This window comes from Macaca mulatta, chromosome 14 (assembly GCF_049350105.2).
Source record: "Macaca mulatta isolate MMU2019108-1 chromosome 14, T2T-MMU8v2.0, whole genome shotgun sequence".
In the NCBI taxonomy this organism is placed as follows: Eukaryota; Metazoa; Chordata; class Mammalia; order Primates; family Cercopithecidae; genus Macaca; species Macaca mulatta.
Window position 1 is genome coordinate 94,500,730 of NC_133419.1, and position 120,173 is coordinate 94,620,902.

General features: G+C 39.9%; 3 protein-coding genes and 11 non-coding genes across 41 annotated transcripts; 4 read left to right on the top strand and 10 right to left on the bottom strand.

The window, feature by feature from the left end:
* The first annotated feature begins 450 nt into the window (after window positions 1-450).
* On the top strand, window positions 451-71,218 carry CEP295 (centrosomal protein 295). Of its 10 annotated transcripts, XM_015115472.3 has the most exons (30): window positions 451-539; window positions 5,315-5,448; window positions 6,231-6,431; window positions 7,528-7,652; window positions 8,388-8,481; window positions 14,369-14,464; window positions 18,624-18,764; window positions 22,501-22,684; window positions 22,905-23,072; window positions 27,082-27,303; window positions 31,255-31,347; window positions 31,504-31,607; window positions 34,878-35,012; window positions 35,705-35,802; window positions 36,063-39,576; window positions 41,890-42,067; window positions 42,200-42,343; window positions 45,896-46,048; window positions 62,211-62,311; window positions 62,859-62,955; window positions 63,958-64,203; window positions 65,109-65,248; window positions 66,534-66,711; window positions 67,810-68,471; window positions 69,519-69,659; window positions 70,283-70,379; window positions 70,464-70,631; window positions 70,719-70,818; window positions 70,907-71,006; window positions 71,091-71,218. In XM_015115472.3, exons 2-30 carry the CDS (start codon window positions 5,326-5,328, stop codon window positions 71,127-71,129), a joined length of 7,842 nt encoding a protein of 2,613 aa, XP_014970958.3. In that variant the 5' UTR covers window positions 451-539; window positions 5,315-5,325; the 3' UTR covers window positions 71,130-71,218. The 10 variants fall into 10 exon arrangements, with proteins under 10 accessions (XP_014970958.3, XP_014970957.3, XP_028689744.2 ...); XM_015115471.3 differs by having other exon boundaries at window positions 70,907-71,218; XM_028833911.2 differs by lacking the exon at window positions 63,958-64,203.
* Window positions 62,443-62,522, top strand: LOC114672540 (small nucleolar RNA U2-19). The gene has a single exon (XR_003722947.1). It is a non-coding gene; the product is annotated as a small nucleolar RNA U2-19 (small nucleolar RNA).
* Window positions 62,702-62,771, top strand: LOC114672539 (small nucleolar RNA U2-30). Its single transcript, XR_003722945.1, has one exon. It is a non-coding gene; the product is annotated as a small nucleolar RNA U2-30 (small nucleolar RNA).
* On the bottom strand, window positions 70,815-82,399 carry TAF1D (TATA-box binding protein associated factor, RNA polymerase I subunit D). Of its 11 annotated transcripts, none has more exons than XR_013403175.1 (14): window positions 82,169-82,399; window positions 80,114-80,207; window positions 78,954-79,344; window positions 77,933-78,108; window positions 77,581-77,638; window positions 77,175-77,189; window positions 75,555-75,590; window positions 74,311-74,358; window positions 74,052-74,086; window positions 73,190-73,237; window positions 72,605-72,651; window positions 72,024-72,090; window positions 71,536-71,571; window positions 70,815-71,307 (listed from the first exon to the last, which is right to left on the bottom strand). XR_013403175.1 is itself a non-coding variant. In NM_001257644.1 (7 exon segments), coding segments are annotated over 6 exon segments (834 nt in total). In that variant the 5' UTR covers window positions 80,182-80,207; window positions 82,169-82,317; the 3' UTR covers window positions 76,825-77,047.
* Window positions 71,373-71,505, bottom strand: LOC114672529 (small nucleolar RNA SNORA25). The gene has a single exon (XR_003722935.1). It is a non-coding gene; the product is annotated as a small nucleolar RNA SNORA25 (small nucleolar RNA).
* On the bottom strand, window positions 71,853-71,973 carry LOC114672535 (small nucleolar RNA SNORA32). Its single transcript, XR_003722941.2, has one exon. It is a non-coding gene; the product is annotated as a small nucleolar RNA SNORA32 (small nucleolar RNA).
* Window positions 72,354-72,426, bottom strand: LOC114672526 (small nucleolar RNA Z40). The gene has a single exon (XR_003722932.1). It is a non-coding gene; the product is annotated as a small nucleolar RNA Z40 (small nucleolar RNA).
* Window positions 72,942-73,077, bottom strand: LOC114672530 (small nucleolar RNA SNORA1). The gene has a single exon (XR_003722936.2). It is a non-coding gene; the product is annotated as a small nucleolar RNA SNORA1 (small nucleolar RNA).
* LOC114672527 (small nucleolar RNA SNORA8) lies at window positions 73,307-73,445 on the bottom strand. Its single transcript, XR_003722933.1, has one exon. It is a non-coding gene; the product is annotated as a small nucleolar RNA SNORA8 (small nucleolar RNA).
* Window positions 74,191-74,262, bottom strand: LOC114672548 (small nucleolar RNA SNORD5). The gene has a single exon (XR_003722954.1). It is a non-coding gene; the product is annotated as a small nucleolar RNA SNORD5 (small nucleolar RNA).
* On the bottom strand, window positions 74,411-74,542 carry LOC114672537 (small nucleolar RNA SNORA18). Its single transcript, XR_003722943.1, has one exon. It is a non-coding gene; the product is annotated as a small nucleolar RNA SNORA18 (small nucleolar RNA).
* MIR1304 (microRNA mir-1304) lies at window positions 74,600-74,711 on the bottom strand. Its single transcript, NR_128303.2, is given in 1 exon segment — window positions 74,600-74,711. It is a non-coding gene; the product is annotated as a microRNA mir-1304 (primary transcript).
* On the bottom strand, window positions 75,998-76,124 carry LOC114672541 (small nucleolar RNA SNORA40). The gene has a single exon (XR_003722948.1). It is a non-coding gene; the product is annotated as a small nucleolar RNA SNORA40 (small nucleolar RNA).
* A 15-nt stretch (window positions 82,400-82,414) lies between the features above and the next one.
* C14H11orf54 (chromosome 14 C11orf54 homolog) lies at window positions 82,415-108,274 on the top strand. 9 transcript variants are annotated; one of them, XR_013404261.1, is made up of 11 exons: window positions 82,429-82,580; window positions 88,187-88,350; window positions 91,277-91,375; window positions 93,379-93,452; window positions 93,633-93,734; window positions 95,220-95,396; window positions 97,310-97,459; window positions 99,715-99,831; window positions 101,781-101,881; window positions 105,712-105,827; window positions 108,043-108,274. XR_013404261.1 is itself a non-coding variant. In XM_077964208.1 (10 exons), exons 2-10 carry the CDS (start codon window positions 88,296-88,298, stop codon window positions 108,095-108,097), a joined length of 930 nt encoding a protein of 309 aa, XP_077820334.1. In that variant the 5' UTR covers window positions 82,429-82,580; window positions 88,187-88,295; the 3' UTR covers window positions 108,098-108,274. The 9 variants fall into 9 exon arrangements, 8 of the variants coding, with proteins under 8 accessions (XP_014970964.2, XP_077820334.1, XP_077820336.1 ...); XM_077964208.1 differs by lacking the exon at window positions 105,712-105,827; XM_077964210.1 differs by lacking the exon at window positions 108,043-108,274 and having other exon boundaries at window positions 105,712-105,997.
* Window positions 108,275-120,173: the final 11,899 nt, after the last annotated feature.

The following is a 120,173-nucleotide window of genomic DNA, read 5'->3' on the forward strand; positions in this document are numbered from 1 at the left end:
CCGTCTTAGCCAGGATGGTCTCGATCTCCTGACCTTGTGATCCGCCCGCCTCAGCCTCCCAAAGTGCTGAGACTACAGGCGTGAGCCACCACGCCCGGCCTTCACCATGTTTTTAAAAGGACTTGGTCTTGAACTCTTGGGCTCAAGTGATCCCCCCCGCCTCGGCCTCCCAAAGTGCTGGGATTACAGGCGCGAGTCACCGAGAGCGGCCCAGGGGAGAAAACGTCAAAGCCCAACACGTGTGACAAATAATGGGCCCCTACGCAGGCTGGGACTGACGCGTGCCTGTGCGCGTGCGCGGGGCGCAGGGTTTTAACACCGCGCGGCCTTCCAGGCTGCCCCCGAGGAAGGCGGGACCGGGCCTATTCCCGCGGTTTAGTCCCGCCATTGGCGGGCGGTTTGAATGACGGAAGTGACGGCGGCTCGGCGATGGCTCTCCCGCAGGCGCAGAAACGGCTGCTGGGCAGCTGATGGGCAGGAGCTTACCAGGCCGGCTGGCTCTGAGCTGCGGTTACTGTGTCCAGGCTCCGGGTTCTCAGGTGAGTGATGGACGCGCCGGCTTCCCAGTCGCCCCGTAGGAGCGCGGCTCCCCGAGGCCCAGGAGCTGGGATTGTGCTCCGAAGGAAGGGGATCCCAGGAAGGCGCCTTGTTGCGAACGCAGGTACGGCCGGCGTTTCTTAGGCTCCGCAGGCCGTGGGCCCTGCCCGCGGTCGGGCTGGCGGCTGTAAGGAGTGTCCTGTCCAGACCCGGCAGCTCAGTGCGAGAGGCTTTGCGCGCTCTCCTAGGGTCTGGTCGCGCGAGCTTCCCCGCAGCCTCTCCTGTCCCGGCGCTTCCGTGCCGGGGGAGGGGCGCTTCCCCCAGATCACCCGCGGCCATGGCCTGCCACCTGGTAGTTGTTAAGAGCCTTCCCTGGAATCGTTTCATGCAGAGAGCGCGCTCTCTTTTGGTGTTTGCCACATTAATCTCTCAGTTATTCAATCGTGTCCCAAACTCAGCTTTTAAAACAATGGTGAACTTTTGAGTCCTTAATACTTAGAGTGTATTTGAAGACTTCACGCTAAATCACGTCGGAACAAACCTGTTGGGGCAGATATTATTATTCCCTTTATACAGTTTAAGAAAACGAGAACAAAGCGACTTAAATGACTTGGCTAGTATCTTCCTGCTAATGAGTGTCAGTGTTGGGTCTTGAACCCAGATCTTCCAAGTTTAGTGTTAATTTTGTGATTACTATGTACCAGGAGCCATTTAATCCTCAGGACGACATCTTGCGAGATAAATAGTATCATCTTCAATGTTGGATAGTAATAAAATGTAGAATTTAAAAATCCGTGTTACTAAGAATAAATAATTAATAAACAAGTAAATGGGGCAGCAGGGAAAACTTCCTTACAGCAGGACTCCGATTGATAATTGTAGAAGGAATAATGGAAATAATACTATTTGGTAAACACAACAGTAGTTGTTTCAGACAAGTCATCAGTGGACACTAAAGTCATTGGGCAAAAGTATGATGAAAAGCGTGTTTCTGTAGCCTCCACTCTGTCTTCATGAGATACTTATAAAGGAAAAGTAATAACTACAGAGGAGAAACTTGGTGGACATTATCTTAACCAAGTGACCAAAATTCAGCATCATTTACCTCTTGATAGCAGTGCACTGAGAAAGGTGCGTAATCAATTCTGTGGTGTTCTTGCCAAAAAATACATAACCTCAGTTTAATCATAGAATATTAGACAAATCTAAATGGAGGGACATTCAACAAAGTACTTGGCCAGTATTTTCAAAAATGACAAGGTCTTGAAGACAAACTGAGAAACTGTCCCAGATCAAGGGAGACATAATAACGTTGGCATTATGAGAATGTAACTCACATATCTTAATCCCCTGCATTCTGAAATCTCCATTTGCACTGAGGCCATGCTTCCCATGGGCTGCTCCTAGCCACTGACAGTGGCAGGCCTGTTCCTGAGGATCTCCCACAGGTCTTGCTGAACCTTTCTTATAGTGCATGGCTAAGAGGGGTCTACCCATTGTTACTTCCCTCCGTTCAGTGTCAGACTTACATTGAAGTCTGAAAATATTTGCAGGTTGACTCCCATCTTAGCATCTGCTTTTTAGATGACCCACAGTTATACAGCAACAAATGCAATGTGTTATCCTTGGATTGGCTCCTGGTCCAGAAAACAGACATTAGTGTGATAATTGACAGAAATTGAATACTGTAAAAAATATTGTGCCAGTGTTAATATTCAGATTTTGAAAGGGCAAATGGGAATTCTAAGCCTGAAATTTCCAAATAAAAAGTTTTAAAAATTTAAAAATTATACACAAGAGGAAACAGTTATTCTATCGCATTTTAGGAGCTTAAAAATAATAAAATGTATGTATGTTTTTCGATAATCCTCTGAGATGAAGTAATGAATATTCAAAATCTGAAATATTAGGGTTTTTTCCTCATATATTAAAGTAGAAGAATAAAACACACAAATCTGGGTATACCATTTGAGGAATTTTTACATACGTATACACCTGTGTAAACCATCATACAGATCAAAATATAGAATATTTTCAGTACCCCAGCAAGCTTCTTTGTGCCATCTCCGAGTCAGTAACCTCCAGTAAGGCAACTTTATTTTTACCTCTCATGGATTAGTTCTGCTTGTTTTTGAACTTTATATAAATCAATTTTATTGTACTCTTTTGCGTCTGGCTTTTTAAAAATTCAGTGATATTATGTCTATGAGATTCATTAGGAATTAGTCTTAATTATTTAAATATGAGTGAATTCTTAGACCTTCAGACAAAATAATAAAGATACATTGTGAGGATTAATCTTGTTCCTTTTTCTTCTTTGTTAAATTCTTTTCTGTTTTTTAAAGTCTCACTCTCAACCACAGCTTAAATAAAATTTTCGCCACTCCACGTTTTTGTGTGTTGGAAAGTTAGGAGCCATTTGGAATAAGGAAACCAGATTCTTCCCTTGGCTCTTCCACTAGATGTTGTGACTCAGGGAAAGTCCTTTAACCCAAGAGACCTTGTTGCTTCATGTATAGCATGAAAAATATAATCAGTACTTTAGTTACCTTTACCAAAGCCGTGTGAATATTAGATGAGTAGGATGCATTAAAAGATTTTTTAATGCAAGCAGTTCCTCCTTTTTGGCATTAGAGTCTTATTGAAGATAGTGATGATTACGTATAGCTCTGTAGCACTTTACATGAATTAACTTATTGAGTCATTCAGTCAATCAACACACTTACTGAAGTAACTACCTGTGGGCGAGACACTGTTTTTAGGCTATGGACATAAAATGGTGAATAAGTCCATTCTGCCCTCATGAGCTTACATTCTGATGGAGAAGTCACTGGAAAGGTATTAGTCCCTGTTAGGTAACCCCACAGTCTCCTAGCCCCATTGTGTTTACACCTGGTTGAAAACATTGTCCATCCATAGTATGTGAAATATTACCTGGTAGTTATTTATTAAATTTAATTGAATATTAAAATTTTTATTAAAAAACCCATAACCACTGTCCTTCAGTTGTTAGGAATCTAACTAGAAAGAGCAAACTGTAATTTGTGAAAAACTACAGGAGATAATACCAAGACACCATAAAATTTGTCCACATCTGAATGTACAGGTAATAATGTATTAGAGGTGGGCAAATCAGGAGTGGGAAATTGGAACAGGAATTATCAGAGGACAGCTTCGTAGAAGAAGGAGGGCTTAAGCCAGCTTCAGAAAGATGTAAATATTCAGTAACAGATTGCCTGCCTGGTCGTTGTGAGGGAGACCTGAGAAATGTTGACTTGTCTCAGATAAAATGGTCGTGTACTGATGTAAAGTGTCTAATTTTTTGGAAATGGCAGTAATGGGAGCCAGTTAATATCAGAATTACCTGAGGTGGGTATTCAGATTATAGAACTATAGATTCTCATATTTATTCCATTTCTTTCTGTCTCGTTCCCCCAAAAAGAAGCATGTTATAACCTAGGGAGGAGAGAGAGAACACCGGGTGTGAACAGTAGCAACAGAAGAATAGATCTGGGCCGGGCGTGGTGGCTCATACCTATAATCCCAGTAATTGGGGAGGCCGAGGCAGGTGGATCACTTTAGGTCAGGAGTTCGAGGCCAGCCTGGCCAACATGGTAAAATCCTGTCTCTGCTAAAAATACAAAAATTAGTTGGGTGTGGTGGCGCATGCCTGTAATCCCAGCTACTCAGGAGGCTGAGGCAGGAGAATCACTTGAACTCAGGAGACAGAGGTTGTGGTGAGCCGAGATCGTATCATTGCACTCCAACCTGGGCAACAGAATGAGACTCCATCTCAAAAAAAAAAGGAAAAGAATAATAGATCTGGAAACCTAAACACTTGATACCGCCGAGCAGGTCATTCATGTAAAACTTGCATCACTATAATTATTGAAGAATTGTTTACTGTAGAATATAGAACATGGGATTGATGTGATTTCATGAGGCAACAATGACGCTTGGTGATCAAGTTATATACAGTAGACTGGGAGCTGAATCTAGGAACGAAGAACCCTTGAAATTGTAGCAACTTTGCTAGTTATGAACAAGTTATAAAAGTTCTAAAGTATCAAATTGTAGTTTTGAAAACATTTATTCTATGCTAACATCTTTTTAGGTCTTTGTGCTTTTTCACATTTAAGCTCAGTAACCTCTGGAAATGCTACCCAGCAATAAGTCAGGTCCAGATACGCAAGGTAGACAATCTGCTATAGACGGGAGAAAACTTTCCTGAGTAATTCTGATTCAGTCTTCATTTCCCCGTTCCCACCCTTCTGAGTATCACTGATCTAAGTGTGAATTTATAATTGCTGTTTGTAAATAAGTTGGACTTCATTTACTCAAATTTTCCTTGCATGTATATAAACCTTTAAATATCAAAAATATGAACACGAATTTTAAAAATTATTCCCGCCAGACATGGTGGCTCATGCCTGTAATCCCAGCACTTTGGAAAGCCGAGGCAGGTGGATCACTGGAGGCCAGAAGTTCGAGCCATCCTGGCCAACATGGTGAAATCCCATCTCTACTAAAAATACAAAAATTAGCCAGGCATGGTGGCGGGCACCTGTAATCCCAGCTACCCTGGAGGCTGAGGCATGAGAATTGCTTGAAAGCGGGAGGCAGAGGTTACAGTAAGCTGAGATCATACCACTGCACTCCAACCTGGATGACAGAGCGAGACTGTCTCAAAAAAAAAACAAAACAACAAAATTCTAATCTTTGCTGCCCTATTTTAATGTTACATTATTTTTATAAACATTTTCCTTTTTAAATTCAGAGTTGTCATACATGAAGTACACAGAAATGAAAAGAAAAGTTGTGAATGCTCGCAAGCTGAGATTGAGTCCTAATGAGGAAGCCTTCATTTTGAAGGAAGATTATGAAAGAAGACGAAAACTAAGATTGCTACAGGTATGACTTATTTGGAATAAAGTTTTAAATTCCTTTCTTCCTCAAATTACTTGTATTCTTTTACATTAGAATGTTCTAAATGTTATATTTAAAAACCTCGTCTGGGTATGCAAGAGCCCTGGTTCTTCGGTATTAACTAGTTTTGGAACACTTGAAAAACAGGCTGAGATGGTAAGCAGATTGTAGAAGAGTTGGAAGATAGGTATTATTTGACTCAAATATTGAAAATTGCTCTTTATCTTTTTTAAAAATGGTCTAATTGATAACAGGAAGCTTAAATGACTGAAGAACACTAATTGGAAAGATTATTAGCTGCTGAAACAAATTTATCAGGAAATTGTAGATAACCGTTTTCTAGAAGTGTTTTTAAAGTCTTGGTGAAGTATGTTTCAGGTACCGTTCTGTCTAGAATCAGAGATGATGTACAACAGAAATGGAGTTCTCACCTGGCTCTATCTATACTCTGGGCTATAGATTTTGTTGAATCATATTTATCACTTTAGCTTTTATAGGTTATTAGAGTGATAATGGCAGTCCTTTTGGGAGTGGGTGCTGAATAAAAGCTATCAGTTAGGAGACATTAGATATAGTCTTGAGATTTTTACTTTTTGTACATTCACTCAGATTTTCTGCTTTAAATAGTCCTTATCTAATACAAGATGAGTATCAAGGAGAGTTGACAGACTTAAGAGAATTCATTTGAGTTCCTGTTTCCAAATAGCTTTTCAAAAAAGTTTAAGTGAACTTCCTTTCATATAACCTGTTAAATACGCATTCTTTAGGTTCGAGAACAAGAAAGAGATATCGCCTTACAGATAAGAGAAGACATAAAACAGAGGAGAAATCAACAATTTACACGTTTGGCAGAGGAGCTAAGGGCAGAATGGGAAGAATCACAAACTCAGAAAATACAGAACTTGGAAAAACTGTATTTGGCAAGTTTGAGAAGTATGGGAGAGGGACATCGACAGGCCAAAGAAAATGTGAGATCTTATTTGACTACCCAGTTGTGGCAGTAATATTAGTCAAAAGTAAATTATAGTTGTTGAATGCTTTTCTGATAACATTTTCATGTATTGAATTTCTTTGGGGCAGCTTGAGCTTTTTTTATAAATTTAATGGAATTTGTGAATAATAGGCTCATTTCTTACTAAGAGTTATTTCAAGTAAAATCCATGTCAAACAAAATTGGTCTTCCTATGATGTTTAAATTAGCATTATTCTCTTCCAGTACTCCTCTATCTGGGGAAATAATAATCTTCTGAATCAGAAGTTGTTGTCCATCTCAGGCATTTTAGAGAGATTTGGTGGGGCGAATTCAGATTTCTCATTTCAGTATATTTCCCTTAAACATGTGGTTTGAATGTATATACATTTGGATTTCATTTACTAATAGCAAACATTTTTTGATGACTTTCAGAAACTCATGGTAAGTCTGCCCCATTATTTTGATTTATTGTGATTTATGATGTGGAAATACTACAGTCCCAGAATCAGTCACATACAATAAACAGGCTAATTACAAAAAAAGTAAATCTTTGATAACAACTAGTGAGGAAGAAACTATCTTAAAGATTGTGGCAGTCTGTTTCATGGTGCTTGGTTTTAGCCTGTGTTTTTAGTAATAGCCGTTAAGTTCTGACTCAGATTTTTGTGGTTTTATGTGTGCCACATTCACTTCGTGCCTTAGTGCAGTGTTTCCCAAACCTCTGTCATTTGAATACTATGTTCACAATTTTTGCCCTTATTGGGAAACTACCCATATCACTATATATTTGACATTTTAATTTAGATGGACTCTTTTATTACTTACTTTAACCATGTCCTTAGTAGTTCGATATCCTATTTATATTTTTGTAATAATAGGTTAATTGATTGCATTAACTTTACATTAAAATGTTTGTGTTTGTCCCCCCTAATATGGCATATCATCAGTGGTGCTGTTATCATGCTCTGGGAAACACTGCTATAGTTTGTAGACAGAAGATGACAAAATTGATAAATCACTTCTGACATCATACAAGATACATTTCTGTTATTCTTGTTTAACATGACATTTTAAGTAATGTATATTTTTAGGAACCTGATTTGGATGCTCTGGCACAGCAGGCAGCAGAAAGGAAAAGAAAAGCAGATTTGAGGCATAAAGAAGCCCTGAAAGTACAGAAAAATAAAAAAGAAATATTAATGAAACAAAAAACCTGGTAAAGTAATAATTTTTACTATAATCTCAACTGAAACTAACATGGTTGAAAGTAGAGGATACATAGGATACGGTGTAAGCAAATATTAAACATCACAGTAGCATATTCATTGCATTTGTTAAACGATTTAAAAATAATGCTGGGGAGGGAGTGATTTGCTTAGGTGAACATAATAACTAATGAGCTTTCTTTTCTAGTTGTAGTTTGAGTTCAGCAGCAGTTACTAAGTTTCTGAAGAAATGTATGGCTAGTTCAGAATGCATGTTAACCAATGTCTGTCTCTGATGTAAACATGAAATAAAAATTGATGTGATTAATAACATTAAAAAAGGTTGTAGACTCTGGAAGTCATCAGTATTTTTTGCATGTTGTAAAAATTAAAGGGCCATTCACAGGAAATATGAGTGAAGGAAAGTAAAAAATTAAGGGCCCTGTTACTAGTTAGCAATGGCCATTTTTAACAAAATTTCTGGGTTTTTTTTCACTCTAAAGAACATTGTAAGTTTCTTGGGTTGGTCCCCACCATAGAGCTTTCTGTCTTTAGATAGGCCTCTCTCAATTTCTAAACATTTTCTTAACATGTGTACAGACTCTTTACACATGTAAAGCTTACTGAGGCTGTAGAATCAGACTAGAGGATTTCTTGAGCCTATGACTTGTATATTTTTAACCCAGAGAGTTGTACTGTAATATTATCACTGGTAGATTAATTGATGATATCTCTTGTTTCTTAAGGCATATAAAAGCTCGAAAGGAAGCACTGCTTGTGGAAAAAGAGAGATCAGCCAAAATTACAAGTCTGCCACCTCCTCCTCCAACTCTTTTTGAGGTGAGTTCAAGTATTAAGAGGAACTAGGTCATGATTCTTCTTTACTGTTATAATTCACTGGAGGTCAGAATGACTACCACTTAATTGTACAAGTCGTCTTGTACAATTAAAAACTTTTACAGGAATATATCAAGTATTTTAAAATAATTCTAGATATCATTTCACCTGTAAATACTTTAGTGTGTATCTCTGATGTATAAGGACTTTTTTCTTAGTATAATACTAATATTGTTTCCAGTATTATTTAATACCCAGTATTTGTTCACCCTTCCTCAATGATATCAAAAAAATTTTGTTGTTTAGAAAACTATAATGGTTTTGGTTTCGAAAAAACTTTTAATAATTCTGCCTTTTGAAAAAATACCCTTTATTTATTTATTGGGGGAAAAAACTAGACTATTTGTCCTCTAGACTTTCCTACACTCTGAGTTTGGCTTATTTTAAATGGTCGATATTTTACAGATAAATTAAGTTTCAGTTAAGTTAATAAATATGCATAAGATTATAAAGTATCCAGGTGTGATTTTTAAAAAGAAAAGAGGAAAACAATGTTATAAATTACAAAGAGGGATCTATTTTTTATGGGAGTAAAATGTGTGCTTTTGTGATTTGAAGCTTGTTTTAAAAAAATAATTAAAGCAGAAAATTTTCAAAATATTTGTTCTCCACATTAGCTTGTTACAGTTATTGAAATGGCTATTTGGATGATTGTCAAAATTACCTAGTTATTTTTACCTGAAAAATTAAGTAGAAGTAAACCCACAAATACAAGGATGTATTTTTAATATAGTTGTACATACAAGTATAATCTGTATAAACGTAAGTAGCAGATATTCACTTCTTAGGCCTTTCAGTTTGTCAGACTTCCTGCGTTTTTACGTTGAGCTATCTACCGTGTAACATTTGATCCAACAAAATTGAGACGTAAAAGTCGTATTTCAGTCACTCCCTCAGTACAAAGTGACACGATAAAAGCCAGGCAATATATTATCCATGATGCCTTTTGATTATCTTTGTACTAATTCTTAGTATTTATAACAAGCCAAAGTCAAAAATTTATAAAAAGCAAACAAAACTCGGTAAGTGCTTTGACAAGCATGAATTATATCAGTGGGCATGAACTATTTAGTTCTTTTTTTCTTTTGAGACAGAGTCTTACTCTGTTACCCAGGCTGGAATGCAGTGGTGCAGTCTTGGCTCACTGCAGCCTCCACCTCCCGGGTTCTAGCGATTCTCCTGCCTCAGCCTCCTAGGTAGCTGGGATTATAGGCACCCGCCACCATGCCCAGCTACTTTTTGTGTTTTTAGTAGAGACGAGGTTTCACCATGTTGGCCAGGCTGGTCTCGAACTCCTGACCTCAGATGATCCACCCACCTCAGCCTTCCAAAGTGCTAGGATTACAGGTGTGAGCCACTGCACCCAGCCTAGTTCCTTTTAAGAAAACAGGACATATTCCTCATTTTTCCCTCTGCCAGTTTTCAGAGTGAAGAGTTGGTGTAATAATCAATGCCATTGGTGGTAAATGGGCTTTTTTTTTTCCTTTCTCTTTTGTGACTATCACTGTTAACTTGTGGAGGTTTATTACTCAATATTACATAGTTCAATTGTAGTCATTATTGTTTTTCTTCTCACTGATGTTTGTAATATCTGAAATTTGGTCAGCAGGAGAGTCTTGAAGTTGTTTCTTGCATCCCCGTGACTCCATGAGCATTTCCTTGCTCTGTGGCTCAGCAAATGACCTTGGCTTAATTTACTCTGTCCCGTATCTGGTATCTCCAAAGACCCCTGATTCTTTTTAGTGGAGAAATGGTACTTATAAATAAGATCTGGGTGACTGCATTCTTGTTTCACTAAAAGGCATTATTTTAGAAAAATCCATTACCCAAGCCTATAAAGGTATTTGGGATAAGGCAGTGTTTCTGAATGTCTTGAGATGGTTGTGAATTTATCACATAGAAGGGAGGGACAGGATTGTGGTTTGGGAAAAACTAGGCTGTGGGGTATTTGGGGGCCAGGGAAATGCACCATATAAGAACACTGTGTCACATACACAGGATATAGATGCATCTGTATCACTGTTTCTTCAAGCAGATAAAAATATAAATGCTGAGAAGCCTGAGGAAATAAACCTAGACTATTTAGTCTTCTCAAACCAAGGTATTTCCTTAGTTAATTTAAGAAAATATTATTTTTTGAGAGAGCTGTTTACATGGTGAAGAGAATTGATACTTCTTGTGTACATAAGAATTTAATTGTGTCAGGTTTTTTTATTCGTATCTAATTTAATCACATTAGCCCTGCATGTTAGATATTTCCATGTAACAAATGATGAAAATTGAAGGTCAGAGTTTAAGTAACGTAACCAAAGTCCTTTAATAGGTAAGTGCGAGAACCAGAGTTTATGTCAACGTCAAATTCTATAAAACTCATGATCTTTTTACTGCGACACTTAGCTTCCCATGAATATACTTCTTCAGAGTTCTTGCTAACTGTTAAAGTTAACTACTTATGTACTAAAGTCTAGAAATGTAAACAACCACAGTCTTTTCATAGGTCTGTTAAAGAATGAAGTTTGTATTGAAAACCCTGAGATGCCATGAAGACTTCTCATATATCTATACCAGATGCAAGAGAAAAATGAGCTTTGTTTTATTCTTCCCTTGCTTATACCTTTTTTGTTGTTGTTGTTTGAGACAGGATCTCACTGTGTTTCCCAGGTGAGAGTGCAGTGACTCTTCACCAGCACCATCATAGCTCACTGCAGCCTTGAACTCCTGAGCTAAAGCAATCCTCCTGCTTCTGCTTCCTGAGTAGCTGTGACTACAGGCATGTGCCACAGTGCCTGGCATTTTTTTTTCTTGTTTTCCATTGCTGCATGAGCCAGTGTCAGCTACTCCAGTGTAGAAAGCTGGTTTTGTCCTGTACTTGGGTAGATAAAGCTAGAAATAGTTAGTGTGGAGCAAAACTAAGGCTGGAAGATAGAACACGGGAAGTAAATTGAGTGATTAAATTATTAACAGATCATCCTAATTCTGCCAGGCTAAGGACTGATTTCACTAAAAACTTAGGTGCAATTCATTGGAAATCCTGTTATAATCAATAAGGATTCATAGTAATCGAAATCTCAAATTGTGATCCCAATTTTGGGAGGATTCCAAATTCAATCTATACATAATTGCCTTTACTCTGGAAATACTGGTGCTTTAAAATGTGTAAACTGAATCACATTTGTATATCAAATTACATAATTTTAGAGACTTGTTTTCTTCAGAGTTCTTCCTTGTCAAGAGTCCTATGGTTTATTTTTTTCAAGGCATTGATTTAACAGCTACTAAGATTCTTTGTAGAGTGAAGCATTCTAATGTGTACTACCATGTCTGAATTTTTGTTTTGTGACCAGTTTCTTACTGAACTTTAATATTAACTAGTTAAAGTTGGGTGTGGTGGCACTTGCCTTTAATCCCAGCTACTTAGGAGGCTGAGGTGGGCGGATTCCTTGAGCCCAGGAGTTCAAGACCAGCCTGGGAAACATAGCAAGACCCTGTCTCATATATATATATGTATATGTGTATCTATATGCTAGTTAATGTTTTCATTAGTGGTCAGTTTAATTCTTTACCTGAATGATAAGACCCTGAATAAGGTCCTCTGTTGTACATACCTGGATGTATTTCCAGGTGCTTGCCAATTAGTTATCTTCTGACTGGTCTAGGTAATTCTCAACTTTGGCTGTACATTTATCACCTGTGCAGCTTTTTTTTATTTTTATTTTTTGAGACAGAGTCGTACTCTGTCACCCAGGCTGGAGTGCAGTGGTGTAAGATCGGCTCACTGCAACCTTTGCCTCCTGGGTTCAAGTGATTCTCCTGCCTCAGCCTCCCAAGTAGCTGGGATTACAAGTGTGTGCTACCATGCCCGGCTAATTGTTGATTTCTAGTAGAAAAGGGGTTTCTGCATGTTGACCAGGCTGGTCTCAAACTCCTGACATCAAGTGATCTGCCTGCCTTGGCCTCCCAAGGTGCTGGGATTACGGGTGTGAGCCACAACGCCTGGCCGCAGCTTTTTAACAGCGCTAATACTGTGCTCTGTTCTTAAAAAACTTGTTAAAAGCTACTCAGGTAAGAAATAAGTTCTCAGATAAGAGAAAGTTTCTCAGATAAGAAAAAAGTTCTTAAAAACTACTCAAATAATTCTGCTTACATTAGCCTGTTCACTTTTACTTGGATTTTCTTAATCCCCCCTTCTTTTTGTGTGTGTGTTTGTTTTTTGTTTGTTTGTTTTGAGACAGAGTCTTGCTCTGTCACCCAGGTTGGAGTGCAGTGGCACACTTGGCACACTTTTGGCTCATTTTTGCATCATTGCAGCCTCTGACCCCTGGTTCAAGTAGTTATCTTGCCTCAGCCTCCCTAGCAGCAGGGATTACAGGTGTGTGCTACCATGCCTGGCTAATTTTTGTATTTTTAGTAGAAATGGAGTTTTAACCATGTTGGCTAGGCTGGTCTCGAACTCCTGACCTCAAGTGATCCACCTGCCTCGGCCTCCCAAAGTGCTGGGATTACAGGTGTGAGCCACCGCGCCCAGCCCCTTTTTGTCTTTTATATTGTTTCTTTTCACTTGAGTCCTCCTCCTCATTCCACATTCATATATGTTATAGCTAAAACTGGTTAATTCTGAACCTATTCTTATTTAAACTTTTCTCCCTCCCAACCTGTGTTGCATTCGTGATGTCATTGAATTAGCCAGGCATGATGGTACATGCCTGTAGTCCTAGCTATGTTAGGCTGAAGCGTAAGGATCACTTGAGCCCAGGAGTTGCAGTGAGCTATGGCCATGCCTCTGTACTCTGGCCTTGTCAACAGGCCTTAAAAAAATTAAAAATGCTTTTTATACATTAATTGATTCTCACAGTAATTGTCACAATGATCATATGGTATAGCAATAGCTATAAATCCACTTTTCTTAAGGAAGCTGAGGGACAGAAAAGTTGAGGGACTTTGCTAACTTTTCACTACTAGGATATAATACAGAAGACATCCAGCAGAAGTGTTAGCATTTCTTTCTGGATATTGTTTTTATCATGTTATCTGTAAAATGCATGGTTTATTATTTAACTTATGTGTAATTGTTAGAACTTCTAGTTGTTAGAACTGTTACTGTGAGCTCCTTGAAGCCAGCAGCCATTCTTTTATTTTACTTCTCATTGTCGTTCACAATGCCTTGTGTAATGTTTAACACATAGTAGGCACTTAATATTGTCAGTTTAGTTAATTAATTAACATCAGTGTGTGATAGGTTGTGATGGGTTGAATCTGCCTTTACTACAAAATACAGGAAAGAGAAGGGGGAAGGTAGTTTACTGTCATTCTTCTGAGAGTTGTTTTGTTCTGGAATAAGTGTAATTTAAATATATTGGCAAGTGTTTCAGGAACAAAACTCAAAATACATCATTAAACATTGAGAAAATAAGACTGGTGTGAACTACAGTAGAATTTTTGTGATTAGATATGGAAAAGGACATAATGAGGCATGTTGTTTTCTTATAAATATAATGAAATGATTTTCATTTCACTTGATGGCCTATAAGCCCTTCTATATTCAGGAGATTTAAAGATGAAATTTCTCTATAAATAACTTAAAAATTGAGATGAATAAAGCACATTGATTAGTTAGCGACGCCTTGAAGATGATTTGAAATACTGATGAGTCTGGTACTTTTATTAAAATTTGAAGTAATTTAACTAAAAATTTGATTTCATTATGAGCAGATTTTAGCATGTTTTGGATGCGGAGAACTCAATAAAATACAAAATAACTTTTTTTGCATTGGATTCAGCTTTAAGTGAAAATTAATGCTTTTAACCTATTTTTTTATGTTCTTGTTTCCAGAACATTGAAGTAAAAAGAATTTCTGCAGTCAAAACCAATAGTTCTACCTACCACCATCTTCACACTTTTGTGAGTAGAGAGACAGACACAAAACAGGTGATTGACTTACTGTTTCTTCATGCCCTCAATTTATTATTTCTGTGTGCATTGAATTGAATTATATCTTAATTATATTATGGTGTTCCCAGATTTCAAAATTTGTACAATTGGTAATAATAATGAAAAACCTTTTAAATGCTTTGAATTTTTATGTCAGGCATATGATGGTTTAATATGAATTAAAGAAACTAGTTGGCTATTTAATTGGTTATATTTTAAAATAACAGATTTTAAAGCTTTTTTTAATCATATAATATTACATGCTATTTGTGAAAAATTTGAAACTATACACATAAGTGTAAACTATTGGGAAAACACCAGTTCTGTCATCAAAGTGGAATATGGTTAATGTTTTAATAAATTCATTATAACTTTTATTTAAATATAAACATATACATACTTTTCAAACATGATTTTTAGTAGCCACTTAATATTTCATCGTACCATTTATTTAATCATTATTTTTTGCTTCTGTAAGTAATCATTATCTTGCACATTTTTATCCACATCTCTGATTATATATAAATTCCTAAAAGAGAAAGTATTGGCTCCAAACTGTGTAACATTTGATACAGATCATTAAATTGCTTTTTAAAAGCATCAACAACATAGGAGAATGGCCACCTTACCATAACCTTGTCTGCACGGAATATTGTGTTTTAAAACTTATTGCCAGTCTTAAGAGTAACAAATGATATATTGTTATTATAATTGCTATTTCTCTGTGTCACTGGGGGTTTTAATTTTTTTCATGTTGAATATATTTGGCTACTAGGAAAATAAATTTTATAGCATTCCTGTGGCATTTAGAATGCAACAAATACACATTTTGGTTGACTGCTTAATAGCAGGTATTAAAAGCAATATTCAGTTAAGAACTAAAATGAATATCACAGAATGAACTTCTAAGATGCAAGAGTAAATCTGAGATTTATTTAAAATTGTAAAGTATTATTTCATTTTCAACATTATAATGTAGGAACAATAACTTCAATTTGTTGCTAAATGCTGTACTATTCACTGCATTTTTGTGATATTAAAAAGATGTTACCTTTTAACTAAGATTGATGATGAATTATTTTTTTACCTAACTCCATCAGCATAGGGTGCTGCTGGTATTAAATTAATATCCATAAGCTTTCTTTTTTGATAGTAACTAGAAGACCTACCTCCTTTTCAATTTTGGACTTAAAAATTAGATCAGTAGTTACAATGATAAAGGGTTAGAAAAAAGTTAGGGACCACAAACAAATTTTATTTCTAACAGTTTTATGAAAGTGGTCCCACAAACTAAAGCTTTGTGTAGTTTGGAGATATGATTTCTGAATATTTCCAGAAATAGATTTATTACTGTACCCCTTCTTATTCGAATATTTTCTTTTATTTGCTGCTTTACTCCATCACTTAGGAAAAATCTGTCCTTAAACCTTGGATTTAAAATGTGATGATTAATGTGTTTGGCTTTCAAGATAAAATTACCTCAATTTTCATCTGCACTCAGCTCACATGCACAATAATTTTAGCATCTTCCCTGGAGGAGAACGATATGATCTTTATAGCAGGTATCATATAAAAAATATTTGCACTCTTGGCATATATGTTTGGGTATTTTTCTTTAGCAGCTTTCTGCAAACAAACTTTCATTTGTTCAGTCAGACTTTTTAGCACATAAGAGCTGCTATTGTGTGTGTGTGTGCTGGGATTACAGGCTTGAGCCACCGCGCCCGGCCTGAGGTTTCCTTTTTTTTTATGTTTGAGACAGAGTCTTGTCCTATGTGTGTGTGTTTTTAACATCCTGATAAAGTAATTCCAAAATCTCTTGTATGTCATAATATATATCTTTGGCTGAAGAAGAATTATGAAAGTGACCTGCTGTAGTCCTACTTACAGGCAGTAGTTGTCTACATTTTGTTTTGTTACATTCGCTACCTCTACACACAACTAAACAAAACATCATATGCTTAAAAGTCCTACATTACTTATTCATAGCCTTCATCATGTCTATTCTTTGTCAGTGACAGTTACATAGCACTTTTTTCAAATGAATGTTGCATTCTGAAAATATTTCTTGAGTCAGATTCACTATATTGTTTGTGGTGAGACCCAGAAATGTCTGCAGAAAAGTGCAGCTGAATCAGTTAAATTCATCATCGATTTTCCATGCTCTATTATATCTAAAAAGATTTCTGTCCAAATATCTGATGTGCAAAATGCAGAAATGTATTTATTAATAGCATTTATCATTCATATATCTTTGATTTTCAAATACTGAAAATAGAATCTAACATTATTTCAACCAGATTTATGGTTATGTTTTTAATTACATTGACACAAATCTATAGGGGATTGTCTTCCTAAAGCTGTATTACAAATCTTGTTTTGAAGTATGATCAATAAGAACAAAATATGTTTGTGGTCCCTAACTTTTTCTCTGACCCTTTATTCATATCCTTTATATGACTTTCTATATCTGAGCTGATATTTATCATTCATGTTGTATGCTATTTTGAAATTTTTCCTTTCTTTAAAATTTTGGTTTACCAAAATTGACATACTGCTTTTAATTTATCTTCAAGAGATGTGAAGAATTCATAAACAACTTTTTTCTTGAAAACCTCATGGCTGAAATGGATTGAAATATTGTTCTCAGAGGTTATTTTATTTAATATACATATTGATATACTAAATACTTCTAGAGATTATAATTTTGATTTAATCTAACTTTTTTTGTCTTGCCTGATGTTATTTAGTTTTGCATGAATATTTAGTGGCTCAAAGAGGATATATTTTTGATAAATTTGTTTGGCCAGTGTACTCCTTGTTAATTTATTAACCGTCAATCTCTTTACCTATTTATCTCACCATTTGAGAATTTTTAATAATCTTACACTTGAAGTTAACAGCTTTCTTGGTCGTCATTAATTGTTGCAACTGGCTGGCAGAATTTCAACATACAAAAGACAGAAAAAGACTTTTACTGCTGGTTACATTTAGAATATTTACCTATACTTGAAAGTGAATATTCAGATAATAAAAGTAAATCCAGGCTGGATGTGGTAGCTTACTCCTGTAATCTCAGCACTTTTGGAGGCCGAGATGGGAGGATTGCTTGAGACCAGCCTGGTGAACATAGCAAGACCTCATCTCTTTAAAAAAAAAAAAAAGTAAATCCAGACTCTGTGCCCCTTTCTCTTTTTTGTGTTATTTATGTTAATGAGATTTATGGGTATTTACCTTTCAATACTGTCATTTTAATGAGGTTTCCTTTTTTTTATTATTTTTTATTTATTTTTTTTATTTTTTGAGACAGAGTCTCGCTCTGTCGCCCAGGCTAGAGTGCAGTGGCCGGATCTCAGCTCACTGCAAGCTCTGCCTCCCGGGTTCAGGCCATTCTCCTGCCTCAGCCTCCCGAGTAGCTGGGACTACAGGCGCCCGCCACCTCGCCGGGCTAGTTTTTTGTATTTTTTAGTAGAGACGGGGTTTCACCGTGTTAGCCAGGATGGTCTTGATCTCCTGACCTCGTGATCCACCCGTCTCGGCCTCCCAAAGTGCTGGGATTACAGGCTTGAGCCACCGCGCCCGGCCTGAGGTTTTCTTTTTTTTTTTTATGTTTGAGACGGAGTCTTGTCCTGTCGCCCAGGCTGGAGTGCAGTGGTACAATCTTAGCTTACTGCAACCTCTGCCTCCCGAGCTCAAGCAATTCTCCTGCCTCAGCCTCCTGAGTAGCTGGGATTTTAGGTGCCCAACCACCATGCCTGGCTAATTTTTCTATTTTTAGTAGAGACAGAGTTTCACCGTGTTGGACAGTCTGACCTCAGGTGATCCGTCCACCTCAGCCTCCCAAAGTGCTGGAATCACAGGCATGAGCCACCACGCCCAGCAAGAGATTTCTTTTCTTACAAAGTGATGGAGAAATATGTTTGGAGGAGTATAACCTAATCTGGTTTAAAATGAGTAACTCATAAAACTTTATACTAACAATTTGATCACTTTCATAGATACATGCCGTTGATAATTGTGGGAATTTTAAAATATAACTCTTCTTATATTTAATTTTATATATGTAGAAAACATGATTTCAAGGTTGTTTTGTTTTTTAGTTATTGCTTTTCTCACACTTTAAAACTCTTGCCTAAAATTTTTTAATGACTGCTAGCCAGATGCTCATTTGGCTGCTGAAGAGGAAGCTAAACGATTGGAAGAGCTACAAAAACAGGCAGCACAAGAGAGAATGGAACGGTTTGAAAAGGCACATGTACGGGGATTCCAAGCAATGAAGAAGATGCATTTGGCTCAAGTAAGACTTAAATTCTACCCGTGACCATTACTGATGGACTTACTAATAGCATTGCAGGACTGATTAGTGAATGAGCTCAAAGAAAGGTGGGAAGGGTGGGTGTTCAATATAGTCTCTGATTCATATAATTTCAAGTTTCCCAACTTTCTTTGCCCTCCCATTTCAAGTTCTGATTGGGTTAAGCTATTCTCCCAGTGTATTGCTGTTCTAAAAATTTTACTAATGAATTTATTAAAAGTTTAATATTTCAATATGTCCAAAAACAACCTGGGAAAAAAATCACTTTCCTAATTTAATTATTTAGGTAGCATATGTGCTCTATAAATTTGAGGATTCAGTTCATTAAATATGCATTGAGCAAGGCACTTTCTGGTTTTGTAGAATGTTGTTTCAAAAATAAAGTCATGATCCTTGCTACCGCAGCTTTTAAAAAGTGACCATAGGCCACGCATGGTAGCTTATGCCTATAATCTCAGCACTATGTGATGTCAAGCCAGGCGGATCGTGTAGGCCCAGAAGTTTAAGACCAGCTTGGGCAACGTGGAGAAACCCCGTCTCTACTTAAAACAGAAAAATTACCCAGGCGTGGTGGTACGCGGCTGTAGTCCCAGCTACTCCGGAGGCCAAGGTGGGAGGAGGATCACCTGAGCCCGGGACAAGGAGATTGCTTTGAGCTGAGATCACACCACACCACTGGATGCCAGCCTGGGCCACAGAGTGAGACCCTGTCTCAAAAAAAATTTAAGAAGTGACTGTCAAGTCCAGTCAAGGTAGCTCATGCCTGTCATCCCAACATTTTGGGAGGCCAAAGCGCTTGAGCCTAGGAGTTCAAGACCAGGCTGGGCAACAAGGCGAAACCCTGTCTTTACCAAAAATTCAAAAATTAGCCAGGCATGGTGACCTGGGACTACAGAGTCAATACAGTCAGTCCCAGTTTGGGACTGTATTGTAGCCTGGCACCTCATTTCCCAAGAAGGCTGAGTTGGGAGGATTGCATAAAACTGATTCATCTTATTAGAAGTCTGATTTTATTTTCTGAATTTGACTAATGCATTTGGATGTTTTAAATACCCATGTTAGGAATAAGTTTTTAAGTACTTCTTAAAAATGCATTGGAAATTAAATTTTCTTACGAAAGTTTATTTTTATAGTTTGAACTAAATCATGAGCTTCTCCCTTAAATTTTTAGCTTTTATAAACTAGGAGTGAATTATGATTAAAATAACTGAATGTCTGAATTGTTATCAGTAATTCTCCCCATCTAAGGTTTAAACCTATAGTAAAACAGACACAAAAAGCAGTCATAAATTGAACAGATTCTTCCATAAAAGCAGTAGTGTTTAGTAGTAAAGCAAGTGGGCTCCACAGTCATTCTGCCAGGATTTATCTCTCTCCTTCACCAGTCAGCTGTTTGATCTCAGGCAGATTAGTTAAACTCTCTGAGTTCTGTTTCATGTGTTTTTTTTGAGATGGAGTCTCACTCTGTCACCCAGGCTGGAGTGCAGTGGCGGGATCTTGGCTCACTGCAACCTCCACCTTCCAGATTCTAGCAATTCTCCCGCCTCAGCCTCCTGAGTAGCTGGGACTACAGGCACGCGACACCACACACAGCTAATTTTTTTTTTTGAGACAGAGTCTTGCTCTGCCGCCCAGGCTGGAGTGCAGTGGTATGATCTTGGCTCACTGCAACCTCCACCTCCCGGGGTCAAGCGATTCTCCTGCCTTGGCCTCCCGAGTAGCTGGGACTACAGGCACACGCCACCACACTTGACTAATTTTTGTATTTTTAGTAGAGATGGAGTTTCACCATCTTAGCCAGGGATGGTCTCTATCTCCTGACCTCATGATCCGCCTGCCCCAGCCTCCCAAATTGCTGGGATTACAGGCATGAGCCACTGTGCCCGGCCCAATTTTTTGGTATTTTTAGTAGAGATAAGGTTTCACCATGTTGGTCAGGCTGGAACTCCTGACCTCAAACGATCTGCCTGCCTTGGCCTCCCAAAGTGCTGGGATTACAGGTGTAGGCCACCAAGCCTGGCTGGATTTTTTTTGTTTTTTGTTTTTTGTTTTTTAACCTCCCCTGCCACACCTCTCCTGATCATCTGTTTTGTGAGGATTAAATGAGTTTAGTAAAGCCTTTAGAAATGTACCTGGAATTTCATAAGCTCAGTAAATGTTAGTGATAGGGGTCATTGTTATAAATAATCCAAAAAAAAAATGCTAGCTTGCAATGAGCTAAAATAGTATACTTACTCAAATAACTTTAGATAATTAGAATCAGTATAAATGAAATAAGTTCATTTATAATTTTATTCTTTTTCAGGGCATGGCAAAAAAAATTCATCCTGAAAAGACAAAATAGTTAAAACTTTAGAAAAGAATAAGTAATGTATATATGTTATCACTTTTTAATTTATTTTTATTTATTTTTTAATAAAGAGTCTCACTCTGTTGCCCAGAGTGGAGTTCAGTGGCACAATCTTGGCCCACTGCAACTTCTGCCTCACAGGTTAAAACGATTCTCCCGCCCCAGTCTCCCAAGTAGCTGGTATTTCAGGCACGTGCCATCACGCCCGGCTAATTTTTGTATTTTTAGTAGAGACGGGATTTCGCCATATTGGCCAGGCTGTTATCAAACTCCTGACCTCAGGTGATCTGCCTGCCTCGGCCTCCCAGAGTGCTGGGATTACAGGCATGAGGCACTGTGCCCGGCCCATTACCACTTTTTCAATGCAGGATTTCTCTATGTTATAGTAGGCTTAATGTTCCTTATATAAGAAGGTTGTTTAAAAACCATGCAATCTCACTGCTAATAGAAGATTTCATTTTTCCTATCTGAACCTTTTTGCTGCATACTGTATTGTGGCCTGGGACCTTATTTCCTTCTAGTGTCTGTATTAACTAATATTTGACTTCTACCTGCTTCTCCAGTTTTATCTTCTTTCCCTAATCATCCTTGCCTTACATACCCTAGCTATAGTGAACAGTGCGCTATTTTCTGAATATCCCATGCCTTCGTCTCCATACTGTTTTGCTACAGTTTTTTCTTACATGGACTCATTCTCTTTCACCCACTTTTGTCTGGCTAAATCCTTATCGCAAGGAATGAGAATTCTTGCCTTGTTCTCCTTCTATCACCAAAATTCCATTAGATAACCTCACTAAAACACTGATTAAACTTTCATATTAGCCATACTCTTTAAGCTTAAAGAAATACATTCAGATCTCCTTTAATAATAGAAATTCATAAGAATGTGAGGTAACAAGAAATATTCTATGTTAAGCCACAGTCAACTCTGGGTCTTGGTGCTTACCTCAGATAGGTATATGGAGAACTGGAACAAAATACATCACGAGAGCCATGGTAACTTATATAGAAATTAACTTCATGACTTTCCTCAGAATGGAAAACTGTAGCTGGCAGACACTTTTTGCAGCTAATGGCCTAACCAGTACCACTTTTTCATAGTACTTATAACGTAATACTACTTGTTTGTTGGTCTTACTACTAGGGAACTAGGGTAGGGTTGAGATTGTGTCCCTAGCACTTAATGTGGTATCTGGTATTCAACAAATAATTGTTGAATGAGTAAATGTCTGTCTTTTGGCTGAACAAATAATAGAGGAGAGGAGAGAAGCTTAGACCCTGATCCTCATTTCCCCTACCTGCAACACTGTTAATATTACCATACAAAGTGTGTGACTCAGTTTTTGTTAATTCTCTTCATTCTTGAAGAATCAGGAGAAACTAATGAAAGAACTCAAACAGCTACAGCAAGAGGACCTGGCACGTAGGAGACAGACTGTAGCACAAATGCCACCACAACTAGTTGAACTTCCATACAAACGCAGTGAACTGAAAGAAGACTGGCAGAGAGAACTGGAATTTGCCTTTGAAGATATGTACAATGCAGACAGGAGTAAGATATTTTCAGTAGGGCTTTCAGTAGTGGTTTTAACGTTTTGGTGGGAAAATATGTTTGTAATGATAAAGCAGTTTTTATCTTGAAATGAGTTCTCAATTTGAAGGAGGCCCCCCATAGTTTAGATTGAGACATTACTGTGACCTTTGCATTTTTGTGATCCAGTTATTTTTAATCGTTTTGGAATGGAAACATGTCTCTATTTTTCTTTTTTAAGAGGTGAAAGGGAATCTGATTCTGCACCTTGAACCAGAGCCCTTGCCAACTGTGACTGATCAGATTCAAGATGAAGAGCTGAACCTTTCAATGGAACAAGAAAATTTGGGTGCAGCTGAAGACCTTCCAGTGACAGAAGCTGAAATAATATGTTCTAGTGAAACAGATGGTAAAAACCCTTCTGAGCTAAATATTACAATATTTCACAGGAAAAGAAATGCTAACCATTAGCCAGCAGTTAGGAAAATCTGGTCTGATTTAAGTGCAAGCAATGAGTAATACTGATGGGATTGGTAGCTAAAGGAAACAATGTTTTTTTTTTTTGTTTTTTTTTTTTTTGAGACGGAGTCTCGCTCTGTCACCCAGGCTGGAGTGCAGTGGCCGGATCTCAGCTCACTGCAAGTTCCGCCTCCCGGGTTCACGCCATTCTCCTGCCTCAGCCTCCCGAGTAGCTGGGACTACAGGCGCCCGCCACCTCGCCCGGCTAAGTTTTTGTATTTTTAGTAGAGACGGGGTTTCACTGTGTTAGCCAGGATGGTCTCGATCTCCTGACCTCGTGATCCGCCCGTCTCGGCCTCCCAAAGTGCTGGGATTACAGGCTTGAGCCACCGTGCCCGGCCTAGGAAACAATGTTTTTATATATCCATCACTGATGATACTTTTTCATATGCGTAGGAGAAAAGTTTATTCAGAGGTACAGATGATCTGAAGATTTTCAGGTTATTTGAGTTAGGTGCTCAATTCTGAATTCATTTGAAAGATTGTATGGTAAACATACCTGATAGCAATAACTTCAGCATATCCTGAGAATGACCCTGTGTGGCATACCCACCTGAATGTGTGTTCTGAGCTAGGGAATCTGGGAATAGCCAACCTGGAGATTCTTTCTTGTCTATGAGGAATACCTGAGCCCCTGTCCCATCCTGTGGAACATGAGCCACACAGAGGATCAAGGTATCAAGTTTTGGGTTGAATGAAAGTCGTCAGGTGGAGGTCATTAGGAAAAGGGTACTAAGTGACAGTGCTATTTAAACGGCATGCTTTTTGCAAGCAGTTGCAGTTCTTCTGTCCAGCCTGCTGCCACTGGACTCCCCCTTGTATGTATGCCCTCAGTGAAACCCCGTATCTCATTGACTAGCTCTGGATGTCTTATTTGGCCTCTTGAATCTGGTGCCATCCCCATTTGAGGGAGTAGAGATTCAGCACAACAAAGGTCAGCACAGACTGGTCAGATCATCAGAGATCCTACTGGTATTCAGTTATTTCTAGGTACTTTGTGTGTAATGATGGATAGCACAAATTTTGATCTCTCAAACATCTCTATCGCCAACATTCGGAACTTTTTTACTTGACTGTCCCATAGTTAAAACTCCATGTCAAGCAATAAATTTATGATCTTCTCTTGCCTACTGAAACAGTCTCTACCTATCTTTTCTATCTTAGTGAATGGTATCACAGTCTGTAGTTACCCAAGCCAGACCACTGGGAGTTACCTTTAACACTTTCCTTTTACCTGCATGTCTCCTTAAAGACCAAGTCCTCTTCACGGATTTAAGCTATTTTTGCCCCATATCTACTGGTATTGCCTTTGTTTAAAACCACTCAGGGTTTCTTATCGTCTTCGCCCTATACCCTGAACATAGCCTTTTGGGATTCCAGCTTAATGTAGGCCTCCCATTAGACTCCTCAAGTAAGGGCTCTAGGCCTTATTCATGTCTCCTATGCCTACATTGTTGTCCAAACAGAAGCCTAAGGTTACTACCAGCAACTGGGGGAAAAAAAAGCAGCAGCAGCTTAAGGTTACTGTGTTTTGACTTTGGCGTAAGTTTGGCAGAAGATGGTTTCAAGACTGACTTGCCTTCCCTCCAAGCTTTCCACTTAAATTTCATTTCTGTCCGCTGCAGAACCTTTTCTTTTCATGCTAGGTCAGCAGTGTCTTTTGTTTGTTTGTTTTGTTTGTTTGTTTTGAGACAGTCTTGCTCTGTTGCCCCAGGCTGGAGTGCAATGGCACGATCTTGGCTCACCACAACCTCCGCCTCCTGGGTTCTCCTGTCTCAGCCTCCCGAGTAGCTGGGACTACAGCCACACATCACCATGCCTGGCTAATTTTTGTATTTTTAGCAGAGACGGGATTTCATTATGTTGGCCCAGGCTGGTGTCGATCTCCTGACCTCATGATCTGCCCGCCTCTGCCTCCCAAAGTGCTGGGATTACAGATGTGAGCCACCGCACCCAGCCAGCAGTGTCTTTAAAAAGATATTCTTACGGCCATGCGCAGTGACTCACACCTGTAATCCCAGCACTTTGGGAGGCTGAGGTGGGAGGATCATTTGAGTTCAGGTGTTCGAGACCACATGGCCAACATGGTGAAACCCTGTCTCTACCAAAAATACAAAAGTTAGCTGGGTGTAGTGGCACTCACCTGTAATCCCAGCTACACAGGTGGCTGAGGCAGGAGAATCGCTTGAACCTGGGAGACAGGCTGCAGTGAGCCGAGATCGCACCACTGCATTCCAGCCTGGGCAACAAGAGTGAAACTCCATCTAAAAAAGAAGATGTTTTTACTCTTTTATGCAACTTTTTCAGTTATTTCCATTGGGAGTATCATTCAATATATAGTTTGTCACAATGGAAGTCTTGCCTAATCTAAAGGGACAGTTACACTTTAGCTCCTGCTGATCTTATTTGGTCTTATTGACTTGGTGTTGCCAAGTTGTTTGTTTGAAGTTAGGAATCTCATTGTTTTTAAAAATCCTTACTTTTAAATATGAGCAATGAATTTACTTCTTAAAAACGAGTGGGTTGTGGAGTAATGGTAAATGAAAGAAGCCAGGCAGAAAATAACACCTAAATATATGATTCCATGTTTATATGAAGGTTTAAAAAAAAAAAAGGCAAAACTAATCTGTGATCTTGGGGTTAAAGTAGTGGCTGTTTTTAGGGGTGCATTGACTGGGAAGGGACATGAAGGAAGCTTAGTCTTGGTAATGTTCCACATAATCTGAAAGGTGTTACATCGACATGTAAAATTCATTAAGCTATACACTTAGGTTTTGTGCACCTTGTTCTTTGTAAATTATAACTCAGTTGGATTTTTTTTTTTTTCTTTTTTTTTTTTTTGAGACGGAGTCTTGCTCAGTCGCCCAGGCTGGAGTGCAGTGGCACGATCTCGGCTCACTGCAAGCTCCGCCTCCCAGGTTCAGGCCATTCTCCTGCCTCAGCCTCCCGAGTAGCTGGGACTACAGGCACCCGCCACTACGCCCGGCTAATTTTTTTGTATTTTTAGTAGAGACGGGGTTTCACCGGGTTAGCCAGGATAGTCTCCATCTCCTGACCTCGTGATCCGCCCGTCTCGGCCTCCCAAAGTGCTGGGATTACAGGCGTGAGCCACCGCGCCCGGCCTGGATTTTCTTTTTTTAATGTAAGTTAGACAAAACTACAATCTGCCCATTTTCAGCCTCTTCAAGATATTCTTAAATTTTATTCCTTGACTAAGCCAGAGAAATATATACTTACATCACACTTTTGTCCTCTTAGAGAACTGTTTGTATTATACTGAGTTTTGGCATTAAACTATCAGCCCGCATGGGAAAATGTTTGAAGAAATACTTGTGTTGTTTTTTTGTTTTTGTTTTTGTTTTTAACTGAAGGGATCTCTGTGTGAAGATGGGTGGGAGACATTTTTCCCAGATGGTGCCAAGAATAATTTGGGAGCAGTTGATTTGCTTTCATAGCTATGATGTTTTCCTCTGTAGCGCACTAAGAAGTACAGAACCATATTTGGGACTGTTCTCTAGTGTAGACTATAGAACCTCACAGCATATATTTTCAATATTAATCTTACCCGCAAATTAATTAGAAGTTATTCAGTTATTTAACGAGCAAAATAAACATCTTCCTGTTAAGTTTTTTAGGCTTGAAATTTGTGTTGCATACATGTTTCTGGAAAATACCTGAATTTTGGCACTTTTACTATTTTCATTTGAAAAATTATTTCTGGTTATAATGATTGGCGTCAAATAGCATTGTCATGTACACTGTTAAATTGTAAATATCAAGGAAAATAAAATTGTGCTTTTAACTAGTGGTTATAGCAGTGACCGAATATAAGATGGAACAATTTGTCTGGTAATACAATAGATGCTAAATAATTTTTTTCCCTTTTTTCTTTCTTTTAGTTCCCTTGGTAATGAAGACCCAACAGATTCCTTCAAAAGTTCTTTTTAAAAAATTATTAAATAAGATCCGAAGCCAAAAATCTCTCTGGACAATTAAATCCATGTCTGAGGATGAAAGTGAAATGATTACGACTGTTAGTGAAATTGAGAGTAAAGCACCAACGGTTGAGTCAGGAACAATTGCCAGTGAAGAGAGAACATTATCCTCTGGGCAGGAACAAGGTATTTCTCTCTAAGAGTCTCATTTTATATAAACCCTTTTAAGTTGTTCAAAAGTAGGTTCATTTCTGAAAAATCAAATAGCAGTTAAAAGGAACAAAACATAATCCTGCTAATTAAAAGCAACAAAGAAACATTATAAAACCCTTAATCTTCTTTCAGACCACTTTTAATCTAGTATTGTTATTTACGTATATTCATTCCAATCTGATCAATGAATCAAAATTAACCAGTTCCTTATTGAGATGTTCAGGCCGTTTTCTGATTTTTCTTGGCATTTTTGTGCTACAGCGGGCATCCTTTTAGTGAAGTCTTTGCCCACATCTTTATTTCCTTCCTTAGGAAGGACTCTTTAAAGAATAACTCCTGATCAAAGGATATATGAACATGTTAATGGCTTTTGAACATGTTGTATTCCCACCAGATACTTAGTTTCTTATTTGCTAATGTTAAATAATTTTCTGATAGGAAAAACAGGCTATTAACTGTACTTCCAGAAGTTATAAAGTATCTGTTCACATATAATTCAAGTATCTCCTTGATTGCGATTATTTTTAAAATGCGATTGGATTTGTATAGAAATGTTTTGCTTCTGTGCTTTTGAGAAAAGTGACTTGTGGTCTATATTTGGGTTTTGGATTTTATCCTGCGTCCCACAGGAAGCCATGAAGTATTTTCTTCCCTTGGCCCCTTGACAGTACCTTCCCTTGGTTTTCCTACTTTACTATTTTCTGTTGCATTTTCTTCGCTGTTTATCCACATCTCCATGTGGATATGCTTAGTCTAGAGCTCATTCCTCAAGTCCCTTCTCTTTATATCAAAACTCCCTAGTTGATCTCAAATGTCACACTTTACATTATCATCTATATGCTGATGTCTCCCAAGTGTGCATTTCTATTTTTGGCTTCCTGTTTGAACTCGCCTACTTATTTAACTGTTTCCTTCTCTTGTATATCTAGTAATATCTTAAATTTGTTCAGAAGTGACCTGTTGATATCCCCTCCCACCACACACCTGCTTTTCCTACAGTATTCCACATTTCAGTATCTGGCAATATGTTAATTCCCTTGCTCAAGCCAAAAACCTTATAATCATTCTGGTTCCCTCTTTTCATATCTTATGTCCAAACCATTAGCTGATCCAGTTGGCCCTACCCTCAAAATATATCCATAGTCCAACCATTTTTTTCCACCTACATCCTAGTTTAAGCCATGTTCATTTTCTAGGGTAGATTCTTGTAGTAGCCTGCTATTGTCAGCCTTTGCACCTCCCTATTATCGTCTCTTAACACAGTGGTCCTCTTAAAAGCAAGTAATCTCATGTCATTTCTTTGGATGAAGCCCTCCAATAACTGTCAGTTTCACTCAGTAAAAACCAGAGAGTTTATAGTGGTTTCAAAGCCTTGTATGACCTGCATACATACACCCCCACCACCACTACTCCCATACTCACTACCTCTCTGACTTCATTTGCCTGCCATACCTCCCTTCTACACTGTAGATGCCAGCTTGCTCGCTGTTTCTCAAACAGCAAACATAGGACTCGTGGTCTTAGCAATTGCTAGTCTTTTTGACTAGACTTCTCTTTTTCTCTGGTATTTCCTTGACTCACTCCCTCACTTCCTTCACATGTTTACTCAACTATCCCTTTCTCAATAAGGCCTTTTCTGACTATATAAAATGGCACACTTCTACTACTCCCCACCTCTACCCCAACCTCCACACCTTTCACTTCCTATCCCCTTTACCCTGCTTTCCCCCCATAGCTCTTATCAATATCTGATGGGCCCAGTAAAGTGACTTTGGTGCTTATTTTGCTTATTGTCTTAATGCCTACCCCACCCATCCATAAGGATAGGAACTTTGATTTTGTACATTGCTATGTCCCCAGAGTCTGGACTGCTGCCTTGTACAAAATAGGTGCTCAGTTAACATTTGTTGAATCGAATAATTTAAAGCAAGAGAGGTAAATTTGGAATCTAGACATACATATGATATTTAAAGCCATAGGCGTAGAAAACCTCTTGGAGGGGAAATAATTTAGTGAAAAGAGGGCTTGTAAGACCATCTGAGGGATTCCAGCATCTAGAAGATGGCTAGAGAAAGAGCAGATAGCAAAGTCAGTAAAAGGAGTGGCCAGAGAAGTAGGAGAGAATATGGTGTTGAAATCCAAACAAGGGGACTCTCATAGTCAATCCATGACCAAGTTCTTTTGATAAAAGGGCCTGGCCAGGCGCGGTGGCTCATGCCTGTACTCCCAGCACTTTGGGAGGCCCAGGCAGGCGGATCACAAGGTCAGGATATCGAGACCATCCTGGCTAACACGGTGAAACCCTGTCTCCACTAAAAATACAAAAAATTAGCCAGGCGTGGTGGTGGTGGGCGCCTGTAGTCCCAGCTACTCGGGAAGCTGAGGCAGGATAATGGCGTGAACCCGGGAGGCAGAGCTTGCAGTGAGCCGAGATCAGGCCACTACTCCAGCCTGGGAGACAGAGCGAGATTCCATCTCACAAGAAAAAAAAATGAGCCAGGCGTGGTGGCAGGTGCCTGTAGTCCCAGCTACTCCGGAGCATGAGGCAGGAGAATGGTGTGAACCTGGGAGATGGAGCTTCAGATCACGCCACTGTCTTCCAGTCTGGGCGGCAAAATGAGACTCTGTCTCAAAAGAAACAAACAAACAAAAAAGATAAAGGGCCTATATGAGCAGGCTTTCACCATTCTCATCTTGCTCTATTCCCCCCCTTGCCTCACTAAAACCATGCACACTAATCTCTCAGTTCCTTAAATGGGCCAAGGTTTGTTTCTTTATCCTCATGGGGCCTTTTATACTCTTTGGTCTGTCTGGAAAGATCTCCTATACATCTTCACATTGTTTACCTGGCTGGTTCTTCCTTATCTTTCAAGTGTCTGCTTAAATATCCTTTCCTCAGAGAAATTTCATCTTGCCCAGAAATCTATTATTTATTATACTCTATTGTATAACCCTTCACTCTTTTTATATAGTACTTATTACAATTTCTAATTTTTTTTTTTTTTTTTTTTTTTTTTTTTGAGACGGAATCTGCTCTGTCGCCCAGGCTGGAGTGCAGTGGCGCAATCTCACTGCAAGCTCCGCCTCCCAGGTTTACGCCATTCTCCTGCCTCAGCCTCCCGAGTAGCTGGGACTACAGGCGAGTAGCTGGGACTACAGGCGCCCGCCACCACGCCCGGCTAATTTTTTCTATTTTTAGTAGAGACGGGGTTTCACCGTGTTAGCCAGGATGGTCTTAATCTCCTGACCTCGTGATCCACCCACCTCGGCCTCGCAAAGTGCTGGGATTACAGGTGTGAGCCACTGCGCCCGGCCCACAATTTCTAATTTTATAATTTTTTCTGGGATAATTATGTGATGGTTCTGCCACCTACTCTGTAAAGCCTCCTTGAGGCCTTTTCTCATTCACTGTGGTATCCCCAGCATCTGCCACATAAGTAGGTGCCCAATGAATTAATGAGTGAACGAACGGATAGCTCCATGCAGAGTATCTGGCTACCCAGTTATGATCAGAACAAATTGCTTTAACTTCCTTCTCTGCTCTGGTTTCACAAATTATTTTTTAAAAACCTAGTATCCAAATATATCAAAGATACATTGACATTTTGTTAGCTTCTCTTTTTTAACTTTGATATCTTGTTATTTCCACTCTGTTTATGCTTTTCTCCTGTGTTTGAAACCCTATCAGCGTATCTTTTAAATCAGTTCTTCACGTTTTCACAATTTTAGTCTTTCATCTCTGTTGTTATCAGGCTTGGGTTTAATGAGAAATGTATCTGATCATCAGGAAGGTGACTGGATCTTAACTAGATGAGACATTCAGATGGCCCTAGATTGAATCTGTTAATACCAGAATTTTGTTATTTTGCTTTAAGTTTGACAATGATGATATATTCATAATAACAGTGGTATTATCTATTACAGTTGTTGAAAGTGATACACTAACAATTGAGTCTGGACCACTTGCCAGTGAAGATAAACCACTTTCGTGTGGTACAAACTCTGGAAAAGAACAAGGTATTTCTTTTTATCACATCCTAAAATTAAATTTGACTCCTGGCATCTTGCTTTTTTTTTTTTTTAAATAAAATTACATGTGATAAGAAAGGGCATTATAGTGGTGTCAAAATTCTAAATTATTGAAACTAATTTTTGTTTGGGGCATTCCCCTAGAAATAAATGAGACTCTGCCTATCACAACTGTAGCTCAGAGTTCAGTTCTACTTCATCCTCAAGAAGAAGCAGCCAGGATTAGAATGTCAGCAAGACAGAAACAGGTAATTTGAAATTTTATTTTTAAAGGTTTATTTTTTCCCCTAGGTACTATTATATAATTTTGTTTGGCCAATGAAATTTGTCTTAATGTCTGGCTACTTTTGATATCATGTTTTTGACATTGTCTTACACAAACATTTAGCTGATAAAATGCATGTTGTCTTTGCTCATACTGCTCATTCAACCCTTATTTTGTCTGCTTTATATTTTATATATTTGTATAGATCTTCCCTATAAAATTTATTAGCTTTTAAAAAGCAGAGACTATCTTCTTTAAAAAAATTCAGTTTATCCTACACAGTTTCTGATACAATGCTTTGTACATAGCAAGTATACAATAAATAATTGTTGAATTAACAAGTCCTTGTCATAATATTAGACACTCAGATGGGCTTTGTAATCTCACAAGTTTTTTGAAAAATAATACTTTAGAGGAAAAACTTTTAATATACAACCCCCTTTTTTCCTCTGTCGCCCAGGCTGGAGTACAGTGACATGATCATGGCTCACTGCAGTCCTGACCTCCTCAATTCAATCCTCTAACCTCAGCCTCCTGAGTAGCTAGGACTACAGGTATGGGCCACCATGACCAGCTAATTTTTTTTTTTTTCCTAGTAGAGATGAGGTCTTGCAGTGTTGCCCAAGCTAAACTTTAACCTCTTTAGGCTAGGCATAGTGACTCATGCCTGAAATCTCAGCACTATGGGAGGCTGAGGTGGACAGATCTCTTGAGCCCAGGAGTTTGAGACCAACCTGGCCAACATGGTGAAACCACGTCTCTACTAATAATACAAAAATCAGCCAGGTGTGGTGACACACATCTGTAGTCCCAGGTATCCGGGAGGCTAAGGTGGGAGGATTGCTTGAACCCAGGAGATGGAGGTTGCAGTGAGTCAAGATCACACCACTGCACTTCAGCCTGGATGACAGAGTGAGACTCCATCTCAAAAAAAAGAAGAAAAATCTACTTAACTTATAATTTTGGTCTCATCTACTTTTAATAAAATATTTTTTAACCCAACTTACCTTGAAGGAGGCTAATTATTACTAAGCAAGCCAGTTTATAGTCCTAGTTAGTTTTTTTCAGAAATACAGCTGGGGAATGATAATTCCATGAGCCAGTATTTCTTCTCAGATAAACACTTTCTCAGGCCGGGCGCAGTGGCTCATACCTGTCATCCCAGTACTTTGGGAGGCTTAGGTGGGTGAATCACCCGAGGTCAGGAGTTTGAGACCAGCCTGGCCAACATGGTGAAACCCCGTCTCTACTAAAACTACAAAAATTCTCTGGGCGTGGTGGTGCGCACCTATAATTCCAGCTACTCAGAAGGCTGAGGTAGGAGAATCGCTTGAACACAAGAGGCGGAGGTTGCAGTCAGCCAAGATTGTGCCACTGCATTCAGCCTGGGTGACAAAATTATCTCAAAAAAAAAAAAAAAGAAATAAAATTTTTTCGTCAATAGTCTAGAACAGTATTGTACAGTAGCACTTTCTGTGAAGATGGAAATATTCTATATCTATGTCCAGTATGTATCTGTTAGCCCCATGAGCTGTTGAATACTCAAAATGTTGTTAGTGTAACTGAGGAACTGAATTTTAAGTTTTATTTAATTTTAATTAAATTTAAGTAGTCACATAAAGCTAGTAACCACTGTATGGATAGTACAGTCATAGATGTACTACAGAACTGTAAACAATCTAAATTCAGGGGTTCTTATGAGTAAGTAAGAAAAGCTGTCTAGGAACTCAGTTTAAGCCACTGTTGCCTAACTAGGAATAGGTAAAGAATCAGGTCAAAACATTTTTTGTTTTGAAAACAAGATCATTGTTCATTATCTCTAGTTCTGTATGTAATAAAACAATGTGTATGCCTTTTTTTACTTATTCAGTAAATATTTATCTGTCTGTCAGGGACTGTACAGTGGTCCCTGCTTATCTACAGGGTATATGTTCCAAGACCCCTCGTGGATGCTTGATAGTACCAAACTGCAGATAATATTGATTTTTGATTTCTGTATATACTATGGGTGAATTTATTTTTCCTGCTTTATAATTCCACTGATAGAAGATTTACTCGTACCATAGATCTTAACAATCAGCTTATAATTCTTTTTCTTTCCTTATTGAGAACTTTCAACTTTTCACTAAAAGGAAGCACTTCGCAGCCTCTCTTTGACATATCTAAATTGCCAGCATTACTACTCTTGTGCTTTGGAGCCATTATAAAGTAAAATAAGGGTTATTTGAACACAAGCACTGTGATGCTGCAACAGGCAAGTTTTTGTAACAAAGATGGCTGCTAAGTAACAAATGGCCTGGTCCAGTTTACAGCATGGATATGCTGGACAAAGGGATTATTCATGTTTTCAGCAGTATAGAGCAGGACAGTACAAGATTTCATCACACTACTTAGAATAGTGCATAATTTAAAACATGAATTATTTCTGGAATTTTCTGTTTAAGATTTTCTGGCTGCTATTGACCCTGAGTAATTAAACCACAAAAGCTAAATTGCAGATAGGAGGAGACTAAGGTGCTGGATTTGGCAGGCTAGTTTTGTCCTCATGAACTCAAACACGTTCTTACTTAGAGTGTGAGTATGCTTGTATAATATTAGAGTTTATGTGTTATCTTTCTGCCATTTTCTTCTGTTCCATGCCTGACAAAAAAGACACAGAATGTTTTTCATTGCTTCTAGATAACTATACCTCTTAATGAGTATGGCTAAGAAATCAAAGTATTTTAGGAGGCCTTGATATTTAATTTCTTTACTCATTATTTATACTATTAAATGTGTGAACATAGAATTTGGCTGTACATCATTTGCTACTTCAGGGTAGTTCTTCAGTGGTGATCACGGTTTCCCTGTGCTCTCAGAAAGTAGAAATAGTTTATTTATTTATTCTTTCTTTTCCTTCTGCCTTTTTTTTACTTCTATCCCTTTTTCCCATTTCCCATCTTTTAATCCCATCCCCAGTTTAGGAATCCCAGCACTTTGGGAGGCTTAGGTGGGCGGATCACCCAAGGTCAGGAGTTTGAGACCAGCCTGGCCAACATGGTGAAACCCTGTCTCTACTAAAACTTCAAAACTACTTAGAATAGCTGTTCAACAGCTATTCAGTGACAGCAACAGAGATAAAGCATCACCACTTACTTCTTTGAAAATTGGTACTCTTGGTGAAGAAACCTAATTTCTTTTAAATGGAATGTGTGTTAGCTTTGCCTTTGTATGAGTTTGTTGTTAATAGATCAATAGTATTTTTGTTACCTAGATAATGGAAATAGAAGAGCAGAAGCAAAAGCAATTGGAATTACTTGAACAAATTGAACAGCAAAAATTAAGATTAGAAACTGACTGCTTCAGGGCTCAGCTGGAAGAAGAAAAAAAAAAAACTCAACCGACTGGGGTAGGATGCAGAAAATCTCATCACTACATAAATCGTTTGGTGAGGGGGGCAAGAAAATATGAGCACTTGTAGCATTTAAGAAAAGTAAAATGGATGGTCAGGCGTGGTGGCTCATGCCTGTAATCTCAGCACTTTGGGAGGCCGAAATGGGCAGATCACTTCAGGTCAGGAGTTCGAGAGCAGCCTGGCCAATGTGGTGAAACCCCATCTCTACTAAAAATACAAAAATTAGCTGGGCGTGGTGGCACGTCCCTGTAATCCCAGCTACTGCGGAGGCTGAGGCAGGAGAATCGCTTGAACCTGGGAGGTGGAGGTTGCGGAGCGAGGCTCCATCTCAAAAAACAATAATAATAATAATAAAAGTAAAATGCCTTTATAATTCTTATTTGGTCTTTTTTTAATATAATGTATGTATATATGAATAAATTTGCATCAGTTACAGCTTTCATCTTTCAGTTTCTATAGGATATTAATAGATATGAACATGGTTTGTAGGTAATGTGTACGTTGAGCTTTTGGACCTGCACTAAAGGAGAATGACAGATTAGTTCATTTCTTACTAATGGAAATGCCAGTCATTTTGTAAAAAATAAAGCTGTATAGAAGTTTACAATTATAGAACTGGATGTAAAAAATACCTCAATACTTATTTCTAAATTTGCTTTTTAATTAGTAACTTTGTCTTTTATTAGGTTGGCATTGCTCCAGCATCATGCGCTGTAATTTCTGATGAAGATAGTCATAGGCAGATGATTCGTAACTATCAACATCAGCTTTTACAACAAAACAGGTATTAGCTAGGTTATAATTTGTATGTGATCATATGTGGCTACATTTTTAGGATTTATTATTTCATTTATATGAAGATCTAATTTGGATTTCCTTAGAACTATGGCATTTAGAACTGCCATTCTTAAAGGACAGTGTGAGTGTAATTTCTTTTCACCATGAGTATTGCCAATCCTAGATTGCTGTTTGTTAAATTTAATGTATAGATATGGGGCTTTTTGTTTTTCATTAAAAAAGAATAATTGCTTTTGTTTTTGTTAGGTTACACAGGCAGTCTGTTGAAACAGCCAGGAAGCGATTACTTGAATATCAAACTATGTTAAAAGGAAGGTGCCCATCGATGTCAGCTCCATCACTGATAACTGATTCTGTCATATCAGTGCCGTCATGGAAATCTGAGAGACCAACTGCTATATCAGAGCATTGGGATCAAAGTCAGAGACTCAAGTTGAGTCCTGACAAATACCAACCCATACAACCTGTACAGACCTCCAAATTAGAACAAGATCATTTTCAAGTAGCGAAACAAAATCACTTTCCACAAAGACAGGTGGAAACAGCAGAAACATCAGGAGCTTCAGATACTTTAACCAATCAGTCTTTAGAATCACAAGAACATCTGAGGCAATTCTCTCAGACTGAAACACAACAGAGAGACTATAAATTGGTCCCCGAAAATTCTGAGACACTTTCAAGGGCTTTGTCACATGACAGGCGGCTAATATCACAGGATGCTAGAAAAATATCTGAAACATTTAGGGCAACAACTTTTCAAAGTTTAGATTCCCAACAATTGTTCTCAGAGAATAGTGAAAATATATCTTCCCATCTAACTGAACCTTCTTCATTTGTACCACTGGTACCTCAGCATTCTTTTAGTTCTCTGCCTGTTAAAGTTGAATCAGGAAACATTCAAGAACCCTTTTCAGCCATGAGCAAAAGTACAGTTTCTACAAGCCATTCTATAATCAATCAAATGTATGATAGGCCTTTACTACCCTCAGAGAATATCACAGTCCAGCAAGGTAATATGAAGGCTCTCCAAGAACAGTTAGACCTACAGAAGAAAGTTCTTCAGGCAAGACAGGAAGCTCAGGAACAGTTGCTTTTGTGCAAACAGAAAGAATTGGAACAGCAAACTGGCCTCTCGGTATTCCTTCCCTTGGTAACTCCAGATTTATCTGCTTTATTGCCTTCTGCCAAAGCAGATTTGGGGAGAACGAAGGAATCTTCACCAACCAAGAATAATACTGCAGTTTCCTCAGACCATCATGTGATCTCACAACTTCAGGATAGGCTTTTGAGTCTTTCACAGCCTATCCTATCACAGCAAAATAATTTTAAATTTCTCCAAGAGCAGTTGAATATTCAGAAGGATAGCCTTCAGGCTAGGCGAGAAGCCCAGGAAGTATTGTGTGTACATAAACAGAGTGAATTAGATGGAAGAGTATGTTCTGAACAGGCTGAGCCCTCTTCTTTCCCATTTCAGGTAGCTCAGCATACATTTACTTCACTACCATCTACTGATACGAAATCTGGAAAAACACAGGAGCAATATTCATCTAAGAGCGATAAAGGACTTGTTTCATGCCAATCTGACATCCCCAAATCTCAGGATGGGTCTTCGAGTTTCCTACAGCAGTTCCTACCTCTACATGATAGTTTGAAGTTGCTCCAAGAACAGTTGACTAAACAGAGGGATACTCTTCAGGCTAGGCATGAAGCTCAGGTGGAATTACTTTTACATAGACAAAGAGATTTGGGGGACAGTAAGTCTGGGCCAGTGAGCTCTTCATCCTCACCAGTGGTTGTTCAGCATTCAGTTGCTTCACAAGCTTCTGCTAAAGCTGAGCCTAGGAGAATTCAGGAGCTTTATTTATCTGAGAAGGAGAAGGTAGTTCCCTCCAGTCATTTGATAATCCCAACATTTCAGGATAAGTCTCTTAGTTTTCCACAGCATAGCCTGCCACAGCAAGAAAATTTGACAATACTCCAAGAACAGTCACAAATACAAAGGGTAATACTTGGTGCTAAAGAAGGAACTCAGGAATTTGTACACACAGAAAGTGAATTGGAGAAAAGGATTTCTTCTGAACAGACTGGCACCTCTTCATCCCTCTCCCAGGTAGATGAATCTGAGAGATTCCAGGAATGTGTATCAATCAAGAGTGACACTACCATTCCCTTAAGCCATCCTAAAATCCCAAGATGTCAGGAAAGACTTTTGAGAGTTTCACAATGTATACTACCTCTACAAGATAATTTGGAGGAACACCAAGCATGGCTAGACACTGAGAAAGAAGCCTTTCATTTCAGCCAGAAAACCCAAGAAAACACAGCTTCTGAACAAAGTGGCTCATCTTCATTCATACCCCAGTTGGTACAGCTTTCATTTACCTCGTTAGCTTCAGCTGAGTCTGGCACAATCCTGGAGCCTCTTTTAACAGAGAGTGAAAGTAAAATTTTTTCAGGCCACCTTCAGATCCCACAATTGCAAGATAGACTTTTGAGGATATCGCAACTTATCCAGCCTCAACAAGATAATTTGAAGGCACTTCAAGAACAGTTAGCTACACAGAGAGAAGCCATCATTCTAGCTAGACAAGAAGCTCGGGAAGAATTACTTTTACATCAACAGAGTGAATGGGAAGGAAGAATATCTCCTGAGCAGGTTGACACCTCTTCCTTACCCCTAGTACCACAGCATTCATTCACCTCATTACCTCTTACTGAATCTGAAAGAAACCAAGAACCATGTTCAGTTAACAGTGATAATATGGTATCCTCAGGTCCCTCAGAGGTAACATTGCCTGATAGGCCGTTGGGCTTATCACATCTTGTTTTACCTCAACAAGATAATTCGATTGCACTCGAAGAACACTTGCATGCACAGACAGATTTCCTTCCTTCTATTGAGAAAACCCAGAAAGAACTGGTTTTGTCACAACCATGTAAATTTGAGGAAAAGGTATCTTCTGAGCATTTTATCCAGTCTCACCATGGTGATTTGCAGGCACTTCAACAGCAGTTGGATACACAGAAGAAAGCCATTCGCTCTATACATGAAGTCCAAGAAGAATTGCTTTTGCAAAGATTAAGTGAATTGGAGAAAAGAGTATCATCTGAACAAGTTAGCTCCTCTTCATTCTTATCCCAGGTAGTACTGCCTGTTGTTGACTCTGAAAGAACCCAGAAGTCTTTCCCAACCAAAAGTAATGATACTGTTCCCTCAAGTCATCCTGAGATCCCAAGATTACAGGATAGACTTTTGAGTTTATCACAGCCTATTCTGCCTCAGCAAGATAATTTGACAGCACAATTGGATGCACAAAGGGAAGTGGTGTATTCTTATGAGAAACCCCAGGAAGAACTGCCTTTAAACAAACAAAGAAAGTTGAACAAAAGTGAATCTGCTGAGCATACTATCCCCTCTTTGTTGCTACCCAAGGAAACAGAGCATTCGTTTATTCCACTACCTTTTGCAGAAGCTAAACCTAAAAGCACTTGTGAATTGTATTCATCCCAGAATGAACATGCAGCTCCCCCAAGTGGTCCTGTGATCCCAGGGTTTCAAGATAGACTTCTGAGTTTTTCACAGCCTGTCTTAGCTCAGCAAGATAACTTGGGACTTCAGAAGCAGTTGGATCTACAAAGAGAAGTTTTGCATTATAGCCAGAAAGCCCAAGAAAAATTGCTTGTGCAGAGACAAACAGCATTGCAGCAGCAGATGCAGAAACATGAAGAGACTTTGAAGGATTTCTTTAAAGACAGTCAGGTATGTTTTAAACCTGAATAATAATGAAACAATAGAAGCTTAAACCGAAATCAGTTTTTAATACTAGTATTACAAGTTTTCAATTATTGAGAATAAGTAGTTTGACCTTAACTGTGCTTTGGTTTTCCACCCTAAATGATATGGAAGTTAAAACAAAAATCAATCCACCCACATGGTATTTATGAGGTTAAGAGTTACGTGAAGCCCAATTAATTTATTTTTTTTATTTTCTTTTGTTTTTTCTTTTTCTTTTTCTTTTTTTTTTTTTTTTAAGACAAGGTCTTGTTCTATTGTCCTGGCTGCGGTGCGTTGCACCATGTCGGCTCACTGCAACTCCCACCTCCTGGGTTTAAGTGGTTCTTGTGCCTCAGTCTCCCAAGTAGCTGGGATTACAGGCGTGTACCACCATACCTGGCTAAATTTTGTATTTTTTTTTTTTTAGTAGAGATGGGGTTTCACTATGTTGGCCAGGTTGGTCTGAAACCAACTTCAGCCTCCCAAAGTGCTGGGATTACAGGTGTGAGCCACCACACCTGGCCCGAAGTTCAGTTAATTTCACATGCAAACACAACACAAAACAATGTAGATTCTTATTTTGGAGTTTTGTTTTAATGCATTTTAAGCTTACTGTAAGATTAAAATTGTAAAAAAATAACTGGTTAGCAGAATTTATCTTATGCAGCAACGGACATTGTGCTCTTTGTTGACATATACAAATCAAAATCAATACCATCCTTTTTTCTCAAGTGACACTATTATGGCTTGGTGTAAAACTGGCAATGATTTTAGGCTGATGTAGAGCTGGACCTGCTGCTTATATCTGAATTGTTCATAAGACTCTGGCCCAGTGACTCATTCATAGTTGCCCTACCGGGGAGACAAGGGTATATTCTAAATTTGAATGTATCCTTTTTATTTTAAAAGGCCAGTTCCGCTGGGCATGGTGACTCAGGCCTATAATTCCAACACTTTGAGAGGCCATGGCAGGTGGTTCTCCCAAGCCCAGGAGTTCAAGACCAGCCTGGGCAACATGGCAAAACCCTGTCTCTACAAAAAATACAAAAATTAGCCAGGCATGGTAGCATGTACCTCTAGTCCTAGCAACTCTGGAGGCTTACGTGGGAGGATGACTTGAGCCCAGGAGGTTGAGGCTGCAGTAAACCATATTATGCCACTGTACTCCAGCCTGGGTAATGAGGGAGACCCTATCTCAAAAAAATAAATAAATGAAAGGCTACTTCCTAAATTTATTATTTAGTCTAAATAGAATTCTACAAATCCTTTAATGTAGAAAAGAAGCTTAAGTTGGGTTTAGGAAGAGTTAACGTCTAGAGATTTACTGGTCATTTAAAGGAAAAGTAATGGCAAAAGAAAAGCAGAGGGAAATACTCAAATATAATCTCTTACGGAAAGATGCAATGGAGGCTAAGTTTTTTTTGTTTTGTTTTTTCTTTGTTTGTTTGTTTGTTTTTGAAATGGAGTCCTGCTCTGTGACCAGGCTGGAGTACAGTGGCGTCATCTTGGCTCACTGCAACCTCTGACTCCCTGGTTGAAGCAATTCCTTTGCCTCAGCCTCCCGGGTAGCTGAGATTACAGGCATGTGCCACCAGGCCCAGCTAATTTTTGTATTTTTTATAGAGACAGGGTTTTGCCCTGTTGCCCAGGTTGGTCTCAATCTCCTGACATCATGATCTGCCCGCCTCGGCCTCCCGAACTGCTGGGATTACAGGCATGAGCCACTGCACCTGGCTGGAGACTAAGTTTTTAAGTCCAAGGCTGTGAATGGTGGTATTTTCTTTCTTTCTTTTTTTTTTTTTTTTGAGACGAAATCTTGCTCTGTTGTCCAGGCTGCAGGCTGGAGTGCAATGGCACGATCTCGGCTCACTGCAACCTCTGCCTCCCAGTTTCAAGTGATTCTCCTGCCTCAGCCTCCTAAGTAGCTGGGATTATGGGCACGCACCACTACGTCCAGCCAATTTTTGTATTTTTAGTAGAGATGGGGTTTTACCATGTTGGCCAGACTGGTCTTGAACTCCTGACTTCAGGTAACCTGCCCACCTTGGCTTCCCAAAGTGCTGGGATTACAGATGTGAGCCACGGTACCCGGCCAAATGGTTGTCTTTTCAGTGGAAATCCTTTTGGCATTAGAAGCATATCTTATTTTTTATATATAGATAAAAATGTAAAGTGTGATTGATGGAACTGTTTATTTGGTTGACTTTCTAATTTAAGAAGGGAGATAAAAATCTAATGAATACTTCTTCACATGATCCCCCAACTTGTGTTTCCCCACCCTCATCGCCACTTTTTCAGATAAGTAAGCCCACAGTTGAAAATGATTTAAAAACCCAGAAGATGGGACAGCTCAGAGAGTGGTTTCCTAACACACAAGATCTAGCAGGAAATGATCAGGAAAACATTAGGCATGCAGATAGGAACAACTCTGATGATGATCATTTGGCTTCAGACGACACTAGTGCCAAGCAAAGTGGTAAGATAATTGTGTTTAATTATTTCACTGATTATTCCTTGTTTTCGTCCCCTGTAGTTTGCTAGTTGAAGAAAAGTTAGAAGTATGTTAATAGATTTTGTATTGTACCCAACCTTGTCATTGACTTAATAGGTGAGCATCTGGAAAGAGATCTGGGGAGAAGATCCTCAAAACCACCTGTAGCAAAAGTCAAGTGTGGTTTGGACTTAAACCAGCATGAACTTAGTGCGATACAAGAAGTAGAGTCACCAGCAAGTGGCAGAACTTCTCTACTAGGTAAATAGATGGTTTGATAAAATAAGATTTTTAAATAATTTGCCAGTTTTCTACTTTTTTTTGAGATGGAGTCTTGCTCTGTTGCCCAGGCTGGAATGCAATGGTGTGATCTTGGCTCACTGCAACCTCCACCTTCAGGGTTCAAGCAATTCTCCTGCCTCAGCCTCCCAAGTAGCTGGGATTACAGGTGCCCACCACCACACCCAGCTAATTTTTGTATTTTTAGTAGAGACAGGGTTTCACCATGTTGGCCAGGCTGGTCTTGAACTCCTGACCTCAGATAATCTGCTCGCCTCAGCCTTCCGAAGTGCTGGGATTACAGGCGTGAACCACCATACCTGGTCTACATTTTTTCAGAGTGTAAAATGTTTTTTGTTAAACTTATAGCAGAAAAGGGAGATTGGAAAAAAAAAAAAGAAACCTAGACTGACTTTTATGAAAAGGAAAAAATGGTTTATGTAAACAGTATTTAAAATTAGGACTTAAGGAAATGTGGCATGGGTAATAACTATGACTATACAGTTTCTTTATCTTGTTTATGGGGAAAACAACTTATTGTAGACAAAAATTTTTTGATTTTCTGTGTTCTGACACTATTGTTCCCTCTGCTTCCTTTCATGTCTGCCTTCTAAATGTGTTTCTTTAGGATACACTCAGGTTGTTTTTTTTCTCTTTTCCTTTGTCACTTTTTACTTTCCTACCTTCATTGCTCTTTTCTTGTATTTTTATAGGATTATTATGCTTAAATCCTGGCTTTATGGTCAATTAGAACAGATATATTTATTCACTGTACTACTTTCTACATGCAGGTGTCAGAAAAAAATATTAAAACACCCATCCCTGTAATTCTTAATAGTCTTATGTGAATTTCATAATTCTTTCTAGAATTCAGATTCACTAAATAATTTTTGCGATCAAACTTATCAAAATAAATTATTTTTTAAAGGGGAAAATTAGTTTTGTCAATAGAAAGGTACTTAGAAGTTGTATCCTCGTTAGTATAGTAGTTGAAAAAAAAAGCTGTAATGTTAATATTAGCTGTTTTGATCTTCAGCTATAAAATATTGTACCTGTGTTTCTGAGCGTTTGAAAGAATTAAGGGAGGTATGCCAGGTGCAGTGACTCACACCTGTAATCCCAGCACTTTGGGAGGCTAAGATGGGAGGATTGAGACCAACCTGGTATAACACAGTGAAACCCCATATGGTGGCGCTTGCCTGTAGTTCCAGCTACTTGGGAGGCTGAGGTGGGAGACTCACCTAAGCTCAGGGGGTTGAGACTGCAGTGGTTTCTTTTAAGTCTAGGAATAAGTCTAAATAAGTCAAGATCCCTAGGTAGGTGAACTAAAATCCCTACCAAAACCCCCAGTAGGTGAACTACCGGGCCCTCATGATCTTTCTCTTCCTCCCAAGACTTAGTAAGTGTCATTTGTTTGGTAAACTTATTCAGATTTCCTTCTCATGAAATCTTGTTCTCATCATAGCCTTTACCATACTTCTTAGGGTAATACTTGTATCATCATATTACATGCAAGTAATTTAAAAAGGGAAATAGCGCTCAAAGGTATAACATGAAACAGCAGTTCTTCCTGCCCCCTACACACCCTTTAATACCACTCACCAGAGGCAGTTACTTTTCAAGTCTTTTAAGTATTTCTTCTTGTATTTACTTCCATAGTTGCAGTGGGTTTAAGCAAAAATTAAGCTAAATTATCATTATGGTGATACACAGACCTTTTTCACTGCTGAGTTCATTAGTATATTATGTGATTATATTTTATTTTTCTAAACTTTTTTTCGTGTAGTAAATTGTCTTCTTTATTTAATTTGCTTAAAGTTTTTTTAGAGTGTCTGTCTTTCCACTTTCTACTACTTCAGTTAAATACTTCTCAGTATAATGTAGTTTGGACTATTTTCTCTTTGTGTGGAACACCTTTTAGTTGGAAGTTTTATGGGCCATGCTATGCATTCTTAACAAGGGTGTTTTTCCCCCTACAGGGATAAAAATTGGTTCTTGGGGAGGTGAAAAAAACTTTTTATATGTACAAAGCACAAATATGCATAAACAGATATGCAGTATATTTGTGGTTATTAAAACTGAATGGGGATAGAGGCAGTTTGAAAAGGAAAAGTCTAAAAAGACTCCTTAAGGGATGATAAAAATAAGGTTGAGAAATACTGATCTATATTGATCTTTCCATTTTTTCTTCTCTTCCTTGTAGTTCATTTCTTTTTCTTTGGGTTTTGTTTTCTGGGCAAATTTTCTTAATTTTGTCTTCTGACTTTTCTTTTGAACTTTTGATCAAATTGTAGTTTCTAAAAGGTTACTCTTTTTCTCTGATTATTTTCCTTTTTTATAGCATCCTGCTGTTGTTTCATGGATGCAGAATATCTACTTCAAATATTTATAGTGGATTTTTTGGTTTGGGGTTTTATATTTTTTGTTTGAGTTCTTTCATTTTTGTTGTCTCTGTCTTATACTTTAGAGCCTTTCCTCTAATATCTTCATATTTGAACGGGGTGCTAAAAGGCCAGTTGGAGGTTTTGTCAGGGTGAGGGGCCATATATGCTGTTGGACTTTATTAGAAAAAGTATGGCTTTGTAGAGAGGACACTCACCTTAGTATCTGTCATTCCATTCCTTGAGGGAAGTTTAGTTTATTCAAAGAAATACCTTCTAAGCTTGATATAAGCCTGGCTGTTGATATTATTGAGCCAGACCTAAGAGATCTGGATTGAGGATACAGACTTTGTTTTAATGCCCTCTGATTTCCTTATGGCATTCTGTCACCCCCTTCCACTCTTGCCTCCTTTCTGTGTCTGATCCCCTGGACCCCAGAGTGTATCAGATTCGGTTTCTCCGGAGAATAAACCTTTAGTTTCCTCTGGAGATGTTGTTGATGGACAGGGATCTCAGGAGAGGGATGTAACTCTTCCAAGTACATAGTCTTAAATGTTCTGTTTTTAGTTTCCTGCTGCATGTAGTCCTTTTGTAGTAGTGCCTAGCACCCTTAATTCCCCAGTTTTTGGGGGGATGCTTTATCAAAATATAACCTTCAAATAAGTGCACAAATCATGTTTGTTTCAGTGGTTTATCACTGTAATAATCACACCCATGTAAACACCACCAGGTCAAGAAGTGGAACATTAGAGAACCCAGTAAACACTTCTCTTTTACCTTCTCAGTTATCATCCCCTCTCTTCTAAACCATATCTTGATTCTTATACCACAAATTAGTTGTGGTTATTTTTGAACTTTATGTATAAATTGTGAATGCATGTTATAATGGCTGGTAAATTCTCCATGAATTTTCTTTGTGATTAGTCAATACTGGGGCATAATCTGATGTGGTGAGGTAGCAGCATCATTAAAAGCTTAGTAAAATTGAGTACAAATAATGTAAAAGCTTGACTGTGAAAGATAAGGAATTATTTTCTTGCTATGTACTTTAAGTCTTTAAGGGTTTAGATTTCTACCCATAATCTAAATTGGCACTTTAGTTCTAGCTATTAATAGTTCCAGAAACTGAAGTGGAAATTTTTTTTTCCCCCAGGTAAACCAGGTATTTATCAAGACAGAGACCCCCTGAGAGTCTCAATAAGCCGAGAACAAAGTTTCTTTGGGAGCCCATTGGCCTGTGATCCATTTAGTTGTCTTCAACAGGTTGGCCAAGAGAATGTCTGTGGTGATGACTATGATGAAGCAGGTGAGAAATAAATGGAAAGTAGAATTGTATGCACAAGGATACGTGGACAAAAGATATTTATTATTTTGTTATTTGTAATGGTGAAAAATGGTAAATAACCTTAGTTACTGCTGTTAATGGAATCGTTATGATGCACCCTTACTATATTTTTCTATGCAGTCGTTAAATGAGTAATTTTGCTTTTAAATTGTTTTACTAAATACCAGTAAGAAGTTTATCAAGGTATGAGTTTTATACAATTGGCAGCATCCGTAAATTTTATCTTTAAGCTTATTTGTAACAATCCATATCTAATTAAGTACTGTTAAAATTTTAAAAAGTCTATCTGTGGGCATTCTAAATAAGCTCGTTTATGTTTATTTCTAAATATTTGGAAAATAAAGATAATTACAAGGAAAAATATTTAAATCACTTCATCCTAACACCCAAAGACAGCCAATGTTAATCTTCTCACTTCTGAATTTATATATATATATATATATAACAGAGGATATTTTATATATAATTTGTGTACTGATCCTACAAAGCATAATTGTAGTACTATTTTATTAGTTGTAAGGCATCTTTTAAGAAGTTACATTTTGGCCAGGCACAGTGGCTCACGCCTGTAATCCCAGCACTATGGGAGGCAAAGGCTGGCAGATCATGAGGTCAGGAGATTGAGACCATCCTGGCTAACACCATGAAACCCTGTCTGTACTAAAAATACAAAAAATGGGCAGGTGTAGTGGTGGGCGTCTGTAGTCCCAGCTAGGCAGGAGAATGGTATGAACCTGGGAGGTGGAGCTTGCAGTGAGCCGAGATCAAGCCACTGCACTCCAGCCTGGGCAACAGAGCGAGACTCCGTCTCAAAAAAAGAGAGAAGTTACGTTTTATAGCCAGATTTATTTTTATTTTAGCTGTACATCTACTTAGATAATTGATATCTTACTTGTATCTATAGTTGAGTGGAATGAGAGATGAAGGAAAGGGATATTCTTTTGAGGGTTTATAAAAAAATTAACTTCAATATCTCCTCTTTAAATTGTGGATTAAAATAACTGTAAAGGATATAATTTTCAGTGAACTATAATTTTTGACATTTTAAAATAAAACATTATTTTTTAATTTTTAATTTTTGTGGCTACATAGTAGGTGTACCTATTTATGGGGTATATGGGATAGTTTGATAGTGGTATACAATGTATAATATTCACATCATGGTAAATGGGGTATCCATCACCTCAAGCATTTATACTTAATTACAAACAATTCAATTACAGTTTTAGTTATTGCAAAATGTACAATGAAATTATTCACTATAGTCACCCTGTTGTGCTAGCAAATACTAGATTTTATTCTATCTAACTGCTTATTTGTGCACATTAACCATCCCCACTCCCCAAACGACCCCCAACTACACTTCCCAGCCTCCAATAACTCATTGTTCTACTCTCTATCTCCGTGAGTTCAATTGTCTTAATTTTGGGTTCCCACAAATAAGTGAAAACATATGAAGTTTGTCTTTCTGTGCCTGGCTTATTTCACTTAACATAATAACCTCCAGTTCCATCCATGTTATTGCAGATGACATGATCTTGTTCCTTTTTATGACTGAATTGTACTCCATTGTGGTGTGTGCCACATTTTCTTTATCCATTTGTTTGTTGATGGACACTTAGGTCACTTCCAAATCTTGGCTGCAGTTAACATGGGAGTGCAGATATCTCCTCAGTATACTGATTTCCTTTCTTTTGGGTATATACCTAGCAGCAGGATTGCTGAATCATATGGTAGCAATATTTTTAGTTTTTCGAGGAACGTCTGAACTGCTCTTCATAGTGGTTGTACTAATTTACATTCCCACCAACGGTGTTCCCTTCTTACCACATCTTTGCACAACATTCATTATTACCTGTCTCAGATAAAAGCCATTTTAACTGGACTGGGAGGATATCTCAAAGTAGTTTTGATTTGCATTTCTCTAGTGATCATTGGTGTTGATTGAGCACCTTTTCATATGCCTGTTTGCCATTTATTCTTCTGAGAAATGTCTGTTCGGATTTTCTGCCCATTTTTTAATCAGATAATTAGATTTTTTCCTACAGAGTTGTTTGAGCTCCTTATATATTCTGGTTATGAATCCCTTGCCAGATGGATGGGTAATTACAAACATTTTCTCCCATCCTATTGGTTGTCTCTTCACTTGGTTGATTGTTTCCTTTGCTGTGCAAAAGCTTTTTAATTTGATGTGATTCCGTTTGTCCATTTTTGCTTTCGTTTCCTGTGCTTGTGGGGTATTGCTCAAGAAATCCTTTGCCCAGACCAGTGACCTGGAGGGTTTCCCCAATGTTTTATTTTAGTAGTTTCAAGTTTGAGATCTTAAATTTAAATCTTAAATCCATTTTGGTTTGATTTTTGTATATGGTGAGAGACAGGGGTCTAGTTTTATTCTTCTGTATATGGATATCCGGTTTTCCCAGCACCATTTACTGAAGAGACTCTCTGTTCCTCCATGTATGTTCTTGGCACCTTTCTCAAAACTGAGTACACAGTAAATGTATGAAATTGTCCCTGGGTTCTCTATTCTGTTCCATTGATCTGTGTGTGTCTATTTTTATGCTAGTACCATCCTTTTTTGATTACTGTAACTCTGTAGTATAATTTGAAGTTAGGTAGATTCCTCCAGTTTTGTTCTTTTTGCTCAGGATAGCTTTGGCTATTCTGGGTCTTTTGTGGTCGCATATAAATTTTAAGATTTTTTTTCTATTTCTATGAAGAATGTCATTGGTATTTTGATAGGGCTTGCATTGAATCTGCAGATTGTTTTGGATAGTATGGACATTTTAATAATGTTGGAATTCTTCCAATCCAGGAACATGGAATATCTTTCCATTTTTTGTGTGTCCTCTTTAATTTCTTCCATCAATCTTTTACAATTTTCGTTGTAGAAATCTTTCACTTCTTTTGTTAATTCCTAGGTATTTAATTTTCTTTGTAGCTGTAGTAAATGGGATTACTTTCTTGATTTCTTTTTCAGGTGATGTGCTTTTGGCATATAAAAATGCTGTGGTGAAAGTGGGCATCCTTGTGCTTCAGATCTTAGAGGAAAGGCTTTCAGGTTTTTCCCTATTTGGTATGATACTAGCTGTGGGTCTGTCATATATGGCTTTTATTGTGGTATATTCCTTCTGTACCCAGTTTTTTAAGGTTTTTATCATGAAGGAATGTTGAATTTTATCAGATGCTTTTCCAGCATCCATTGAAATGATCATGTGGTTTTTGTCCTTCATTCTGTTGATAGGATATATCACATTGTTTGTTTTGCATACATTGAACCATCCTTGCATCCCCGGGATAAATTCCACTTGGTCGTAGTGAATGATCTTTTTAATGTGTTGTTGAATTTGATTGCTAGTATTTTATTGAGGATTTTTGCATCAGTATGCATCAGAGATATTGACTTGTAAATTTTATTTTATTGCGTCTTTGTCTGGTTTTGAGATTAGGGAAATACTGGCCTTGCAGAATGAGTTTGGCAGTATTTCTTCCTCTTCTGTTTTTCAGAATAGTTTGAGTGGGATTGGTATTAGTTTGTCTTTAAGTGTTCAGTAAAATTCAGTGGTGAAGTGATGGTGTCCTGAGCTTTTCTTTGCTGGGAGACTTTTTATTTCAGCTTTGATCTCATTACTCGTTCTTGGTCTACTCAGGTTTTGGATTTCTTCATGGTTCAACCTTGGTAGGTTGTATGTGTCTAGGAATTTATTCATTTCTTCTAGTTTTCCAATTTTGGCATATAGTTGCTAATAGTAATCTCTAATGATCCTTTAAATTTCTGTGGTACCTGTTATAATGTCTCCTTTTTCATTTCTGATTTTATTTATTTGGGTCTTCTCCTTTTTTTTTTTTTGAGACTGAGTCTGGCTCTGTCGCCCAGGCTGGAGTGCAGTGGCCGGATCTCAGCTCACTGCAAGCTCCACCTCCCGGGTTTACGCCATTCTCCTGCCTCAGCCTCCCGAGTAGCTGGGACCACAGGCGCCCGCCACTTCGCCCGGCTAGTTTTTTGTATTTTTTAGTAGAGATGGGGTTTCACTGTGTTAGCCAGGATGGTCTCGATCTCCTGACCTCGTGATCCGCCCGTCTCGGCCTCCCAAAGTGCTGGGATTACAGGCTTGAGCCACCGCGCCCGGCCTCTCCTTTTTTTTATAATTAGTCTGGCTAAAGATTTGTCAATTTTTAAAATCTTTTCATAAAACCAATTTTTGGTTTCTTGATCTTTTGCATTATTTTATTCATTTCCCTTTCATTTATTTCTCCTCTGATCTTTATTGTTTCTTTTCTTCCACCAACCTTAGGTTTGATTTACTCTTGCTTTTCTAGTTTTTTAAGATGCATTTTTAGGTTGTTCATTTGAAATTTTTCTTCTTGTTTTATGTAGATACTTCTAGCTATAAATTTCCCTCTTAGTACTGCTTTTACTGTACTTCATAAGTTTGGGTATGTTGTGTCTCCATTATCATTTGTTTCAAGAAATTTTCAGTTTCTTTGTTAGTCTCTTCATTGACCCACTGGTCATTCAGGAGCCTACTGCTTTAATTTCCATGTGTTTGTATAGTTTTTATCTTGTTACTGGTTTCTAGTTTTATTCCACTGTGGTCAGAAAAGATAAGTGTTATTATTTCAGTTTTGTTTTTGTTTTTGTTTTTGTTTTGAGACAGAGTCTAGCTCTGATATCCAGGCTGGAGTGCAGTGGCACGATCTTGTCCCACTGCAGCCTCAACCTCCTGGGCTAAGGCAATTCTTCTGCCTCTGCCTCCCGAATAACTGGGACTGCAGGCATGTGCCACCATGCTTAGCTAATTTTTGTATTTTTAGTATAGATGGAGTTTCAACCATATTGGCCAGGCTGGTCTCAAACTCCTGACCGCCCAGGAACAAGTGATCCGTCCACCTCAGCCTCCCAAAGTGCTGGGATTACAGGCGTGAGTCACCACCCCTGGGCTATTTGAGTTTTTTTGTTTGTTTGTTTGTTTGTTTTGAATGTTTTAAGCCTTGTTTTGTGGCCTAACATGTGGTCTATCTCTGACAATGATACATGTGCTGAGGAGAAGACTATGTATTCTGTAGCTGTTGGATGAAATGTTCTGTAAATATCTATTGGTCCATTTGGTCTATGGTGAAGATTAAGCCCAATGTTTCTTTGTTGATTTTCTGTCTGGAAGATCTGTCCAATGCTAAAAGTGGAATGTTGAGATCTCTAGCTATTATTTTACTGGGGTCTAGCTATCTCTTTAGCTGTAATAATATTTGCCTTATATATCTGGATGCTCCAGTGTTGGGTGCATATATATTTATAATTGTTATATCCTCTTGCTGAACTAACCCCTTTTCATTATATAATGATCTGCTTTTTCTCTTTCTATAGTTTTTGTCTTGAAGTCTTTTTTTTTTTTCTTTCTCTGTCACCGAGGCTGGAGTATGGAGTACAGTGGTAGGATCTTGGCTCACTACAACCTCCGCCTCCTGGGTTCAAGCGATTCTCCTGCTTCAGCCTCCCAAGTAGCTTGGATTACAGGCATGTGTCACCACATCTGGCTAATTTTTGTATTTTTAGTAGAGATAGGGTTTCGCCATATTGGCCAGTCTGGTCTCGAACTCCTGACCTCAGGTGATCTGCCCACCTGGACCTCCCAAACTGCTGGGATTACAGGCATAAGCCACCACACGGCCAAAGTCTATTTTTTCTGATGTAAGTATTGCTACTCCTGCTGTTTTTTGGTTTCCATTTGCCTCTTTTTCCATGTTTTTGTTTTCAGTCTGTGTTTATAGGTGAAGTGTATTTCTTATAGGTAACAGATCATTGGATCATTGGATCTTGTTTTTTTCTAGCCATTGAGCCACAGTATGTCTTTTGCTTGGAGAGTTTAGTCCATTTACATTGAATGTTATTATTGATAAGTAGTGATTTACTTTTGTCACTTTGTTATTTGTTTTCTGGTTATTTTGTGGTCTTCTCTTCCTACTTTTCTTTCTTCTGTTTTGTTGTTGTTATTGTTGTTTTAGTGAAGGTGATTTTCTCTGGTGGTATGTTTTGATTTCTTGCCTTTTGTTTTTTGTGTATCTGTTGTATGTTTTTGAGGTTACCCTGAAGCTTGCAGATAATATCTTATAACCCATTATTTAAAACTGATGACAACTTAACAATGACTGCATAAACAAGCAAAGAGAAAACTAATAAAAACCCTGTACTTCAACTTTGTGTCCCTGCTTTTTAACTTTCTGTTGTTTCTATTTATGTCTTATTGTACTGTCTATATCTTGAAAAGTTGTACTTATTATTTTTTATCTGTTCATCTTTTTGTCTTTCTGTTTAAGTATGATTAGTTTACACAAAACAATTACAGTTTTATAATATTCTGTGTATTTCTGTGTACTATTACCAATGATTTTTGTACCTTCAGATCATTTTTTATTGCTTACTAATGTTTTCTTTCCTATTGAAGAACCCCCTTGATTATCCCTTGTAGGACAGGTCTGGTTTTGATGAAATCCCTCAGCTTTTATTTGTCTAGGAAAGTCTTTGTTTCACCTTTACTTTTGATGGATATTTTTGCCAGATATACTATTCTAGGGTAAAAGTTTTTTTCCTTCCGCACTTTTAATGTGTCATGCCACTCTCTCCTGGCCTGTAAGGTTTCCACTGAAAAGTCTGCTGCCAGACATTGGAGCTCCATTGTATATTATTTGTTTCTTTTTCTCTTGCTGCTTTTAGGATTCTTTCTTTATCCTTCACCTTTGGGAATTTGATTATTCAATGCCTTAAGGTAGTCTTCCTTGGGTTAAATCTGCTTGGTGTTCTCTATTCCTCTTGTACTTGAATATTGATATTTTCCACTAGGTTTGGGAAGTTCTCTATTATTATCCCTTTGAACATACTTTCTCTCCCTGTCTCTCTACCTTTTCTTTAAGGCCAATAACTTGTAGATTTACCCTTTTAAAGCTATTTTCTAGATCTTGTAGGCGTGCTTCATTCTTTTTAATTCTCTTATCTTTTGTCTCCTCTGTGCGTTTTCAAATAACCTGTCTTCAAGTTCAGTAATTCATTCTTGTGCTTGATCAGTTCTACTATTAAGAGACTGATCCATTCTTCAGTATGTCCATTGCATTTTTCAGCTCCAGAATTTCTGCTTGATTCTTTTTAACTGTTTCACTGTCTTCATTTTATTTATCTGATAAGATTCTGAATTCCTTCTCTGTGTTATCTTGAGTTTCTTTGTTTCCTCAAAACAGCTATCTTTGAATTCTCTGTCTGAAATGTCACATATCTGTGTCTCTGGGATTGGCCCCTTGTCCCTTATTTAGTTTGGCGAGGTCATGTTTTCCTGTATGGTCTTAATGCTTGTAGATGTTCATTTGTACCAGGGCATTAAAAAGTTAGGTATTTTTTTCTTTTTCTTTTTTTTTTTTTGTTTTTGAGACGGAGTCTTGTTCTGTCACCAGGCTGAAGTGCAGTGGCACGATCTCAGCTCACTGCAACTTCTGCCTCCCAGGTTGAGGCAATTCTCCTGCCTCAGCCACCCAAGTAGCTGGGACTACAGGCACGTGCCACCACGCCCAGATAATTTTTGTATTTTTAATAGAGACGGGGTTTCACCATGTTGGCCAGGATGGTCTCAATCTCTTGACCTCATGTTCCACCCGCCTCAGCCTCCCAAAGTGCTAGAATTACCGGCGTGAGCCACCATGCCCTGCCAAGAGTTAGGTATTTCTTATAGTCTTTGCAGTCTGGGCTTGCTTGTACCCATCCATCTTGGTACAGTTTTCTGAGTATTCAAAGGGACTTCAGTGTTGTGATCTAAGTTTTTGGTCCCTGCAGCCATGTCTTCATTAGGGGATACCACAAGCTCAGTAACACTGTAGTTCTTGCAGACTCATAGAGGTACTGCCTTGGTGGTCTTGGATAAGATCCAGAAGAATTCTCTGGTCTACCCAGCAGAGACTTATTCTTTACCTTCCTGTCTCCCAAACAAATAGTCTCTCTCTCTCTCTCTCTCTCTCTCTCTCTATCTCTATCTCTATCTGTGCTGAGCTGCCTGGAGCTGGGAGAGGGGTGACACAAGTACCCCTGGAGCCATCATCTCTGGGACTGTGCTGGGTCAGACCTGAACCAGCACACTACTGGGTCTTGCCAAGGCCCACTGCAACCACTACCTGCCTACCATCAAGGCCTTCATTCAAGGCCCTAGGGCTCTGCAGTCAGCAGGTGGTGAAGCCAGCTCGTCTTACATCCTTCCCTTCAGGGCGGCAAGTGGCCCTGGGCAAATGCAGAGGTGTTGTCTGGGAGCCAGTGCCTGGAATCAGAATCTTTAGAACTCTATCGGGTACTCTACTGTGGCTAAGCAGGCACCAAAACCAAAAGTCCTTTCCACTGTTCCCTTCCCTTCCCTAGGCAAAGGAGTCTCCCCTTGTCCACCACCACCACAGGCCTATGGAGAGTACTGTCATGGTACTACTGATAATCACTTAAGGCCCAGTGGCTCTTCAGTTAGCTTGTTGTGAATGCTGCCAGGCATGGGACTCTTCAGGGCAGTGGGCTTCCTCCTCTCTGACCCAGGGTAGGTTCAGTATCGGGGGAAACCAGCCCCCGATATTTCACATAGGTTCTTTTCTATTTCCCTAAGTGTTGGCCGGTCTGAGAAATAAAGGGAGACAGTACAAAAGAGAGAAATTTTAAAGCTGGGTATCCGGGGGAGACATCATATGTTGGCAGGTTCTGTGATGCCCCCTGAGCCGTAAAACCAGCAAGTTCTTATTAGCAATTTTCAAAAGGGAGGGAGTGCACGAATAGGGTGTGGGTCACAGAGATCACATGCTTCAAGGGCAACAAAAGATCACAAGGCAGCAGGTCAGGGAGAAACTAGAATCACTAATGAATTTCCATGTCCTGCTGTGCATGCATTGTCAGGGTTCAAGAGCAGAGAACCGGTCTGATGAGACTTCGCCAGGCTGGAATTTCCTAATCCTAGCAAGCCTGGGGGCGCCGCAGGAGACTAGGATGTGCTTCATCCCTACCTACAACTGCATAAAGGCAGACGCTCCCAGGGCAGCCATTTTAGAGGCCCCACCCTGGGAATGCAGTCTTTTCCTGTGGCTGTTTATTATTAATATTCCTTATTGGGGAAAGAATTCAGCAACATTTCTCACAGCCGTTTTCGGTAATAATGTAGCAGGATGAGCCGCAGACAAAACCTCTCAGACACCGAGTTGTAGAAGGAAGGGCTTTATTCAGCTGGGACCATCGGCAAGCTACCGTCTTAAAATCTGAGCTCCCCGAGCGCACAATTTCTGTGCCTTTTAAGGTCTCACAATACTAAAGATTTTACATGAAAGGGTCGTGATTGATTGAGCAATCTAAGGGATATGTAACGGGTTTTATGCACTGGTGGTCAGAGTGAAACAGAACAGAACAGGGAGTTTCACAATATTCTTCTATACAATGTAGTTGATTTTTAACTACTAGGTTTAGGCCAGGCAGGCCCCGGCCTGGTTTCGAGCCTGGCGCCAGGCTGCCTGTCTGGTTTCACTTTCTTGTTTTTTTTTCTTAAAACAGGTACTGAGTATAAAACAGTAAGAGAGGGTCTCTCTCTTCCCTCAGTAAGAGAAATATGGCTCTGTCCTGCCTGGCCCACAGGCAGCCAGACTTTAAGGTTATCTCCCTTGTTCCCTGAAAATCGCTGTTATCCAGTTCTTAAGGTGCCCAAATTTCATATTGTTTAAACACAACATGCTCTACAAACAATCTGTGCAGTTAGCACAATCATCACAGGGTCCTGAGGCAACATACATCCTCAGCTTACGAAGATGTCGGGATTAAGAGATTAAAGACAGGCATAGGAGATCACAAGAGTATTGACTGGGGAAGTGATAAATGTCCATGAAATCTTCACAATTTATGTTCAGAGATTGCAGTAAAGACAGGCGTAAGAAATTATAAAAGTATTAATTTGGGGAACTAATAAATGTCCATGAAATCTTCACAATTTATGTGGTTCTGCCGCTGCTTCAGCCGGTCCCTCCGTTTGAGGTCCCTGACTTCTTGCAACAGAGATGGCATCTAAGAGCCAAGGCCTGGAATCGGGGACCTCAAGATCCCACTTGGTGCTACTCCCCACTGTGGCCAAGCTGGTACCTCAACTGCAAGGCAAAGTCCCCTTTATTCTTCCCTCTGCTTTTCTCAAACAGGAGTCTCTTATAGCCATCACAGCTATGAATATGCTGGGTCACACATGAAGCCAGCATGTCTCAGAGTCCTCACCTAAGGCCCATGGCATATACTACCTGGCTTCCACTGCTAGGACCCAAGGGCTTTTTAGTCAGCAGGTGATGAGTCCTGCCAGGACTGGATCCTTCCTTTCAAGGCAGCAGATTCTCTTCTAGCCCAGGATGTGTCTATAAATGTCGTCCAACAGCTAGGTCCTAGTATGGGGACCTCATAAATCCGCCCAGTGTCTTATTCTTCTGTGACTGAGTGGGTATTCAGTTTGCAAAACAAAGTCCTCTTTATTCTTCCCCCTTCTCTCCTCAAGCCAAAGGAGGGGGTCTCTTTTGAAGCTGTGAGCTGTGCTGCCTGGGATTTGGGGAGGGGTGGCACAAGCACTCCCTTCGCCACCCTAGCTGGTTTTCACTAGGTCGTGTGACCCCTCCAAGTCTACAGGCTCTGAGCCCAGCACAGCACTAGGACTTGCCTAGGAGTTGCAATCTTTGTGGCCTAAACAGCCTTTCAAGTTTATTTAGGACTCCAGGGCACTAAATTTAGCCCGCAGTGACAAGAGTTGCCAAAACTCAACTTCCAACTGCTAGAGTGGGTACTTCCCCTCTGGCTAGGGCTGGTCTAAATGCTCCCTCCATGGGCATTTGCTGAGTTCTGCCTGGTGCTGGCCACACTGAGTTCCAATGCAAAGTCCCAGAATGGCTGGGCTCTCCTTCCCCCAAGCATGCAGATTCTCTTTCTGCACCATGTGGCCACTGTCTGGAGATGAGGGAAGGGTGGTGTTGGCATTTCAAGACTGTCTTTGCTGTCCTCTTCAGTGCCTCTGTCAGTGATATGAAGTGAAAACCAAGTACTGTGATTGCTCACCTGATTTTTGGTTCATATGAAGGTACTTTTTTATATAGTTGGTGTTGCGGAATCAGGAGGACCAGAGAGAGTGTATACAGGAGGATGTATACAGTACTTGGGGTATATACAGGAGGACCAGAGAGAGTGTATACAGAAGGATGTATACAGTACTTGGGGTGTATACAGGAGGATGTCTTTATTATTGAGTGCACTCAGACCCAGCAGACTCAATGTCCAAAGACTGGGCGCAGAACAAAGACAGTACTTGGCTTTTATACACACTTCACAAAAGAGGGTGGACTAGCTCGAAGCAAGCTTACAGCAGCGTGAAAGCAGGGATACAGAGGCAGGACAAAGACAGTTAATCAAATTGTAACAGGTTCATAAACCGTTGCTATGCAGCCCGGATGTCCATTATCTAGTTTTGCTCTGAAGAGCCTTGCACTGGTTTATCTCATAACCTTCACTATGGTGCCCAGACAGCTGTAGTTCAGGCCTGCTTAGGCTTCTCATGACCTTCGTTGTAATTCTTAGATAAAACAGAATACTTGGCCAGGCACGTGACTCACGCCTGTAATTCCAGCACTTTGGGAGTCTGAGGCAGATTACAAGGTCAGGAGATCGAGACCATCCTAGCTAACACGGTGAAACTCCGTCTCTACTAAAAATACAAAAAAATTACCTTCGTTGTAATTCTTAGATAAAACAGAATACTTGGCCAGGCACGTGACTCACGCCTGTAATTCCAGCACTTTGGGAGTCTGAGCAGATTACAAGGTCAGGAGATCGAGACCATCCTAGCTAACACGGTGAAACTCCGTCTCTACTAAAAATACAAAAAAATTAGCCGGGCGTGGTGGCGGGCACCTGTAGTCCCAGCTACTCGGGAGGCTGAGGCATGAGAATGGTGTGAACCCAGGAGGCAGAGCTTGCAGTGAGCTGAGATCGTGCCACTGCACTCCGGCCTGGGCGACAGAGCAAGACTCCGTCTCAAAAAAAAAAACAGAATACTTGAAGTTATTAGTTACAGAGAACAAGAATCTATAAACTCATACTATAAAACAAAGGAAAACTTGTTTTTCTTCTCCTTATGTTGAGGGAGTGCTGGGAGGGAGAGTCTCCAGAGCACATTAGATAATATTATTAAGACTTTTCCTGGGTCTGGGCTGTGCCTGTTGCTGCCTCTGGGACAAGTCAGCCTAATACAGGAAAGCTTATTTCTCTTTAATTTTATTTTTCTTTAATTTCCCACCAAGTTGCCAACTTTGAAGTTCCTGTGATGAGGACAGTTGGTGGAAGCTTCTATTCATCTCTCTTGCTCTACCCCCACCCTGCCCCCGCATTACTCTTTTTTATTTACACAATGGATATTTGCATTTTCTTTTTATTCTGCTCGTTGATATCCTCTAGCTGAAGACTACGAGGAACACAACTATAGTTGAACAAAGCTGAGTGGCTGACCTGTTGCAGTGAGGGGGAATGCATACCCTGGGCAACCACGAGGCATCTCAGTAAATGGATATTTAGAAAGGACTTACAGGATTTGTGCTTGTTTTAGGGGATTGGGAGAAGGATTCGAGGAAACAGGGCTTTTTGATTATTAGTATTGGATGTTGTCAGGAAGCAGGTGTAATTCTGTTTCGGTACCTGAAAAGTTCTTATCTAGGAGGTGGTATGAATGGAAGTGAAGCTAAAGTTGTAACTGGTAAAACAGCAGCAGTCACTCCTATTAGCCAGGATGAGGGAATGCTTGGCCATTCTTGTGGTTTAGACAGTATTCATGGTTTTGTCTGTGTTCAGATGTGGTTACAAAGGGTCTCATTTTTTTTTTCTTTATCATGGTCACAGAGTGGCCGTTTCTGAGATTGGCATTCCATGGAATTGTTGATGTTTAACAGAACACCAGGGCCTACCTGATAGTGTCTGGTCAGCTCCTGGATACCAGGGACACCTTTTCTCTTTCTCAGAATCATTCCCAGATTCAGATTGTTTCAATTTTATTTTATTCTATTTTGAGACAGGGTCTTGCTCTGTCACCTAGGCTAGAGTGCAGTGGCACAACCACAGCTCATTGCTGCCTTGACCTCCCAGGCTAAATTGATCCTCCCACCTCAGCCTCCCGAGTAGCTAGGACTACAGGCATGCACCACCCCAACGGCTAATTTTTTAATTTTTTGTAGAGACAGGGTCTCACTGTGCTGTCCAGACTGGTCTTGAACTCCTCCTAGGCTTCAGCAGTCCTCTCACCTTGGCGTCCCAAAGTGTTGGGATCATAGGCGTGAGCCACCACGCCTGGCCCAGATTGTTTCCATTTTAGAAAGGTCTGTCTTGTTACTACTGTTCCATTGTTTCCACCCCAAACCTTGATTTAATAGATTTTTTAAGATGGAGCCACTAACTGCAAGCTTTGTACTGTCTGCCTTTGTAGGAAAACAGGAAATGGTGCTTTCCTGCATGGCATGAAAAGATAACAGTAAGGTGTTACTTTCATTATGTCACTTTCCCTTTTTAGGAACTGTTATCAGTGAACCACATCCCAAATATGACAGTTATTTCTCTTCAGCTTTCAGGGACCTATCCACTGAATCTTTGAACATCTTCAGTGACTCTGATCTTGCTCCTTTCTCTCACTTTTATTTTTCACTTCTTACTACTACACAAATGCTGTCTTATTCATTCATCCCTCCACTGAGGGAGTCTTCTAGGTATATTACAGATAACAGTAAATAATTGTAATTATTATTATTGAATTGAACAACCCAGATTAGCTTCTCATTTCCCAGTTAGCTTTTAAAATGAGCTGCTTACGAATAGAAGAAAAAATAAAATCTCACTATAAAAATTCACCAGCCAACCTGGGCGACAGAGCAAGACCCTGTCATCCAAAATATATATTGCATTTAAAGACAAATATCAGCCAGGCGCGGTGGCTCACATCTGTAATCCCAGCACTTTGGGAGGCCGAGGTGGGCAGATCACAAGGAATGAGTTCAAGACCAGCCTGGCCAATATGGTGAAACCCCATCTCTACTAAAAATACAATAATTAGCCAGGCATGCTGGTGCGCACCTAGTCCCAGCTACTCGGGAGGCTGAGGCAGAAGAATCTCTTGAACCTGGGAGGCAGAGGTTGCAGTGAGCCAAGATTGTGCCCCTGCACTCTAGCCTGGGTGACAGAGTGAGACTCTGTCTCAAAAAAAAAAAAAAGACAAAGATTTGCTATTAGCTTTGTTTCTGCTTCATTAACCATAATATATATTATTTTATGAATAAATATCTGTACTCACAGATAGATGTGTACGTGTGTGTGTGAGGTTTTTTTTATTTTTATTTTATTATTTTATTATTTTTTCCTGTTTTTTTTGTTTTGTTTTGTTTCAAGGCACAGTTGTTCACACTGTTGCCCAGGCTGGAGTGCAGTGGTGTCATAGCTCATTCAAAATCCAAAATCCTGGGCTCAAACCATCCACCTGCCTCAGCCTCCGAGATAGCTAGGATTACAGGAGCATGCCACCATGCCCAGCTAATTTTTTATTTTTTTGTAGAGATGAGGTCTTCCTAGGTTGTACAGACTGGTCTGAAACTACTGACCTTAAGCAATCCTCCAACCTCAACCTCCTGAGTTGCTGGGACTACAGGGGTGAGCCACCGTGCCTATCTGTTTGTTTACTAGGTCTACATTTGAAAACTAATTCTCCTGGTCCGAATGTAATGAGTTATCTCAATTGATTATTTACAGTCACAGATCGAACTCTTTGTTATATTCTTTTCCCTCTTCTCACTACTGCACTTGATTAGTCTTTAAAAAAATAAAATGAATGATTAATAATTCTTAAACATTTAAGAAATATGCCTCTAATGTGCATACCTTCTAATATTGAGATTATGAAGCAGAATTTTGTTTATATTCAGTGAAGCAGTTTTAATTGTATTTTTCAGAGCCACAGACTACAATATGTCTTGGTGAGCTTTCGCACAAGTGTCAGTTGGTCACTTGGAATAAGAAGGAAAATAAGCTCATAATACATGAGTTGTTAATATGAGACAAAGTATAATTTTAATGTTTTAATATATCAAATATAATTAGGAATAATTCATCATAAAAGTAATATACGTTCATTGTGAATTTAGAAAGCTGTAAAAAAAAGCTGGGCGTAGTGGCTCATGCCTATAATCCCAGCTACACAGGAGGCTAAGGCAGGAGGATCACTTCAGGCTAGGAGTTCAAGACCAGCCTGGGAAACAACAAGACTCTGTCTCTAAAATAATGAAATAAAATAATAGAAGGCACTAAAAGGTACAGTACAAGTAAAAATTACTCCTTGTGCTACCATTCATAAACAACCACTGGCTACAGTTTGGTGTGTTTTTTTGAGACAGAGTTTGGCTCTGTTGCAGAGGCTGGAGTGCAATGGCACATTCTTGGTTCATTACAACCTCTGCCTCCCAGGCTCAAGCAAGCCGCCCTTCCACCTCAGTCTCCTGAGTAGCTGGGACTACAGGTGCCTGCCATCACGCCGGGCTAACTTTTGTAATTTTTGTAGAGATGAGGTTTCACCATGTTGCCTAGGCTGGTCTGGAACTCTTGAGCTCAAGTGATCCGCCCACCTCAGCCTCCCAAAGTGCTGGGATTACAGGTGTAAGCCACTGTGCCTGGCACTGGTGTTTTCTTTATTGTCTCTTTTATATGCATGTTTTCTCATCTTTAGGACGATACTGTGTTTATGATTTAATATTCTTGCTTTTCCACTTAAAATAGTGGCAAAAGCATTTCTCATCACACTGGTTCTTTTCTAGCTTGTAGACCTAATATTCAAATTTCTTAAAGCATTTTATTCATAAAATAACAATAGCCACAGTTTTCCAGGAAAAACTGACTAGTGAAATGTTTTTAACAAATAAGGTGAATTTTTTCTTTCATCTAAGAAAATACAACTTTAAGAAGCAAAATGAGAAAGTAGATTGTAGAAAAGCAGGGAATGGTGTCCTGTGGTGCTAAGAATTTGATTTGTCCTATCCCAACTATATTTTTCTCCCATGTTGAACTCCAAAATCCGTTTTTCAGTTAAGGTGAAGGAATCTGTTGTTGAAAATCATGCAGTGTTAAGTTATGCTGTGGAGGAAGAACATACATATTTGGGTCCAACTGTGAAGCCAGATGATAAGGTTAGTAATGTCTTAATGTTCACTCGATTTTTAGAGCTGTTTGGCTTTGATAATTGTCTTCTGTTTAGTTTACAGAAGCTATATTATAACATTAAAGTCCATATTATCTGAGATCTGCTTTTACTGAAGTGGATCAATGATGAAACTAGCCAAATCTGAGCATCAGAAGGCTTTCCAGTCTACCTGATGCATGATCTCTACAGTTCTGAGAAGCAAAACTATAAAACAATGTAAAACAATAAGGGCATATGTTGGGAGTGTGTGTGTGTGGGTGTGTGTATGTGTGTGTGTGTGCATGCACATGTGTTTATAAAGATAACAGCTGTAGGAATGAATGAGATTGAGGGTGGGGGGGTGCGTATGTATGTCTATGAAAGCCTAATCATTTCTGGGCAATGATGAAAAGGTTTTACTACTGATCTTTGTAACTATGAAGGTTTCTACACTTGACCTGAGCTCAGAAATGACAACTGCTGGGGTTGGTGATTTGGGGTTTTCCTACATACTACTTGCTACATTGTGATCTGATATTCCCCTTAATTTCTAGGCTAAAACACTTTCTCATGAGCCATTATCTTCAGTAACCGTTTCCACTGGAAGCCTTTTAAGTTATGAAAACACAGATTTGAGCCTTACAGATCCAGGTAATAAGGTCAAAATGTTTATAAATAAGTTGAAAGACCAGCACCAGTTGAGTTGCAGTACAGTGATGGAAGGAAGCATTGGTTTTTCGTGATACACCTTGGGGAACTGTTCCTCTAAATTTCAAAAGTAAAGTATGGCTGGGCGTGGTGGCTCATGCCTGTAATCCCAGCACCTTGAGGTGGGAGGATCACTTGAGCCCAGAAGTTTGAGACCATCCTGGGTAACATGGTAGAACCCCATCTCTACAAAAAATACAAAAGTTAGCCAGGTGTGGTGGTATGTGCCTGTAGTCCCAGCTACTCAGGAGGCTGAGGTAAGGGGATCGCTTGAGCCTGGGAGGTCAAGGCTGCAATGAGCCACAATCGCGCCACTGCACTCCAGCCTGAGCAACATAGTGAAACCCTGTCTCAAAAAATAAAATAAAATATTCACACCCAGCAAAAGATTGGAGCGTATGGTATTCTAAACATTACTGGAAGTAACAGGGATGCTCTGTGGATCCCCAACAACACTTTTGAGAAGCAGTTGCTAATATATTTTTCCATTCAGTGGAAACCTAGCTGAGCAAATTTCATGGTTGTACTGATCTCTTAACAACATGTATCACCATGCCTCTCCACTAAAATATGTCTGTAAGGAAGTACCCAGTACAGTATGTGTATAAGGATGTGTATTACATTAAAAGGAATATAGTGTCGCTGTCAATTACATTTTTTTTTTTTTTGAAATGGAGTCTTGCTCTGTCGCCAGGCTGGAGTGCAATGGCGTGATCTCGGCTCTCCTGCCTCAGCCTCCAGAGTAGCTGGGACTACAGGTGTGCACCACCACGCCCAGCTGATTTTTGTATTTTTAGTAGAGACGGGGTTTCACCATGTTGACGAGATGGTCTCCATCTCTTGACCTCATGATCCACCCCCCTCGGCCTCCCAAAGTGCTGGTATTACAGGCGTGAGCCACCACGCCTGACCTATTTACATATTTTCATTAAACTCAATTTTCAGAGTCATTTTCAGAGCACATGGATGATAGCAAGCAAGAATCTACTGCCAGTAAAGAACAGGAAACAAACATAAGTTCCATAGTTCCTTCAACACAAGATATTTATCAGTGGCGGAACTCTTCAGACGTTCATAAATCTCTGTTGCCTGCAGTAGATGAAACTACATGTGGTCACACACACTTTGGGCAAATGATAGACAAGTACATTAATGAAGCAAATTTGATACCTGAAAAAACAGATTTACGGGGTAAAATTATTTTTTAAGTTTTCACCTTTCGTCATTTTTAATTTTATGCAGTGATTGTTTGAGCTTCAAGTTCTTATGGCCTGCTACAACACCGTTATACCACAGAAAATATTGAGGGCATTTAGTGAGAAAGGGGATCTGGAACCAGTTAGACTCACTGAGGCACGTGTACAGGAGATTAATTAGCAAATCTTCCTTTACCATTGCAGAGTTAACTATTACGGCTGAGACAGTATTACTGATAAATAAGAGCAGGAGCTCAGAAATCAGTTGTGGATTTGAGTCATAGCCTGACCATTTCCTAGCTGTAAAACCAAGGGCAAGTTACTTTTTCATCTTTGAGGAATGTTAGAGATTAAATGAGATAGTGCACATAAAGCACAATGTCTGGCCCATAGTAACACTGAATACAGTGGGACTTTTTCCTTTTTTAAGCTTATACTGAAGCAATGGTTACATATGTCCTGTTGATCCTAATTGGCCTCATAAGGCTATAGAAATAGAAATTTGTATTTGTCAAAAGTTTGTTCATACTTGTAATCCTAGCACTTTGGGAGGCTGAAGCAGGAGGATTGCTTGAGCCCAGGATTTCAAGACCAGCCTGGGCAACACTGAGACCCCATCTCTATTTAAAAAAAAAAAAAAAAAAAAGTAAAATTAAATTTCTCTAAAAATAAAACTTAAAAAGTTTTGGTCACTGAGAGGATCCATATTTTTGGACCTTTGAAATAATCATGATAGGACTTAACTTTAAAGCATCTGCTGATTATGGGGGGAAAACTGAAGTTTTTGTTACACTGGAGTTACCTGAAAATAAGCTTTTATGAATATGTTCTTAATATTCCTTTTCTAGTGTTTACCTTAAAAATAAATTTATGGTTTTTTTCCCTCAAAAATTCCAACAGTTGACCTTGACTTTCCAGAATTGGAACACATTTTTCCTAATTTGCATCATCAGCTGTTTAAACCCTTAGAACCACATCCAGATTTTGACTTATCATCATCATCCTCTGGGATTTCTCCAGACAACAGAGACTTTTACCAGGTATATTAAAGCAGATGTCCCATTGCAGTGAATATCTAAAAATAGTTTTAAGGCATTTCTCCTACTGGAACAAGAGTTCTTCTAAACCTTAACCTAGAATCACATGGAAAGCCGGGCACAGTGGCTCATGCCTGTAATCCCAGCACTTTAAGAGCCCAAGGCGGGCAGATCACTTGAGGCCCAGAGTTTGAGACCAGCCTGGCCAACATGGCAAAACCTTGTCTCTACTAAAAATACAAAAATTAGCCAGTCCTGGTGGTGGGCACCTGGAGTCCCAGTTACTCGGGAGGCTGAGGTGGGAGGACCGCTTGAGCCCAGGAGACAGAGGCTGCAGTGAGCTGAGATTGTGCCGCTACACTCCAGTCTGGGTGACAGAGCCAGACCCTGTCTTTAAAAAAAGAAACAAACAGAAAAAAAGAATCACATGGAAAACGTAAATAAAAATAAATAAATAAATAAATAAATACATCCTCTTGCCCAGACTACACCCTAGACCAATTAAAGCAGAGTCTCTGGGAGTGCTCGGATAGTATTAATTATTATTATTATTTTTTAAGCTCCCCAAGTGATTCTAATGTGGAACCAAGTTTGAAAACAGCTGCATTGGGCCAGGTGTGGTTGGCTCACACCTATAATCTCAGCACTTTGGGAGTCTGAGGCAGGTGGATTGCTTGAGGACAGGAGTTTGAGATCAGCCTGGCCAACATGGTGAAACCCCGTCTCTGCTAAGAAAAACACAAAAATCAGTTGGGTGTGGTGGCATGCCTGTAGTCCCAGCTACTTGGGAGACTGAGAACCACTTGAACCTGGGAGGCAGAGGTTGCAGTGAGCTGAGATCATGCCACTGCACTCCAGCCTGGACAACATAGTGAGACCCCGTCTCCAAAAAAAAAAAGAAAACAGCTGCATTAGAATTTTGTTTGTCCTATCTACCTATCTCCACCTAGGGAGTATGATGCCATAAAAGGCTTGATAACAACTTTTAATTGTGGAACATATTTAAACAGTAAGGTAAATACAATTTTGCAAAATTTCAAGTATCTTCCTACACAGTCAAAGGAGCTGAGATTTAAACCTGAGTCTTTCTGCTTCCACTTCCTGATAGCCTGACATTTTAAAGTCTCTTTCATATTGATTGAAAAGGACCGGATTTGAAAAAGCAAATCATTACTGTCATAGTAAAGTGGTAATGAAGGAAGAGTAATACCAAAGGAACACAGTGATTATTGAGTCAATTGGTAATACCTAATCAGTATTTCAGCCTTTCCCTTTTGTTTCCTGCCAGAGATCAGATTCTTCATCTGAAAGCCACTGTGCTACTGGATCATCCAAAAGTACAGTTTATTTCACAGCGCTGAGGAGGACCAGCATGCATTCTTCTCTTAACACAAGCCCGAATCAGCAACCTGACACTAACTTGGCTCATGTTGGAGCACACAGTTTTGCTACAGAAAATATTGGGGGTATGTACGACTAAGTCAGAAAAAGTTAATGTTTTCATGATTTTTTACATCCATTTCCTTAGAAATTAAGCCTAGCACCTCTTGGTTTGTCTTCACCCCTGTTCTCACCCCTATCCTGGGTGTTAAAAAAAGTATTTAAATTACAGAAGTAATACATGCATTTTTTTTAAACAATACTGAACATTATCAAATAAAAGGAAAAGTGTTGCCTCTTGTTCCTCAATTTCCTTACCTCAATCATTATATGATAGTTAACAGTTTACGTTTTTTTGGTTTTTTTTTTTGGTTTTTTGTTTTGTTTTGTTTTTGAGACTGAGTTTCACTCTTGTTACCCAGACTGGAGTGCAATGGCACAATCTCGGCTCACCGCAACCTCTGCCTCCAGGGTTCAAGCGATTCTCCTGCCTCAGCCTCCTAAGTAGCTGGGATTACAGGCATGTGCCACCACACCCAGCTAATTTTCTATTTTTAGTAGAGACAGGGTTTCACTATGTTGGTCAGGCTGGTCTTGAACTCCTGACCTCAGATGATCCACCATCTTGGCCTCCCAAAGTGCTGGGATTACAGGCGTGAGCCACCACACCCAGCCGTTTTAAGTATTCTTAGGCCAAGTATAGTGGCTCACGCCTGTAATCCTAGCACTTTGGAAGGCTGAGGCAGGAGGATCCCTGGAGCCCAGGAGTTCAAGACCAGCCTGACAACATAGAAAACAAGTATTCTTCTTGAGCTTTTTGTACAATTATATATACATACATACATAATTGAGATACACAAGGATGTACAAATTATATATACACATAAAGACACATGGATGCTTTATTCTCTTTTCTATTATTAAAATCATATTCACTTCTTACAAAGGAAGAACATCTTCAGTTTATAGCCATATTGCCCTTATTAAATATTAATAGAAAAAAAAACTTGGCGTGAGCTATAGTTTGAGAAATCACTGTGACCATCCTTATCTTTGTATTCATGTTTATACACATCAACTTGTATGCCTAAAATTGCAATTGAATGACAAACTATTAGACCGTCAGTATCCAAGTTTTACAACATGTAACAATGATTAACTGGTTTTTAAATTTCTTAATGCAGGATCTGAACAATGTTTTGAACAGCTTCTGCCAGAATATTCTTCACAGGAGGAGAGCCAGCATGCTGATCTACCAAGTATTTTTAGCATTGAAGCAAGGGATTCTTCCCAAGGCATGAAAAATCAGAACTACTCCTCTGAAGAACATACTGAAATACTACAAAACAAGAAAAAAAGTGTTCATTTCCAGCTTTCTGTAGGAAACTTAAGTTCAGTCTACAGTTCATCTGATGAAGCTAATGTATTTGATCAGTTAAATATACAGCATAGCACTCCATGTGGTTCTAACTCTAGTGAGTGCTCAATAAAACACCAACTAGAAAGCAGAAAGGAAAGGATGGGCTTTGAAGAACTATCAAAAAGAGGGGTTGTTACAATTTTACAAAGTCAAGGACTCACTGAAGATAATAAAAATGAAACCTGTAGGGTTTTAGACATAAATCCACAGATAGAGGAAATTGACTCTCGATTATGTGTAAGAACAGTGGAGATGGGGACTTCAATTCAGGCACCATATTCCTTAACTACTCAAAATGAAAAATGTTTTGAGAATTTAGCTGAAACAGACATTCCAAAAATCACCAAAAAACTATCTCAACTAGGTCAATCAGAGCTTTTTACAAGTTCTGGATCATTTTCATTACAGAGCTCTATACCAGTCTGGGTAAGTGAAATCAGTGTTGTATAAATAACATTTAAGTTCCTTTTTGGGAAAAAATATTTTTCTTTTAATATTAGAGATGAAGATCTCACTGTGTTACCCAGGCTGAACTCAAACTCCTAGGATCAAGGGATCCTCCTGCCTCAACTTCCCAAGTAGCTTGGACACACCACAATGCCTGGCAGGAAAAACCTGAAACAAAATACAAGCAAAACTACTTGTTAATATTCCTTGTGATCACTGGAAATATCCAGCATAATGAAGAAACTTAAAAATTTGAAAGCTGTCTTCTGATTGTATTTTACAAAAGATCCTTTTTCTTCCAATTCAGATATCCTTTCTTCAACTTCCCTGAAAAATGGTGGTTCTGCCTGTGCTTCAGCACTTTCAGTGTTGAGCCTCATGCAATGTAATCCATTATTGGAATAAGTATTGGAACCCTGCTCCTCATACTAAGCAACTTATAATCTGCTTGCTTTTAACACCAGTCAACTGGTGACTGGTTTTCATCTAGCAGTATGTGCAGTTTATCCTTCCACAAATAAGCACAACAGATTGAAAATAAGAATTACAACTAAACCATGTTTAGTTTTATTTGGCTGCTTTTGTTCTTGTTCAGTGTTTAGATACTTCCTTTGAAACACTTATAATCTGTTGGCTGTCAGTGGCCCACATTTGGCAGCAGCCCAGTCAACCCCTGCTCCCTTTAGACAGGATACAGTTCTGCACAGCCCCAGCCAACCTGCATTTGTATTTTTTGCCCAACACTACAAGCATTTAGGTTTGTAATCATTGTGGTAGATACTTGCAGTCCATTGTCACACTATTTCATCTCTTCCCCAAAGTTGACTCCAGTTATTTCTACAGCTGAATGCTGGAGTTACAGAAACCTAAGGAAATCTGATCTGTTGCTCTTTGCCAATTACTGCTTTTTTTCTTCCATTTTCACATTTATATACACTTGCAAAAAATGCATTATATACAAAATTATTAGTTTTAAGTGTTTTAAGGCTATTTTGACATGGTTTTCCTTTTAATTATGGTTCACAGGAAACAGAAACTGGCCATGGTATAATGGAAGAACCAGAACTAACTTTAGTAAGCACCAGTGATATCAGTATTGCTGAAACGGATTTTGCAAATTTAACCCTAGAAGAAAAGAGTGAGAATGAAGCAAAAAACAGCTTTCGGGTAAATTTAATAAGCATTCCATTTTATCCCATTATGAGCAAACCAGTTGATTGTCTCTTACAACTTATCAGAAGGTACTCATTGGAGGGAATTATGCTATGGATTTAACTAACCTGACACCCCCACCAACTCTCAATTTGTCTTAAACTTTTTCACTATTCTGTCAACCACTGCATTTTCTTTTAATCCCCACTCCAATTTATGGCTGTCTCCGAGACTGGCAGAACTACAGAGCCAAGTTGGAAGTTTTACGTAAACTTATTCCAAGATATTGAAAAATGACTTCAGAACAACTGGTAATTTTACTACAGTAGTAGGGAGGCAGTAAGAATAAAGCTATCTAAACAGAGGCCTAGAGGTGTGAGGGCAGTAGAGCCTGAGCCCAGAAGTTCAAAACCAGCCTGGACAACAAGGCAAAACCCAGTCCCTTAAAAAATACAAAAATGAGGCATGGTGGCGGGTCTCTGTAGACCCAGCGAAAACTGAGGGTTCAGTGAGCTGTGATCATACCGCTGCATTCTAATCTGACAACAGAGCAAGACCTCTTCTTAAAAAAAAAAAAGGCGGCGGGGGTGGTGCGCATTTAAAAAGTTGAATAAAACATGCAACTTTCTTGCCATTAGGTGAGTGAGTTTCTGCCTCTTGTATCAGAAACAGAAGCCTCAGATTATCCAGCTGTATCAGAACTTTCCATAGAAAAACCAAGGACAGCATCTACTGGTAAGCCTTGAATGGTCTCCACACTTCTAATGGGAAGTAGATACTTTGCCTATTTCTGTCATAAATTTCTTTTCCCCCCAACAGACACCCCTCAAAGGTTTACACCTATACCAGGGAGCTTACAAGAAGCATTTATAAAGAGAAAAAAGTCATTTATGGAGAGATCCCACCAGAGGGAGAAAGAAATAAGGAATAAAATTCGTCTCTCTGAAAATTCTCATATCAAAACAGTTAAAGAGAAACCATCTATAAGTATGTTGAATTTTTAAAATCTTCAACAACTCCCTGAAATGTTTAAAGCCTTCTGATTACAACTTGATTTCATTTTTCTTTCCTCAGGTTCATCTGTGAGTCGTCTAAAGGGCGTGAATAAAGTCAGAGCATCTTTTCCTGAAGACAGAAAGACCACACAGGTTCTAAGGCACCAAAGGGGTCTAAGGTAAGGTTGATTTTATTTTTATTTTATTTCTTTTTAGTGATTCACTTTTTGCAATGTTTGTCTCTAATTCTATGTAAGTTCTTTACAGGTTATACAATCAACTAGCTGAAGTGAAACAACAAAAGGAAGAAAAAGCAAAACAAGAGGCTTATGCCCAAAACAGAGCAAGGGCAAAAGAATTCCATAAGGTGAGTGTAACTGAGGGGGAAGGACTTAATTTTTCAAGCCTGAAGTACACAACTGAAACTACTAAATTTTTATTCCTTCCACAGAAAACACTAGAGAAACTTCGAGCCAGAAATACATGCTGACTTTCTAGAAACAGTGTAAAGAGGTTTTTTTAAATTGTGTATATGTAGCATTAGACAAAATTATTTAAAGTCAATAAATTTTTATTCAAGGAATTCCATGTTGTGATTTCTTCCACTGTCCATCAAGGTCACTTTAGATCCCCTAAAAAGCTGGAGTCAAAAGATCTTCAAGTTTGCCCTGAAGAAGAGAGATTTTGATTAACCTTTAAAACTCTCACATGGCAACAATCGTGGATTATTAAGTTTTATATCTCCTCAGGAAAACATAGCACCAAACATAGGAGTGCTATGGCATCCTATAGAGAACTTCCATCTTTGGTCACAGCGTTAAGAGCTCTGGGTTTCACAGCCTCATGAGCCCTCTTTGAAATGACCTATACAAATGTCTTTTCTAATGCATACATACCTTTTTAATGAAACTGATCCAGCTGTCCTGTCAGCCCTACATAACAATATAAAAGTAAATTTTACATTTCCAGAGATGATTGTACAGCGAGTGAACATGAATGAGTCCTAGAACCAGCCCGAGTTAACTCTACTACAGACTGCTTGGTTATTAGCATCCCACAAGGGTTACAATACAAAGGCAAAGCACATTTGCATGATTCAAGAGATCTAGCAGAATTTTAAAATTTCATTGATTACTGATGAAAGTTATTAGAAAAAAAAGAAAAATCACGTGATTCACATTGTATTTGCATTGCATTTCTATTACAGTTAATCAGCTGTTCCCAATAAGCTGATTGCTAGCAAAGTAGCAGATAGAAAACCTACTGGGAATTTTTTTTATGGTCATGTCCACAGCAAATGAGAAACTGCATTCTAAAAGCCTTGGTAATGACCATTATACCCTCGAGCAAATAACTTATGGTTAAGATAAAAACCATTACTTGCCATAATTACTTTGGCTTCTGTCATCTCCTTTTAATATGGGTATACTGATGAAGACTTCAAAATTCACCTATGGAAAAATGTGAATTTCAAATTTATATTTATTAAGTACAGAAATCTATCTTTCAGAATGAGGTTGCTTAGGTTCCAAATTATCCTAAAACCTGGCACCCCAACTAAGGTATTGAAAATTCCATGCTTAAAATAGCTATTTAAACCAAGAGGTATTTTTTAAAAACAATAATCCCATGCCCATTCACATCCGAATTTGCTCTATGATCATGTTTCTGGTTAACTTTTACCTTCAAATACAATGGAATATTTAATGTAAATGGATGTTCAGAAAGGCCATTTTCATTCAGCCCATTCAGAGCAGTTGAACATTTCGCCCATCATCATAACATCATTAATAATCAAGTTTAAACACGTAATAATGTAAGTCTAGTCTTTTTTTACTCCTAAGTGGTGACAAATGTTGCAATAGCATTACTAGATAAATAAATATAACCTAAAATAACACTTGGAAAAAAGCTAGTATTCAACAAAATAACCTGCATGGCCTTTTAAGTAATGAATTAACTTACCAAAAATCTTTGGGATCTAATTTCTTCAACCAATTTGCTTTAGGGTCCTAGAAGTTGAATTGTACAAAGTACAAATATTTTGACACCTGATCCAAGACACAGTCATGTACATTACAATGTTTCAGTCAATAGATAGCATACAAAAGAAAGTGGTCCTATTAAGAGCTGAAAATTCCTTATTACCTAAATAATAACATAGAAACTTAGAAATAACATATAGAATAACACAGAAACATACCGAAATATCGAAATAATAACAGAAACAATAGAAACTTATTGTTTCTAATATTGAAAAGTCAACATTTTTCTCCCACATATTTTACTCATAAGCATGGCAAAATGTTACAGGTCTCATTGTCACCACTGCAATATGCATACTGTGATGGAAGCATAACCTGTCTCAATTTAGCCACATTAACTATTTTTGGACACCATGATGATCAGCAGTGCCCATTCTCATCTAGAATGAGGCATTGTAGAAGTTTCTTTAAAGCTTAGTAGTGTATTTGTACGAAGTCCTTGTTACGCTGGCAATGCTACCAATAGAGGGAAACAAGCAGAATCAATATTAACAGAGAATCTTACCTTTTGATTGTAGGTGGTGGGGATCTGCCTGGTTCTCAATTTGACACCCTGGAAAAAGAAAAGCATTGCTTACTATTTTAGAGTATATCAAACTGAACACTGAGGAACCTATACAAATACTGTATCAATAGAAATACCAGGTTTAACAAGCACAAAGCCAAGAAAACCAACGATGCCAGATACTGAATTTCTATAGCACTGACCTTTGAACACCCTAGCAGGAGTAAACTGCTGAGTGCAGATACCATGCAGTGCAATTATGACTGAACTGTCACATTCATATTCATATTCGTATTCCCAAATGTGCAATGTTTCTACTGAGAAAAGCTTTCACAAACCTCTCAAATTCAAGTTCCTTTAACAAGTACAATAATTTGACCTTTTTTCCTAATTGTCACTGTAATAAGCTGCATTAACTGTATTTTAAGCTACAACTCTAGTCTTTTCCTAATCTTTGCCCAGTCTCCATATAACTTACAAATGGAATATATACATGTAACTTAACAGATCAAGCAGACTACAAATGTCAAGCTCATTGTTGCTCAAACTGCCAGTTACACAAACCTCTTTTAATGTAATTCATATCCCTATTGATTCAACATATCCATACAGGTTTACGTGACTTTAGGATGAAGTATGTGTAACTGCCAGTTCAATAACAATGCAAAGAACACAGGTAATTTCATTTGGTAGGTCTAGACATGCAGTCTCTTCATTTTCCTTCTCTATACAAATATATAGTAACATTTTTGCCAGTATCTTACTAATTCTGTGTTATACCTGAAATACTGGGATGGTGTACTTAATTTCTATTTTTCATCTTTTGAGTCCTTGATTATTAAAAGTTAAATATTTTACTTACCTCTCAACATGAATGAGTTCAAATCACATTCATTCCTATAGAAAGTACCAATTAAAGATTTAGAAAGGATATATTTCCAGTTATTAAAACTAATACCCAAGTATAAATTTAAGATCCAGTTTTATATAGCCACATCCAGCTCTGTCAGAATTAAGTTTTAGTTCATGCCCTTATCATTCAGCAGTTGAACAGTTAAATTCATCATCTGAACTGTAATCATATTTCCCAAAAGATTATACTGTCACCAATTAAAACTTACCTAAGCGATCACTCAAGAATGGTACAGATGTGTGGTTTTTTCCAATACCTAAGGTAAAAAAGTAAATTATCTGGTTTTTCATAACGTTAAAACTTTTAGCAACTGTCTTGTAGTTCCTTCCCACAGACCTAACAATAGTCCTGTGAGTAAAGTAAAACCACAGAGTTACTCTATGAGGCGTTTCCAACGACGTGCAGGCTACAGGAAAAGCCCCATCGGGATAGACCTCAACCACTATTTACAAGGTTTTGATTTTTTTTTTAAAGACACAGGATATGCCGTGTCTTTTGAAAATCGTGTGATTCTTGCTGAATCGCTTGAGCCCAAGGGTTTGAGGCTACAGTGAGATGTGGCAGGATCACATCTCATTGTAGCCTCGAACCACTGGGCTCAAGGGATTATCCTGCCTTAGCCTCCAGAGTAGCTGGGGACCGCAGGCACCACTGTGCCCAGCTAGTATTTATATATATAAATAACAAAGTCTAACACTCCATAGGAAAAAATTATGAGCAGAAACTGCAATATGCTCTTACAATATTGCAAACTGTAAAAACTTCCTACCACCTTAATTACAAAAACAATAATTTCACAATCACATTGTGCTTAGGAGCCAGAGGAATGAAAAATAAAAATAAATACCATCAAGTAGCTCCTGTAGATGAGCCAAAGGAAAAGGATTTAAACTTAAGATTTAAGTTTAAAGCATAACTCTTGTTATGAACTTCAATACTGCAAATAGAGGATGTTGTTTTCCCATTTCAAAGATTTCAGCAAATTTTAATTCTTGGTTCAAAATTAGTTGTCATCCATTATAAAATACAGGAAAATGTGTCTGTAAGTTATGACTTTGGCATTATATAACTTTTAATCAAACTCTGCATCATTCAAATTTATGAATTCTTATGACCTATGTAATCTTTTATTATACTATATTTGCATTAAACCATAAAATCCTCTACCTCACTTTAGATTGTACATTAATACAAAATAATGTTGTAGGCTTCAAGTAGGAATTCCAAAGTTCCGATTATTGCTACAAACTAACAAATTCAGAATCCTCTAATGCTTGCAACTAAAATGAATCTGACACATCACTAAGAAGAATCTAGGATTCTTTTCAGAAATCAATATAATTGGGAATTAAAAGTATGGTAGAAATGTCTCTGAATAAAATGAAACTTGCTTGCTCTGACAACATACTGTTTCCTACACATAAATATGTGACAACTCAAATTGAGACATACCTTTAACTCCAGACATCATGTTCTCAAGATAAAAGCCTTTAAAACAAAAAGCCATCATATATATCGTCAACATGAAATTGGAATGCAAAATTAATACTGCTGAGGATTTCCCTCATATCCATGCTGTTTATCTATTCTACAGTCCTAGAATCAACCTTTTTTTCTTAAGAGACAGTGTCTGTCTTTGTTACCCAGGCTGGAGTAGTGATGCCATCAAAGTTCAGTGCAGCCCCCAATTCTTGGGCTCAATCCTTTTGCCTCAACCTCCCCTTTCTGAGTAGCTCCAACTACAGGCACATGCCCCATTACCCAGCTAATTTTTCAATTTTTGTGGAGATGCCCAGGCTGGTCTTGAACTCCTGGTTTTAAGCAATGTGGGGACTGCAGACTTGAGCCATTGCACCTGGCCTGGAACCAACCTTTATAACTGTCTCAGGTATCATAATATCCCTTCTTATATGTATCAAAACTCATACTGAACAATGAGTTCTGGGTTGCAAAAGAGGATTTATTTTTTGCACCTATCCATAAGTCTTTGTCCACATTAAACAAAAACATACGTTAAGTGCAGTCCTAAAATGCACTACATAGTCAGCTTTATCGTGATCAAAATAATGAACATTGGGGTAATCACTGTGGTTCTCCCTGTGTGTCCATGTTAAATAAATGTGTATGCCTTTTCTTGAACTAATAAAGTGAAAATGGTAGTTCAAAGTAATATTAGTCCAGGTGCCGTGGCTCACGCCTGTAATCCCAGCACTTTGGGAGGCCAAGGCAGGCAGATCGCCTGAAGTCAGGAGTTCAAGACCATGGTGAAACCCTGTCTCTACTAAAAATACAAACATTAGCTGGGTGTGGTGGCTAACGCCTATAATCCCAGCTACTCAGGAGGCTGTGGCAGAATTGCTTGAACCTGGGAGACAGAGGCTCCAGTAAGCCAAGACTGCACCACTGCACTACAGCCTGGGTGACAGATCAAGAACTGTCTTTAAAAAAAAAGAAAAAAAGTGTTAAAGATACTCTAAATTTGGGAAGGGAAATGAGGTTATTACAATACTAAACATCTGAGAGGTCACTTTTGTCATGTCTGAACAAAGCTGGAATAAGAGCATTTCAAATACCCTCTTGAAGATGGTTGGGTGTCAAGTTATTTTGTCTAAGATTTTCTTTTCAAAATTAAAATCACTACACTTCACTGTTGTAATACTCACAGGACACCTGCAAGCTCTTATTCAGAAATCAACTGACAATTTTTCAAATTTTTCTATGTATTTTCTCTGGTGTTTTAATGGGTTTTTTTTCTAATTACTACTACTTCACAAGTTTCTTTCACAAACTTCTTCACAGGGTTGAAATTTTTTTTGTTATAAAGTTCTGGGTTTCAGCATTTCTTCACCACCAGACTGGTATATATATATCCACATTTATCATCTTTATTCATTTCTATGAAGTTGTTTTTTCTATATGCTTCACCTTTGACATTCATGATCCTGTCACATTTTCAGGGCTCTCTGTCCAGTATTTTTAGCTTTTGTAGCTCTTTTTAGACAAAGCAGCTTCTTCAGTACTATCCTCTTCTTCTAAGTATACACTCAGTCTTACAGGGAATTCAGAACTTACTATGAAACTATCCCCCTGCATAAAACAAACAAACAAAAAAATAATGGATTAAGCAATAACTCAAATGGCTTAGTAATTACATATAGCTGAGTGCCCTGGATTACTTCAGATAACCTAGAGACTACATGTAGATGTTAAAAATCTAAATTAACATCTGCTTATTTTTTCATTTGATATCCTAACTAGCAATATTACGTATCAGAATGCTAATTATTAAAAATAGTACTGGAAACCCCATGTTCTTTATCAAGTCTCTAAAAAATTAGTATTTTCCTTCCTGCATTTCCTGCAGTAAACTTACTGAGCTTTTCAAAAGTTAAATGAAGTGTAAGAGAAAAACTAAATACAATTCCTTCTGTACCAACCAACTCCTGCCTTCCCAAAATGGAACAGAAAAGTCACTTACTGCCAATTTGATATCACATTCATTATCTTCAAGATGTTTTGCATCCTCATCCTCTGCTCTGTAACATTAAAATTTATCATCATTGAGATGACAGAATCTTCTATGACCTCATTAGCTGTGTATTCCACTCTGAAAACTGAAACTGCAATACTAGTCAAGCAAACAAAATTTGAGAATGCTGTGTTCTAGAGAATTCTAGATGTACTGTGTGCTAAGCTTGGCTCAACTGTAATAATCCCAAGTGTCATACTCTATCTTTGTTCATTATTTAAGTATAACTATATTAAAGGCAAAAAATGAAGCAATTAACATAAAATTTAATTTATAACCTATTTCATATGATTCCACTTACGCTGACTCCTCAATAGGAGAAATGGATCCATCATCATCCAAAAATTTGTATCTACGACTATCAAAATCTTCATTTTCTAAATCTTCACCAACATCCATTTGTTTCAATGATTCTTTCAGGTGGTGTTCATACTTCAGTTTTTCAATGTAGTTAAAAAATCCTCTTGCAACAGCTTGCTATATATTAAAAACACCGTAAGTATGTCAAGATTTTTCTTTCACAACCCAGCAAGTGCCAATGTTCAACACCCCCCTTACCAAAGACTCTGAATTTGCTATCTTAACTACTCCCCACTTGTGGATATATCAAATGCTGTTTATTAAAATTCACATTACAATTATAAACTTACCTAAGCTGGTACAAAGGAAAAGTGAAGTACTACATATCTTGTCATGCCTGGGACTTACTAAAGGCATTTTAAAATGTAAAAACAGGAATAAGATTTCTAATGTTTACTATAATCACCTTAAGAGATTAACTGAAGAGATTAACATGTATTAATCCTCCCAGATAAAATTTCAGGTTCTGGCAAGAACCTGAAACTCTGCATTCATTCAACATACAACTCTCAAATATTTTAAAAAAGTCTACTCCTAAGTATTAGGGTATTTTTCAGATGACTGGCTTAGAAATACCTAGGCCTTAAGAATGTATCCACTGAACATAAGGCATGTGTGGTTTTGGTTTAGGTTACTGCAAAAATAATTTCATGTGAGCTTTTATTATCCCTACTGAGTTTTAGGGTTGTGTTTAAGACCTGAGATGGGATGAGATCAAAGCATTTTATACAAAGAGCCTTGGAGCACTATCTTTTAAATCTGGCCAAAGTGTAGTAATTGAAGAGATACAAGTCAAGTTTCAGTTAAAGGATGGGGTGGACTTTAGGGGGAAGTCAGTATAGAAGAGTATCGAAATTGCGGACAGTGTGTTCCCAGCATATCTGAGACAATTCTAAACTGGCCAACAAATCATTTTGGGCATCTGAGTTATGTGTAGCCATATATATAAAATGCTGACTCACCTCAAACGTTAAAATTTTTCTCCAAGGCGGGTTTTTTTCATTCTCTGATTCTAAAAATGGGAAGCCAGATCCTTTGCTTCTAAATTGTTTCTTTTTATCTATTAGTGAGGATATAGGATTTCTCCTTCCTTCTGGTCTTCCCCTTGGTCTTCCTGTTGGCTGGTACCTCTTCTTTTTCTTTTTTTTGTACTTCTTTTTCCTGTTCTTGAATCTTTCAAAAATAGCTTTTATAGTCAATGGTATTGGTTCAAAAGATGAGTCACTTGATGAATCACTTGCGTGAACACTTTCAGGTGTACGAACAAATTTTCGAATGGGGTTTCTTTTCCCCCGTTTAGGTGAGTAAGGGATACACTGAGTTTTAAATAAGCTGCTATCAGAAGAGTTATCACTAGAAAAATGAGAAAAAAATTAATTTCCTCTTTCTTACTGAATGCTTATTACCAGTAATACCCAGTCCCAAATATACATTTCTTCCAAGACCAACTCAGGAAAACATATCCAGAATTAAAAATTTTTTAAAGGATGGGCTCAGAACCAGCTGCCTTTCTGCTGACCATCCTACTTAAATAGCTCATAAAGCTACAGCTCTTATTAAAAAGAGTTTTGTAGACATCGTCTTGCTGTTACCCAGACTGGAGTACAGTGGTGCAATCACAGCTCACTGCAACCTCAAACTCCTGGAACTCCAGGGATGCTCCTGACTCAGCCTCCCAAGTAGCTAGCTAGGACTAATGGCATGCACCACTGTGCTCAGCTTAGAAAAAAACTATGTATCTTTCAAGATAACGTATGAGCTCCACAAAGGCTGTATGGTTCCGTTCACTGCTAAGAGTGAGTAAAACAAACACAGCCTACCAGACAGAAACAGGAAGAGGTAGTCTGGAAGAGATGCTAATATGACCCAAAGAATACATTTTTTTCTTGAAGAATGTGTCCCATTATAATATATTCACATTTTGAATTTAAAGTATTTGCAATGCTATTATCAATCTACATTAACTAGATAAACCTGGAAGGTCAGTGAAATCTGGTTTTCCTTCTTTCCCAATTCCTGAAAATCATCTTTACTGTCACTCATTATATAAAATAATTTCTCATAATTCAGATACAATAAATATGATTGAATCCACTCAGTTCTCCAGTAAAAACCCACTTACCTTTGATTTGCAAGTTCCATAGCATCAGATGTCACATGGTCGGTAGAATCTATTCCTGATTTATCCATCAGTTGCTTTGTTTTATAACAGTTTTCTGAAATTATGAAATTTAGTAAATGTGACAAAGCTTCCCTAAATATTGACACAGTATCTACTATAGTATTCAACATGGTCAGACTATGCCACTGATTTTAGGCAAAATCATTTGCCGGGGTTAAGCTTCTTATCCATTTCAGATCAATTTCTTTAAAAAGAAATCCAGAAATTCTATTCACAGGTTCTTTCAGTTTTTACCCTCTAAATGTATTCAATGGAACAAGATTCCAAAAAAGTACTGTCACTTCCAAAAAAAGCATCTTTCAATATAAGTAGAAAATACAGTTTTATCATTAGCCACTTACTAACGTGCAATTACCAATACAGTATTAATGTAAAATTAAAAACCATTTTCCAAGATCAAAGAGGGAATTCCTAAGGCAAAATGTGCCCTATATAAACCAGGAAAAGGATCTCCAATCAACAGACCATTTTAAACTCCTGATCACCTCTCCATTATAATTCCTAGATTCTTCATTCCTAGATTCATTTAAGTAACTGAACTTTGTCATATTGTATCTTTGCCATTATTGGTGGAAACTGACAAGTTCTGAATTCTCAACCTTTTTCAATAAACTATCATAATTCTTTGTGTTTTCATCCCCATGGTAGAGTATACAACATGCCAAAAAAAGAAGAAAAAAAAGATTCCTTCTTGTGAGCTAAAAGAAAAAACAGGTTGGTCTGGGTGGCTCAGGCCTGTGTAACACAGCACTTTGGGAGGTCGAGGCGGGCGGATCGCTTGAGCCCAGGAGCTCAAGACCAACCTGGGCAACGTGGTGAAACTCCGTCTCTACAAAAAATACAAAAATTAGCCGGGCTAGTGGCGCGCGCCTGTGGTCAGGAGGCTGAGGTAGGTGAATACCTGAGCCTGGGAGGTGGAAGTTGTATGTAGTGAGCCTCAGCACACAAGGAGACCCTTGTCTCTACAAAAAATTCTTAAGATACTGCCTAGGTGTGGTGACCCGTGCCTGTGCTCCCAGCCACTCGGGAGGATCGCTTGAGCAGAGGTGGAGGTTGCAGTGAGCCGAGATTGCACCACTGCACCCCAGCCTGGACGACAGAACAAGACCCTGTCTCAGAAAAAAAAAAAAAAAAAAAATAGGCATGGCAACAAAAATGAAGGATAACTACTTATTTCACTATTGTACTTGCCTTAGTCAATCTCTTGTCTCATTCTGTAGCTTCTTGGGACCTAACATGAGTCATTGCATATAAATCCTAGGATGAACTAGCAAAACATTTAAAATATAAAACGATAAGGTTACCAAGAGCTCAGATTTGTTAAATGCCCAATGGACCCCTGTGGTAATTTTCTGGTAGTACGTCTTATTAGCTTAAGTACAGGATTCTACGAAGTCATTATATATCGAATGCTCAAAAACGGAATTCAACAAAAATTTGGCCCCATGCATTAATGGTATACCTGTGGCTAATTTTTTTTTAAAGTAGGGATTATCAAAATAAAGCTAGCTCAAGAATCACTTTTTTCTTAGTGTTTAGAAGACACTCCTACTTGGGTGTCGATGCATCCGCTGGAATTCTGCAATTCTTAGAGGCCACGTGGGCAGAAAGCGGCGCTTTACCCGGAGCTAATTCTGTGACCACCAGCGCGTCTCTCCGGGCAGCGCCTAACCTCCAGGAAACCGGCGCTACCAATGGGTACCTCACATATGAAGGTTAAATCATTTAAATTACGTTAAGAAGGTTAAACTTGTCTGCAACACGTTTTAACACCTCCATCTCAAGATATAATGAAGCCCGCCCACACTACAACCACGTTTGTGGGCCTCATACCAGCCGCGTGGCGCGGAGTGGCCTGCAACCGTGATCCCTTCACCCTCTCGGCCCGACTTCCGAGGCTCAATCCTCCGGAACAACGCAGGGGCCGAAACCCCAGATATGCAATGCCTCCCCTGCCCAACAAGCCCAGACGGCCTTGCCCTCTTGGCAACCTACCTAAAACCGCCTCACACCGGCCCCAACCGCGCACTTGCTGCCCGTAACCCAGGCCTCGGGCCAAAACCTGCGACTGGCCTGGTGCGTGAGTCCTGGAGATTTGCACACACCACCCTCCCGATTTCAGTCCTCCAACTCCGGAAAACTAGCCGATGTCCTCCAACCGCGCGGAAGAAAAGGGTGGGATATCCCCGCGGCCCAAGTAATAGTCAGGCAGAAATCTCGCGATACAATTTAGCTCCCGGGAAGAAGGCGAGCGGTGGGAGGAGTCGCGACGCGGGGGCGCCATTTTTCTCGCCGCGCAGGGAGGAGCGACTAACGTGGGCGGAGCTGTAGCTCGCTTACTCTGAGGAGGCGGGGTTGGCGTAGGCGGAGATCGGGATTCTGGTGTTTTGCTTGCGTGACCGATTCGGTAAGTGGAATAGCCAAGAACATTTCGGCAAATAACAAAAAGAAAATGTGCGGCCAATTGTGAGTGGATGAGAACTGCGAGGAAACAGCCTCTCAGCCCGGGTCGTTTCCGGTGGTCTCGCGTTTGCTGAGCTGTCTCCCGGCTTTCTAAACCTGGTCCAGAGTATGTGGTGAGGGTGACGGGTGGGATGTGTGAATGAGTGTTTTGTCATCCTGTGTCTACTTTTGCCTTCAAAACCCTTGTGTGTGAAAATATTCGGGAAGGTTACTCGAAGTTTGTAACCTTTGTGCTGGACGCCAGTGTTATGCCGTAGCACGCCCAGGTCTCCTCCCCACCTTTGCACCTGTTTCGGGAGCTCACCCTTTCTGCCTCCCAGGAATTGGCTAACACGTCACAAGTGAGACCTGTGGAGGATTTCTTTTTCCTGTTTCCTCCTACATCCTCCCCGCCCCCCACCATTAGTTCCTTGACCAGTTCCTGAGTTAAGATTAAGCTGTGTAAACTAGTTTAGTTTTGGTGGGGTTTTTTTCTTCGAAAGTTTTTTGGTTTTTTTTTTGTTTTTCGGTTTTTTGGGGTTTTTTTGAGACCGAGTTTCGCTCTTGTTGCCCAGGCTGGAGTGCAATGGCGCGATCTTGGCTCACCGCAACCTCCGCTTCCCGGGTTCAAGCGATTCTCCTGCCTCAGCCTCCCAAGTAGCTGAGATTACAGGCATGTGCCACCATGCCCTGCTAATTTTTTTGTACTTTTAGGAGACACGGGGTTTCTCCATGTTGGTCAGGCTGGTCTCGAACTCCTGACCTCAGGTGATCCACCCGCCTCGGCCTCCCAAAGTGCTGGGATTACAGGCGTGAGCCACCGGCCTCCCAAAGAAATTTTTAAAAGGATTGAACTGGTTTGATTTTTCTGGTTTCAAACTTCTGTTTTCATATGATACACCGCAAAAACCAGTAAAGCTGTCTAATCTTATTTTATAGTTTACATCATTTTAGGATAGAGCGTGCCTTAAAAGTAATCTGGTCTCTTTACCCTCCTTTGCTCCATAGATTGGACAATTTCGGGGATAAAAAGTCTGACACTGCATTTGATCCACAGGGGCTGGGCAGTGACTAAGCTCCAGGACTGGTATGGCATGTCCTTCACTGCCATATTCAGCAGCAAGCCTAGCTGTGTAATTTGTGAGGCTCAATGCAAAATGTAAATGCAGCGTCCCTTGTCCAAAAAGAAGGGGAAAAGTGGTATTAAAGGGAAGGAACAATTAACTCCTAATGCAGAATCACTGAAATTTCACATTTCATTTTGTATTTTTTCTTTTTTTTTTTTTTTTTTTTAAGAGACGGAGTCTTGCTCTGTAGCCCAGGCTGGAGTGCAGTGGCCGGATCTCAGCTCACTGCAACCCCCACCTCCCAGGCTCAAGAGATCCACCCACCTCAGTTTCCCAAGTGGCTGGGACTACAGGCGCCCGCCACCACACCCGGCTAATTTTTGTACTTTTAGTAGAGACTAGATTTCACCATGTTGGCCAGGCAGGTCTCAAACTCCTGACCTCAAGTGATCCACCTGCCTCGGCCTCCCAAAGTGCTGGGAGTACAGGCGTGAACCACCGCGCCCGGCCACATTTCATATTCCTTTGTTTTATAGAGACGGTCTTGCGCTGTCACCCAGGCTGGAGTGCAGTTGAAGCAAGATATTTCTCAGACCCCTTCGCGGTTCTTGGGGCTGCGGTGTCTCCCTTTCTCAGCCCGTAGCTCTCGACTCCTCGCGGGAAGGGGCGCGCGAGTGAATGAGGCGGGAACTGGAGTGCTGGAAGCTAGGAACTCCACTCACTCAGGCCTGCTGCGCCCCACCCTTTATGGGAGGGTGCGTAGGGGTGAGCAGATGCTGGAGCCCGAGCGAGTGGTCGCCGGCAGGAGCGAACTCCATGCAGGCCGTGCGGCTGTGTCTGAGGGATGCCCGCGACTCCTGAAGACCCACAACCTGTCTCACAATCTGTCATGGTTGTGAAAAGTTGAGAGAATGTCTGCACAGTGTCTAATGGTGTCTGGTACACAGTGTGCACTCAAATGGTAACCAGTTTAGTTGCGATAGTTGGTCTACCCCTTCAGGTGTTAACCTCTGCAGCTCCATTTCCTTTCTAGACCCTATTTCTGGGCCATCGCCTCCCACCAATTAGGTAGGAAAATATTGTTTGCCTCTATCTGGCCCAAGGCTATGTTCCTGGAGTTTATGTGAGAACCTAACCCCTTTCTCAGCTCCAACTGTAACCCTCTCCCCACCTCCAACACACACATACACGTGCTACCACACTGCCTACAGTGCCATCACCCTGCCTGAAGTTCACCTCATTTTAGGATTGGACGGGCCTTCATAATTTAAATTTTATTATGAAAAAGTGATAGGCTAAGGAACTCATTTAATTTTTTGTCTAAATGTCAAATATAGAGTAGAAAGCTCAAATATCTGTTATAGAAATACTTGAGAGTCCTGTATGCACTGTTATCCACAACCATTTAAACACTTATCCACAAATCCCTAGTAAGGACTCCTAATAAGTACATTTCTAAACCAGTTATTCAAGCTACATCCTCCCAGGATTGGACTTTGTTTCTACTTTGGTAGGGGCATAAATAAACAGAAACAACTGACCTAACTTTTTACTAAAGAAAAGAGATAATAAAGGGAATAAAATTAAGATTACATTTGGATTTTAACTTGTGTTTTTATTCCTACTGCCAGCAAAAATATCTAAAGTGCTTTTATTATCATTATAAATGAATATACTATTCGTTGTGCAGATTTTGACGTGTTCATAAATAAGTACCCAATGTTTGTTTGATAAAGAATGTGATAAAATGTTAACATTTGGGAAATCTGGGTGAAGAATATACAGGAATTATTTGTATGTAATATCTGTTAATCTAAAATTATTTAAAAGAAAAAGTTAAACTGTCTCATTCCTGAACAATTATAAATTATTCAACCCAAAACTGAAGGGGCCTGCCCCTCCACTCATGTGGGTATTTCTTGTCAGGTGGGACAAGAGACTGAGAAAAGAAATAAGACACAGAGACAAAGTATAGAGAAAGAACAGTGGGCCCAGGGGACCGGCACCGGCACTGGTCTCCGAGTTCCCTCACTATTTATTGATTACTATTTTCACTGTCTCGGAAAGGGGAGTATGACAGGACAACAGGGTGATGGTGGGGAGAAGGTCAGCAGGAAAACGTGAGTAAAGGAATCTGCGTCATAAATACGTTCAAGGGAAGGTACCGTGCCTGGACGTGTACATAGGCTGGATTTATGTTTCTCTTTACCCAGACATCTAAGTGTAGCAAAGAGTAACAGAGCAGTATTGCTGCCAGCATATCTCCTCTCCAGCCACAGCATGGTTTTCTCCTGTATCAGAATAGAACGAATAGGCGGCTTTACACGGAGACATTCCGTTCCCAGGGATATGCAGGAAACAGAGGCCTTCCTCTTATCTCAACAGCAAAGAGGCCTTCCTCTTTTACTAATCCTCCTCAGCACAGATCCTTTATGGGTGTGGGGCTGGGGGACGGTTAGGTCTTTCCCTTCCCACGAGGCCATATCTCAGGCTGTCTCAGTGGGGGGAAACCTTGGACAATACCCAGGCTTTCTCGGGTAGAGGTCCCTGCAGCTTTCCGTGGTGCATCATGTCCCTGGTTAATAGAGAATGGAGAATGGCGATGACTTTCACCAGGCATACTGTCTGCAAATATATTGTTAACAAGGCACATCCTGCACAGCCCTAAATCCCTTAAACCTTGATTCAATACAGCACATGTTTCTGTGATCACAGGGTTGGGACTAAAGTTACAGATTAACAGCATCTCAAATCAGAACAATTTTTCTTTGTACAGATCAAAATGGAGTTCCTTTTGTCTTCCTTTTCCGCATAGACACAGTGACAGTCTGATCTCTCTTTTCCTCACACAAAACTCTGTTTAAAATAATTTAAGTATGATTATGTAAGATTTGGGGGCCGGGCGTGGTGGCTCACGCCTGTAATCCTAGCACTTTGGGAGTCCGAGGCAAGTGGATTTGCTTGAGCTCAGGAGTTTGAGACTAGCCTGGGCAACATGGTGAAACCCCGTTTCTACTAAAATACAAAAAATTAGCCGGGCGTGATGGCACACGCCTGTAATCCCAGCCACTAGGGAGACTGAGACAGGAGAATCACTTGAACCTGGGAGGTGGAAGTTGCAGTGAGCCAAGATGGTGCCATAGTGCACTCCAGCCTGGGTGACAGCGAGACTCCATCTCAAAAAAAAAAAAAAAAAAGATTTGGGACGCTTTATAAACAGTTATATATATTTGGGAGATTAGATTACATATATTAAATCAAGAACAATAAAAGCTGGTATTTGATAAAGTACTGAAGTAAATGTAACATCCTAAAGGTATGTAATAGAATGGTTATAGAGGATATGTTGTTGAAAAGTACCGGAACTAGAAACCCAGTTTCTAAACAACCTACGACTCTTTGGAAAATTAGAAAAAAAAATTTAGAAGAATATTTCAGATGACTGAAGATCGCCTTTCCACTTGCTAAATAGGCATATTAAGGGCAGAGGCCACTCAGATTAATGAAGTGTTCTATTAACAATTTTAATGAAAACTCCTGCAGTACTCTTAGAAACACCCTTAAGAGTCTTGTCTGTGTTCCCTGTTGTGATTGGCCTGGAGTAGGATACCTGTCTACCTCATATTACTTGTATTTTTCCCTGCCTTCATTTTATCTCCCTCTGGTTGCACACTTCATCACTGAACACTTAAGGTAAGATAATAATCTATGTGTATGTGTACTTATTTGTTACAAAGTATACTTGGTATGTATTTTATTTTTTAGTTGCAATGATAGAAAAGCATATATTTAACTATCAAATTATAATTGGGTAGATTATCAGAATTGAACATTAAATCTGTTTACCAAGAAAGTATATTTATTTGTAAATGAAAATAAAAATTTGAATTTCAAAGGCTAATCATTCCATAAAAGTTTCCATTCGTATTTGTAATTTAAATTTTATTTTGACAAAATGATAGTCTAAGGAGCTCATTTAATTTTTGGCCTAAATGTGAAATATAGAATAGAAAACACACATATCTATTATAGAAATACTTGAGATCCTATCTGTACTGTACAAATCCTATATGTACTGTTATCTACAACCATTTAAACACTTATCCATAAACTCCTAATAAGTACCTTTTGCTTCAAGACCTATATTCCTTAGACCAACCATTAGAAAATTGGATGTTCACTCCAGCTATATGATTTTAAAAAAGAAAATGAATTGGCCGGGAGCAGTAACTCACACTTGTAATCCCAGCATTTTGGGAGGCAGAGGTGGGAGGATCGCTTGAGACCAGGAATTCAGGATCAGCCTAGGCAACATGGCAAGATCGTGTTTCTATTAAAAAATTAGTTTTAAATTTTAAATTAAAATAAAATAAAGTATAAGTATTAAAAGGTCACTTGTCTGTTTCTCACTTGGAATATTAAATACTAGAAGCTGTGTTTGACTTTTTGTGAAGATAGAAACCTAAATGCCCTTTTGTTCTGTTTATATGTTTGAATGCTAAAGGTTCATTTCCAAAACAGAAGCAGTTCATACTTGGTGCACTGTGGACTCTTGTGATAATTAACCAAGAGTAACTCTATTTGTCCAACCTCACACCTAAAGAAGAAAGAAAATGACTTGTGCTGAGTTTTCTTTTCATGTACCAAGTCTAGAAGAGCTTGCTGGAGGTAAAAACAATATTAACTTTGGATTTTTAAAAATTATCCCAAGAGAAAATTCTTTTAAAAAGATTCTAAGATCTATCTATATCTTACTACTTACCTATATCTATATCTTACTTATCAAAATAATACTTTTGGTATGGAATTCATTTTCCATTTCAGTTTCTGTTCTGTCCCATTTTTATTGAGAAAATCCAAAATTCTGTCCCTCCAAAAAAACTAAAATTATAATTTGTAAATTCTTTTTTCTTTCACTTACAGATTATTGATGATACCAACTTTACAAGATGTAAATGATTAGTAATCCAAGACTTAAGCATGTGTGATGCCCAAAGAGTTGCACAATTTTGCTTTAACTTTTTTCACTTACATTATTCTTTAAATGTATTTTCTACTGTTGTATGTTAATCGTATTCCCAATATAATTCCCCCACACCACTGATAATGACAGACTGCCAGTGAACTTGCTTTGATTTCTCTCTGTGTTTATTTTTATATATTTCACCTTGTTCAAACAAGTATTTAAGGCAGTTTCCCAAGATAAATTAGGAGGGAACATAGGCAAAAAAAGGAAAACAAAAACGGGCACACAAAATGAAGCCAGGAATAGTTCTTATCCAAAACTGTAAAGTCTGTCAGAATACCAACCTTTATTTGACAACCTCTAGATTCTGTTCTGATGGTAACTATATACCTTCCCTTGTTTCTCAAGATGTGTTGTTTTGGTAGTTCATTTGTCATCCTGATAAGGTCGAAGTCAAGAAATAGACTCATTTTTGCTTTGTTGTAACTTTTTTTATAATCTTATAATAATCTTATAATCTTTTTCCCCCCCTAATTGAATGGTAGCTAGTAAACAATCTGTATTGTTTGGCCTGTATTTCTTTTTCATCAATCCGTCTTCCCTAATATGACAGGGTAGCTAGGAATTTTTTCTTTTTCTTTTCTCTTTTTGTAGACATAGGATCTTGCTCTATTGCCCAGGATGCTCTTGAACTCCTGACCTCACTTGATCCTCCTGCCTCGGCCACCCAAAGTGTTGGGATTATAGGCATGAGCCACCATGCTTGGCCAGATTTTTTCTTTTATTACTTTTCTAGAACCTGTTTTCACTTTTGTGTTTGTTTCTCTTTTCCTTCTATATGTGCAGGATATATTCAGTAAAAGTAGAAATTTTATGGCCTGGTACAGTGACTCATGCCTGTAATCTCAAAACTTTAGGAGGCCGAGGTGGACAGATCACTTGAGGTCAGGAGTTCAAGACCAGCCTGGCCAACATGGCAAAACCCCATCCCTACTAAAAATACAAAAATTAGCTGGGCGTGATGGTGTGTGCCAGTAATTCCAGTTATTCGGGAGTCTGAGCCACAAAGAATCACTTGAACCCGGGAGGCAGAAGTTATGTTGAGCCAAGATCGCGCCACTGCACTTCAGCCTAGGTGACAACGTGAGACTCAGTCTCAAAAAAAAAAAAAAAAAAATTGACCAGGTACAGTGGCTCATGCCTGTAATCTCAGCACTTTGGAAGGCCGAGGCAGGTGGATCACGAGGTCAGGAGTTCAAGACCAGCCTGGCCAACATGGTGAAACCCCGTCTCTACTAAAAATACAAAAAATACCTGGTGTGGTGGTGGGTGCCTGTAACCCCAGCTACTTGGGAGGCTGAGGCAGGAGAATTGCATGAACCTGGGAGGTGGAGGTTGCAGTAAGCCGAGATCGTACCATTGCACTCCAGCCTGGGCGACAGGGTGAGACTCCATCTCCAAAAAAAAAAAAAAAAAGAAAGAAATTTTGTAAGAACTTTTGATCCTTAAAAGTACATAGGCTGAGGCAGTGGCTCATGCTTGTAATTCCAGCATTTGGGAAGGCCAAGGTGAGCAGATCTCTCGAGCCCAGGAGTTTGAGAGCAGCCTGGGCGACAAGCCAAAACCCCATTTTTATAAAAATTAGCCAAGCATGGTGACATCCGCCTATAGTCCCAGCTACTGGGGAGGTTGAGGTGGGAGGATTACTTGAGCCTGGAGATCAAGGCTGAGTGAGCCAAGATCGTGCTGCACACCACTGCACTCCAGTCTGGGCGACGGGGTGAGGCTATCACAGTGAGACTCTGTCTCAAAAAAAAAAAAAAAACCGTTGAGGCTAGGTGTGATGGCTCATTGTAATCCCAGCACTTTGGGAGACACAAGGCAGGAAGATCACATGAGCCCCAGAGTTCGAGACCAGCCTGGGCAATATAGAAAGACCTCGTCTCTACATATAAAAGAGAGAGAGGGAAATATTATCGGTCTTAAATTAATAACTTTGAGATACCTGTGCTTTTTTACGTTGTTATTGAGGTATAACTATCTACAGTAAAGTACACTAATCTTAAGTGTATAGCTTGATGAATGTTAACAATAGTTACACCTATGTAACTGCTATCCAGATCAAAATGTAAAATATTTTCAACATCCCAGAAGGCTCCTTTGCATACCTTCCCAGTCAGCCTTGATCCATTGCCTGTTTCTGAGATGCATAAAGTGAAGTAATATTGTATATAGTCTTTTGTGTCTGGCTGCTTTGTTCAATATTTTGTCTGTTACCTTCACTGAAGTTGTTACATGTGATTACTTTTCAAAAAGTTTAAATGTTCACATTTCAGTTGGTTTTTGGAATCTTCTTTCAAAAAAGAAGGTAATCCTCATCCTCACACAAGTGCAGGCTGTTTATCTTCAACAGTTGGAAATCACTGTAGAGGAAGTATTTATGTATCTTAGTCTACATTGTACTATATGATTATGTTTAATGTCTAGTTATATTCATTAATAAGACCATTTCCCCCCTTTTTTTTTTATTATACAAGTTGAGATTGGGAGTGTGTTGGGGGCACTTTTGATATGTGGTAGCTAAGTTTTTACATAATGTTAAATAATCTTATTCCTTGTCTTTATTAGTTATGCAGAAGGGGTTAAAAGATAACTTTGCTGATGTCCAGGTCTCTGTAGTTGATTGCCCTGATTTGACTAAGGAACCCTTTACCTTTCCTGTAAAAGGTAAGCTATTTTTGCAATTAGCTTTTGTTTTTTAGTCTAAATATTTTTTTGAAACTAGAATTATTTTTAAGAACATCTTAAATTATCTACAAATAAAGGATATTGTCACAACATTTAGGCTAAATTGTGCCAAATTTCTGTGCTCACTCTTCTGATATTAATTTCATTTCATACTATTGTGGAAAAGGATTATGTTTTATGCAGTTATGTAACCTTTACAGATTATAGAATAGATATCCAATAGGTTAGAATTCTTTGTATCACATGAGAGTTTTGCTTTTAGTTGCTCGGACTGTTATGGAAACTGATTTTAATTTTTATGATTTTATTTATTCAAGACCAGAAGGGATCTTAAAAGCCTTGTATTTGAATAATTTATTAAAACTAATCCTTCAACAAATTTGCCAAGTGAGCATCCACTGTTTGAAGTGAGAAGGAAGGGAAATTAGTATTAGGAGAATAAAATAATTTGTCAGTGTGATAGATATTTATTTGATGTTTCAGTTTTTACAATAACACCGCAAGGTAAGTAGTACCCCTGGTTTATAGGTGAGAAAACTGAAAAGGAGAGAGGCTAGATAAGCTCAGTGTAAATCATAATCAGGATTCAAATGCAAGTCTGTCTCTTTCCAAAGTCTAACCCTCTCCCGTTATACCCTGTTATGATGAGGAATTTGAGAATAAACACTCAAAGTGTTCTTTTTATTATGTAATTAACATCTTTGCTAAAAAGGAGTTTGCCATAGAAATTCTGGACTTCAGTTCTGTCTTAAACCTGACTTTGAGATACATTAACATGGGAGCATTTGAATTGAATGTTTTTTGGGGGCCTTTCTAGCTTAAACAATCTTTTATTTTAAGTAGAGCTGTAAATTCTAGAAGGCTTGTGTACCATATGGCAATGTCTTTTAACTTCTTCAAAGCATTTAGCATCCTTTTTTTTTTTTTTTTTTTTTTTTGAGATGGAGTCTCGCTCTGTCACCCAGGCTGGAGTGCAGTGGTGCGATCTCGGCTCACTGCAAGTGTCGCCTCCCGGCTTCACGCCATTCTCTTGCTTCAACCTCCTGAGTAGCTGGGACTACAGCCCCCCGCCACCACAACCAGCTAATTTTTTTGTATTTTTAGTAGAGACGGGGTTTCACCATATTAATCAGGATGGTCTCAATCTCCTGACCTCGTGATCTGCCCACCTCAGCCTCCCAAAGTGCTGGGATTACAGGCATGAGCCACTGTACCCGGCTAGCATAATACTTCTTTATAGTTTTCTGTTTTTTTTTTTTTTTTTTTTTGGGACAGAGTCTCGCTCTGTCACCAGGCTGGAGTTCAGTGGCATGATCTCAGCTCACTGCAACCTCCGCCTCCCAGGTTCAAGCAATTCTCATGCCTCAGCCTCCCGAGTAGCTGAGACTACAGGCACATGCCACAATGCCTGGCTAATTTTTTGTATTTTTGGTAGAGATGAGGTTTCACCGTATTAACCAGGATGGTCTCAATCTCCTGACCTCATGATATGTCCACCTCGGCCTCCCAAAGTGCTGGGATTACAGGCGTGAGCCACTGCCTAAGAATTTACATTCTATCAGAACAAAATATTTTAAATTAAAAATTAAAAAACAATTTTAGACAAAAAAAAAAACAAAAACCACCCCAAAATAGATTTTTTTTTAAGAAATAAGGCGTTAAAAACATTATAGAAACCTTACCCAATCCAAACTTTGGCCCCAGTTCTAACCCTTGCCCTTGCCTTGTATTACCTTTATGCCACCAACTATATAAGCCATGCTTGGTTATGATGATATTAGAGACACAGGTACTTAAAACAGGACAGGGGTTCTAGCTACTTATGTCTTCCAATCCCTGTTATTTGTAAAACTTTATGAGAATGGAGAAGTTATGTACTGTTAATAAATTAAATTCATGTCTTTTGGCATTTTATTATTAAATTAGATGTTTGCCTATTTTTAAGATGGCTTGTGTTTTTGTTTTTTGGTTTTTTTTTTTAGGCATCTGTGGGAAAACTAGAATTGCAGAAGTAGGAGGTGTGCCTTACTTATTGCCTCTTGTAAACCAAAAAAAAGTAAGTACTTTTACTCTGCATGTTCACATGAAGATTGTAGAAGTTGGGTTGATTACTCTGTTTATTATTAGAAGACCTGTTGATCAATTGGCAAGGAAGTGCTAATGGATCAATAATAAAAGGTAAACTAGGGACTTTGTACAAGTTGTGCCTTAAATAATATTTTTTCCTCTTCTATAGGTTTATGATCTGAATAAAATGGCAAAAGAAATCAAGCTGCCTGGAGCTTTTATTCTTGGAGCAGGAGCAGGTCCATTTCAGACTCTCGGGTTCAATTCTGAGGTCAGCATGTATAAGAAAATTATTTTACTTTATTGATTTGACATTTGATTTGTCTTTTTGCTTTTAGTGCCAAAAATCCTACTTTCTGAGTGAATTGTAAGTCTCTCTGCAGGTTTAATACTGCTTGATATAGATTTCTGCTATAGCACACACTCCAGCTGGACTAACTGTAATGGAGTACTAACTTATAGTTTTAGATTTTCTTAGGTTATAGGTTCAGCCTTAGATAAATGCAGGGTTCTATGGTATTCTGTTGAAGGTTCTGGATTATAAAACATTTATAGTCTTACAGGATTCCTAATTTCTCTATAAATCCTTGCTTTGGGTATGCAGGCAGCTTTGGATTAGAAGGTGAATGGAATATTAGTGATCTAGTCAACTTCTTCAAGACCAAATAGTAGGAAACCATCACAATAGTATGATGGTTATTTATAAAAGTTAATAGTTATTACTAATATACATTATTACATATGAAAATATTACTGTTTCTTTGAATCTCATGAATACAAGACTTAAGTCTGCTCATTGTCTCATAACATCTTCAGATATGACTAATAGTCATACAAGTTCTTTGCAGAAACATTAATACAATTTGCCTAGTGTTCAACTTAGGGAAAACAGTTTAAAATTTAAAATAAGATATTTAATGCAAGTTATAGATACACTGTAAGAAATACTATAAATATCTTTTTTTTTTTCTTTTTTTTTTTGAGACAGAGCCTCACTCTGTCGCCATGCTGAAGTGCAGTGGCGCTATCTTGGCTCACTGCAACCTCCACCTCCCAGGTTCAAGCAATTCTTTTGCCTCAGCCTCCTGAGTAGCTGGGACTACAGGCACACGCCACCACGCCCAGCTAATTTTTGTATTTTTAGTAGAGACGGGGTTTCACCATGTTGGCCAAGATGGTCTTGATCTCTTGACCTCGTGTTCTGCCCCCCTTGGCCTCCCAAAGTGCTGGGATTACAGGCGTGAGCCACAGTGCCCGGCCTATAAATATCTTATAAAATGTTTTTCAAGCCGGGCGCGGTGGCTCAAGCCTGTAATCCCAGCACTTTGGGAGGCTGAGACGGGCGGATCACGAGGTCAGGAGATTGAGACCATCCTGGCTAACACGGTGAAACCCCGTCTCTACTAAAAAATACAAAACACTAGCTGGGCGAGGTGGCGGGCGCCTGTAGTCCCAGCTACTCGGGAGGCTGAGGCAGGAGAATGGCATAAATCCGGGAGGCGGAGCTTGTAGTGAGCTGAGATCCGGCCACTGCACTCCAGCCTGGGCGACAGAGCGAGACTCCGTCTCAAAAAAAAAAAAAAAAAAAAAGTTTTTCAAGTTTTTTATGTCTAAAATTAAATATTATGTATTGTATGTTCTCTTATTAGGACTTGAACTGAAATGCCTTAAAAGGATTAAATGTTTTATAACATTATTCAAGATATTCTCTTTGCAGAGATACAAAGATTGACTAATTGCCTCACTTTCTTTTCAGTTTATGCCAGTTATTCAGACAGAAAGTGAACACAAGCCTCCTGTGAATGGTAGTTACTTTGCCCATGTAAACCCTGCAGATGGAGGGTGCCTCCTGGAGAAATACAGTGAGAAACATCATGATTTTGAGTGTGCATTACTGGCTAATCTTTTCGCCAGTGAGGGCCAACCTGGCAAGGTGATTTTGTCCATAAAAATACAGTATTCCCTAAATGTTCTCAGATAGCTAAAAATGTGAACTTTTACTGCCACAAATATGATTTTGCTAAGAAAATTAGAGCTTCCCACTTTGGGAGGCCAAGCTGGGTGGATAACTTGAGGTCAACTTGAGGTCAGGAGTTCAATACCAGCCTGGCCAACATGGTGAAACCCCATCTGTACCAAAAAATACAAAAATTAGCAGGGTGTGGTGGTGTGTGCCTGTCGTCCCAGCTACTCAGGAGGCTGAGGTGAGAGAATCGCTCAGACTCGGAAGGCAGAGGTTGCAGTGAGCCAACATCATGCCACTGCACTCCAGTCTGGGCCACTGAGTGAGACACTGTCTCAAAAAAAAATGAAAATTAGAGCTTCCTAAGTCAAAGCTCTTTAACCCAGTAATGAAAGATTCAGAGAGTACTAAAGGCAGAGCAAAAGTCATCTTTCAAACTAAGGTTAAGAATAATATGGCTGGAGGCCGGGTGCGGTGGCTTACGACTGTAATCCCAGCACTTTCGGAGGCCGAGGTGGGTGGATCACCTGAGGTCAAGAGTTTGAGACCAGTCTGGCCAACATGGTGAAACCTCGTCTCTACTAAAAATACTAAAATTAGACAGGGAAGGTGGCACACGCCTGTAGTCCCAGCTACTTGGGAGGCTGAGACAGGAGAATTGCTTGAACCTGGGAGACAGAGGTTGCAGTGAGCCAAAATCGCACCATTGCACTCCAGCCTGGGCAACAAAGCAAGACTCTGTCTCCAAAAAAAAAAAAAGAATAGTACGGCTGGCACAATGGCTCATGCCTGTAATTCCAGTCCTTTGAGAGTCCAAAGCTGGAGGATCACTTAAGTCTGGCAGTTTCAGACCAGCCTGGGCAACATAGCAAGAGCCTGTCTCAAAAAAAAAAAAAATTTTGTGTTTTTAATTAGCCAGATGTGGTACATGCCTATAGTCCTAGCTACTCAGGAGACAGGAGGATCCCTTGTGCCCAGGTGTTTGAGGCTGCAACAAGCTATGATCACACCACTGCACTCCTACCTGGGTGACAGCAAGACCTGTCTCAAAAAAAAAAAAAAAACAGAAGACTACTTAGTCAGGAAGACCTTTTTCTGTGAACTAAAAGGTAATAGAATATTAATTTGGGGAGTAAGTAAGTCATCTACATGAACCATACAGCTAAAATAAATAATGCCTACTTACAGGTAGTAAATAGGTTATTTGTTTCTTTCTGATGAATCATACATTGCTCTAGATAGAAATGGTGGTAGCAAAAACTTACAGCAAGAAGAAAGTAAGGAAAACTAATGCCATACTTCATATTTACTTCCTGTTATTACACAAAAAGATGATTTCAGTGTTAGCTTTTGTGAAGACTCTCCAGTTTTGTAAGTAGAGATAGCCTCTTCGACTACTTTGAGATAAGAGATTGAGAAGTGAAAATACTTAACTTCCAAGTTGTGGAGATGATACAGTACAGATTTTTAAGGGAAGTGAGAAAATGTAATCATATTCTCCTCATCCCCACTTACCAAAGGTTAATTCCTTTAAAGCAGGTAATTCTCAATCTTTGACTGCCTTGACACACATGTTAAGAGTCTCTAGAGTTCAGTGTAGGACTTGTCTACACTGAGAAACTTGTCTTTCTCAGTTTCTCAGTTCAAGAAAGCATGCTTAAGACTTATTTATAAATTACATATAACTGATATGTACGTGTGTGTGTGTATACATATGTATATAGATTGATCAAGACTCACGGGATTGTAACATCTCAACTCAGATCTGGGGGCTCTATGCAAAGAACAGAATATTTGTTTGATAGCATTAAATTATATAATGTTTTACTTCGGTAGTTATTTTGCAGCATAGTCAATGATACGCATCTTTGTGTCCTCTATAGGTAATTGAGGTGAAAGCCAAAAGAAGAACTGGACCACTTAACTTTGTGACTTGTATGAGACAGACCCTGGAAAAACATTATGGAAATAAGCCTGTAGGAATGGGAGGTACTTTCATAATTCAGAAGGGAAAAGTGAAGTCTCACATTATGGTACGAGCCCATGTGTGCATACATGCATGAAGGAGTTTGTATGTGTGCACATGTTTAAGATCTCAGGATTTTTTTTTTTTTTTAACGGAACCTTGCTCTGTTGCCCACACTGGAGTGCAGTGCCACGATCTTGGCTCACTGCAACCTCCACCTCCCGGATTCAAGGGATTCTTCTGCCTCAGCCTGCTGAGTAGCTGGGATTATAGGCATGCAGCACCACGCTGGGCTTATTTTGTAGTTTTAGTGGAGACAAGGTTTTGCCACGTTGGCCAGACTGGTGTCGAACTCCTGACCTAGGCTGATCCATCCGCCTCAGCCTCCCAAGGTGCTGGGATGACAGATGTGAAACACTGCGCTGGGCCACATCTTAGAATTGTAAGGTATATGTTGGGAATTCTACATTCAAAGACACTCTAAACAAATCCTTTTTACTATGATTGTATTACTTTAAAATTTAAATGATAATATTGTAAATCAGATTATAAGATAATGTTTTTATCCATGTTAATATATTAGAACTTTATTTTGGATATGTTTGTTTTTAAGATCAAGATAAATTCAAGGCCTGCAAAATGACTCATGCCTGTAATCCCAGCACTTTGGGAGGCCAAGGTGGGAGGACCGCCAGGAATTCAAAACCAGCCTGGTCAACATAGTGATGATGGCAGCAGCAGGCTGTCTGGAGTGACTGCAGCAGGGAGGCACAGCTGAGGCTACACGTTCCATGGAGCGGGTGGGAGCTGAAGACAAGTGGGAGTCCCGCCCCTTCCGAGTTAGCGCTGGAGCTCCCTTGGTGCCGCTGCAATCGCCCAAGCTATGGTTGTGGTCCCTGGCATCCCTCTCCTCTCCCGGCTGGAACAGGCGAGAGCCCCATCTTCCCAGGCACAGCTGCAGCAGCTCAAACCCGTGGCTGCAGACCTGGGCCTCCTACTCCACGGAGTAGGCAGGAGCCCCGCCTTCTCCACGCAGCTGCAGCTGCCCAAACGGTGGCTGCGGACCTAGGCATTCCTGCTTTCTTCGGGGTCTGGGAAGGCCCGCACTGCTCTTGCAGGTTTGGAAATGCCTGCTCCCACTGCCTGGCTTCTCCCTGCTGTCAGCGCCTGCTCTGATCCAGGAGCAAAGTCAGGCAGAGCCTGGTTGCTGTCACAGCCCAGCCAGATGTGCACACACTCAGGGCACTGCTGATACACCAGCCCCCTGCCGCCCCAGCCCCTTCTGAATTTTGGGCGCTGACACAGCATAGAAGGGAAGCTGAGCGAGGGCTGAGGGCAGCTCTGCACTGGCGTTCAGGCACCCCTTGGCACCTACAGCCTGGATTCCATGATTGGCAGCAGGAGGCAGACAGGTTTAGGAGGAGAAGGGGGCAGGTTTCCGGTAAGGCCCTGCCTTCAGGCCAGGGGGCCAGCTGCCAATCCCACACACCATAGTGGAAACTTGTGCCTTTTCCAGGCCCACCGTGATCATCCCACTGCACTCCAGCCTGGGTAACAGAGCCAGACCCTGTCAGGAAACAACAGATGCTGGAGAGGTTGTGGAAAAATAGGAACGCTTTTACACTGTTCATGGGAGTGTAAATTAGTTCAACCATTGTGGAGGTCAGTGTGGCGATTCTTCAAGGATCTAGAACTGGAAATACCATTTAACCCGGCAATCCCATTACTGGGCATATATCCAAAGGATTATAAATCATTCTACGATAAAGACACACGCACACATATGTTTATTGCAGCACTATACACAATGGCAAAGACTTGGCACTAACCCAAATGTCCATCAATGATAGACTGGATTAAGAAAATGTGGTACCTATACACCATGGAATACTATGCAGCCATGAAAAAGGGTGAATTTATGTCCTTTGCAGGGACATGGATGAAGCTGGAAACCATCATTCTCAGCAAACTATCACAAGATCAGAAAACCAAACACCGCATGTTCTCACTCATAAGTGGGAGTTGAACAGTGGAAACACATGGACACAGGGAGGGGAATATCACACTCTGGGGTCTGTCGGGGGTTGGGGGGGTAGGGGAGGGATAACATTAGGAGAAATACCTAATATAGGTGATGGGTTGATGGGTGCAGCAAACCACCAGGGCACGTGTATACCTATGTAACAAAACTACATGTTCTGCACATGTAACCCAGAACTTAAAGTATAATTAAAAATTAATAATAAATAAAATATATTTTTAAAATTTTTAATTCTTCGTAATATTCAGTATGTTTACCTATATAATTATCTTTTGTTGTAGCCTGCAGAATTTTCTTCCTGCCCCTTGAACTCTGATGAAGAGGTGAATAAATGGTTGCATTTTTATGAGATGAAGGCTCCTTTGGTTTGTCTACCAGTTTTTGTCTCCAGAGACCCAGTAAGTCTGTGTCTGTTTTTTATATTATACTATAATGATAATGCTTGATTTTTAGGATAATTTTTTTTTTTTTTTTTTTTTTTTTTGAGGCGGAGTCTCACTCTGTGGCCAGGCTGGAGTGCAGTGGCAAGATCTGGGCTCACTGCAAGCTCCGCCTCCCAGGTTCCCGCCATTCTCCTGCCTCAGCCTCCCGAGTAGCTGGGACTACAGGCATCCGCCACCACGCCCGGCTTATTTTTTGTATTTTTTAGTAGAGACGGGGTTTCACTGTGTTAGCCAGGATGGTCTCGATCTCCTGACCTCATGATCCGCCCGCCTCAACCTCCCAAAGTGCTGGGATTACAGGCGTGAGCCACCACACCTGGCAGGATAATCTTTAAGAACTAGGCAATTTTTGTGTTGTTGTTGTTTTGAGACAGAGTTTCAGTCTTGTTGCCCAGGCTACAGTGCAATGGCACAATCTCAGCTCACTGCAGCCTCCGCCTCCTGGGTTCAAGTGATTGAACTGCCTCAGCCTCCCGGGTAGCTGGGATTACAGGCATGCACCACCATGCCAGGCTAATTTTTGTATTTTTAGTAGACAGGGTTTCACCACATTGGTCAGGCTGGTCTCAAACCCCTGGCCTCAGGTGATCCACCCACCTCTGCCTCCTAAAGTGTTGAGATTACAAGTGTGAGCCACCACGCCCGGCCATGTGGTGGTGTTATTTAAGAATTAGGGTAGTCTCTAGAATTATTTTGGAAGATAAGGGAGCTCTTCACCATCCTATGAGTTAGGCAGAGCAGATTTTACCTTTGAGAAAATGAAGGCACAGGCATTTTAAATAACACCCAAAATTATTTTATTAAATAGCAGGTGTAGCTAGGCATGGTGGCATGCCCCAGTATTCTTAGGTACCGAGGAGGCTGACTTGAATCCAGAAGTTTGAGACCAGCCTAGGTAACAGTGTAACCCCCATCTCAAAAAAAATAGTAGAGTCACAACTAGGATTCAGGTCTCCTGTCATCTTGTTTGGTGTTCGTTATATTATAATACTATACACTAGAAAAAATATTATCAATTCAAAGCAAATACCTACTAAAATATTGGTCTTATCTTTTCTTTTTTTTATTTTTTGTGACAGAGTCCCGCTCTGTTGCCCAGGCTGGAGTGCAGTGATGCGATCTCAGCTCACTACAACCTCCGCCTCCTGGGTTCACGCAATCCTCCTGCCTCACCCGCCTGAGTAGCTGGGATTACAGGTGCTCACCACCACACCTGGCTAATTTTTGTATTTTCGGTAGAGACAGGGTTTTGCCATGTTGACCAGGCTGGTCTCAAGCTCCTGACTTCAAGTGATTCGCCCGCCTCAGCCTCCCAAAGTGGTGGGATTACAGGCATGAGCTACTGCGCCTAGCCTGGTCATATCTTTTGATCCAGTGATTACATGTCTAGGATTTTATACTTAAATATATTCATAATTGTGTAAAATTACTAGTTAAAAGGTTATTCATTACAGTGTTGTAGTAGCAAAAGAATTAGAAATAATGCAAATGTCAGTTAAGTTACATACACAATGGAATACCACATAAGTCTAAAAGAATGAGGAAGCTGTTTTATGATTTGATGTACAAAGATCTCAAAACTATATTGTTACATGAAAAAAAGTTACATGCAGAAAAGTGTGTACAAAATACTACATTTGAGTAAAAATAAAAGTAAATATTTCTGGAAGGATATACAAGAAACTGCTTACATTGGTCAACTGCTAAGAAGGGGTGTAAGTGGTGAGGGCAAGAGAGAGGAAGATACGTTTTACTGAATATATCGTTTTGCCCCCTTTGAGTTTAGAACATGTGAATGTATTACCTATTTAAAAAATGAAAACTATTGCAACATAAAAAGTTATCCCTTCCCCCTTAAACTCTAATCAATACTTTGAGTACTAACATATTGTTTGTTATCCTAGGGGTTTGATTTGCGACTGGAGCACACTCATTTTTTCAGTCATCATGGAGAAGGTGGACACTACCATTATGACACTACTCCAGATACAGTGGAATATCTTGGGTACTTCTTACCTGCAGAGTTTCTCTATCGCATTGATCAACCAAAAGAGTCTCATTCAATTGGGCGAGATTAAATCAGCTGATACTTATTTAGAAAAAGAAATCATTAAGGTTAATTAATTGATTGACTCATTAATTGATACTGACATAAAACCAATGGAAATGATCCCACGGGCCAGGCACAATGGCTCATGCCTATAATCCCAGCACTTTGGGAGGCTGAGGCAGGAGGCACACTGGAGCCCAGGAGTTTGAGACCAGCTTGGGCAACATAGCAAGACCCTGTCTGTTTTTTTAAAAAAGTAAAAAATAGAAGTGATCTCACTACTTAAACCCCATTCTTTTTCACTTCATATGAAAGGATATATTGATATTATATTCTATATTATTTAATAGATCTGTCTGAAAGAGATTAGGAACAAAAATATCTAATTGAGATATTCTTTAATTTTTTACATAGCAACTTTATTTTTTTTAATTCTATAGTATCAGCAAAATCAGTCATGTTTATACCTTGAATATAAACATTAGGAATCATGCAATTATTTCTGCTATGTATTTAGTAGTACCTTATATTTGTATAACATTATTACATTTTGCAAATTAGTATCACAGCTGCTAAGTAGATGTTTCTGAGTATTAGAAAAATCAGTGTTATTACCTGCAGGACATTGAAAAACACTTGAAAAAGATAAAAAGAAAAATCAGTGTTTAGAAATGTTGATAGTTATTGAATCTTTGTATTGAATTTTAAAAATCCATTCTAGTAATCAGAGTATACCTTTTTCTTGGAACAAGGTGGCAGGTGGGGAGCCCTTTACCCTTCTGATGAAGTTAAACCATAGAAGTTTGCAATTTGCCTTTCACAAACATTAGCAGGCCGGGCCTGGTGGCTGAAGCCTGTGATCCCAGCATGTTGGGAGGCCGAGTGGGAGGATTGTCTGAGCCTGGGAGTTTAAGACCAGCCTGGGCACAATGGTGAGACCCCATCTCTATTATTTAAAATTTTTTTCTTTAATAAAAAATAAAAACACAAACATTAGCAACTAGTTGGCTAGCCATAATTCCTCCCTTGTTTCGATTGCCAGTTAGAAGCAATTTTTATTTCACTAGTTATTTGCAAGAGAAGGGGTAAAAAAAACAGCATCAAAGTGCAACATTGAAGTGAGCTTACTTTAATTTGTAAGTGAGGCTATTGCTGAACATGACCACTATCCTTGCTGAAATATAAAATTATACTCACTGATTGTAATGGTTGAAATTTTCCTGAATGTTCTTTGAATAATCATTAGCCAAAGATCAACTCTCTAATGGTGCTAATGACAATCTTGCTAATGTACAAATTTAGGAAGTCTTTAGTACTAAGTACATAATTTTCAAATAATATTTTTTAATTGTCTACTCTGGATGTTAGCTATGTCTTGTGAGTATAAATTCCTATTATTTTAAGCACTATTTTGATGCAAAAAAAATGAATAAAAAATTTAATGTATGATATATTATGTTTCTAGTATCTTACCTCCAGACAAAAACAATATTAATACTCTTTCATTTAACAAATATGTATTGAACACCTACCCTGCTCTCTGGAGTGTACACTTCATACAGGCAAGGGCCTTGTTCACAACTATAGCACTAGTACCTTTAACAGTGCTAGCAAAGTAGCCACTCGAATGATTATACCAAACACTTTACTAAAGCTGGAGATCTGTCTAGTGCAGAAGACAAACAATAAATATGTAATATGTCAGGTGGTATTAAGTGCTATGAAAAGAAATAAAGCAGTAGGTGAACTGTAAAGGAGGATGCTTTTTTTTTGTGGCCATCCCACACTGAGACGAGATGCATTCCACACTCAAAATTTGGTTCAAATGTCCAGACTGATAGCCAGGTTCAGTGGCTCACGCTTGTAATCCTAGCACTTAGGGAGGCCAAGGTAAGAGGATCACTTGAGGCCAGGAGTTCAAGGCCAGCCTGGGCAGCATACAGAGACCCCCATCTCTGCAAAAAAAGAAACTTTTTTTTTTAAATTATCTGGGCATGATTGTGCACACCTGTTGTCCCAGCTGCTCAGGAGACTGAGGCATGAGAATCACTTGAGCCCAGAAGTTGGAGGTTGCAGTGAGCTATGATTGTACCATTGCACTGTAGCCTGGGCAACACAGTGAGACCCTGTCTCAAAAAAAAAAGAAAAAATGACTGATGAAGCCACACACACACCAACAGACTATGAAAGGGTTGTTACTCACATAAGCTTTCTGGGGAAGGCAGGGCAGCTCCTAAGCAGGATTTGACAACAGGGAAGGAGACTGACTTGGGGTTTTTTGGTGGTTAGAGAGTAGGGCCAGAGTAATGTTTCTTGCATGTGGTTTGAATTTCCCACTGGTATCAAAGAAGGAAATACCCAGGCTTGCTTGCTTTATTTTTTTTTAAGAGATTGTGTCTCACTATGTTGCCCAGACTGGGCTCAAGTCATCTTCCTGCCTCGGCCTCCCAAAGTGCTGGGATTACAGGCATGGGCCACCGTATCTGGCAAGCACCCAGGCTTTTTTTTTTTGAAACGGAGTCTTGCTCTGTCGCCCAGGTTGGAGTGCAGTGGTGCCATCTCGGCTCACTGCAAGCTCCGCCTACCAGCACCCAGGCTTGCTTAGCTTGCCAGAGGTGTGGGGCATAATGGGACGAGGGGCGGGATAAGGCTTAAAAGTCACCGGCAGCCAAACATACATTAAGTCACATTCTTAATTATAGATTTCAGATTTGATTTCAGATCAGAGCTTATTTCAGGTCAGATTCCAGGTGTGAAGATCATCTGAAGCAGTCCTGGGCCTCTTCACACTACAGATATAAACACTGCCTTTACTCTTCCATTAGTGTCCTCCAAAATGAGGTGCATGGGCAGCAGGTACACATGACCTTCCAAGGGGTGTGGGAATATTAGAACATCTATTTATATATTTTATTTCATCCTTTTAAGTTTCTATAGTTTTGTGTACATTTCTTATGTTAGGGATTTCAGTTCAAAATTGTACTGCTTATAGACACAATTCAAAAAGCCTGGAAACCAGGTACATTCACACCATCTAATAGAGATGATGGGGGGAAAAATCAAAATGCTTTTCTTTTTAAATTTTTTCTTAGTTTTCTTTTTTCATAGAAACAGGGTTTCGTCATGTTGGCCAGGCTGTTCTCGAACTCCTGGCCTCAAGTGATCTGCCCGTCTCAGCCTCCCAAATTGCTGGGATTACAGGCATGAGGCACTGCACCTGGCCCAAAGTGCTCTTCTTACTCTTACATTCACTCAGTATAACATAGAATGCTTCTGTGACCAGATGCATGGGGGTTTTTCCCACACACCAAGCAATTCTCCAGCAGGCATCAGCTGGGGATCCTATAATTTAATTCAATTCTAACACTATTTACTTGGAGATAGCATCAGATCCCACAGTTTAATGGTTCAGTCCTCCAAGACTGCCTCCCACTTCCGATGCCAATCACAAGCTTCAGGTTGTGACCTGTACTTCTGACCAACCCACTGTAAATTGGAGTCTCTATGCCTGCCTCTTCAGGTTTGATTAATTTGCTTAGAGCAGATCATTTAACTCAGGGAAACACTTTACATATATTTTCCAGTTTATTAATAAAGGATATAATAAAGTATACAGATGAACAGCCAGATAGAAGAGATACATATGGAAAGGCCAGCAAAAGTCCAGAGCTTCCACACTGTTTCTGGGTGCCCCACCTTCTAGGCATCTCCACATGTTCAGCAATTTGGAAGCTATCCAAACCCTTTTCTTTTGGATTTTGACTTTGTTTTTGTTTTTGAGACAGGTTCTCACTCTGTCACCCAGGCTGGAGTGCAGTGGCATGATCTCTGCTCACTGAAACCTCCACCTCCCAGGCTCATGCAATCCTCCCCTCTCCGCCTGAGGAACTGGGACTAACAGGTGCGCGCCATGATGCCCAACCCCAACATGATGGGGTCTCATCATGTTACCCGAGCTTGTCTTGAACTCCTGGGCTCAAGTGATCCACCTGCCTCTGCGTTTCTTTTGGGATTTTATAGAGGCTTCCTTATGTAGGCAGAATTGATTAAATCATTGGCCTTCGGTGATCAGCTCAACCTTCAGCCTCTCCTCTCTTTCAAGGTTGGGATTGGGGCTGAAAGTCATAACTCTTTAATCACTGGTTAGTTCCTGGGCAAGGAGCCCCCATCCTGAAGCTATCCAGGAGCTTCCAGCATGCAGAAACCCACTTAACACTGTCATTTTATTAGCATACAAAAACCATTTATCACTTTGGAGATTCCCAGGGTTTTAGGAGCTGTGTGCCAGAACACTGGGACTAAGACTATCTATACATACTGCATGTCTTATTATACATCACAGTGTCGTACCATCTTTCCAAACCTAAAATAAGAGCACAGATAAACCTAAAGAATTGTCATCCAGCCAGGTGCAATGGCTCATGCCTGTAAATCTCAGCATTTTGGAAGACTGAGGTGGGAGGATCACTTGAGCCCAGGAGTTTGAGACCAGCCTGGGTAACATAGACCCCATCTCTACAAAAACTAAAAAAATTAGCTGGGCATGGTGGCACACACCTGTTTTCCCAGCTACTTGGGAGGCTGAGGTGGGAGGATCACTTGAGACCTGGAGGCTGAAGCTATAGTGAATCCAGATGGCATCACCTCAGTCCAACCTCGGCAACAGAGTCAGACCGTGTTTCTTTAAAGAAAAAGAAAATGTCACCCAAAAGACCACAAGGATGGCTAAATAGTAGAAAGGAGTACTATATTGGTGATTTCAGTTTGCACAGCAAAAAGAGAGTCTCCAGCTTATGCCAAAGGTGCTCTCTTCCCAGAAGGAAAAGGGCAGGTTGGTTTTTATGCCTCACAGGACCTGTATCGCACAATAGAGTAAAACATATTCAGCAGGTTTGGGAGAAAAGTTATACATATCTACGAGGGAAGTTGAACACGTACAATGGATAAACATATATATAACACACATACCGTGTTCACTTTGGGGTAAGGTTTTAACATTAAAATAAGGTGGAACTTGGCTCTTCATGTCAAAAGGTGAACTATTGGACACAAAAGTTTGCATGCAGTCTCTATAAACTGGCTGAAACTGGTTTGAGGTCTTCAGTTGCTTATCAGGAAAGAATTTTTGTAAGGCTGGTCCTTTGTCCAATCAGAGCTATAGTGGTTTGGATTGTAAATCAGGTTTGGTAAGGTTCTGACAATTTTCCCAATAGCTCCTATTTTTAGCGAATTTAGCAAGATTGTGGTTTTTCTTGTAGCCTTAGGAATTTGCAAAGTTCCCATGCCAACCAAGCCCTGAACCCTCCACCCATAGGTAACTTTCATTTTCTTAACTTTAGGGTTCTTCTTAGTTGATAAAGAGCATTCATTTTGATCTTCCAGATAACAGAACACAGTCTGACAGGGCAATTATGTGACTAAAATAATGAAATATTAAACACTGAATTTTATGCAGAAAATCTGGTATATTCATTGGTTAAATCTATGATTACTCTTCCTAGAACTCCTACCTTTAGCCTCATTTCTCTGATATGCTCTGTTTTTCTGACTCATATTAACCACAATGAGGATTAACTTCTTCAAATTTAGACTAACACTTGATATTATTTGCATTGGCAACCTAATATTTGTCGCTACAGTAGATACCTGATATGTTTGGCTCTGTGTCCCCACCTAAGTCTCATGTTGAATTGTAATCCTCAGGCTTGGAAGTGGGGCTTTGTGGGAGGTGATTGAATCATGGGTGTGGTTTTCTAATGGTTTAGCACCATTCCCCTGGTGCTATCTTGTGATAGAGTTCTCCCAAGGTCTGCTTGTTTGAAAGCACCTCCCACTTCACTCTCTCTTTGTCTCCTACTGGCCATGTGAACATGTGCCTGCCTCCCCTTTTAAATTTTTTTTTCCTTTTCTTTTCTTTTCCTTTTTTTTTTTTTTTGAGACAGGATATCACTCTGTTACCCAGGCTAGAGTGCAATGGCATGATCTCAGCTCACTGCAACCTTGGCCTCCCAGGCTCAAACCATCCTCCCACCTTAGCCTCCAGAGTAGCTGGGACTACAGGCACATGCCATACCCAGCTAATTTTTATTTTATTCTAATTTTGTTTTTTATTTTAGAGGCAGGGTTTCATCACATTGCCCAGCCTGGTCTCGAATTCCTGGACTCAAGTGATCCTCCCACTTCAGCCTCCCAAAATTCTGGGTACAGACATGAGCCACTGTTCCCAGCCTGCCTGCTTCCCTTTGCCTTCGCCCCATGATTGTAAGTTTCCTGAGGCCTCCCTAGAAGCAGACGCATGTACAACCCGCAGAACCATGAGCCCATTAAACCTCTGTCTTTTTTATAAATTACCCAGTCTCAGGTATGTCTTTACAGCATGCGAGAACAGACTAATACAACACCTAAATGCAGATTTCCAGTTGCTTTTGGTTTTAAAGCTCAGCTTCCTTTTGGTTTATCTGTAAAGCCTCTGTGTGGCCTAATCTTTCATTCAGTAGCAACTATTACATACTATACTAGGTGCTCTGGTACATGCTGTAGTGGTATTAGTATATACTAGTACGTACTCTGCTGGTATACATGGTACATATTGTACTGGTACATACTGTGCCAGATACTATGAATACAAAGATGAATAAGACATAGTCCCTGACCTGGAAGAGCTCAGTCTAGTGGGGACACTGACATGTATAGAGGAGAAGACCAAGCTTCCCTTTCACTCTTTCTGAAGGCTCATTGAAAATAAACTGACAAAAAGCAGACTAACAGGAGAAAACGGCATACAAACTTTATTTAATGTGCATAAGCATGAGAGAACCTCAGGAGAATGATTACTCAATAATCCAATGAGGTCCAGATGTTTATATACCCTTCTTCATAGAGGAAGAGGAGATGGTGGGCAGGGGGGTATAGGAATAAAAGATTTTTAGAGGAAATGAATGAGCTCCAAGAACAATGACCTGGAAGAAAGTTATTTTGAACTCTGGGGGAGGTGGCAGGAAGATGAGAGGCAGAACTTAACTGTGAGCAAAGATTATCTTATATAGATAATATCTCCCAGGTAATCCTCTTGGAGCTGCACTCAGAAGAATAAATGAAAAGCCAGATCGGGCACAGTGGCTCATGCCTATAATCCCAGCATCTTGGGAGGCCGAGGCGGGTGGATCACCTGAGGTCAGGAGTTTGAGACCAACCTGGCCAACATGGAGAAACCCTATCTCTACTAAAAATAGAAAAATTAATCAGGCATGGTGGCAGGCACCTGTAATTTCAGCTACTCCAGAGGCTGAGGCAGGAGAATCACTTGAACGTGGGAGGCAGAGGTTGCAGTGAGTGGAGATCATGCCACTGCACTCCAGCCTGGGTGACAGAGTGAGACTCTGTCTCAAAAAACAAAAATAAACAAAACAGAGAAAAGCCTGTCTGGACATAGTGACAACTCTCAGTGTCTTATCTTTTTGGTGGTTAACCTTTTCTGGTTATTTGATGAGATTCCTAGAAAGGGGAATCACTGCTTTTTTTCTTTTTTTTTCTTTTTTTGGAAAGAAGCTTCCCTACTCACAAAAGAATGTTCCAGAGTCCTTCCAGATGCTTCAGGAAAGGAAGAAGGTCAGAGAGATGGGGAAGCAGAGGAAGGTCAGAGAGATCTGTTGGTTCTGAGGCTTATTTCTGAGACCTTTTAATATTCCTTAATTCAAAGCACTCAGCATGGCAAAGTGCCATGTTTTACAATTTCGTTTTCTAAGCCCTAACTTAGGTGCAAAAATAATTGAAATAAAATAGAACAAATCCTATCAGTATTGCCCTATATTGTTTCTTGTTTGTTTTTTGTTTTTTGAGATGGAGTTGCCCAGGCTGGAGTGCAATGGTGCAATCTTGGCTCACTGCAATCTCTGCCTCCCAGGTTCAAGTGATTCTCCTGCCTTGGCCTCTGGAGTAGCTGGGACTACAGGTACACACCACCAGGCCTAGCTAATTTTTGTATTTTTAGTAGAGATGGGGTTTTGCCATGTTGGCCAGGATGGTCTCGAATTCCTGACCTCAAGTAATCTGCCTGCCTCCACCTCCCAAAGTTCTTGGATTACAGGCATGAGCCACCGTACCCAGCCAGTATTGCCCTATATTGTACTGTACACTGTTAAATTAAGTTTAGCCTAAAGCTGCCTCCTTACATATTTTAAGTTGGCCTAAAGGTTTCTCCATACCTAGTGAAATGTAATCTAACTGGATGTGTAAATGGATTTGTGAAAGGAAAATAAATCTTGGAACCCTAAAATCACTAAGCCAAAAGAAAAGTCAAGATGGGAAATATGTCAGACACCTGCCTCCCATTTTATTCCTAAATAAGGTAGCTACATAGATAAAAAGCTATATACCTCCCTCACAATTGTCCATAGTACTTTGTGGACAAAGGACAGACAGAACTCAAAGTCATCCCTCTGAGGCTCACCTGAGACAAATGCATATCTGATTGCTTTCTCTGCCCTCCTGTTTATGTAAAAACAATATGCACATTCACTGAGCCAAACTAAATTGTGTATTAAGTGGAAGTCTGATCAAGGACTCAAAAGAATGCAACCTTTTCCTTTTACCTCTTTATCTGCTTCTAACCTGGATGTCCCCACATAGAGTTGTCCCGCCTTATCTGACGGAACCAGTGTATATCTTACACAGATTAATTGATGTCTCATATCTCCCTAAAATGTACAAAACCAACATGTGCTCTGACCATCCTGGGCACATGTCGTCAGGACCTCCTGAGGCTGTGTCACAGGGCATCCTTAACCTTGGAAAATTAAACTTTCTAAATTGACTGAGACCTGTCTCAGATATTTTGGGTTCACAGACTGTAACCTACTCTTGTAACAAGTAGCCAAGTCTCAACCAATCACAGCAGCCATACTCCAGCCACTCACAGGTGGCCAACTGTTTGAACCACCTTCAAATAAGGCAAATGCTAAGCTGTAACCAATCCAACTGTTCCTGTACCTCCCTTCCATTTTGTGTAAGCCACTTTCCTTTTTCTGTCCTTAAATCCTCTCCAACCATCTGGCAGCACTGGAGTCACTTCTGGACCTATTCTGTTCTGGGGGTTGCCCAATTCAAGAATTGTTCTTTGCTCAATTAAGCTCCGTTTAATTTGTCTAAAATTTTTCTTTTGACAACACATTAGAGGAAATCGAATATCATAAACACAAGAGAAATTTACTAAAGAACACATGGGCCAGGCACAGTGGCTCACAACTGTAATCCCAGCACTCTGGGAGGCTGAGGTGGGCAGATCTGTTGAACCCAGGAGTTTGAGATCAGCCTGGGCAACATGGAGAAACTCTGTCTCTACCTAAAACACAAAAAAATAGCCAGGTGTGGTAGTGCATGCCTGCAGTCCCAGCTACTTAGAAGGCTCAGGCTGGAGGATCGCTTGAGCCCAGGAAGTAGAGGCTGCAATGAGCTGAGATCCTGCCTTTGCACTGGGTGACCAGAATGACACCTTGTGTGATGGTTGATATTGTCAACTTGATTGGATTGAAAGATGCAAAGTACTATTCCTCAATGTGTCTGTGAGGGTGTTGCCAAAGGAGATTAACATTTGAGTCAGTGGCCTGGGAAAGGCAGACTCACCCTCAATGTGGGTGGGCACCATCCAATCAACTGCCAGTGCAGCTAGAAAAAAAAGCAGGCAGAAGGTGGGAGAAGCCGACTTGCTGAGTCTTCCAGGCTGTATGTGTCTCCCATGATGGATACTTCCTGCCCTCAAACATCAGACTCCAAATTCTTCAGCTTTTGGACTCTTGGACTTATACCAGTGGTTTTCCAGGGGCTCTCGGGCCTTTGGCCACAGGCTGAAGGATGCACTGTCGGCTTCCCTACTTTCAAGGTTTTGGGAGTCAGACTGACTTCATTGCCCCTCAGCTTGCAGATGGCCTATTATGGGACTTCACCTTGTGATTGTGTGAGTCAATACTCCCCTTCATATATACATCTATCCTATTTAAAAACTCCCCTTCATATGTACATCTATCCTATTCTGTCTCTCTAGAGAACTCTAATACACCTCATCTCAAAAAAAAAAATACATGAATTTGAACTTCTGGTGCTGGCCAAGATGGAATAAGCATTGCCCAGCACCAAGACTTAGCACAACAGCCTGTTTCCCATACAATTACAAAATATAAAACTTTGCATGAAAAACAAAAAGCATCCCTTTCAGAACACTTGAAAATTAAACAATGGGCTGGACATGGCGGCTAATGCCAGTAGGCCCAGCACTTTGGAAGGCCCACGTGGAAGGATTGCTTAAGCCCAGGAGTTTTGTTATGGGATGTTTGGGGTGTCACTTTTCTGGCTGGAAACCTGTGGCTGGTAGTGCCTTTGCTTGAGCTTTGCTCCCATGCCTCCAAGAAAGACTGTGAATCAGGCATGGAGAGGTGAGGGCTGTCTGAGCAAACAAGGGATCCAGCTACTGCACAGTCAGACATGCTGGCTGGACCAGGTGCACCACAAGCTGCTTCCCCAGCTGGCACTAGGGAATGCAGTGGTGCCCGGAAGCTTGGAGACATCAGGAACCGCAGGCCCCAAAGAGGGAGTCACAACCCTGGCTCAGGGAGTTTCCAGATCTGGCCTCCCCAAAGGGCTGCAGCTCTTCTTCTCTCCACCCACAATGTGGTGAGCAAGGGGCATGTTTCAGCCCTGTTTGTGTTACAGCTCTTTAAGTCTTGCCTTTCAATGAGTCCGAAGTTATTGTCTTGCAACCAGGAAGAATGAGGTATGCAGACAAGTGAAAGGTGAGCAAGATGAAAAGGAGCTTCAATGAGCATTAGAAGAGCTCAGAGGAGACCTGCAGTGGGCAGCTCCTTTCCATAGACAGGGTGTCCTGATGAGTGTTCAGCTCCTAGCAGAGAGGGTAGCTCCTCTCTGCAGGCAGGTCATCCCAGCAATTGTTCAGTTCTCAGCAGAGAGAGTAGCTCCTCTCTGCAGCTGGCTGTCTCATCACCTGTAGCTCTCACCAGAGAGGAGGCTCTAGAGTTGGTGGTTCCTCTCTGTAGGCAGGTTGTCCTGTTATCTCTCTGTCCTCTGCTTTGTTCTGACTGAGCCTGGGGCTTTTATGGGCCTCAGAGAGGAAGAAGTGTGCACTCATTGGTCCAAGGGTGGCCATGGATGGGCCAAGAAAAGGCACCACAAGTCTTCACTCTGGTTCCCAGGACTGGCAGTTTGGCCCCCAGCATTCAGGCCCTCTCTGGCCTGAAGGTGGGGCCTCACCGGGGACCCACATTTTTCTGCCCAGAAGCCTGTCTGCCTCCTGCCGCTGTCCATGGTGCCCAGGCTGCTCAAGCCAAGGGGCACCTGTAGGCCAGTGCTGAACCACCCTCAGCGCCCACCTCGGCTACCCTACTATGCTTGTTGGTGCCCAAAGTCTGGAGGGGCCAAGGCAGCAGGGGGCTGGCATGTCAGCACTGCCCCTAGTGTGTGCACACCTGGCTGGGCTGTGACAGCACCCCAGCTGGGCCCTATGTTGCTCTCAGATCAGAGCAGGTGCCAACAGCAGAGAGAAGCCAGGCAGTGGGAGCAGTCACTTCTGAGACAATGGGGTTGGGGTACTTCCCAGGCCTCCAAGAGTACAGAGAGGCCCGGGTCTGGGGGTGTGGGGCATGCAGGGTGCCTGCCTGCTCCCGACCCCCAAGAACACAGGTAGGCCTGAGTCCACAGCCCTGACGGGCAGCTGCAGTTGCACCTGGGGTGGGGGTGGGGGACGGGGGATGGGCGCTGCTGCCTGCTCGCAGCTCCCACCAGTTCTGTGGAGCATGAAGCCCCAGCCAGGTCCCCTGCAGTCTGGGACAGGAGCTCCAGGTCCTTGCTAGTCCCAGGCCAGCATCAGGGCAGGGGTTGCTGTGAGCTCCCCACATGGCCCTGGCACTCAAGGGTGACCTGGGGCTCCCCTCTGTCCAGCTCATGGCCCTTCCCTGGTTGGGGGGGCTCCTGGGACCAGATCACTCCAGCCTGGGTGACAGAGCAAGACTCTGCCTTGAAAAAAATAAAGTAAAATAAAAATAAAGATTATGCAATTGTGCAACATCTCATCTCGCAGAAGAATGGCAGAGTTTAGATTATTGCACCTAAAGATTGTAATATGAGGTCCAGAAAAAAGAACTTCATAAGTAGTCTGATGACAGAATAATGTTGAGTGTGGTGCCAGTTTTGAAGTGCTTTCACAGAATGTGGAACTGACAGGAAATTCCCATCACTATTTCTCTGGTGGCTCTTACTAACAAAGCAGTGGAAAGTTATTGCCCTCATGCAAGGGGGCAATGCTTTAGCAAAAAGGTGCAGTTGCTGACTATAGTAGCCTATAGGTCTGTTTTGGGCTCCCTGTTTTTATGTCAGAATGTCTAAGGTGTTTCCCTGATTTTCAAAAACAAACTATGAAAATGGAATATTATAACTTGGGGGTCCCACCCTGGGGCATCTCTAAGGCCCTTTTTAATCCCTTTCAATGTTAACTGATTTTCTTTAGTCCAATGCAGGGTGTCTGGCTTGTTTTGTTTTAAAAGAATACATATGCTAGCTGTGGTGGCGTATGCCTGTAATCTCAGAACCTTGGGAGGCCTAGATGGGAGGATCCCTTGAGGCCAGGAGTTTGAGACCAGCTGCAGTAAGTTGTAACTGTGCCACTCTACTCCAGTCTAGACAACAGAGAATAACCCTGTCTCTTAAAAAAAAAAAGTTAAAATCAGGAACCCATTGGATAGACCAGAAAACAAAGTGGGGAACATACTCTATCAAAGATGAGGTATGGCACGGGCCAAACAATTTGCCTATATTCTCTGTTGAATTACAGTAATCTTTTTTTTTTTTTTTTTTTGGAGACAGAGTCTCGCTCTGCCACCCAGAATGCAGCGGTGCATTCTCAGCTTACTGCAAACTCTGCCTCCTGGGCTCATGTCATCCTCCCACCTCAGCCTCCTGCATAGTTGGGACCACAGGAGCATGCCACCATGCCCAGCTAATTTTTGTATTTTTTGTAGAGATGGGGTTTCACCATGTTGCCCAGGTTGGTCTTGAACTCCTGGGCTCAAGTGATCCATCCACCTTAGCCTCCAAAAGTGCTAGGATTACAGGCAGGAGCCACCGCACCCACCCTCACAGTAATCATTTTTAACCTATGTACATGATCTAATTCATTGGAGCCCTGATAAAATAGTTGCTTGGGGAAAACAATATTTTTGGAACCCTTTCTGACTATAACTCATAAGGTATACAATTTCTGCCCTATCTGCCCAAAATGTAATCCAGGGAAACCTTTTACACAGTTCCCAAGGATATTTTCCTTTACTGGAAGACCACTTGGAAGTATAGCAATTAGATTTTGTTCAGCTGACAGAGTCACAAGGATACAAGTTTTAGTGATTTGCACATTTCTCATTGAGTAGAAGCATTTCCATGCCAAAGAGCGACCTCCTTAGCAGTAAGTAAAATTCTTTTTTTTTTTTTTTTTGAGGGAGTCTCGCTGTGTCGCCCAGGCTGGGGTGCAGTGGCGCGATCTCGGCTTACTGCAAGCTCCGCTTCCTGGGTTCACGCCATTCTCCTGCCTCAGCCTCCGAGTAGCTGGGACTACAGGTGCCCGCCACCACGCCCAGCTAGTTTTTTGTATTTTTGGTAGAGACGGGGTTTCACCATGTTAGCCAGGGGTGGTCTCGATCTCCTGACCTCATGATCCACCCGCCTCAGCCTCCCAAAGTGCTGGGATTACAGGCTTGAGCCACCGTGCCCAGCCAGCAGTAAGTAAAATTCTTATAGAAAAGATTATTCCAACTCAGGGAGTTCCTCTAGAACTCAATAGAGACTGAGGTACTCATTTTATTGGACAGAATTCAGTCAGTATGTAGAATATGGTCCATCCTCCAGCACTTTAATTGTGTTTATCATTCCCAATTATCTGGATTGGTGGGGCATACATATGGAATAATTAAGACTCAGCTGGGCTGGGCGCAGTGGCTCATATCTGTAATCCCAGCACTTTGGGAGGGCGAGGGCAGGAAGATGGCTTGAGCCCAGGAGCTCCAGACCTTGCGCCTGGGAGCTCCAGACCAGCCTGGGCAACATAGTGAGATCCTGTCCTTACAAAAAGAAAACACTAAATTGACAAAAAATAACACAAGTCTTTTTTTTTTTTTTTTTTGAGACGGAGTCTCTCTCTGTCACCAGGCTAGAATACAGTGGTGCGATCTTGGCTCACTGCAACCTCCGCCTCTCGGGTTCAAGCGATTCTCCTGCCTCAGCCTCCCGAGTAGCTGGGACTATAGGTGCCCAGTATTACACCCGGCTAATTTTTGTATTTTTAGTAGAGAAGGGGTTTCACCACATTGGCCAGGCTGGTCTCAAACTCCTGACCTTGTGATCCACCCACCTCGGCCTCCCAGAGTGCTGGGATTACAGGCTTGGGCCACTGTGCCCGGCCAATAACAAATTTTTAAGATCCCAAGGCCAGTTGGCTTTGTTTAACCCAAGATCAACCCGTTTAGAAAACATCAGTTGTACCCATTTGAAATAATAACTCACATACCTATGAATCTGTCCCAGGAAATGGTAACTCCTTAACTGTAAGGGGAGACATACCCCTTTGTCATTCTAACTTTATGAGACAATTAACTAAAATTATTACCTAGTGAAAGATTATTTCCTAGTGGGCTCCAGGGATATGAAAAATTCAAGACCCACAATTTTCATCCAGGAGATTGTATCTACTGGAAACAACATCCTTTAAAGGACTCTCTCCAACCAAGTGGAAGGGCTCTTACCAAGTGCTTCTTAGTAACCCTTTTGCTATTATATTAGAAGGAATAGACTCTTGGCTGGGTGTGGTGGCTCACGACTGTAATTCCAGCACTTTGGGAGGCCAAGGCGGATGGATTGCCTGAGCTCAGGAGTTCACCATCCTGGGCAGCATGGCATGACCCCATCTCTACTAAAAATACAAAAATTAGCCGGGTGTGGTGGTGGGCACCTGCCTGTAATCCCAGCTACTGGGGATGCTGAAGCAGGAGAATTACTTGAACTCAGGAGGCACAGGCTGCAGTGAGCTGAGATTGCATCACTGCACTCCAGCCTGGATGACAGAATGAGACTCCATCTCAAAAAAACAAAAAACAAAAACTGGAATAGACTCCTGGATCCACATTTCTCATCTGAAGAAGGCTCCATCTCCTGAGGGACTGTTTCCCCAGAAGGTGATCTCTGTTTCAAAATAAGTCAATGACAGGTCTAGAACAAGATAACATCTGATGTAGGTGGCTAAAACCCAAGTCTCCAAACCAGGGCTGTATCTAAACAAATGCTTAATATTAGCAAATGTTAATACATAGGGAAGACTTTCCTTTACAAGCTCCCATTAAACTTCTTTCTTTTTGTCCTTAGTTTTCATGTATTGGCACTACTATCATTAACTATTGCCCATAAAGCAAATCTCTTTTTGCAATGGGCTTAGGACTATGCTAATAGATTATTTTTTAAAATGCTGGTTGAATATGTGGTCTCGTGCCGCTTTCCAGTAGTTTTGGCTTTCCTGGTGGGTATCTTCTCTCCAAGGAGAGAAATATATTGCTCCAAGAAGAGAAGATATTGCATAGAATATCAGAAATATATTTGTGTTAAACAGTCATGGTGCTTGACACTAGAATGATGAAGGATAAAGTACGTCACTATCTTATTAATAATACTTTACAGGCCAGGCACAGTATCTCACGCCTATAATCCCTGCACTTTGGGAAGCCAAGGCAGGCGGATTGACTGAGCTCAGGAGTTTGAGATCAGCTTGGCCAGCAAGGTGAGACCCTGTCTCGACTAAAAATACAAAAATTAATCAGTTGTGGTGGTGTGCACCTGTAGTCCCAGCTACTCAGGAGGCTAAGGCAGGAGAATCACTTGAACCTAGGAGGTGGAGGTTTCAGTGAGCCAAGATCACACCACTGCACTCCAGCCTGGATGACAGAGCAAGACTCCATCTCAAAAAAACAAAACAAAACAAAAAAAAACCTTTACAGAGTAAAAGGCATGGAAGGAGCTTCTTAGTAAAAGAAACTAGTTGTTAACTTTAATGCTGGCACTGCTCCAACTAAGTAATGAAACAATGACACTGCCCCAATTAAGAGATAAGACACCTTGATTTCAGAATGGTATAACACAAATTTGGGATGGTTTTATCTGGCTTACCCCTCCTTCTGTCAGCTCAGTCACCTTGCCCTTGCCTCCTCAACCCCCGACTTTTTTTTTTTTTTTTTTTTTTTTTTGAGACAGAGTCTCACTCTGTTGCCCAGGCTGGAGTGCAGTGGTGAGATCTTGGTTCACTGTAATCTCTGCCTCCTGAGTTCAAGTGATTCTCCTGCCTCAGCCTTCTGAGTACCTGAGATTACAGGCATGCACCACCACGACCAGCTAGTTTTTGTATTTTTAGTAGAGACAGGGTTTCACCATGTTGGCAACACTGGTCTCGAATTCCTGACCTCAGGTGATCCACCTACCTCATTCTCCCAAAGTGGAGGATTATAGGCATGAACCACCGTGCCCAGCCACTTTGCCCCTTTATGTTGGGAACAGAGAAATCATACCAAAGATATCTGGCCCAAAAGCACTGGAGATATGGGATGGATACCCAAAGAACTATGTATTCACACCATTATATTACAAAGTACTGACTGGCATGCCATTGAATGTATTTATTGATTAGCTCCAAATGGAACATTTTGGCTATGTGGCACTAACCTATGGCCATGGTTACTTCCAGGATAGTTAGGATGATGTTCTTCAGGTTATGCTTAACCATATGGTCGAGTAGTTCGTACTTTGCCAAAACCTGCACATTTTCCTTATTTATGATCTCATTGGGTTCATTCTGTGTTCCATTGGTATGATCATTTAGCTTCCATCTTCATACCACAACTGAGTGTTGAAGATGTTATTTGGCATACAGAGGTCCTAACCAATTATACCCAAACTATAGCTACATGGGTATTCCATTATTAAACAATAAAGTTACTCTTACGGAAAAGGCTATATTACAAAACCATATGACTTTTGACATACTCACTGAAGCCCAGGGACGAACCTGCACTATCATAAAAACTGTGTGTTATGTCTGTATCCCAGATGAATCAGATAATGTGACTATGTTAATGGATAATATGAAAACCTCAACAACTAAACTTTCAGATTCAATACATCTTTAAACAACTGGCTAAGCAGCTAGTTTTGATCTTGAAGACTTGGTGGCAAAAGCTGTTACTTATTCTGGGAATCATGTTCATTTGTTGTTGTCTTGTTTTTGTCTGCACGGCTGTTAGACTGCCACTGTGCCTGGCTATTAATCAGATTTTAAAATAAAGTTAAAAAAATTTTTTTACAAATTTACACGAAAAGCAAGTACTGTTCTCAAACATGATTGTGCGACAGACAGTGCAGCTTGCCAGAAATAGGTTTCTCTCATGAAAATTCAAACCGCTCCGCACACGGCCATCTGCTTTCTTCTTCAGCAGGGACTAACACCAGGGCAACTGTATTTCCCTAAATACCTTAGGAAAGTAGTTCAAAACCTAGATATATCTTGGTCAGAACAAAACCTGGTCAACACTCACGATAAACAGTATATATAATTCCTTAAATGAAATATAGAGGTTTGTAATATAAGATAATCCATCTTTTTCTGTGGATTTCCTACTAATGAAATACATTCTTGGAGACCCAAAGACTGAAGTTATACCACTTCTTCTTAATCTTTTAAATATTATTTGTAGGCCAGGCATGGTGACACACTCCTATAGTCCCAGCTACTCAGGAGGCTAAGGCAGGAGCACCCTTTGAGCCCAGGAGCTCCAGCCTGTAGTGTGCTGCTAGCACTTGTGAATAACCACTGCACTCAGCCTGGGCAACACAGCGGGACCCCATCACTAATAAAAAAGTGAGATCAACATTATTTATTGTTACTCGGGCATAAAATAAATATTCAGTACTTATTACATGCCAGAGCCTATTATGTCTGCTGCAAATATGGGCTGTCATAGAGTTATAACATGAAACCAAATAATTAGTATAATTTTAAGTGGTGATAAGCACAATTGTTTCCCCCAAGCCATACCGTTAATTTCTAACTCTTCAGATAGTCTTTAAAAAGTTTCTTACTAATTAAAAAACACTTTCGTTTTGAGAAGGGATCCCACTCTGTTGCCTAGGCAGTGGTGAGATCTCGGCTCACTGCAGC

Coding starts and splice junctions, on each gene's coding strand:
- TAF1D (XM_077960392.1), bottom strand. CDS start 80,181: ATGGATAAATCAGGAATAGATTCTACCGACCATGTGACATCTGATGCT. Junction 78,109..78,953: donor GAAAAATTTTAACGTTTGAG/GTGAGTCAGCAT, acceptor TTTAATATATAG/CAAGCTGTTGCAAGAGGATT. Junction 77,639..77,932: donor TCTCCTATTGAGGAGTCAGC/GTAAGTGGAATC, acceptor TTAATGTTACAG/AGCAGAGGATGAGGATGCAA.
- CEP295 (XM_015115471.3), top strand. CDS start 5,326: ATGAAGTACACAGAAATGAAAAGAAAAGTTGTGAATGCTCGCAAGCTG. Junction 8,482..14,368: donor CTCCTCCAACTCTTTTTGAG/GTGAGTTCAAGT, acceptor TCTTGTTTCCAG/AACATTGAAGTAAAAAGAAT. Junction 65,249..66,533: donor ACAACAGAGACTTTTACCAG/GTATATTAAAGC, acceptor GTTTCCTGCCAG/AGATCAGATTCTTCATCTGA.
- C14H11orf54 (XM_015115478.3), top strand. CDS start 88,296: ATGACTTGTGCTGAGTTTTCTTTTCATGTACCAAGTCTAGAAGAGCTT. Junction 91,376..93,378: donor CTTTACCTTTCCTGTAAAAG/GTAAGCTATTTT, acceptor TTTTTTTTTTAG/GCATCTGTGGGAAAACTAGA. Junction 95,397..97,309: donor GTGAGGGCCAACCTGGCAAG/GTGATTTTGTCC, acceptor TGTCCTCTATAG/GTAATTGAGGTGAAAGCCAA.